Source organism: Tubulanus polymorphus, chromosome 12 (assembly GCF_964204645.1).
Source record: "Tubulanus polymorphus chromosome 12, tnTubPoly1.2, whole genome shotgun sequence".
Classification (NCBI taxonomy): domain Eukaryota; kingdom Metazoa; phylum Nemertea; class Palaeonemertea; order Tubulaniformes; family Tubulanidae; genus Tubulanus; species Tubulanus polymorphus.
In genome coordinates this window covers 2,388,604-2,532,782 of record NC_134036.1, presented here as the reverse complement: position 1 = coordinate 2,532,782, position 144,179 = coordinate 2,388,604, and the positions used below count along the sequence as shown (strand labels likewise).

Here is a 144,179-nt window from a genome sequence, read left to right as displayed (position 1 = left end):
TTTCATCTATCCGATTATAGTCATTATCATCTATCCGAGAATATCATGAAAATGAAATTCTGCCTACTTGGGATGCTGTATATTGCTTTGTTAGGTTTTATCTGAACTTTGTTGGATAATAGACTCTCAAAATTGTTTTTTTTATAACTTTAAAAACCTTTTTAAAACCTTTTAACAAAAAAAACTTAATTCTTTTATGACGAATGCAGATGTTGGAAAAAAAACATTCTCAAAAATTTCTGAACTAATTCGTAATAGCCCTCATTTAAATTGAACTTTCATATTTCGAAGATTCACCAATTACTGGAGTTTCTTAAATATCCCGAAAATTAGAGAAATTAGCTTATTAAAACCCTGTATGAAATTATCTTCAGACGACCTTTATCATTTTTTTTTTTGCCGAGTCGTTTCTATAATTCTGCGCGTAGGCGAATCTACTTCCGGTAATGGCGGCCATTTTCGTCGTTTCACGTCGTTTCGTTTTGAGACACGCGACAGTTTTCCATTTCTCCGACGCTTGTACCTGTCAACGTTACAACAATCGAACGTTATTTATAATACGACGTTCGACACGTAAAAACGTAGAAAAAAAAAACGTTGGAAAGACGCCGAACAATCGTCAACGCGTAAAACGTAAATTCACTCGAAGCGTTATTCATTATTGTTGATTGGGACGATCAATCAAACCGCGGAATATGTCGGCTATTTTCGGACGTTTCCGTGACTCATCGGTGCTTGAAAAATGTCGTCATCAATGTTTATGATTCATTTCATCTAGAAATAAAAGTCATACGTAACTTCTACGCCCACTCTTCTAATTTGATCTTTGACAGATACCTAACAGAAAAAATGAAGGAATAAGAAATAATTTACACAACCCTCTGACTTTTTGGAACTGTTTTTGGCTTTCTTTAAGACCCCCATCTTCACCCCCGCCATATAAGATGATTTGAAATTGCATGGAATTGCAATTGATTTGAATTAGGAAAACAAACACTTCTCTAGCAGGGGTCCAATCTGTAGTGGGTTTCTAGATTCGATGGAAGCGATTTATGCTGACGCGGACACTTACAGAAAAGATAGCAGCCTTCATAAATCCCCCGTCCCCACCCCCACATATTATGACGGCGTGGCTTAGAACTGTCCAGAAAGATGACTGCAGCCTCCATTCAAAAACTCAGCTTCAAAAACTCAACTCTTTTTACAAACTTCAAAAGCACCGACGCACACACACAAATGAACATAATTAGCGGCCATTTTGAAACCGTTTCCGCCGCCATGTTGTATTTTGATTTTTGATAATTTGTTGGTTCTATTTTCAGGTGGTTCGTTAAGACGACGACGCGTGTCTTATTACCAGTGGCAGAAACGTGCGCCTCGATATCAGCAGTTTGCAGTAGACGAACAACGGCCGTTCAGACGACGAGAGCAGACGACTAGCGCTGAACAGTTCCGTACGTACCGCTAGGTGGCGCCACTTTCAAATCAATATCATATACCTCATCTTTTCATCTTAAATTATTATAGATCATCTAGATATCTCATTTCATGTTTCTTCTGTTTTTCTAATCTCCCGTTTTTGCTTACCATAAAATAAACTTTTACTTGAATTTGATATGCAAATGAGACGATGAACATATATTTTCAATAACTTCAAAAATTCAGTAAAATTATGATTTATTACTAATGACGACCTTCTCATTCCCGATAACTTCAACGATTCAGTAAAATTATGATTAGTTACTAATGACGACATTCTCATTCTCGATAACTTCAACGATTCAACGAAATTATGATTAATTACTAATGGTGACCTTTTTTTAAATATCCAGTAAAATTATGATTAATTTAACACTCAACGAAGGATTCTTTTTAATTATTTTTAGTTCGAGCAACGAAGGCCGGTCCGACTCAACAAGAAAATCCACAGGGAGACGAATATGAAAACGATAAATTCTTCGGAGAGTGGTAGGATACATCTAACGCCACCTGGTGGCGATGAGGAACGTCGAGTTTCCATCCGACCGACCGACAGGTGGCGTGGCAGTGGTGGTGCGTGTTGTAAATATAACGATTGACGAAAATAAGACAACCACGAAAACTATCTATTTTTTTCTTTCGGAAAATCCTCGGAAAAATTATTCCTAGAAGATGACGATAAAATTGATGTTAAAAGTTACGTTAACGCTTAATGCGACTAGCGCCATCTGGCGGTGTGGATTACAAATTGGTAAAAATGTTAAAAAAACAGTTTTAGGATACGACATAGTTTTTCTGGAACGGCGCCAGTTTTATTTCAACCGTTGAAATATATTCTGAAACCTATCGACTTTTTACTGTCCGATTTCAATATTGATTTTTCTCCGATTCGTTGCTGTAAACTTTTCTAGTCTACGAAAAAAATTAAATCATTTCTTTCACGTAAAAACATTGTTGCGTCTTTTATTCTTAGTTGATAATTAAAATTGAGGATTTCCCTCTATGAATGATGACGTCACGCCAACGAGGACTAAGCGAGAGTTGCTATGGTGTGCTTTCTCAACAATCACGACCGTTCGGAGGCAGAGCACCAAATATGGAAAATTCCTGGGCTCTCCTAAACGGGCAGTTGCTCTCCTGAACGGGCACTTGCTCTTCTTCAAGGGAACTTGTTCTCCTTCACGGGCACTTGCTCTCCTAAATGGGCACTTGCTCTTCTTTAAGGGAACTTGTTCTCCTTAATGGGCACTTGCTCTCCTACACGGGCACTTGCAGATGTTAGACGATTTGCAGTTACTTGAAGGCCATTCGAGCAATCCACATATATTGATAACGCTAAGCCACCAGACGGAAGCACGGTACCATAAAAGAGTCTAGCGATCATCCAATACAATATATATTCATTCCAAAAAAGCAGGAGCAAAAAGCCAGCTTAACTTAAGAGTACTAGGTATCAGCTTCACTAGCGTCAAAGCCCTCAGTACACAATGCAACAGCAACACGCCCGACTTCACAAAGCCGTCTGCCAAGGTACACCGTTTTAAAGGGCAAACTCTTTTCCGTCACGATTTGTGATGGATTTGCGATGGATTCACGTATTTCTGTTAATCTGCAGCTATCGCGGGTATCGATAGATCTAGACAGATCAACCTTTCCGAGAAAGAATCTAAATATAAATATACATAAGTGTTGTTGTCACTGTGATGAACAACGAAGAATACACCCAAAGGGTATTACCATAAGAAAGAGAATCCTTCGGTTGATGCTTCAGTTATGGATTTCGATCGAACTCGTAAATCAAGAGTCTCTTTCACGAACAACCTTTCAGTACCCTGTGCCTAGGGCATCGTTAAACAAACTTTTAGTAACTGATCCCTGGACTATAGTTAGCATCGAGCAACCTTTTCAGTAACTGACCCATGTACCAAGGCAGGGGCGATCCAGGGGGATGGGTAGACAGGAAGGAAATTTAAGGGCACCTTTCTGATCTTAGGGCACACCCAGTATCCAGGTCAATGCGAGCGCGGTCTGAGGGCCCTCCCCATAAAATTTTGAAAATATGGTACCATTTGAAGGCTTTTAGAGGGCTTCTAGAGACTAGCAGAGCAATCCAGAATAAAAGAATTCCGGAATTAGCGGTTGTTGAAATAATGCCGTCAAAAATATTGCCGGTGAAATTTCGAAGGGCACTTAAAAATTCTAGCACGTATTGGGCAATACGGATAATACGGTCTGGATCCGCACCTGCAAGGACATAATAAAACAACCTTTCAGTAAATTAAAGATAGTTGATATTATTTCAGAAACGGGACTCATATGTACCAAGGTCGACATTAACTTTCTGTATCTGTTAGCAACTGATCTCTCATAGCAACGAACAACAGATGCCATTATTGTTGTATCTAAACACAGCACCAAAAAACAACCGTCAAACGACTGGAACAGAGGGAATGAATGACCGAGAGTCACAAAATTTAAAAGTAGTAAAAATAAAATACATTTCAACTTTATTTCGTCCTGACACGGTAAATATAATGTAATACATAGTAGCAAAGTTGCAGTGACATAGATAAGCGCCATCTGGTGTGCATAGCTGGTATTTATTATTATGAATATGCATTTACAAGGTTGACAATTTCATTAACAGCGATATTTGGATTCGTAGACTGGGCTTCAAGATCCTCTCTAAAAACCTTAAGAATAACTGGCCCAATCTACGAAACGGCAAGAAAACAAGTTATAATGAATTAGAAAGAAAATGTATCCAGTTTAGAGGAAAATAAATAAATTACGGAAATATACAAAAATATTAAAGAAAACTAGAGCCAGCCAATCAGCGTGCAGTATTCGATCAGCCAGCCAATTAGCGTATAGTATTCGGCCAGCCGGCCAATCAGCGCACAGCACAATCTTTCGGTTGAACACATGCGTGAGTTCCTGCAGCATCATTTTGAATCTAGGAAAAGGTTGAAAGTGAACTTATGATGGACGGTTTCACAAATAACCGGACCCGATCCTCACTGTGGACCCAGTCCCACCCGAAACAGAAACCCGGTTCCACATTTGTATCCGAGGATCTAGTTCCACAGTCGTGACCTTACACCCAGTTCCACAGTTCAGAAACAGGAACCGAGTTCCACATTCGTATCTGTGGATATGGTTCCACAATAATGACTTAATACCTAAATCCACAGTTGTGGGTTTCATTTGGCTCTGTACCCTTTTTAATGTCTACGCTTAATATTTGACCCTGAATCGTTGATAAACTGACACTAAATCCATGTTCACGGATCTATTTCGCGGGTTTCGCTGCAGTCTGTGCGACTTGCGGTAAGAATCGCTTATTGATATAGTAAACCTCGTCGCAACAGGTTTTCTTCACGCCTAACACTTTATTAAACGACAAACCCATCGGGTTGGCGTGATTGTGGTACACTTCGAAACCGGCGTGTTTCACACTGCGCAGAATCCTGGTCAGACGCTTCAGAGGTTCGTAACGCACGTGCCCGTAACCGAGAATGTCCAAACTAGGCAGATGGATCTCGACGGCGAACTGACGAATGTTCTTGAAAACGTCTTCTTCCAACATTTTCTCCATAGCTTTCCATTCGGAGTATTCCACGTCCATTTTCATGTAATCGATAATGCGCTGGAAAATAGAAATTGATACATTCAAGTTGATATTGATAATGATGATGATAATTATAATGACAAAGATGATGGGAATTCCAAATCCGGTGAGTTTTCTCTTATTTTACCATGTTGTAAAATTTTATGTTATAAAATTTGGCCGACTTTAGATATTGAAATCCTAAAACAAATAACTACAGATCGTGAGCAGTGGAGAAATAAAGTACATGACATCTTGGCGCAGCGGCGCTTGCTGATGTAACTGATGATGATGATAACATAAAATTCCCCCTGAGTGAATCAGAGAAATTTCTAGGTTGAAAATGTTTCAATTAATTCACATTGAATCACGTACATGTACTTAACACGCGTACATGTACTTAACAATTCATTCATATTTCATTTAATCATGTACTGATGAAGAAACACGTGGTCAATAGCATGATCCAAATTCCCAGGGCCCTGTTTTATAGAGCGGTGTTACCTTTAACCCGTGGGCTAACATTATTCATTTTCATTTAAGTAAGCCCCCGGATTAAAGGTAATACCGGTCGATAAAACCGGGCCCTGCGTTTTCCAGGTTTTGGTAAATCTGATTTTTTCTAGATATTTCTGATTTTCTGGTGTCCAGATCAATGACCACCAGGGATTACAACTGTGTAATTGGGTTCAGCATGACAACTGTAAGACCGCATCCACAGTTTTAAACCTCATGTGATGCCTCTGAATGTTTGATGCTTACGTTCTGGTGTCCGAGTCCATGAATTAACGAGCTAACTTTGCGCATGATCCACGAAACTTGTCGACTATCTTCGTTGGAAATTCCGACTTTATGGAAGTTTATGTTCTTGCCACGTTTGTGATCGTTGACAGCCATGCTGAAAACAAAGAATGAAAAGGTCGCCATTGGGAACTTACCAAACACAAATATAACATCATTTTACTGAATCGTTGAAATTATCGAGAATGAGAAGGTCGTTATTAGTAACTAATCATAATTTTACTGAATGGTTGAAGATATTGAGAATGAGAAGGTCGTCATTAGTAACTAATCATAATTTTACTGAATCGTTGAAGTTATCGAGAATGAGAAGGTCGTTATTAGTAACTAATCATAATTTTACTGAATGGTTGAAGATATTGAGAATGAGAAGGTCGTCATTAGTAACTAATCATAATTTTACTGAATCGTTGAAGTTATTGAGAATGAGAAGGTCGTCATTAGTAACTAATCATAATTTTACTGAATGGTTGAAGATATTGAGAATGAGAAGGTCGTCATTAGTAACTAATCATAATTTTACTGAACTTGGAGTTATTGACACTGAAGTCTTCATTAGTAGCTACAGAATCAATGAAATGAGAAGGCTAGTGACATTATGAAGTTTTAGAATATCATACCTGGGATCATACGCGTGAATTTCACATCCCATTTGCTTGTCAATAGAGTCATCAAAACTGAAGTCATTATTTATGCTGTAAAAAGAACGAAATAAAGTTTGCAATGATTTCATAGTGGGATTCATGAAGCAGTCATCTTTTCTAGAAGGGTCTATATCACAACATCAATTTGATGATGTCATTAGGGGATTTATCAGGACGGCCATCTTTTCTTGAAGCGTCTATATCACCAGGTCAATTAATTCGTTGATGGCATAGTGGGACTTATGGAAACGGACGTGTTTTCTGAAGGTGCCTTATTCGATGATGGCAAAGACACATTGTCATCCTTTAGAAGTGGCATTTCAAAATCACAAAATCATTTTGATGACGTCATAGGAGGAACTATAGAAGCAGCTATCTGTTCTTGAAGTGTATATTTGATGATGACAGATAAGGGCATAGTTTAGAGAGAGTTCGGGACGGGTTATCGTCCTTACCCGAAGGAATACACAAGGCACGGAGCTTGTATTTGAAATCCCGCATCCAAACAGATCTCCCAACCGCCGTCGTTTTGGTTACCGTAACGTTTTCGATTCTTGCACTGGTACGTGATCGTCTGCGTCAAACTAGAAATGAATTATACGTACAATTATGATTTAATATCTTATTCCAAAAGTTTCTGAATTCCCAAAAGAAATGCCAATGGTTGGTCCTTGGCCAATTGACTGATCCTCAATATTCAAACTCTACGATCTGGTGCTGCAGTTGCTCGAAAGTTGGTTATAAGTAAACCAGCGGATAGCTGCCAATTGAAACTTCATCGTTACTATGGTAGATATCTGGGGTTGCAGTCGCTCAAAAGTTGGTTGGAGTTAACTTGTGGGTAGTTGACATAGTGACAATTGAAACTTAATTGTCACTATGGCATTAATCTGGGGCTGCAGATTTGCTGTAAAGTTGGTTAGAGTAAACTAAAGGATAGTTGACGTAGTGAAAATCGAAATTGCATTGTAACCATGATACTTGTCCAACAGTTTACTGTTACCAACATTTGAGCCACTGTAGATCCAGGAATTAAACCTACTTGTAATATTCAGCCAAAAGCCTTTTTTCTTCATCTATCAATTGTTGTCCAACCTGAAATTCATTGAGAATGTACGAAATATAAGAGATAAAATATCAGAGTTTAATTAGCAAAATCCACAGTTGATGATTTAAGTTAAGTTCGTGATCAGGGAATCAAAAATGACAACGTTGGTATGACGTTATTTTTCATGTTTCTGAAATAGTAAGATTAATACCAGTCTCTATATCGGTCATGTCTTAGGGGGATTGATGGAGCAGGCTTCTTTGGAACGGTCCACAAAGTACAGGTACGCTGGATATCAATCTCACTATTTCAAATCTGTTTTTTTTTCATTTTTAACTTTAGCTTACCGGTTCCGGTTTCCCAGGTTCGATCACGTCCAATGTGCGTATCGTTTCTATATCTTCGTTCGTGAAATGTAGCCCTTGGTGCTTCTGCAAAAAAAAAACAAGCCGATGACGTCATATGGGGAACTATACGGAAGGTTCAATAGACAACATCATTTCGATGACGTCATAGGGAAATTTATGGAAACAGGAAATGTATAGAAATAGACTACGTATGATTGATGACGTCATAAGGGGATTAATTGCGGTCAACTTAAACCTAAACGGTTTACAAAAACGCAATCGACGCGTGAATTTGATGACGTCATAGGGAGATCGAGTCTAGACACCTTATCAATTTGATGACGTCATAGGCGGATATATAGAGGCTGTCATCTTGTCTGAAAGGTTGACCACATCGCACGGTGGGGATTCGATACTAAGTCGTCTAAACAAATGATACCTTGTTTCTCCTCATTTTGCTGAGGATAAAAGTTGACACAGCCAGCCGCCTATATACCCTGTACATTATTTTAAAAGAAATCATGATTCGGTGATAGAAATAAACCGATTAAAAAATTTTATTGCATTTTATAAAAGGCTATTCAACCCTGTAGGACGACACGTCATTACAGTAGATTCCGCCTATAGAAATAGTGCAATGACCTAAAGAACGTTATTGTTATACAAACAAATACCAGTATAGGTTTTCGGTTTCTTTCACGTTGACAAATAGTAGGGACACTTTATTATAATTCAACCAGTTTGAACAGATTACCGAATAGACCAGCACCACTATAGGCAACCGTCTACTGTACTTTTTGTTTAAAATCATGATCAAGCTAACAATAACAGACCCGGCAGTTATTAGAAATGAACTGTTTTACAAATTTTATTGCAGTTTACAAAAATGACCGAGCCGATTTGGAGAAACAAGTTATCATTTTTTCTTTGCCTTAGGCTAAACAAACAATGATACCTTGTTTCTCCAAATCGATTAGCAGAAATGAGAGAAACAAGGTATCAATTTTTTAGCCTTAGTTTGACGAGGTTCGCCACATCATGTAGAGTTAGTTTGATGATACCCCCAAGGAGTGATAACTTACAGATCTGTGGGTTGTGTACAGGTGGATGATACACAATGATATTCCGGCAGATAGCAGCACCATCCACAATCGGCTGCTCGATAGTAACGTCGTCAATCTCATCTTATTCGATAATTTATCTGCGAAAGAAAAATTAGAAATTTTGAAATTTGAATAAAACCAATCAGCAGTACTCAATATATGGGCACGTCTACAATTTATAAAGCAAAATGTTACTAAATCTACATTTTTGCTAAAAGCCAAAATGTTACCAAATCAATGTATTCTAGAGGTATTTTCTAAAACGAAATATCCCCAAACTTATATTTTCTAAAGCATCTTGTTACCATATGTTTTCTTAGTAAATTCCAAAATAAGATTTCCTATACCAAATTTCAAAAAGCAGAAGTCAAAATGTTACTATATCTCTTTTCGTTTTTTAAAGCAAAATATTAACAAATCTATGTATTCTAAAGCGAAATGTTATCAAAACTATGATTTCTAAAGCAAAATATTAACAAAACCAATTTATTTTTTTCTCGAGCAAAATATTAACAAATCTATGTTTTCTAAGGCGAAATGTTAACAATTCTATGTTTTCTGAAGCAAAATGTAAACAAATCTATGATTTCTAAAGCAAAATGCCGTTACTATCGTGCACGAAATTTTACTTCAAACTTTATCCTTTCTAACCCGACAATATTTATCCTGTCTTGATTTTAGTAACCAGAATATTGTTTAGAATTTCCTTGCAGCAGCGGTGTCAGTGTTGCTTGCTCAAAACAACCCGTTGATACCCTAACGAAGAAATGAAGTCATTCACAATCCGATAGAATAACCGAATTTTGGGCAACATGCCCCTAATTTTTTCTTATAAACCTTAAAAAAATGGTCACGTTTAGCTTATTAGATCGAGTGCACAAAATCTAGTTCATTGACTGTAAGATTGTGAATTTCGCGTTTTATGTATATTTTAGACCAGTGCAGTCTCACATTACGAAGACCAGTCCAGTGAGATGAAGTCACCTTTGTCCGCTTTAACCATAGCTCGTAAAATGAGAAAAAGTTTAAGTTGACTGATTTTCTATTCAGCAATTTATGTGAAAATCCGTCGGTGATTCAACAACTTTCCAAAAAACCACAATCCAGAAGAATATGTCACACGAAGAAGCCTCTCAAGTCTCTGGAAGTGGCGATAATCCAATTTTTTTTAGGTGGTCTATCCAACTCCAGATATTTCCGAATTAGTTTAATAGTTTTGGCGTCGATACCCAAATTATGCTGATACACGGATATAAATCCTCGAGTAAAAACTGTTCAACTTTTACTCCGCAGTTTGAGTATACTTGGTCATGAGCCGATTGAATTAATTGGACTGAATTTATCGGCGGTCAAACCTCAAACAAGTCCATATACATAAGAACAGAGCATATGCTGGCACAGACAGACGTTACGTTAGTGGACATTCTTTCATATAAAATGTAACAATTGCGCGCGTAGCGATTTGTGTCAAAGCCGTATACCGTGTACAAACCGGTTTTCAATCAGAATTGTCGCCCGGGCAGAACCCATTACGAGCTTGAGTCCGTTAAAAACGGCGCGCGCAATACAGTTGTCAATTGAAAGACCTGAACCCGGTGTAAGGCATACGAGGCGTTCAACCTATACTATACCGGTACTATTCGATACCGTTTACTATATTTCAGGCTCGCGCCGAGAGGGACAGGAGGTTTCGGGGTAGCGAACGAAACCTCTAAAATATTCATGAAAGTGCTCTTCAAAAAGCGATTGAAAAAAATTCGCGTTTAGTTTAACAAAGCTAAAGGTCATTGTGATAATTGTTTTACATATTTCATCGATTCCCTAAATGATTCTATGTCTCTTTGTAATGACTCTTTGAGTATTTGGAAACAGTTTATCGGTGTGGTTTTGTGTTAATTAAGAGGCGAACAATGTCTCGTTGTCATGTCACTAATCAACTCTTCACCTTGGTTTTTATACATCAATTTACTGCAGTTTCTAATCGTCTTCTTCGAACATGTATAAATAGTTTTTAGCCGTAACACAAAGTCAGTCCAGTTGTGGTATATCCCAAACTGCTATAGTTGAGTCCTTACTCTTTCGATCAGCTTTGGATTTCCGATCGGTGATATTCAAACGTAAGGCTAAACAAAATTTTCACCTTGTGTTTCATTTCTGCTGAGTTTAAAAGTTGACCCGGCCGCCTATCTACCCTGTACATTGTTTAAAATCATGATCAAGCTAACAATAACAGACCCGGGGCCGGTTGCTCAAAAGTTAGTTAGAGTTAACCAGTGGATAGTTGATATGGTGACAATTGAAATTTCATTCTTACTATGGTATTTAACGGCCGGTTATCTTTAACCAACTTTTGAGCAACTGGCCCCGGCAGGTATAGAAATGAACTGGTTAAGAATCTTTATAGCGGTTTGGAGAAACAAGGTATATCATAGTTAGCATGACCTGACCTGTTCATATTTAAATTCACTAAAAAAGTAAAGCACTTCATGAGGCCTGTTTCGAGAGGTGCGCGTTACATTTATATTTTCATATGCTTTGTAACGCGAATGAATATATCCACGATAAAATATTACAAGCACCATCGAGTAAGGGGCGAATCTATGCGGAGAAACCTCTCGAAAAAAAATACATTTTAAAACGGTGTCCGCTTTTCTTTCGCGATACAATTCTATATAGGACCTTCGTGTTATTTAGATAGGAAATTCGCCCTAATTCTCTAATGTAGCCAAAAAATTACATTTCGGCCCTAAAGAGTATTTTTTTCTTGGGCCTTCCTAGAAGTTAATACTTTCTAAATCTTCAAATAAGGATTAACTCTTGTTTTGATTAGTATAGATTTCGTTTGATTTGTTTTGATTTCGCATCCCGATGAAGCCATTTGGATGAAGCCATCTTGGAGTCCAATCAGTTTGAGTAATCCAAGTCTGACTGAACTGCTGCCAATAAACATAGATTAATTGTATTAATGTTGGATTGTCTATTGCAACTTGACTTGAGAGCACATCAGGTGGCCTAGCTCGCTCATTTTTGGTGGTACATAACCTGATAAAAGTCTTATGATTAGGACCAGGAAGGACTGGCAGTTGACATAAAACATCCTTTTCTAATCAATTTTAAACTGTATTGAAGGGTATCCAAAAAGTCTGCAAATTGAAAGGGGTTCATGACAGAAAATTGACTCCATGATTTGAAGGTTTAACAATATGTTTCCATGCCTACCAACTGAAGTTTGGCACATAGGCATGTACACATATGTAATATAAGTCAAGTTGAAATAGACATTAGGTTGTCATGGCTTGGTAATGATGATTGAAGCGCACCTGGCCAGCAGTTATAGGTCTTAAACATATAATCCTTTGATCGATTCTGCAGCTGCGCTTTAATCAAAAATTGATTTTATTACGAATTATAAACATTGCGATATGTTCGATTCAGATCCAGCCTCACGTGCCACTGGTGGCGCCGTGTGTAAAGCCGTACTATGGTATAATGCGTTAACATGTGTTCAGAACTTCATCGGAGACATTTCTAATTGAAATTGAACTACAAACACACCAGACATTAGACATTTTATCAGCGCAACTTTCAAAAACTGATCATCCACACTTCACACGTGTTCAGTGCTTCACCTGAGACATTTCTAATTGAAAATGAACTACAAACACCAGACATTAGATATTTTATCAGCACACTTTCAAAAACTGATGGTCCACACTTCACATGCGTTCAGTGCTTCACCTGAGACATTTCTAATTGAAAATGAACTACAAACACCGGATATTAGACATTTTATCAGCACACTTCCATAATCTGATCGTCCACACTTCACATGTGTTCAGTGCTTCATCTGAGACATTTCTAATTGAAAATGAACTACAACCACCAGATATTAGACATTTTATCAGCACACTTTCAAAAACTGATCGTCCACACATCACATGTGTTCAGTGCTTCACCTGAGACATTTTTAATTGAAAATGAACTACAAACACCAGATATAATTTTTCAAATTAACCACCTTCCTTTAGACTTTAAACGAGCTCATCCTTCCAAATATCGAACGCTACTTCTTTTTGGTGCAATTTCCAAACATTGAATATGGTCGTGATACAGTGCGCTTTCTAGAAAATGTATTGCAGTAGTACACGCTCAGGTCATCCATACAAACTTTATAGCCTGGAAACTACTGCAATAAATATTTAAAACGATAATTCAAACCTTGTCAATTAACTCCACTCGCTCGTCTGAAGATGAGGAGCAGCCTTTGAGATATCGGACCAGATCCTGTCGTCGGAATACGGCCGCGGATTCTACGCGTTCAGGTGGAATAATCCCGTAGTTATCGCAGCCCGACAGACTTGTAGTACCGGTGCGTGCAGATGCGGCATGTACACACAGAGACGACGATTGCACCGGTACGCACCAGCTGATACTACTACTACGAGCTTAGTGTCGCGTTCGGAACCACTTCGATCAATGACACTCAAAATAGATGCTTTCCACATTTGATCTTAACTTAAATAGCATTCGAGCCTGTATCGACCGACAAACGCTAATACATCATATGCTATAGGCCTAACTACCGGTACAGACTAACCGTTCAAGGGTGTTAACATTTGTATGATACGCACGACGGTACTCCGCTAGGCCTATCAGGGGGAGGGGGGCAGATGCGAGAACGTTCTCCTTCTGGGCCCAGTTCAGAGTTAGAGTTATCTTTGAGTTAAAATCAGTTCATTTTCAATGAGTTAACTCGGATTCAAATCTTAACTGGGAACCGTGGAACTGGACCCCAGACGGCTACATTTTCAAGGAAATTTTTCCATCAATTATCTGATGATTGAGCAGCAGTTCCGATGCCCATAAGACTCAATTTAGAAATTATCTTTGTGTCATAAAAGTGCCTGAAAATTTGATTAGAAATGCACCAAAATTTTTCAAAAGTTTTCCAGACCCAGTTTCGGCTTCACTATCTTTGTGTAGACATGCACCCGACATATGAGCTTAGAATTATAGTATATAGTTCCTCGTAGCCAACCGAATATGTTCAAATTTATCGATTAAAACGTTCAATAACAAACTGTTGGAAACAGTTTTTTTAAGGTCGATACTTTTTAGTATCTCCGCCACATGTTGTAGATCATCATATAGCTAAGCTTTTAGTTGAACATAAGGCAAATAGAACTATCAGTTTGAAATTTGACGCATGGCGGTTTTCAATCCCAAAGTGCATTCATATCTTCGCGAATTTCGAGGATCTGATGTAGGCTACGTCAGACTTTCATTTGAACTCAATCAAGTTAACTTTAAAGCTGAATCTAAAAAAATCTAAGTGAAGAAAATGATTTATATTGATTCAGGTACTAAATGCAGATATCAAACCAGCCCTGGAAATGAAATGAATGGAAAATACCTAACATTGCGCACAGGACAGGTGATGTCCCTCCGACGAAAGCGATGCAGCCCACTCCACGAAACGGTTACACCCCGGAAAAATTTCGTCTGCGCAAACCTGAGTCTTCGAAAGCCGTCTGCTTTAGGACTATATTTCGATTGAGCTAGGATTAAAGGTTTGACCCTGGGGCTCGTAACAGGTCACTCACACTGATACGGTCACTGCCGGTAACAAGAGTCACTGAGCAGGTTCCCAAGACAACACTCCTCTTCGAACTTGTCGACAAAATGTAAATGAACGTAATCCCGATGGGACGCAACAGTGTTCAAGCCTAATGTCTATTTCAACCTGACTTGAGAGCATTCCAGGTGGTCTAGCTCGGTCAATTTTGGTAGTACATAGCTGATAAAGGTCTTATCAGGACCAGAAATGATTGGCAGTCGACCTTAAACATCATTATTCAATCCATTTGAAACTGTATTGAAGGATATCCGATAAATCTTTACTGAAAGGGGTTAAATTAAGAAATTTGACTCCATGATTTGAAAGCTTAACAATATGTTTCCATGCCTACACACCAAATTTCAGTTAATAGGCATATAGTTAAACTTACAAATCATGGAGTCTATTTTCTCTCATTAACCCCTTTCAATGAAGACTTTTTGGATATCCTTCAATAAAAAGAATGGATTATGTGGAAATCAATGTGTACGGTCCACTAGGCAGTGCTTTCTCGTCATAATAAGACTTCTATCAGGTAGCCTATGTACCTCCAAAACTGACTGAGCTAGGCCACCTGGAATGCTCTCAAGTCAAGTTGAAATACATGTAGACATTAGTCTCACGTCCAACCCGGTAGAAAGTCAGAGATGTCCGTCTGCCAGCTTCCTTGAAAAAGTCTCATTCGCGTTACAACATGTCTTAAATCCGGAAAAGTTCTAACCTGCAGCTGATAGGTCCAACGATGGATCCATCCCTGATCGTGGTGATATCTAATGGCTATGTGTAATGAACAATTGTGGTGCGTGATTCTGAGCGGTAAGCGGTTCACCAACTACAAGTGTCAGATACGCTCGAGGTAGATAGTGTCAGATATAGGTAGATAGTGTCAGATACACTAGGTTCGTAGAGCGATTGAGCACGGAGTGTGGTGGACACACGACCACTTCTAAGACTGGGTGAAGGTAAAGCGTCCAATTACATCAATAAAAGTTTACGCTCATCTCGTAGCAACCACGCGAACAATGAACAATGCATATATATATATATATATATATATATATATATATATATATATATATATATATATATATATATATATATATATATATATATATATATATATATATATATATATATATATATATATATATATATATATATATATATATATATATATATATATATATATATATATATATATATATATATATATATATATATATATATATATATATATATATACATACGCGTGCCTCCTAACAATAGCATCTGTCGTTTTAATTATTAAACTAGGATCTAATAATACCGGATAACTACAACGCAGGGAATTGTTGAAATTGATTTTCAATATAAAACAGTCCTTACATGACAGCCGCCTAGGAGTGGCGTCAAATCAAATTTCCAAATGATCATTAAGAAATAGGCTATTTCATGTTCTTTTAAAAAATTGAACTTTCAAATCAAAACAGATGCTACGATTTGAAACCGTGACGGTGACGACCTTGCACAACGACAATTTAAAACGAGGTCCTCCCCGGATTTCTGGTTCAAAAACTGGCCATACCAGAACAGAGATCAATCTTATTAAGTATTCCAAACATGTTTCTATAAATAGTCTCTTTCTAAATAAATATTTCTGAAAATAGATTCACTAACTCTAAAAATAGACAGTAATTTTTCTAAAAATTATATCCTTCTCTGAATGTAACTTTCTGAAAATACATGTACATGGGGATCTTTCGATCTTTCTTTCCAATATCTCTCATAACTTTTAGGCCCATAGGAGTAGGCTCCTCTAAATCCATATACAAAACTCAAATGAAAAGTAAATTAAGGGCATACACGTAAGTCCCACATGTTCATAGCTGTTGGGCCTGGTGCTATGTCATACGAGGCCTAACTACGGTCGCGAAGATGGGATCAGTGATGACGGTATTTTGGTACTTAAGTTTTGTGAGATTAATCAGGCCAATTTGAACAAAGATTTAGGCCCGAAATTTTATCATATTTCATCTCGTATTTATTCATCTATCACCTGTTTAAAGCAGAACACTCAGCAGCAGCAGCAGCAGCAGCAGTGTTGATAGATCGGGTGTGTCAGTCGTGTACATCCGTCAATCCACTCGTCACACACGAGTCGTTTATTGAGTAATGACTTCATTTCACTGTCTATGTTTACTTTTATTGATCGCTTTCAATATGGCTGGCGTTGTGTCAAATTCCAGGTGCACGCGCTTGGATTCGAACAGTCGCGAGGAAGTGGATGGTGGTGATTTCAGCTGCAACACTCAGTATGAACCTCACTCCGAACATTTGGGTACACGCTAGCATAATATGGATAAATTAAATTACACATTGTTATCATTGTAGTTTATTTATCTAAATTTCCCATTCAGTTTTTGTTACACTAACCCTACAGAAAATATTCTCATAGTTTTTCTAAAAATGTATATTATAAATGGTCTTTTGTGTTTTATTTCAAATTGATGCAATTAAAACACTTAAAACATTGGAATACAAATTGTAATTTTACACAAAAGCTATCTTATTGAGAACTTTCTACTCTTTTTGAACATTATGTTGTTTTAATTATTTATCTAAATTCCCTTTTCAGTTTTTGTCACACTAACCCTACAGAAAATATCCTCATAGTTTTTCTAATGTATATTATAAATGGTCTTTTGTGTTTTATTTCAAATGGATGCAATTAAAACACTTAAAACATTGGAATACAAATTGTAATTTTACACAAAAGCTATCTTATTGAGAACTTTCTGCTCAGAAAGTTGGATCACACGCCGTTTTACAAACTATCTCTACATTTATTTAGGTATCACAGATTTTTGAATAATGGTTATTGTTATTTTGAAAGATAATACACATAAGAGAAGATGGAATGTTTAATTTCTTCTTTAGATTATAATATTGAATATCACATATGCCTAGAGAATCAGTTTCTAGGCCCTACTTTATAAGCTGTCTATAGATGTCTGTAAGCTGTATCTTTATAAGCTGTCTGGACATGTCTATAAGCTGTCTCTTTATAAGCTGTGCGTACATGTCTATTAGCTGTCTCTTTATCTGTCTGTACATGTCTATTAGCTGTCTCTTTATACGCTGTCCGTACATGTCTATTAGCTGTCTCTTTATAAGTTGTCTGTACATGTCTATAAGCTGTCTCTCTTATTTCAAGCTGTCTATGTTTGCACACAATAAAGAAACCCACATCTTAAAACATATGAAACCGCAGTTTGTGGGTTTATAGACCTAGGGTCCCGTATACGAAGACTTCGTTATTCTTTATGTACAAGAAATCTGCGCGTATTTTGTATAAAAACAATTGAAGTGCTAATGAACGGTTGCTCGTGAATCACGTGATTTACGTTGCTTAATTTTTTTCGGCCGGTGTCGCCACCTTATGGCTAGAAACGTGCCCACTTCAGTTCCGGTTATCAGGTGTAGTATTTTAGTTGCCGTTCTCAAATTTACCAAAATGTTCACTTTTCTTCATCTTTAAAGTTCACAATTCTAACTAAGGTTCACATAAGTGACGAATCCTTGCAAACAGACTATCAGCAGTTCATGCAGTAACTTGTATTGTTCCTGTAAATAAAAGAAAAATACATCAATAGCATTAATCCCGAAAATATGAAGAAATCGATTAATTTCTTACCAAATTTGGAATGAATTGAGGTCGTGTCATTCGTAATTTTTGTATGCAGTGATAGATGTCGATTTGTTCGCTAGATGGCGCCTTGGTGATCAGCTCGAATGCCGCACAAAATAGCCCCGTTCTCGTTGTGCTGTCCCTGTAAAATTTGCATAATCGATAAATATGTGATATTGTTTTGAAAATGTACTGATTGATTAAGATACGAACATGCAATGTACAACAATAGGACTGGTGACGTGTTCACTTGTAACCAGCTTCACAAACTCAAACAGATCCTGTACATCAGGAACTGACTCATCCTCAGACCATCCTAAAAACTGGATCTGACGAATCCGACGCGATTCCTGTAGTGAAATATGACATACATGTACAATATTTCCAACAACATTCATTTGATCAGGTCTTAGTAAATAGCAACTTCACTGGAATATCTTTAAATGCAGCCAAATTTCATAAATATTTCCATTGAGAACAGTTAAACCGACATACATTCTGTTTTTGGAGGATCAAATCCCGACGAATGATGTTTTTACAAGGCAATGAAAGCTCCTCCACAGTGACTGTAAATGGACTGAATTTGATACTTCCAGCTGCAGGACAATAATTTGCGTATGTCTGAAATCAAAAGAGAAAAAATGATACATGAAACAGACCTTTATAAGGCAGTACTACACTAAAATAAGCCTTACCGGATCTTGTGGATATTCTTGATGCATCATTACGATAAGTTCACAGTTATAGTCGAAAATCATTTGCCAGAAATCAGTTATTGTGTCTGGCGTTGGACTTTGTGTAGCTATATACACGTTGTCATCTGTGATCGTCTGTAAAGGGAAAGTATTCTAATTAGATTAGCACAAGTAATCGAGATCTCAACTGGAGAACATCTTGGCGTTACACCTCCCTTGTCGTCCTTTGCTTGGATATTCTATTGTTATTAAATCAGAATCAAACTCACGTGCACAAATGAAGCATTAATGAACCCTTTATGTGAGAGTTGCGGTTGATACTGTGCCTCGGGAAGGATGTCTTTGTATCGGGACTTGTTAACATTGTTGAGTAGTTTGGCCACTGCTAGTGATTCCTTGTTTTGAATCGGAGTCGATGCCTTCAACACCTGTATTAGAAACAGCTCATTTGGAAAATTGTCTCCTCACAACGAAACCAAGGAAAGATCATGGACCTCTTTTCAACTGGGTCAATGAATACATTGCTGCCATCTCAATTATTGTCAATGACTTTAAAAACTCTTCATCTTGTTTTGGCCAAACTCAATACGTACTAGAAATTGCTCCTCTATTTTATCAGACACGTTTTTAGATACAGGACGCGTTGCCTTTCTTTCCTCGTATGATTCTCTGAGAGTCGTGGTCGGGTATGCCACCGGTCCCAGTACCAGTTCCTCCAGTAGGATCTGGTGCACGAGAATGTACTGCTTCTGCAGTTAAATAATGATAAAACAACACGTTGGTCGGAGAAGTTTTAGATTTTGGAAACGTGAAATCATGAGAGTTGCTACATTAAGGTTTACCATATTTTGGATCATTTCTGGTCTTTGTTGTCGTAATTTCCTAAGCATGTCGAATACGTTAATGAGTCCATCTTTCTTAGCTTTTTCAAGAAGCTGTTCCGTTGCGATATAACAACCTGTCCTTCCAGCACCAGCACTGAGAACACAAAACAAGCCGTAACATTTCTAAATGGCTCCTTAACGGTAAAGGACAGGAAGATTTCGAATTGAATTTACCTGCCATGAATCAGCACAAGTCTCTGATCCGGGTCGGTAAGACGCTGTTGGATGAACTGTTGCATACGAACCACCGATGAAGCCGGGAACGGTACACCATGATCCGGCCATCCTCGATAGTGAAACACTAATAGATTATGTGCTTGTTTGTGGCCACGCTATGAAATAAATCCAACATTACTCATCGGGAGAGACAGGTCATACACAATACTGATGTGAAACAATATAACATCAAAACAGAACCTCATCAGAATGTTGTCATGATGAACATATAAACGTAAGTTGAGATAAAAACAGCCATGGGTCACTCAGGGTAAAACAAAATCATACCTTTGTAATCGACAGGAAATGTACCACTGCCGGAGGCTCGGTGTGTTCTTCAGTTTTCTTTGTAACTGTCACTGTAATATCTCCATATCGACCTTTTGTGTTCAGTTTTGTTGGCCAATATAGATGACACTTCACCTGCAATCGGAATATTAAAAGTACACAACTTCACATTTCAAATTTTTAAGACATGGCAATATTCGGAAGTATTTTTGCAACCTTCTTATCTTTGTCTTGTCCTTCAGTCAGATCGGTGAGTACAACAATAGCCGCACATTTCTCTTTCCAAATCATCCGCCAATGGTTATTGAATATAGATGGCAATGGAGCTGAAAGAGCAACTTACGTACATGAGCGTAACATAAATAAAACACATAAATCATGAGAAAGGTAACAAGACTTACCCTGGCAAGCTATGTAGATCATATGACCAGTTAATCCCTAAAATGAAATCCAGAATTTCAATTTATCTCCAAAATCAAAATCATCTACAACCACTTCACTAGTTCAGGACAACCTTCTCAGAACTGTTATAGATTTTCATATTCCTTACCCGAATGTAATTGGCGTTGATGTAATCTGATGTTGGATCTTCGCCGATTTGTTCCAGAACAACTCTATTAGAATCATCTATAAGAAACCCAGCATTAACTTGACAGCATGATATAAACTAATACAGATGTCTTCAAACACAAGGCTACTCTTATAAATACGACAGAACTTATGTCAGCATGATCAGCAGGTAATACTTACAAGCTAATATGTTTGGAAACCTGTTCTTCTCAAGGTTTTCTACCTTCTCTGCGCAGGTGCTCATCCCTTGTCTCGATTTGAGAACACTCTACACACAAAAAGAGTTCCAGAATATTATAATCATACATCTTACCAATCCCCAAATCCATATATTGTACCTTAAATTCTTCATTCATATTCTTCCAATCATCAGCTGTCTTCTTCAAAGTGTCTTCCAACAGGTCACAAATCAAAGTAGCGCCTTCAGAAGCGATTTCGTAGTGATGTTCCTCGCCATCTTGCGTATCATATACTGCATTCGGGTCATCATAGATATTGGAATACGCGGTGCTTTCTACATAGACAGGAATTATTAGTGTTAAAATATCAGGCTTCAACTTTCCAAAAAAACATTGCAGCTTTTTTAGACAAACTGCAACAAACCTCTTGAAAATGCGGAATTTACATATGCTGTATGTTCTTGTCTTGGGATACCCTTCAATCTTGCCAAAGGTTTATCAACACCTTTATCGGAAGGTGTAATATAGTCCATGGATACTTCTGCATTGTTCGACGTTTCTCTAGTTTTGAACCCGCCGCGTCTGCAGAATGTAAAAAAAGTTAAGGCGTCCATATCGTGGGTGACTGATTGAGATGATATTTGGTGTATAATTTTCGGCCGATTGCCAAATGATAGTTTTTCCCTCATTTTGGCATGGGATTATAGAGGTCGCCACAATTAACTCGTACCTCCAAACTATAACTATAACAACAACAACCAATAGCAGTATTAGAACAGCTGCAACAACGCCACCTATCATCCCTGCATAACTAGACGGTGCTTTAACAATGATTATCTCCTGCTGTTCTATTGGTGGATAATGCCGAAATGCTTCCTGAAAAAGTGAAATTAAGTGAAGGCATTTTCGAATTTTACAATTTGCATTGCTAGACAAGATGAACTCACCCCGTAATAATTCTCAACGATTCCTAAAATAAAACTGTACGATTTCCCAGTTTTAAGAGGAGCATTAAAGTAACCACTGTAGTCACGTGTGTCACCAACTATAAACTCAGAGGGCACTTCCGGTGGTAGAACTGCAGTAATATAAACTGATAATCCTCGCTGTTTAGCTTCTCCGTACGAGACGTACTGTGATTGGTTGACTGCACGCTTCCGGCGACGGCTGATTGGTCCATCCTGTTTCTTCACGATCACCTCGTAACCGCTGCAAATCAGAGAAAAATTGTTTTATAAGATCTTGCGTTATCTATGGTTAGATATATGGAGGACACTTACGTTATGTTACCAGTAGTAACACGTGTTATTTGAAGTGTAACAGTCGTGTCAGTTATCGATGCTTTCTTTACAACCAGTTTAGGAATGGTAATTTTACCTGAAATATCAGTTACCTTTAACTGGTGACACGTGACTTCAATGGATGCCAGGAGTCACTGTATTTTCTAGACTTACCCGTTGTCCAAAAACCTACGCTGGCAGCCGAACCTTCGCCCTTACTAGTGGAGGCAAAGATTGAACAGCTGTAGAAAGTAAATGGTATCAGTGACGTCGTCATGTCTAAACTTGTGATAGAGCCTTCGATTTTAGGTTTGTTAACCGTTTTTATGTCTGGTAATGGTGTTGTGGAAGTTGTACTGATGGGTTCACACGTGAGCTGAAAACAGATGTGGGACATGTTACAATTTAGAGAAAGTGGTGCCCCCTACAGGTCAGGACAAGAGAATTCCTACCCGATAATTAATAAAGTCACCATTTGGACTGTTTGGTGCTGTCCATATCAATGTTGTTTGAAATGTATCCCTTGTGAAAGAGAAGTCGAGAGAAGCGGGAGGTCCTGGTACTGAAATAAACACCACCGACAAATTAAATTTATACGACGAGATTCTGTTAATCTACCTCTCAAAAATATCGTTTTACTTACTTCCAACTTGGGCCAAAAAGTAGACAATGTTGCTCCAATTTCCCCAACCCTTTTTACCTTGTGCCACAACCTGTAAATATTCATGAAATTGTATGTATGAATAGCTAGCTTTAATTAATAATGTATTCCAAAATTGGGAATTGTAAATTCAAACCTACCTGGCAACCATACCATTTGTCTTGTGTAAGACTAGTCACTGTTTTTGCAAGCACGGTAGGTTCAACATCCTCCCTTATAAATTCCTGAATTTGATCAGAATTATTTCCTGTTGAATTACCACAACTGAGTGCATATTTGATAATTCTTGCTAACGGAGGAACAGGAGAACTCCACGCGAATATGATACTGTTTGGAGCAGCTGATCGAGCTTCAGGGATCGGTGCGCCTGGAACTGAAATGTATAAACACATCTTAAATGATGTTCTAAAAGTTCATCTATAGATTTATTCTTCAGATACAAAGTCACAATGAGTGCAATGTTAGAAAACTCACCAGCTTCGTCAGTTGTAAATATTTTACTTGGAGATTCTTCACTGGAACCTTTACTGTTCACCCAGTTATACGTCAGTTCATACTCTGTAAACGGAACCAGTCTATCTATTCTGAGCTGTTTATTTAGTGTTATTCCATCTTTAACGAGTTTCATCGAATCTTTCTCCATTAACTTATATCTCAATAGTTTTAAAGGTCCATTTTGGTTTTCACACGCCATATTCTTGAAGCTGATATCAATATAAGTGTCCGTCCGGAATTTGCTTCTTGGGATAGTCTCAACAGTGACATCAGCCATATCAGGTTTACCAGTTGGTGCTGTAACATTGCAGGAAAGATTCATTTCTCATTAATCTTCAGTGTGAATCGGTATATATATATATGTATATATATATATATATATAAATATATATATATATATATATATATATATATATATATATATATATATATATATATATATATATATATATATATATATATATATATATATATATATATATATATATATATATATATATATATATATATATATATATATATATATATATATATATTTGTAAATGTAACAACTAACCAAACTGAAGAGTTGTCCCGGCAACTGTCCTCATGTTTAGATATAAGCCACCAGCCGAGGTTTCGGCCGAGACCATGATTTCATATTCTGCATAAGGCTTTAACCCAGTGAATAGATGTTCTACTGCAGTATTTGGTGAACGTGAAACCTCTTTAGAGACACCGCCCTGTGCTATATTCGGACAACTTTTATATCTGAGTAGTTTGTTCCACAATCTGTATTTAATGATAATTCCATTTGGTGTATCAGGTGCAGACCACGTGACTCTGAAGCCGTTGTTTGTCTGTTGGGAGACAGTAAGTGACGTCACAGGTCCAGGAGCTGAAGTAAATGGAAAAATAGAAATATTTGACTAAGTTTATTCAAATTGAATCGATATTTCGTTGGTTGGATATTTTTGCAATTTTATGGGTCACATGGATCCTTAGAAAAATTTGTTTTTTGTTAATTACCTGCAGTCACTGTTTGGTAATTTATAGGTTGGGTGTAGACAAACTTCTGACTTCTGAGTGACGTCATTCTTAACACGAACCCTTACTTCATAGTATGTATATGGTTCTAGTCCTGTCAGTGTGTGGCCGGTAGGTTGCGCTGTTGTGGTCCATATTTGTCCGTTCAGTGGTTTATATTGGACTTGATAAACAGCTCTAGTGACGTCACACTGTAACTCTGCAGCAGTTAAAGCCTGCAACATAATAATAATAATTCACTACATGTTTTTATCGTGTCTCAGTGAAAGAGAAGGTGCACATCGTCGTTGCTTTTCTAAGGCAATTGCATTTATGTAATTCTGGTTCAGGTACACTTACGGTCCATGCAAGTATCAGATTGGTTGTCTGGGGCCACGTGTTACTGTTCTCGACCGCTGTGGACACCACACGAACATCTTTAGGACCGTTTAATGGATCTACAGTAAAACAAACATGTTTAACACAATTCTGTGTTTGAATTGATGATTAGGAGTTTATTAGAATGAGGGATCTTTACCTGGACACAAAGTCTGTATAGTTAGTACTGGACTAGTCAGACTCGCAGTTGATATAAATTGACTGTTCCCTAATTTCTGCAGTTTAACAGCTATCTTATAACCGGTATTAGGAGTTAAACTAATAATTGTGTGATGTGTAAGGACTCCTGCAGATTCCTGATTAGTCCAAGTGTTTTCTGATATCTTACGATAAACGACTTGATACTGAACGCTGATATTACCACGTCCTGAATCTACTACAGAACCCGAGAAAGCTGTCCAACTGACTTTTACACTGTTATTTGTCAGCGCAGATTTTGTTAATTGAGAAAACAACTTCAATTCTGAAAAAGAAATCGATGTTAATTTCAGGTGAGTCAAACAAAATAAAGGGTAAGGATATTTTACTTTCTGTTTATTTCACTTGGTATCATTTTCAATTCATGTTGGTTACTATATTCAGGAAATATGGAATAATAATAACTTAATAATAATAATAATTTATTTTCGTAAACCGGTTACGAGGTATCCAGTGCAAGCCAACAGGCTGTACATAAAATTAAGGCGCTGGAACCTTGTGCAGAGTGCAGGGGAATGTGCAGTCATACTTATAAATAATGCTATTAATAATCTTAATGCTAACAATAATAATTATGCTAATCAAAATTAATAATTATAATAATAATAATAATAATAATGCTAACAATAATAATACATGTAATGCTAATCAATAATAATAATAATAATAATACTAATAATAATAATAAAAATTCTAATAATGGGATTCCCAGGTGTCAATGATTCAGTGTAATATACCTGACTCGCACCACTTTCCGATGTAATTCTGTGAACAGCCAGATTCACAGGTACCATTCAAATAGTTACAACTTTCACTGTTGTTACATCTACATTCAATCATACATCCAAATGAGTTCGATCCCTTACTGCAATCATCGGGTGCTAAACAGAAATTTAAATGTGGTACAAAAAGACGATGTTGCATTGTTGATGCGTTGACTTCATTATTTGTCTTAAGTGAGGCGGACTAATCTGAAAGATGTAATGCATCCCCGGCACTACTTAACTCAAGAAAACGTAAATGACCCATTTTCTCAGAAATTTCAAATATAAATTTCTAATCCATAAGCTCAATTTGAATTTTATTTTCATGATCTCAACTTTAGCAGTTATGTAAAACTCACCGATATATTTGAACCCGGTAACTTCTATTTCTGCCAGTACCAGATACTCTGCCTTACCAATGTTCTTGTGTTGAACGGTGACGTATTGTCCAACTACAGGACCCGGACTGCATTCTAATGTTTTATGTGTACCGCAGAGAGCGGGGCCCTGGTAAGCACATATCAGGTTAGATGTAGAAATACTTGTACTAGTGCCATATTCATTTCCAACTTGAATCTCCAGGTTGCGCGCGCGTTTTTCTGACAATAAAATAAAAAGGTTCGAATTATCGCAAAACGGACAATAATGCATGAAAATAGGGATTTTTAGAAGAGAGTACCCCCTCTCTCGTCTATTGTGGGTGTTGTGCTACCCTCATCAGTGGGCACAGGATCCGCGCATGGAATATTACTTTTAAATAAATAATGGTAATTAATGGTTGCTAGAACCGATCAACGATTGGTTGATTTGAAAATCTTCAACCTAAACTGGGTTCATATTTAACGAGACTTTTCGAGTTGAAAATTGAAACAATCTATGATAATAATAATAACAATAATAATCTGTACTCGAATAAAGTAATCAATGATAATAATTTGTACTCACTCCACTCAGCGGTGCAACCAGTCGCGTCTGATCTATCCCAAAGTGTAACTGCATGTACGACGTATTGAGTCCCGAGATCAATTCTAATCCAGGCGTCTTGATCAGCATTAGTGTGACACATTTCATGACCACCAATAGTTACCGTCTGACCATCTGTACATTTACTACCGGGAATCGAAGTGGATGACATTGTAACTGTTTTACCACGAGCCACGTTTCCTACAAAAGACAATTAGTGTAGAATCGATTTAGACTCAACGGAAAATGATTGTATATCAGTTTTCAAAACAAGCTTTACAATATCTTCCTTTTGACGATGAATTCATCTTGGTCTGAAATTTTCATCATTAATTCCTAATTTTATATTTCATTCCTGCATGGATATTTGTTTCATGAATATTTGACATTTTCATCAATAATCAATTTTATTACCGTTTTCCCTTATATGGGCATATTTCACAAAAGCCGTTTTGCACGATGGATTAGTGGAGTTAATCCGTTAATCTCACATAAATCCAAGGTTCAATGATATTGACCTGTTCCAGTGCACAGGAGCAGAAGCAGTTAATACAGAAAACTTACCTATTTGACAAGCTGGTCCGGTCCATCCTGGTGGTGTCCAAGGTGGAGTTTTTATTGAAGACTCACATGCAGTATTAGGATTTGGACACGATAATGCGCCATCTATATTCTGACCCTTTATTGGACATTCGTTCACGGTTGAATTACTGCAATGGCACTCCCAACCAGTACAACTCTTCCCAAAACATTTTGCTGAAACGACAAAAACAAGATTATTTCCAAAAATATCCTTTCTCCAAATGCTGTTCTTGTCTGATCTCTCCACCCCTGACAATTGATGGTTCGAATCCTAAAACAGTGACAGAGTCAGTTCATCTTTTTTTCTGGTACACTACCTTGAGCAATATCTTTAACGTTTGAAATCTTACAATTTATAATTTCTACATTTTTACCAGCTCAAGAACCAATGAATTATTATTGATTAAACTCACCTGATGTGTTTGTGATGAATAAACATAGAATCAACAACATTAGAAAACGAAAGATGTTTCTTTCACGATACATTTTGTTCGTCTGAATGACGCAATATAATATCACTCACTTATATTCATGTGATTAACTCCCTTTGAATTTTTGAAATAAATCATTTTAGAGGAAGTTTAAACTTTCTAAGTTCAGATTTGAATGACGCAGTATAATGTCACTGGCGTATGTTCACTCAATTATATTCATGTCATTAACTGAATGAATAACTTCCTTTTTCGAAAAAAATCTTTTTCAAAGAAGTTTTATGTGTTATGACTTACACAATTGAGAATAACAAGAATTTTCCATTCCGTGCGGGTGGGGAAGGTGGCCGGAACAGATCATCAAGGGTCACATTTACATTTAGGAGTCTTGTGAATGACAGAAAAAACACATTTTTGAAAAGTGAAAAGTAAAATTATCAAAACCAAACAAACTATGGATTAATCATTTGTGTTTTCACTAAAGACGATATACTCGACACCCTTTCATGTTAAATGAAATAAGCCATTGGTTTTTCCCCATACGAAAAAAACAGGTCTTAGATAGATATGTAGACCTGAGCCAGGGACGTGTGTATATAAAACTAGATTTCTATACATTAAGATATTTGCGGACCCAAAAATACGGTGCCTGGAAATTGTAAAAAGGTTTATTGTTGATGATATAATCATAAATCACTTTTACCTAACTGCTCGTAAGGCCTCATGAAAATCCACTATGGCACCATCAGACGATGGCCCAAATTGCTGCTGAACTAAAGCTGATCAATAGTGAGTGAGTCGTATTTGCATCTTCGATCGAGTTCAGGAGACCACAACGTAATGGTAATCTTCACAAAACTAAAGTTCACAACGGTCTGATGTTTGATACCACTGACATTAGGATGGTAGAGCGACGTACATCCAGTCGACCAGGTGAAGTTAGAAGGAGTGTCAAGCGCGCGTTTAGGTACATCACCACTATCTAGACCATTTTCTCAGTTTTAGATGTTTTTTTTGCCCCTCAACATTTCGAATTCCAATAGTATACGTATTAAACTACTATTTAATAAAAAAATATCAAATACAATAATTTTGGCAAAAAATGGTTTCCAAATAGTGATGATGTACCTTAAGATTACTCTGCAGGGTTAGAGGTCTTGTCAGAAGTTCTCCAAGATAGTGTCCGATGTTCCACGTGGATCGTAGAGCGACGGAGATCACTCTGGATACTGAACCACTTCCAGACGACTCAAAACTTGAAGAATTAATGTAATGAATTATCTTCGATTCTAAGCAACCAACAATGTTCAACACGTACAAAGTAATCATTTTATTGATTAATCTAATATATATTGTAACAAACTGTACATCAGACACGCGTACAGCGACGTACATGTACCGATATTTCACAAATTAAAAATTAGACAGGTCCATCCCGCTTGAACAGTAAAACAAAAGGAATACAACTAATAATAGCACCATTGATTATATATGACTCGGACTCATCGTGTCCCGTGGCACCGGCGACAACGGTTTTAACAGGTCGCACAATTACTAGATAATATACTGTATCTAACGCTGAATATGTTGTAGGTGGATTTTTTAATTTTGCCATGCTCATTTTTTTTGTTCCTGCGCTTGGTTCGCACGATCTGACTCAATATTACAGTCGTCTAGAACTTTATGGCTTAATTTTCTAAGTTGGTAGATCAGTTCAAACCAAAAATGGCCTATGCTGGATATAGAAACAAACAGTGGACTTTATGATTGGCCATAAAACTAAGCCTTCTCTTTGTGTAACTTAATGCACTCTGTACCAACTTATTACAAATGTCCTGGTACCCGTTAAAACGAATCCCGTCATCCGGGTGTGTACAATATGCGAATAAGGTATAGTTCTCATCATCATATTATATTAATACTATACAACCGGTATAAGAGCTTTGGTAAATGCAATTTAGGAACAGCAACTGGATGAAGATGAACCGGACGTCGTGGGGTGAAGGTCGTTAGTTGTCAGTTTGATGCTCTGTCGTCTGTAAAGTTCAGCACTGGATTCTGTTCCGATCGTCGTAGCTCTGTTCCGATTGTTCCGCACGCCATTCCGAATGTCGGACAACTGGAAAACAACGACAAAAAGTGATGACGTATTACACACTCGTTCCCACAATAATCTAACACGTAAACAAGTAACGTAAATAAATTATAGGATTGAACTGGTGGCAATCTTTAATTTAGCCAGTTATCTTTATTACCAACTTAAGGGCAGTTTTGACTCTGGTGGCTGCAGTTGCTGAAATGTTTGTTAAAGATATCCGGCGGATACCATAGTAACAATCAAACACCCTGTTTCGCTCCCGGAATTTGTGGTGGGTCTATAAGGGACACTCAATCAAAAAATCAAACGAAATTTACCAGCCAAATAAATAACAGGGACAATCCCTATTTTAAGAACAATGAACTTTTAATAAGTCACTATGTCAACTATCCACTGGTTATCTATAACCAACTTTTGAGCATCTGCCACCCCTGACAAATACTATGGTAACAATGAACTTTTTGAGTGTCACTTTGTCAACTATCCACTGGTTAACTCCAACTAACGTTTGAGCATCGTATTCCTGAAGATTGCTCGTTTAGTTTGGATGTTTGAAGCATAAAAAAGTACGAATTCATAAAATACCAGTTTGGCATGGAATGTTTCGATCATGGCTGTCGCTAGTTGTTGAAAAGTTGCCTCCACGTTCGTGTTGTCTTTAGCGCTGGTTTCCTCGAACGCGTATTCGTAATATTCTTCTTTTAGCTGAAGGGAAAAATAGATCGAGAGAGAGAAAGAGTCAACAACCTTAACAGCTCTGGGAGACGAACCCACCATAGGCTCCGTCTGAGAAACTTAAAGTGTAAAAGAATTTGAACCATACGAAAACTGCTTTAGGAAGCTTTTCTATTATTTGAGAACGAAGGTTCGCGGCTCATCTAAACTCTTTGAGCACAGCCTGCTATTGCCAGGCTTAGAACGAATATTTGGCATAACTGGTCAGGTTTAGGATGGTGATTGACGCCACATCCATCGTCATGGTGTCATGTACTCGGTCTATACTGTGGGTTGGCAGGGTTACGTGCCGTTGCTGAGTGTAGCGATGCCATCAGGTTCGAATCCCTGCAGAGGGAGGATTGTAACCGAAAACAAGTTTAAGTTTTAAAGGTGACATCAATCGCCCATCCGCTAGTAAATATAGTACCTTGAATCCCATTTCGGCTGTGACGCATCTCTGGTCCTGCAAATCCGACTTGTTACCGATAATGAAAACAATGGGTGGTGATTGGCCCGTAACTAATTCCTTAAAAGTGAAACGGAGAAAACATTATATATCTGCCATCTTAAAAAGGAAAATGTTCTTGGCTCATCCAGTTCCCGAAAGACCCAATCATTTTTCAAGAATTTAAAAACGATAATATCTTGAAATTAAAACGGAATGAAATTCATTTGAATAATCACGTGTATAAAGTAAAAGCTGAAAAATGATACCTTTTTTTTCATTTTTGCTCAGCTTAGAATTTGACCCGGCCGACCGCCTATCTACCTTACACATTACTTTTTTTTAGTATCATGATCAAGCTAACAATATCAGACCCGGCAGTTATAGAAATGAACTGATAACAAATTTTATTGCAGTTTACAAAAATGACCCTCCCGATTTGGAGAAACAAGGTATCCATTTTTGTTTAGCTTTTATACCAGTGAACAAAACCACGCCTTGCTTATTAAAGTAAAGCGCTGATCAACCAATATGTCTTTGAGAATCAAGGATTCTCGTGGTGTTATACCTTATCTATACTGTCCAGCCAATAAGTCAGCTTGCGAAAGGACTCCATACTTGTGACGTCATAGACGAGAAGGATACCCTGCAAATGAATGAGTATTATGAAATGGAAGAATCACTTTCTATGTACTCGAGACATTCTTTGGAAAGTATGAAGATGTCCCCATCGAGGTGTTGAAATTTTCGATCAAACCTATTTTCAGTTTGAAATATAATCGGTACTTATATCTTGACTTAATCGATAGAAAATAAGTACTTTTGTTTTTTCAATAAGAAACTAATCTTAACGAAAAACAAACTGAATGTATGAAGATGACCCCGTATGTGTTATTCATTATCTGTTTTCAAGGGTATTCCCAATTTTCAAAAATTCCAAGCGTTCGTCACAATCGATTTGAGATAACACTTTATTCAACACTTCTTTACATGAATAGATACGTTTCAGGAAATTTCCAGATAAGAAGTTAAAAATGCAAGTGCTCTGCGATGACTTTTCGCGACATTTGACATAAGTTGACATAAGTCAATAACTAGGGTGGCCCATATTTTCAGAAAGCTGAATCAAAAATTGTCACCAATATGAAACTGATTCGCAAAACATACCCCCCCCCCCCCTCCCCATCAGTTTTGTAGGTGGCATAAAAAAAGAATTGTCACCTAACAGAAATTCGATGTGACTTGTTTAATGGAATACATTGAACCCCTCATTACGCACCTTGGTTCCTCTGTACTGTAATCTGGTAATCGTACGGAAGCGTTCCTGTCCGGCCGTATCCCAGATTTCCAATTGAACACGTGCCCCATCGACGTTGAAAACCGGTTTTATCAAATCGATGCCTATTGATAGAGATAAAAAATACAATGAAAGACTTCATCTTCCGTTATATAAGTTATCATAATAGATTTTCTATCGGACAAAAGATTTTTGTAGACAACCAAAATATGTGGGAGGGAGCAATAGACACCTAAGAAAAGTTTATCATGATGAGCAAGGCTTATAGACCTACCTATAGTTGGTACCAGTGAAGGACTGAATTGTTCTCCCATTATAGCCTTTAACAGCGAGGATTTTCCGACACCAGTTTCTCCTATGATCAGTATTTTGTACGAAGCATCGCAATTATTAGTTCCAAAAGCCATTCAACCTCCCAGCCGTAACGGGCGGTCACCGTTAGCGCGCGTTTAGCCAATCAGAGGATGATCTCCTGCACGCCTGCGGGTTACAGATCAAAGATGAACTTCTTGTCTGTGTACCCTGAGGTCCTTTCTTCCTTGAAACACCACGAGCACGAGGAGCATAGATACGTCTCTGAATTGATGATGTCGTCCTTTCTTCCTTGACTTTGCTGTGTTCAACCTCAGCTGTAACACCGCGAGCTTGAGCAGAGACACGTCTGGAACTTGAAACGGTGCTCTTTTCTTCCTTCGCTGTTCTTTGACCTCAGAAAAATCGGGGACCTGCGACTTAGTCCCAGTCAGTGGAAAACACAACGCTTTCTTTAATAATCCATGAATCTATATTATTTACTGAGCACCTGAAAAGAAGACACGAATCAAACAAGTTTTTTATCGGCACAAACATTACTACCCTCAATATTTCAAGTGAGACCTACATGACTGGAACGCTACATTAATAAGGCCCTACTCTCCGTACGTATTAGACTGATATGGGGATAAACATATTTCAACTTCCTTATCAATATTGACCCTTTCTGTTGTTTGACCTTCATGTACAGTTACATACATATGTCTATAGGCCTGATCGTAATCATGAATTGAATAAATGCGCGGTCATGATTTTTTAAGAGTTTGCCCAAACGCCAGGCGTAATGGCTGCCAGATCTCAGAGTTTGAAGGCCGATCGCCTAGTGGGCCATCCGGGGCAGCATGTCAAGTATGGATCAGGCTTCCCTTGTTTTGTGAATAGCTTTTTAAGTTTCTAAGGCCTCGTGATTTTTCTAAATTGGATGAATTCAAATCTTTGAAACACGCAATCAATTCATGCTGTGAATTCAGAGAAGTTTAGCCCATTTCCGAAGAATTTTGATCCTTTTGTTCAGGATACCCAAAATCACCCTTTTCAACTTCTTTACTAGACCACACCAGGGATGTATTTAGCAAGGGGTAGCCTCCCAGGAATTTTGCAAAAGTGCCCTTTTCCCAAATATCAATGTTTTTACCTATTGAACTGCCCTTTTTCAGGTTTCAATGCCCCCCCCCCCCACACTTTCGAATGCTAGATACGACCTGCTCACAGTAGCCTAATTCCCTTCTCCAGAGAGACAGAGGTGTCCTCCGTGTGTGAGGAAATGGTGAATTGAATGAAGTAAGCATCGATTTCGTCAAACACGTCAAACTTGATGAAAATCCCATGATGGAAAACACATGTACGAGAAGGTCGACATGGCGACTCAGGATGGAATTGAATCGAAACGTCTGCCTCACTACTCCGTTAATTAACGTATCTTCGTAATTATGAGTTTTTCTCCAATCGAATTATCTTCTTAAGCCACTTATCTATGATGCCAGCCCAACGTCAAACTTACCCACAGTTTTACTCACCCAGTTTTACTATGCTGTGTTTCTCCGATTTCTGTAACGCGTCGCGACGTCCTACAGCACTATCGCGCACGATGACATTGACAGACGACGCTCTGATAACCGAGTCTCATGCGACACTGCAACGGCAGCAAGCGCGCCAACTTTAAAATCTCTACTGGTATTAGTCTGATAATATCGGGTTTTGCTGTCCTCTTGTCTTTTCTTTGTAAATCTTGCTTTAAGTCGTTTAGGTTACTGGTTTCAAGACTATAAACCTTATTGTCGATGGCCGCTTTTTGAATCAATGTTTTTAAATCTAAGCTCAAAACCCATTTGTTCGTCAAAGCATTTAATTGACCTTGTTATAGTTTTCCTTGTTCTCTGGCTTATGTATGATGTAAACCAATGAGTATATTTCATATGGATTTTAGGCTGAATAAATCATCATTATTATTACCTGGCTCAACACAAGCCAGATACTGACCGTGGTCCAGTTGCTGGAGTCATCCACGGAAGGGCCACGGTTGGCACACTGAAGCCCAGAGTCAATAACGCAAGAGGATCTTCAAAAAAGGTCAGTTCCTATAGTGGTTTTAAAGTGTATGGTACAGTTGTTGTTTTTAACCAATCGCTTATCCTCGATCGATGGGCCAGTTATTCAGTTTGGTAGTGACCGACACACACAGAGCCATCTATCGGGAGTTGGCGAGTAATAAGTAGACCGATTCCGAAAGCTTCTAAAAGCATCAGAGTCCGTGTTAAGATAAATAAAGCACAGGAAAAGGGTTCGACCAGTCCTGGAAAGTGGCGCCGATTTGAGGCACTCAGTACTATGCAGCCCCTAGCGTCCTCAGCGTAGAAAAGGGGTCATAAGTTAAAATGGAAAAAGATAGGGTAAAAAGAGCTTGTAGAAATCCAGCAGTTTCCATCGACTCTTCAAAATACAGAATCGGATCCTCTTTCGGAGGAAAGACGAAGCAATTAGACAAAGCGAATACAAACTGTTCTTTTTCTGTACAAAAAAATGATGAATCATTTATTTTCACATATTTTTATTTATCGTTTTTTGATAATTTTAATTAATTTACATAATGTGAAACCAGAACGACAAGATTTTCCACCACAATCGAGAGAATGAATGGTTGATATTACTAAATGTTTTCTTTTTTTTCATGTTTCGTTGAGCGTAGACTCGTGTCAACTGGTGCCGTGGTAGAAAATCCCTGGTCTGGTGATAAACTTTTCTTAGGTCTCTACAAATGATGTACTTCTCATTCGTAACCCCTGAAAAATAAAAACATATTACAACTTATATTGCATTAGTGGGTTTTATTTGACTCTGGATTCTGATATACAATTATGTGGGTCAAATATTTGGCTCTGGACCCAGTTCTTCTACACTGGGTGGGTTTTATTGACTCAATGCTCAAGTTCTCAAAATCCAATGAAGTATGGAGTCTAATTTTAACCAATAACCAAACTAACTATTTTAGTCTGATCCACTGCTAACCTAAAATCGGATATTATATGAACCTGTCATTACAAGCAACGGTCTAACATAGCAATACAAAACACCTTCTATTGCAGCTATCAACCAGCTATCTGTCGGCCATACATCTCAGACGTTACCCAGACATTCACCATTTCCCCAAAACATGTTCTTCCAGGCGACGCCACCTCCTGTGGCAATACCCCAGGGGCCGGTTTCACAAAACTTAATTAACCATGAATTGTGATTAAATCACTAATCATAATTAAAGAAATTTAATCATGATTTAGGTCCTAATTATAATTAAAGTTAATTATGCTTGTGAAACCAGCTCCAGACTTCGCCATTCAAATGGTGATCATCTGAGTGTGTTCAGACATCAGGGGTCGGTTGCTGAAATGTTGGTTAGAGTAAACCAGTGGATAGTTGACATTGTGACCATTGAAGGTTCATAGTTACTATGGTATCTATCCACCGGTTATCTTTAACCAACCATTGAGCAACTGGCACCAGGTTGTCAGCTGCATAAATTATTGTCTAAATACTAAAATCTACCCCTAATTTCCAAAAATATTCAGAGGTAATATATTCATATTATTTGTAGTATGGTGACACCATTTATCATCCGCAGGCCAGGAATTTCTCTAAGCTTCATCATCTAAAAACTAACATCTATTGGATATAATGTGCTTTTTGGGGGTAAACTATTTTTATTCTTGTATATTATTCAAATTACCGATCAAGCGTCATCGGCACAATCGTCCCTGAAAATTTCAAATCCAAAATTTTTCCGAAATACTTAAAAACACTGATCACAAACTTGCTAGGACAAATATCACACCATTTACAAGTTACAACCTACGATTTACAATCTTCAACATACCATTAAAACAACATAAATTTGCAACAATTGAGATACTTACTTGACAAGTTTAGCGATTTCCCAGTTCGTCTTGGCAACGTTTGGCCCGTCGATCGTCACGCCATCTTTTGTGCAAGTTCCGATGAGATACTGAAAATATTAATGAAATGTTTAGAGTCAACCATGGAATAATTCGCCAAAATTAAGGATTCCAGATTACAAAAATTAAGTTCATAATAGTACAATAACCACACTCAAATGTGGTGAACAGATAATAAGATAAACGTTGACTATATACAAATCAAAAGATGCAAGTTCATTGTTATAATTGCAGCAGTGGCGAATAATCTGGGGCTGCAGTTGCTCTAAAGTTGGTTAGAGTTAACCAGTGGATAGTTGATATAGTGACAATGGAAACTTCATTGTTACTATGGTAGATATCTGGGGCTGCAGTTACTCAAAAGTTGGTTAGAGTTAACCAGTCGATAGTTGACATAGTGACAATTATAAGTGAATAATGGCATGGTACGATTGTAGCATTTATTTGATGGTTTGATATTCTAACTAACTTGGGTAACTGGTCCATCTGTTGAAATTTGGAAGTCTAGGATCACTGCAGTTGCTCAAAAGTTGGTTATAGTTAATCAGTGGAAAGTTGACAAAGTGACAATTAAAAGTTCATTGTTGCTATTGGTATTTATAAGTGAAACATCTACTGGTTTACCCCGGGACACTTTACATTAACCGGACTTAAACAATTCCGTTGTGGATATCAGAATTTCCGCTCTTGTACCTTATTGAAAGATCGCGCGTCTCGGTACCACAATATTTTCATACATTCGTCCAACATTTCGCGAGCTTCTTCTCGAGTTAAACTCTTCGATTGCTTAGCGTCGACTCTCTCACGCAACAATGGCTGAAATACCGAGAAATGAGCAATTAGGCGATGATGCAGCAACGCAAAATACGTAGGTCGAAACTGGCTTTAAGATGCCGTAGCTGTTCAGGACTCTCCAAATGGCGATTAATACAAATAGTAGTAAATTGAACTGGGACTCAAAAATAGCAACTAAACTGAAATACAGTCAAGCTGGCTAAATAATATCATCTAATACGATATAACTTATACCACCATTTAACAGGATTTAGATTTTCTGAGTACATGTACACGGACTGCAGTGCTCACTTACCAGGGCGATATAGGCGCCGTAACCAGTAGCCACGAGGTCTGCTTGGAACGCTACACCAATTTTATCAACGTAACCTAAATATCTGAAATAAAATTCAACATCGCAAAATTAGACTCGAGCTTTCATGGAAAGTCATTGAAAAGACATCAGGAACCAGTGTTTTCAATGAGAGCCAGGTCCCAGACCCGTCTGTTGTTTGCAAAGGACCCCATGTGCGGATCTAGGGTAGCACACAGGGCATGTGCTACCCTCAGATTTTCTAAGTGCCCCAGAAAATTATTACTATATTTTTATTGGGTGGAAAGAATCCCAAGTGCTTGGAAATTGCATCTGAAGGGGATAGTGCGCTTTTAAAATATTGCATGCCCTTTTGATTTTGTGCTACCCCTAAAATTTTGTCTTGGATCCGCACCTGGCCCTGCCTGTTTTTCTTTAAACCAGCTTTTGTTTCAGGGACTGTGACATATTATGGGACCCTCCTGTTTTTTCAAAGGGACCTGTGGCTTGTAAATTTCAAAAACACTGAGGAACTGGTTCCACATATGTTGGTCAATATTTGATACAACAGTGGAAACGTTGGAAATAATCTAATTTCAAACTGGTTGCCAAGGTACAGTGGAAACATAGTTTAACCCTTTCAGTGCTGACTAATTAATACCCTATAGTGCCAAAGATGATTTGAAAATTTTAAAAAATTCCACCCAAGTGTGTTGAATAACGGGAATACCACTATAGTGCGTCTACACCGCAGTGCGGTGTATTGTTAGTTACTAGTATTTCACTATGTTTGACAGGTGCTGCCATTTTTCAAGAGAGATAATTTCTAATTACTAATTGAATCAATACACCGCAATGCGGTGTACTAGCAAAATCTATCACTGATTTATACACCGCACTGCGGTGTAGACGCACTGAAAGGGTTAAAGAATCCAAATTTCTAATTCTCAAACTTACGGTTGATCGTCCTGCAGTCCAGCGACGATGTACGTATTCCACAACGGATTGAAATTCGTTCGTCTGTTGTACATCACCCTGGTAACCCACGAATGTAACGATTTAGGTGAATATCCGAAACCGTCGTCCAGACACTGCTCCGCTATACTGAAAACAATAATACAAACACGTATATTATTCAGAAAAAGATAAGGTCTTGAAAATTCATGAATTCTACCATAAATTTATCCACGACGTCATCAAATTGATTTAGTGATAATCGATCAACCCTTCAAGACGGATCGCTGCAACCATAAATTCTCTATGACATTCAATTTCATAAAAATATTTTTGAACGAAGGCCATCCCAAAAAAATCTGATAAATTTTCTAATCCGTTCATGTTTTACGTCTTTTCTTGAAGTGTTTCATATATCGCCGTATCAATTTGATGATGTCATAGGGGGATTTATAAAGACATCCATCTTTTCTAGGAGGGTCAACATCGCTGCTTCAATTTGATATCATTCGGGGAGTTATGTCATAGTTTCTGGAAGTTTCTTTATCCCCGCATCAATTTTAATGATATCATCCGGGGATTTATGAAAGAAAATGGGAGATTCGTTCACTAGAGGGCGTGCTAGTCGATACTTACACTTGTTGTTCGATCGTTTGCGTGAGGAATTGAAAATCTGCGTAATCGCCCGACGCGCCGACCAGAGTTTTATCGTTGACCTTGACGATGCGCGGAAGGTCGCGATAACGGGCGAGAGATCCGTACGAACCGAGCATGTCGGCAGCGAGCATCACACCACCGTCGAATTTAACGCCTAACACAGACGTGCCGGTCATTATAGGCTGCCTGTAAAACACAGAGAAAGATCACAGAGAGATTAATTTCCAGGGATGTTGGAAGCAATTTTTGATTGCCGCAGCCAAATGCCGATTTTGGACAGGTTCTAAATATTGTCGCAGCGAATTTACTTAATTCTCCAAAAATGAGATCTTTCGAACGGGATTTAAGGGCTCTAGGTCTAGGCCGACATTTAGAAATTACGATTTTGGAAATAATTATAAAATACCAGGGCCCAGTCTCTGTAGATTTTGTCTAGGCATTGATGTTACCCCTGTAGGTGAAAATTCTTAATGAGTGAGAAACCAGAAATTGAAACTAAGAAAGGCCTTAAGACTTTTTGGTTTTAAGGCTAATATATATATATAGGCCTATCTAAAGCAAGGCCTATCTGCATTCATATTCTCAACTTGCAGAATCTGAACCTTGAAGTTAGCGTGGTGCCTATATCAATAGACTTGATAATAGGCCTATAGGGAACCGCGTATTGACTTGTAGCCTTTGATCGTAATTTGTTTCTACTTTTTTTTAAAAATTGAAATCATTCATATTCAAAGATACTTGCTTTATTGGATTATTGAATTGAATTTGGTGAAGTGAGCATATGAAAACATAAAATCGCGATTTCAATACCCTATCCTTGAAATTATCGGTTAAATATCGGTCTTAGATTCGAAATCTCGGTTTGATAGATCTATCGACATTGATTGAATCACTAGGCCTTGACACGGAGGGTCGAAATTCTGAATGAAAAGACCCGAATCGAGAGATTTTCAGTCGTATTTTTTGCAAGTCACACTCGGTTAACGTCGAATTGACGATGAAATACTCGACAGAAAACGATAAAATCGGTTTGAATCGTTAACTTACATCGTGTGTCTGGCTGGTTGATGATCGTAGGTTGATTCATTGCCGGGAAAGTTGTAAAATTGGCCCGGACGCGGTCCATTTCGCCAAAAAGCACCAACATCGCCTAAAGCCGCCATGTTGAATATGCGGTGCCATCTACCGGCCCGGTTTAGAAGACGTTACAGTGTTGGAATATTAAATTCATGATTATACTCGGTTTCAAGAATATTTTGACAAAACTTTGGTTCATTACGGAAAAACGATAGGATTTGTTTCAATTTAGTTTATTCTTTATTATTCAACTTTGAATGCGCTAATTCAGGGCAATAGATGCTAAAGCATGCCAGCCTCACAGCGACAGAGACGCCATCTTTCGTGATATAGATGCAATACGCCATTAATGAGACCGAAGTCGCTTCGTGGGACAGCTCACCTTTAGAGATGTGTCCGCAACGCAAGATTATGGCAAGATTATAACGGGCCTTAACTTCTTGAAAGCCTGAGTTTTTTAGCATTTGAGACGACAAGCTTATAAAGGACCATGTAACAAAACTAAACAACTAAAATGTGTCTGATGGAGTCACGAGACTATGATGGGTATACCAGTGGAATTGCTGGAGTGGTAGTTATAGTTACCTAATCGTTGGTGGTAAGCTTTTTATAATCGGATGGGCTCATACCAATATGTTTTGTGAATATATATGTGGTTTGTGAAAATATCCGATCGTGAAACTAAACCACATACTGGTTACTGACTACTGGAGGGGAGGATGCACCACCAAAGGACCCATTACTTCTTGATCATCTTTGGTCATTTTTCCCCATTTGCATTACGATAATAAACAAAAAATTCAAATCTTCTTCAATTAAAAATGTCCTGAACACTCACGAGTAGATTCTAGGCGAGACTTAGAGAGATTATTGGGTAAAATGGTGGAAGGCATCTGTGCCAACAAACTTTAGTGCTAAAATTACAATCTCTTCTTTGTTAGCAGAAGGATCATTCTGCGCCCAATAAACAGTTAGAGTTAGGAGGGCATTTCGATGTATTGGTTATTGTGCCATTGACTTTTTATACTGCTTTCCCAGCACTTAGGAGAAAATGGATTAACAACGAACTGTATTAATAATAATAATAATAATAATGATAATAATTAGTGCTTATATGGCGCCTTTCCAATGAATGCTCAAAGCGCTGTCACTCAATTATTACCCAGCTTCTGTTACCAATCCAGTACATTCTTACTCTCCCTGGGGAGATGCAACACCGATAGGCTGCAGAGCGATCTAGGCGTCGTCAGCCAGTAGCAATTGTGAATTAATGCCTTGCCTAAGGACACTACAGCACAGCCGGGGTTCGAACACACAACCTCCCGATTGGGGGGCGAGCACTCTACCACTAAGTCACACTACTCCACTGTAAATATAAAATAGTGTCCACCGTTGGACTCGGTGAAGTTTATTAAATTACTGTAAACACAATCGCAGGATGTAAAATCATGACTTTTTATTTATTCATTAAACAAACAAAAAGACACAGAAAATTAAGTGAAATACTATTTCTTTTTAAAACTGCCCTATTATATTTACACCTAGATTTAAATGCTGCTTTCAGCTAAGCCCAGTCTCACAAAATATTCGACAACTTTCTCACGACCCGAAACTAACTCGTGGATGACAACCTTCTTCTATGTTAACATTGATCGAATCAATTAGGCCTTGGTTAGGAGAGAATAGTGTTCCACCAATTTTTAACCTTCGTTTCATTTCTCTCAGCGATGACTACCGGTACTTCAACCTTTCAGTTTTGATTGAAATTTTCTCTAAGAACGCAATAACTATTTTTCTCTTGGCAAGCTGACTATTTCAACATTTCATTTACGATTTGATTATTTGTCTAGGAACATTGACAATCTTTACAGCTTTGTTTCTTTTTTGTTTTAGTTGTAAAACTGGGCCCAGCTGTAACTACAGCAGAACCGCTCGTCACTATTCGAGATCGGGAAAGGTTCGCGCGGAAGGATAACACTTCTATTTCTTTTTCACAGTTCGTCGTGCCATTTCGGGCCGCGAAATTCGGTAAACGAAATTAAACCATCACGATTTCTGTCTTCGTTTTCGAACACGCTGTTAACCAAGTGTCTGTGTTCGTCGTAGTCGATGCCGCCCTCGACGTGGTCCAAACCTTGCCTTCGCTTCACGAATAAGAAGTAGTCGGACACCTAAAAAATGGGGAAACAAAGAATAAAAATTTGATCTTCAGGGACGTACGAGACTGCTCTCATTTGGCCAAGTCATCTTCACAAAACACCTTTAATTCAAATCCATAAACTAGAGCTGCATGTAGAGTTTTATGGTTCTATAAATCAGTGCGTGCAATGTTTTCTTATGGAAGGTCCTATTCAAAAGTGATATCAAAATGAAATAGTGACATATATTTCTAAAACTGGAACCATAGAGATTCACTATCACAGGCAATCCGAAGAACTATAGTGAATGTAAAACCATTTGTTCTTCTGGAGTGTAGAATTTTGACAGGCCTCCTGGTAAGAGCTTTGGACCAAGTTCCGACAACACTGACGGTTAACCAGGCCCTGCCGGTTACCCTTCACCTAGTCCTGGCAGTGGTTGTCGCCACAGAGATCTCCGTCGCTCAGTGAACCAAATTGTGGTACATCAGACACTAAGGTTCTCGGTGAAGCTGATCCAATGTGGGTAGAATTTTACAAGGTCCGAGAAAGAGGCAGAAGCAGGGGTGGGTCCAGGGACCACTGTAGCACAACTTATAAAAAGGGCATTTTGATACAAAATGGGTATTGTGAAAAATCTGCTTTGCTGCAATTTCCAAGCAATTAAAGTCCTGACGCGAAGTGCTTTCTAGCAAATTAACTGCATCGAGATGTAGTTTCCAGAGGCCAGTTGCTCAAAGGTTGGTTAGAGTTAACCAGTGGATAGTTGATATGGTGACAATTGAAATTTCATTGTTACTATGGTATTTAACGGCCGGTTATCTTTAACCAACCTTTGAGCAACTGGCCCCAGGTAATAAAGCCAAAATCTTGAAGAATCATGTGTTTTTTTTTGGTTAAAATTATCTGCCTCGTCTTGTAAAAAAATGGAAAAAAGCACGAGATTTTCGCGACGGTAGCACACGCCTACAGTGCTACCGTCTGAATCCGCGCCTGAAAAGTCAAACTCACCTCAGCCCACGTGAGCCTATTATCGTTATTGGCGTCGATCATCTTGAAAACGTTTCTAACGCCCTCTTTTGGCGGAACGATCTCCAACAGTTCGACGATGAAGACGAGAGTTGAGTTGCGAGGTACTTTCCCGTCTGCAGGAACAAAAAAAGATAACAAAATAATTTTATCTTACTTTTTCGTGGTCTTCTATTTCTTGGAATTTTCCGATTACGAACTTTTTAAATCTTCTAATAACAAAATCCAAACGCGACGAAGAAGGACAAACACAGGAAAGTTAAATATTGACAGACGAAAATTAATCCACACGTGAGTTGGAAATTCAATTTGATATTTCACGCGTGAAATTGAGATTATAAAATTGAGATTTCAAAATTGATCACTAGGATTAACGTTCTTTTATCTTGAAAGGATTTCGAATATTTTTCGCATTTTATTTTGAACGAAAGCTTGAAAAAAAATTGGTCGACATAAAAGATAACTTTGAATCGCTTAAGCATTGTTCCACTTTGTTGAAAAGATTTTATCTGTCTGGTTTCCAGACCCAGGCATCCTGTAATTTTGGCTCGGCTTCATGAAAAGGTTAAGCCCAGCAATTGGTAACTTCTATTATTTCAACGAGGGATCAAATCCAAACTTAAGCGATTCAAGCTTAAACTTTTTCACGATAACTCCGGAAAGTTCTCAGGCTCTCAAAGTACGTACTTAGTCCTTCCTCGTTTCCGAACGCTAGTGATGGCGGAATGATCACGGCTCGGGTTTGTCCTGGACACATGTTCATCACACCTTTCTCCATGCCGGGTAAAACTAACCGATACCCGGTCCTCAACTCCAGCGGTCTGTCGGTGCCGTATCTGTAAGATAGAATATAGAAAAACCGACATCACTGATGAGTCAAATGTTTAAGAAGTGGAGCAGAATTTGGAGGATGCCGATTGAATTGAAAATGGAGGTCATATCATTGGGAAGAGAGTTGGATAGTGGCGGGGACGGGAAACTGCAGAACATTGCCTAAACTTGCTACTTTGCTGACACCTTTTGAGCATAATTTGAATCAAGATGCTCTGCGTATTAGGAACCCAATGTCTACCATATTTTCGACCCTTTGTAGACCGAATAGAAGCGAAAAAAGGGGTTAGTTTTTGACTTTGCTACGGCTGGAGATGCCAGTTGAGGTTGATGCATTTCGTTTGAGAAATGGACGGCTTTTAACCAGCAGCATATTAAGGTATATGTTTAAGAAATGGGCGGGGACGGGGATGGTGAGGGGAGGGGCGAGCGTTTGATTGACACTTACCTACTGTCCACTTCTGTACCGTTCTCTAAAGTCGTATTGAATCGTATGCGTAATACGTCACCGAGTTTGCTTTTGACGTAACAGCGATCCGGAATGAACAGATCCTCGAAAACGACTTGTTTACGCGGGTTTCGTCTCTTCTTCAGTTGACTGTACACCTCACGTGACGGCCGTCTTTCGCCGACAGGTGGCGCGTTGTAGAATACTCCCTCCGGGAAGAAGTACTGTTGATAGTTCGGGTATTGTGGCGAAGGTGGATTGTTGAAGTACATGGGTGGATGTGGAGGTTGGAAATATTGAGGTGGATTCTGTTGAAAGTGCTGTTGCTGCTGCTGGTGCTGCTGCTGCTGCTGCTGCTGCTGCTGGTGCTGCTGGTGTTGTTGCTGCTGCTGCTGATGATGAGGTGGTGGTGGAGGTGGCTGATGTGGAATGTTTTGTTGGTGGAATTGTGGATTTTGATAATGAGGAGGAGGTGGAGGAGGTGGAGGGTGATCAGTAAAATGAGGCGAAGAAGAGGTCGACGCATCGTCTGCATCATCGTCATCGTCGTGCGTCTGTGCTGTATCATATCCGGTAGATGGCGCCTCTGCGTGCTGATCCTGTTGCGGGTTTGGCATATGTCCGGGTTGACCCCCTTGGCCAGGATGACCTTGTGGTTGAGCGAATTGACCTTGGTTCGGCACGAATTGACCATGACCTTGTTGAGCACCCGGATGCTGTTGTTGTCCGAACTGACCTTGGCCAGGCGGCTGCATGTGACCTTGCCCAGGATGACCTTGTGGCATAAATTGCCCTTGTCCCTGTGGACCAGTCTGTGGTACGCCTTGATGTGGCATGAACTGACCTTGACCCGGCTGCCCTTGTGGCACGAACTGGCCTTGAGGAGGTATTCCCGGTTGACTTTGGGGTACGAATTGACCTTGGTTCATTTGATTCGGTGGTTGCATCATTTGTGGTTGCTGTCCACCAGGGGGTGCTACCGCTCCGAACTTCAGATCACCACCACGAGGGGGAGCTTTGTCTTTTCTTCTCAGTTTCTTTACTTTTTTCATCTTTTTTCCATCTTTATCGATCGTCTTTGACTCAGATGGTTTTCTGCCACCAGTGGCGCCATCTGTTGCTTTACCGGCAGCGCCCTCTCGCGTCGCATCTTTAGTAGCGTCACCTGGCACCGTCTTCGTGTCCTGCGTTGCCACAGGTGGTTGTACAAAGCTCGAATCGGCTAAATCAACTGCGGGTTGAGTTGTAGGTGGCGCTGCGGTATCGGTGCTCTTGTCTGCATCCGTCGGTTGTCCGTCCCCGGTTCCGGCGCCTTGTTCGTCCGAGTTCCAGGAGAAAATTTTACCGAAGAGTCCTCCGCTATCCCCGGCATTGGCATCGTCCGATTTCAAGGTGACAACATCAAGTTGATCGGTTGCTCCTGTGGTGGCGCCACTTGTATTACCTGCGTCCCCCGTCGTATCGGGTTTCGACTCGTCCACAGGTCCGTAGTAATAATAGTATTCATAATCTTCCATATTTTCCGGTTTTATCGGCACGCAGCCAATCAGAGAACAGCAAGACGACGACAAAATCATCAAGGCGATTACTCGCGAGAAACCGAACATGTTGCGACAGAGTTTATGATATCAACGAAAAAATCAAACTCGTTAAAATTGTGCTCCCGTCAAAATAAACCTCTTTTCGCAGCGAAATTGTTGTCGATCCCAATGATCATAAACAATTATCTCAAAATCTTTCGAAATTAGATTTGAATTGTCCTCATTCCTATGACACCAAAAGTTATCTTTTAGATCACCAACGCTTTTATTGGGTTGGATTGAAACAGTTCTGGCTTACAGAAAAAACTTATCAAAGTATGTTGTTCACCAATCTCAAAATTGGGTCGGTATGTATCGACGAAAATCTCAAAATCTCAAATTTGGTTATCGATTTTTTTTTTACCGCGCAATTCGCTGACGTTATTTTCTCTCCGATAAAAAAAGAAGTGAACGCGAGTAAATGTAAATTCCGGATATAATTCCCCACTCCGGCGCGCGCAAGATCGACACTGAAATATTCCTTTAATCCTTTAATCCGTGTTAATCCGAGAAAATTCACCTATTTCGTACCAGGTAGAATTAGGCACACACAAGCGCTACACTGATATAGAGACACACGACCGACAGGTGCGCGACAAAACGGCATGCCACGTCTTCATAGTTTCAGAACAGAAAAAAAGACAAAAGACAAAAGGTGCGCACACGCGCGCGGTGATAGACGAATAGAAGAAAATAGATAAATTTTGTGACTTGTCACAGTTGTTGTACAGTGGTAATCACCGAACTGACTCGAGGTAACAGGTTGACTCTGCTGAGTGTATTACTAATAAGAGATGGGCGTTTTATAGAGTTTAGTTCCAGGTCAAAGGATAGAATCTCGAGATGATAACGCAAAAATGATGAACAATCTGAAAATGTTTCCTTGGGCTCAGGGGCGGATCGAGGGGGATTCCGTCAATTGTTTTGTGCCCTTTTCTATTTTCACCTACAAAGACAATATTGGCTCGAGGTAACAGGTTGGCATGGCTGAGTGTTTCAGTGATAAGAATTTTGTACCAGGACATGTATATGTTGAGAATCCCACAATGAAAACGGAAAAATGACATAAAGTCTGAAAATGTTTCCTTGAGCTCGGGGGAGGGGGATCCAGGTAGACCTGTGAGACTTGTACAAGTCAAATTTTTTTAGTGCCCTTTTCTATTTTGCCAACCAAGATAATTCGTGCATTTCAATGCGGTAGTGTCCATGGCCTCTCGTGCTATAACTAGTTTACACATATCCCTGACAAAATGGAGGGTCCAAATCGGACGGAGATATCAGAGAAATACCAGTTTCAATCGCTAGAGCTCTTGACTGGCTTCAGAGATACTGCCATGTCTGACAGATGATGAGCCTTTTATACTCGAAGTCGGCCTTTGAAACAGAATATAGATTTAAAACGCGCCTGAAGATAGAAGCCGCTCTGGAGTGTTGCGCTCACGCGGGGGTCGCAGGTGTCACAACTCACGTGTGCCGAGTGTGAGTCGTCCACCTAGTCGGGGATTTACGGAATTTACCGAGTGCTCACGGAAAACGAGATACCATCATCATAAATATAATCATATATTTGTAACTTGAGCACCATTGCTTGTTGATTGATCTAATTAAGTGTAATACAAATTTGGATAAAATTTCGAGTGAAATCTGTGGAAACTTCTGGCTAAAAGACCGATTTTGTAGCAGAAAAAAATCTATATTACTCGACAGTTAAACACCGTGTTTAAAGGCAATGGTTTCGGGGTATAAATACCTCGAGGACTTTCGAGATTTTCTTTTTTAATTTAATTGTGGGTTTTTCTTCGAAAATCCGGAGCGAGTTCCACAGTAGAATTGTCTCATCTCAACTCACGCCACCTGTTCATCGAAAACAAGAACCTTTTCTAGAACAAGCTTTACTGAGAATGTCAACGGACGATTTTCTGAATTTTTCATTTGTCACACAATATATGATGAAGTTTACTGACGAATCAACAATAGAAAATGCCAATGCGATTATTCTAAAAGAAAAACCGATATTTTCTAAGGGGAACCACTTTCGCTGACGATCCACAAAGCCCAAACCTTCGCAAATAATAAACAATAAAACAACTGATAAAACCATCCTTAAAACCCTCATTTCCCTTCTAGACGATTCATCAGTTACACCGAGCTGTGAACGTCGAGTAACCCGACGGTAAAATGTCGCCGAAATAAGAATAACATTGATGAAAACCAAAATGAACAGAGGAAACGTGACAGTAAGATATAAGAAAAAAGTCCGCTCAGAAACTGAATAAATCCAGAATCCTATGTTAAAATTGTACCGGATCTGTCCACGCCGTAATGTGATATAAGGCCAATAGTCAGGACAGTTCATGAATCCAAAATATCTGCGGGGTATAAATTGACCTAAATGACCACAAAAACCCAAAAATGCAATAAATAACATTGCGCCCTGTGAGATCTGCTTTCTGGGAATTCTACGAGATTTTATTGGAAACAATACGACGATTAACCGCTCTAGACTGAGCAGTACAGTGCACCAGTTACGAGTCGTCTGAAATATATAGAAAAACGGCAAAGATATTGAAATAAAAATCCACCCGAGATTCCAATCATCTGCGCGGAACAAAATATCTCCCAAAACGGCGTAAATGTACGCAGTTCTCAGCGGATAAAGAATGAATGTAGCGACCATAAACAACAGATCGTTTATAGCGAGAATTTTGATGAGAAAATAAACATCAGATTTAAACCGTTTTAGAACTAATAACGTGAATGCGTTGAATGTTATACCTAGTACTGACGCCGGTAGATAACATCCCAAATACATTTTAATGTTGAAACTGAACTTAAATCTAATCGGATGAGTTTGGACTCTCTGACACCAGCTGAGCTGCAGGACCGGGTGACTTGTCGTATTGTCGCTAGGAGTGAACATTTTCGGCCGCTGTAATAAGTCTCTGGTTAGCGTTCTATTGTACGAATCATGTTGAACGATCTGTTAAATGATAAATTGAAGTAAATTGAACCCTGGTTACATCAGACTCCTGCCGAGTATATCCGACCAATCAAGTCAAGTTTCACCAAGTTATCATTATTTTATCTCTGTTGAATGCAGTTCAGCTTATAAACCATCGCGGGACATTTGAATAGAAGTGTTCTACATCGGTCGGAGAGGAGTGAATTGAATCTAATTTTAAGCCTTCGGTCCTAAATTCTTTCTCTATTCATACATATTTATGTAGATATAGGTGAAACTTTCTGGAATATTTTACTGAAATAATCGCGCATCGCTTTCACACAAACCACACACATGAATAAGAGAGTTCTCAGTTCACAGTTTGTGTGGTCATTCAGGGCCGATAACAAACCCCCTGTTCCGATACCGGCAGGTGTGGTGGGTTTGTAACGGACACCCAATCGAAATATCAAACGGAATCTACCAATCAAATATAATAACGGGGTCAATCCTTATTTTAAGATTACAAATATTCTGTGCTGTTAAAGAAACCTAGTTCAGTAATAACTGGGTTCGAATCTATGACACACCAAAGTTAAGCAGTTTATCTAATGTTTAGCCGCCATCATACGGAGACGATTTGGTCCGAGTCAAATTAGAGGGTGCCGAGTGTGAGTCGTGCACCTAGTCGGAGATTGACGGAATTTACCGAGCACTCACGGACACGAGATACCATTATTATGAATATAATCATATATTTGTAACTGAAGCATCATTGCTTGTTGATTGATCTTATTAAATGTAATATGAATTTGGATAAAATTCCGACTGAAATCTGCGGAACCTTCTGACTAAAAGAGCGATTTTGTGGCGGAAAAGAATCTGAATTTTGTCGAAAGTAAAAGGCATGGTGTAAAGGCAATGGTTTCGGGGTATAAATACCTCGAGGACTCAGGGTACAGGTACTCAGGTTTCTCTTCAACCGCGTTTAAATCTTTCGCCTTTGACTAAAGATTTCCGTGGAGAGGAACAACCAATGAGTCTATGGACTGATTTTTGAAGCCCTCCATACCAGGAGGGTAACTTATAACAATAATATAAGCATCATATCGACCACGACCTACGGCATACCGATTTCTCGTTTACGAATATGTCCAGCCTTAGACTATGTAGGTTGTTGAGTCGATGTAACATTTTACTACCGACCTAATGTATTAAGATAACACTTGATCAACTTACAAGGCTTTGTTATTGGGGCGGGTGATTTGCTGTAGCATTTTTACAACCTGACAATTCGAACGGAGAAGGAATGCAGATTAACCTATTTTGCAAAAAAACTAACCCCAGTTTTGATGTCAGTTTTATGAATTCATCTGTTGTGAAAACATCGTCCTTTTTATCCTTTCTTTTCCAGTTTGAGAAATGTTCGGAAAGTTTTGATACCTCTGTATTAGATTCTCTTCGAGATTTTCTTTTTTAATTTAATTGTGGGTTTTTCTTCGAAAATCCGGAGCGAGTTCCACAGTAGAATTGTCTCATCTCAACTCACGCCACCTGTTCATCGAAAACAAGAACCTTTTCTAGAACAAGCTTTACTGAGAATGTCAACGGACGATTTTCTGAATTTTTCATTTGTCACACAATATATAATGAAATTTACTGACGAATCAACAATAGAAAATGCCAATGCGATTATTCTAAAAGAAAAACCGATATTTTCTAAGGGGAACCACTTTCGCTGACGATCCACAAAGCCCAAACCTTCGCAAATAATAAACAATAAAACCACTGATAAAACCATCCTTAAAACCCTCATTTCCCTTCTAGACGATTCATCAGTTACACCGAGCTCTGAACGTCGAGCAACCCGACGGTAAAATGTCGCCGAAATAAGAATAACATTGATGAAAACCAAAATGAACAGAGGAAACGTGACAGTAAGATATAAGAAAAAAGTCCGCTCAGAAACTGAATAAATCCAGAATCCTATGTTAAAATTGTACCGGATCTGTCCACGCCGTAATGTGATATAAGGCCAATAGTCTGGACAGTTCATGAATCCAAAATATCTGCGGGGTATAAATTGACCTAAATGACCACAAAAACCCAAAAATGCAATAAATAACATTGCGCCCTGTGAGATCTGCTTTCTGGGAATTCTACGAGATTTTATTGGAAACAATACGACGATTAACCGCTCTAGACTGAGCAGTACAGTGCACCAGTTACGAGTCGTCTGAAATATATAGAAAAACGGCAAAGATATTGAAATAAAAATCCACCCGAGATTCCAATCATCTGCGCGGAACAAAATATCTCCCAAAACGGCGTAAATGTACGCAGTTCTCAGCGGATAAAGAATGAATGTAGCGACCATAAACAACAGATCGTTTATAGCGAGAATTTTGATGAGAAAATAAACATCAGATTTAAACCGTTTTAGAACTAATAACGTGAATGCGTTGAATGTTATACCTAGTACTGACGCCGGTAGATAACATCCCAAATACATTTTAATGTTGAAACTGAACTTAAATCTAATCGGATGAGTTTGGACTCTCTGACACCAGCTGAGCTGTGGGACCGGGTGACTTGTCGTATTGTCACTAGGAGTGAACATTTTCGGCCGCTGTAATAAGTCTATGGTTAGCGTTCTATTGTACGAATCATGTTGAACGATCTGTTAAATGATAAATTGAAGTAAATTGACCCCTTGTTACATCAGACTCCTGCCGAGTATATCCGACCAATCAAGTCAAGTTTCACCAAGTTATCATTATTTCATCTCTGTTGAATGCAGTTCAGCTTATAGACCATAGTGGAACATTTGAATAAATGTGTTCTACATCGGTCGGAGAGGAGTGAATTCAATCTAATTCTCATATCTTATTAGATAAAGTTTTGTTAAGCCTTCGGTCCTAAATATTCTCTATTCATATACATGTATGTATAGAAGTGAATCTTTCTGGAATATTTTACTGAAATAATCGCGTATCGCTTTCACACAAAGCACACACATGAATACGAGAGTTCTCAGTTCACAGTTTGTGTGGTCATTCGGGGCCGATAACAAACCCCCTGTTCCGATACCGGCAGGTGTGGTGGGTTTGTAAGGGACACCAAGATCGAAAATCAAACGGAATTTACCAATCAAATAGATAACGGAGTCAATTCTTATTTTAAGATAAAAAAATATTCTGTCCTGTTAAAGAAACCTGGTTCAGTAATAACTGGGTTCGAACCTATAACACCCAAAAGTTAGGCATTTTATCTAATGTTTAGCCGCGATCATACGGAGACGATTTGGTCCGAGTCACATTAGAGGGTGGCGAGTGTGAGTCGTGCACCTAGTCGGAGATTGACGGAATTTACCGAGCACTCACGGAAAACGAGATACCATTATTATGAATATAATCATATATTTGTAAATGTAGCATCATTGCTTGTTGATTGATCTAATTAAGTGTAATATGAATTTGGATAAAATTCCGACTGAAATCTGTGGAAACTTCTGGCTAAAAGACCCGATTTTGTAGCAGAAAAAAATCTAAATTTTGTCGAAAGTAAAAGGCATGGTGTAAAGGCAACGGTTTCGGGGTATAAATATCTCGAGGACTCAGGGTACTGGTACTCAGGTTTCTCTTCAACCGCGTTTAAATCTTTCGCCTTTTACTAAAGATTTCCGTGGAGAGGAACAACCAACGAGTCTGTGGACTTATTTTTAAAGCCCTCCTTACCAGGTGGGTAAAATATGACAATAATATAGGAAATGTACTGTCATTCAATCACCACCAACCAGCCAAATAAATGTTAAGATGAAAAAAAAAAACATTTCCGTGAAGAGGAACAACCAATGAGTCTATTGACTGATTTTTGAAGCCCTCCTCACCTGGGCTGGGTTTCATAGATGTGGAAGAAAGATAGTCCCTGGGAACATTTTGAAATTTGTCAGTTATAACCATGGTTTCTCATTGTAACTATGGCGGTTGTCACCCAAATTGAGGATTTACCCCTAGGGATTACTTTGATACCAGTCTATGAAACCGGGCCGAGGGTAACTTATAACACTAATGTAAGATTTCATCCTGCCAATCACCTACAGCATACCAACTATCCGCATCATCCAGTGGCCTAGCTTACATTTAAGTCCAGTCTAAGACTATTTTGTTTATATAGTCGATGTAACATTTTACTACCGATCTGATAACTCTTGGACTACTTAAGGCTCTATTATAGGGCGGGTGATTTGCTGTAGCATTTTTACAACCTGATAATTCGAACGGAGATGAAATGCAGATTAACCTGTTTTGTAAAAAACTAACCGCAGTTTTGATGTCAGTTTTATGAATTCATCAGGACCCAGTTCCAGAGTTGTGAGTTAGAGTTAACTCTTGAGTTACCGTTAGTTCATTTTCAATGAGTTCACCCAGAGTCAAATCTTAACTCAGAACTGTGGAACTGGGTCCTGTTGCATAAACATTATTTAAATACCATCGTCCTTTTGTCCTTTCTTTTCCAGTTTGAGAAATGTTCGGACAGTTTTGATGCCTCTCTATTAGATTTTCATCGAGATTTTCTTTAAAATTTAATTGTGGGTTTTTCTTACTTAACGTTCAAACTATTTTATATTCAATCAGTTTTTTTTTACTAATATAAACAGTGTGACCTTTGTTAACTTTCAGCAGTGAATAACTTCGCTACTTCGCGTGAGTTCGATGTATACCGGTAATTGAATAAGATCGCAAGAGATATCACTACAACACGGAAAGCTAAGGACGGCGTCCAGATTCACCCGAATTAAATTAAACCCGGATTATAAATAATAGTTTAGATGATGGTTCCTGTTCAGATGGACCGAACATTATATTTCATCCGAACTAAAAGGTAATCCGGAGCGAGTTCCACTGTAGAATTGTCTGATCTCAACTCACGCCAGCTATTCATCGAAAACGAGAACCTTTTCTAGAACAAGCTTTACTGAGAATGTCAACGGACGATTTTCTGAATTTGTCATTTGTCACACAATATATAATGAAATTTACTGATGAATCAACAATTGAAAATGCCAATGCGATTATTCTAAAAGAAAAACCGCTTTCCTTTATGGGGAACCATTGTTTTCTACGATCCACAAATCCCAAACCTTCGCAAATAATAAACAATAAAACAACTGATAAAACCATCCTTAAAATCCTCATTTCCCTTCTAGACGATTCATCAGTTACACCGAGCTGTGAACGTCGAGTAACCCGACGGTAAAATGTCGCCGAAATAAGAATAACATTGATGAAAACCAAAATGAACAGAGGAAATGTGACGGTAAGATATAAGAAAAGAGTCTGCCCAGAAACTGAATAATTCCAGAAATATATGTCAAAGTTGTACCGGATCCTTCTACCACGCCGTCTTGTGATATAAGGCCAATAGTCTGGACAGTTCAGGAATCCAAGATGTTTGAGGGGTAAAAATTGACCTAAATGACCACAAAAACCCAACGCAGAAATAAATAACATTGCGCCCTGTGAGATCAGCTTTCTGGGAATTCTACGAGATTTTATTGGAAACAATACGACGATTAACCGCTCTAGACTGAGCAGTACAGTGCACCAGTTACGTGTCATCTGAAATATATAGAAAAACGGCAAAGATATTGAAATAAAAATCCACCCGAAATTCCAGTCGCTGTGCACCCGTAATAACATATCTCCCAAAACGGCGTAAATGTACGCAGTTCTCAGCGGATACAGAATGAATGTAGCGATCATAAACAAAATATCGTTTACAGCGAGAATTTTGATGAGAAAATAAACATCAGATTTAAACCGTTTTAGAACTAACAACGTGAATGCGTTGAATGTTATACCCAATACTGACGCCGGTAGATAACATCCTAAATACATTAGAACACTGAATTTTGATTTGACTAGAACCGGGCGAGTTTGGATTCTCTGACACAAGCTGAGCTGCAGGACCGGGCCACTTGTCGTATTGTCACTAGGAGTGAACATTGTAATAAGTCTATGGTTAGCGTTCTATTGTACGAATCATGTTGAACGATCTGTTAAATGATAAATTGAAGTAAATTGAACCCTGGTTACATCAGACTCCTGCCGAGTATATCCGACCAATCAAGTCACGTTTCACCAAGTTATCATAGTATATCTCTATTGAATGCAGTTCATCTCATTAACCATAATGGAACATTTGAATAGATGTGTTCTACATCGGTCGGAGAGGAGTGAATTCAATCTAATTCTCATATCTTATTAGATATAGTTTCTGTTAAGCCTTCGGTCCTAAATTCTTTCTCTATTCATACATATTTATGTAGATATAGGTGAAACTTTCTGGAATATTTTACTGAAATAATCGCGCATCGCTTTCACACAAACTACATACATGAATACGAGAGTTCTCAGTTTGAATATGTTTGTGTGGTCATTTGGAGCCGATACTCTATGTGCTGTTAAAAAGCAACCCGTTACTTCAGGAATAACTGGGTTCGAACCTATGACAACCCTGTTTACCCCAGAGAAAGAGTTCATCTATCGTTTAGCTGTGATCACACGGAGACGATTCGGCCCGTGCCAAATTGGCACGGATCAGGCCCGAGTCAAATTTGGCCCGTGCCTAATTAGAGAGCGCGTTCACACGCAAACTACTCACTCGATACTAAACAATGTTCAATCAAAGCGAAGTGAGTCATTTCCGGTACCAGTTGCAATTCAAACGCTATCATTTTTGACCCTGGTCTCTGATCGGCGGCACTTTTCAACATTATGATTAAAACATTTTTCAAACATCTTTTTTGAGAGCGAGGGGAATAACTGTACAGGAGTGTGAGAAACTTCTTAAATCCAAAACACAGAACCTCGACGCGGCCTCCTCCTTTTGAGAGGGAGATGAAATGGAAACTAACCTGTTTTGTACCAAAAAAACTCACCCTATCGGCCCCCCAATTTTGATGTCATTTTCATAAATTCATCTGTCGTATAAACATTATACCATCCGTTCATTTTCCAGCTTGAGAAACCAAGTGATAAGGAAACGTTCGCGCGGCAGCGGCTTGGTGGTTTAATTTTGTAAGCGATCCTGAAAAAACGACGTGGAAGACATCGATATACATTGCGGATACATTGATGGATCAAAATCTTCAAATAAATTCATTTAGTTTCATCAAGATAAGATTTTGAATTTGTATAAACCCGCTCAATCCGAAACTGCTTAATCCGGATTATCGGGGATAATCATGGGATATTTGTTGAAGAAAGGTCAAGTCACTTGTTACTTCAGTGAAATCTGCTTAATCCGGATCGACTTTATCCGGATTACGGTCTGACCCAGGGCATTAATTGCAGTACATTTGTTCGTTAACGTACAAGAAATTGACTGTTAATCCCGATTTTCTGTAAACCGGGTGAATTTTGTTGGTCCCAAATGATCCGAATTAAGCGGATTGAACTGTATTTATATCGAAAATTCTAACACTAACGACATTTATTACAGAAAAGCCGCCGAAACTACTTTCATCGCGTCACTTTTTTTTCGTTTTTTTTTCCCAATCTCCGAGGGAAGAAATCGACCTTGAAAAAAAATCCCCCGAGTTCCTTACATTTTGCTGGCGCATCGATGATCAACTGCATTTTTTCGATATTTCGTACGTATCTCGGTTTGCAGCTGCCCTCGGCGAACAATTCCTGTTTTTCACAACTTCCAAATACCCGATCGACGCACTAGAATCGGAGAGAAAAGAGAAAAAAAACCGATTAAAAAAAAACATTTGAAAGGCAATGCACAAAATGCTTAAACATCTGTTTCGATTTCATGCAACTTGATCCATTTGAATTGCTGATATTGCGAGGTTGTCATTGGCAACAAATCATAATTTCCATTTTTCCCCAACCGAAGCATAAAATACCGTTTTATTTAAGCCCTGCTTTGAACAATATACCGTTAATCGCCGGAATAGATGAGGATATTAAATTATTTTTTTTCTAAAAGTTATCTCTGGTAATGGAGATTTAAATGTGGATTTCCTAGCTAAGCCATGTGCATGATAATTACAAAAAATTCATAAAGAGGATAAAAATGTTCAACTTATTTTCTGACAAACTGGGGCAATTTCAATAGGCTTTCAATTTCCTGTTTATGTATTTTCGAAAAAAGAAGCAACAATCTCATTCAGATTAGCGGATATAACGGGATTCGAACCCAACGCACCGCCGCTGTGGCGGTAGACAAGGACGCGCACCGACCACGTGTTGTCATAAATCCTTGGTTCAAACGCCTCAAACCTGGCTACGAAAAAGCTCGAATTCCTTGAGAACAAAAGGGACAGATTTAGAGGGACCCAGGGAGCCCGCCCCCTATGTTTGCCAAGATAACATTTTCACAAATCATTTCTGGTAATCTAGTGGAATCCCTTAGATGTTGATAGGATCATTTAACGTTCCTAGGGAATGATCATTTTAAAAAAAATCTCTTGAAGGGCCCCAAACCCTCCTGAAAGACTTCACGCCCAGACCCACCGTTCACGATACAACTACAGACCTAGGTGGTTTTTGGGCCCCCAGCCCTAAACTCCTGATTTGGAATCCACCCACGAGAACTAAGAAAACAGGTCCCGAATTGTAAAGATCTGAATAACGACGTCTAGACCGTCTAAAACTCACACCATCAAAACAGGATTCGAACCTATGCGGCTGGCCCGATATGCGAATTCAAATTGATGTCAAACAAAGCTAGTTCTGCACTCTTTCTCGCTGCACTATCAGAAATCATCTCAAATCAGACAATTCAAATTAAAAAACATCTTAAGATTATTAATTAGGGAAATTAGATGAATTTTTTCGAAAATGAAAAATGCGCCTTCCTTATAAGGCGATGAGACTGGTATCAGCGCAGCGGGGGTTCACTCGAGGAGATATCTGTTATAAACGCATCTCAGCGGCCATTGTTTTAACCTTTAAGCCAGTGTCGTATAACCTGATAACGCGTTTGGTTTTTTAGAATGCTATAGGACCGATGACAACTATTTAGAAAGCATCACAGCTGCAGCCAGTGTCCCGCGGATGCTGGAGATGCAGTTGTCAAGCTCGAAAACTTCCTTTTTCGACGCGTTTTTTGTGGCGATTTTTCGAAATTTAGAAACTACGCTTCTTGTTTCAAAACGGACTATAATATTGTTAAGTTTTTATGGACTTTATAAATATCGTGTCTGATCTCAGCGCGATGGTAAGGTAAGTGGGATTAGGTGGTGCAGGGACTGGTGAGCCTGGCACCCGAACAGCTGAAGGCTTATCAGGCTTATCAGCTGATCAGTCGGGATAGAAATTTCAGGACAGGAGATATATAAACTTTCAAAATTTCGAACATTTTTTAGCCGCTTCAAAGCCTCTGCGTAGGCTTCAAATCGTGGCAATTTGTAACTTTTTAGATATTTTGTACAAAACACTGGTTTTTTTGTTGTAATTTTGCCAATTTTGTAATCATTTCCGGGTTTTATTTCCGTGAACAAAAAATTATGTCGTCGGGGGGTTGGAACCGTTCTAAGTATGTGTGATCCTTCTACTCAAAAAACTTTCGAAATCATCGTCTGAACTTTCTAGGACTTTCTTACCGAACGACACGGGATTCGGCGATAGCGTGAAACGATTTTTGGGGTAAAATTTCGTTGCGGTTCAACTAGTTTTTCCGATGGCCCGTGAATCGCCTCGTCGCCATGGAGACCGTCATCTCGGAGCTTAGAAAGTCTCGAATCGGGATCGACTTATAAAGCTGCTGAAAAATATCGCGGATCAAATCGCGCTTTTTAATAACGCCCTTTTCGTCGAGTTTCGTAAAGTTTGCGATAAAAAAATCGATCGCGAAATTTAATTCGCGTTCACCGCGAGAGCGACGTCGGCTGCCTATCCTCCCTCCGTTCAGCATCGCTCGCGTAATACGGCGATACGGCGATACAGCGAAATAGATCGTCGGAAAATTCATCGCTTATTCTAAAATCACCGGCGTTAATCCGACAATGATATTTCGCGTCGATATTTCCGCGATATTTGAGATTCGAGATTGAGAGGAGATAGAGAGAAGTAGATGCTACCATCCCTCGGGGCGCGTAATGGACGCATCGTGTTAGTACTACATATACCGCTGGAGCCGGCATGTGCACCGCGAATTTCAATTTCCGATGAAATTAGGTCGAAAAAACTCGTCGAAAATCAGGATTTAAAACTCGTCGATGACTTTAAAATTAACGGCGTTATTGACTACGAGTTGTGCACGCTTCAATGAACTGTTTGAACGCTCGTGAATTCAGGTGTAATCGAGGAAAAAACCGGCGACAAAAACTGACAATTTCGGATCCGTCAAAAGCAGTCAAAATCAGCTGATGATGGTTGTGGTTGTGGAGGCGATGGCGCAGGGATAGTAAACTTAAAGAAACTACAATCAGTAGTTTCTGAAAGGTGAGAAAACTTTAATTACTTCTTAATAAATAAGTTAACTGGAGTCAGTTGTTCTAAATTTGGCTGAAATTAGGCCTAACTCGTGGGACAAAATTATCATCAACTTATACAGTGCAATTCCAAATGACACTATCGCGAGATTTATCAAAAGTTTGCTCATTACTGGCCCCTGATGTTTTTCTAGATATCGATGGGTTATAAACTGGGTCTGGTTTTAAAGACTGGTATTATCTTTAACCCGGGGGCTAACTTAATTAGTATTCAATTAAGTTAACTCCCCTTGTTAAAGTTAATATTAGTCCAAGGGCTGGTTTTATAGACCGGTATAACCTTTAACCAGGGGGCTAACTTTAATTCATTTTAGATTGAGTTAGCTCCCCTGGTTAACAATAATACCAGTCTATAAAACCGGGTCCTGTATTTTTGTTTTATCCAGTTTCATAGTTCTCGGATTAGATTTTTGAATGTTGATATTTTTGTCGAACTGGTTCCCAGGATATGAATGTATTTCGGTCGCCTTTTTTAAGGGTATCTCACAAAATTCTTAGAAGGTTTTCGACTATTTTTCCTGTTTGTGACAACTGTATTTCATCCATTGTACTTTCATAGACTTTCAATTCTCAAAGATGTTTTCAATAGTGAATGCATGGATATTTTTGGATATTTAAGCCTTCATTGCTATCTAAAGGAAAGAGAGGCAAAGCTTTCAATAATTTGGATATAGAATATTTCGAAAATATTCCGGATGCACAAATATGTAAAACATCAAATGTTTATTTCATATGCGAGTGGGGTTGATTTTTTGTGTGTGCAGGGATTGGGGTTACACGGTTCTAGACTTAACATCAGTGCATTAACCCTTTTAAATTGTTCTGGAAAAAATCTTATTTCATTTCATAATAAACAGTTTTTGAAGTTACGCGCGTGAATTTAAGAATTATTTTTTCAAAGTTTTTTCCTTGAGAAGGAAAATGTTACTCGGTACATAACAAATGATGATTCATAGAAAATTCTTATAATATTCTTGGTAGCTTCATTGTAATTTTTAGATATAGTGGTCTGGTCAATGAGAAAATTATTTGAATACACGCCCTGACATAGGCAAATTTAAAAATCTCATTTGAGGAAAAAAGATACTTAGGCTAAACAAATGATTTTATGGTTTTGAATTCCTGAAACATTTTGTGGGTCCCGATAAAACTGGATGAGCCAAGAACTATGCTCTTTTACGTATCCTAGGTCATGCTTGATATCTAAGAATTGGTTTTCATGATTCACAAAAGTTGCATGGAAGCTTATCTACGATTTTAAGATAATAAGGCCTTTTATAGCGACTTAGATTCTAAAATATTTAAAAAATATTACACTTTTATATACCTTTTATTGATCGTGTGCAAATTTTAAAATCGTTTTCATAATTCATAAAGTTGGCTTAAGATCTGCAAAAGCCTACCGATGATATGAGATAGCTGTAAAAGAAAATTAATTGTATGTTTTCTGTAGGGATTTAAGATCTCAAATATCTATTTCGAATCCCGTGAGATAACTATAGATGGGTAACTATTGGTTACGCGCGAATTTGAGAAATTATTTTCAACGTTACTTTTATGATTAGTAGAGGAATAGTACTTACCCCTAATATACGTCATTATTCATAAGATTTAATGGCTGAGTAATTAATTCAAACTTATGAATTCTCAAATTGAATAATTCTTCTGTAAACTCGATTTCCGAGTGTTATTGGTGACAACGTCAGGTTTGAGAAACTGACTGATTAAACAGTCTCTGTAGGGTTCTCACTAGGGGACTGATAGGTCCGTCTCTCTCTACCTGACTAACACACGGTGAGCTGTCTATTATACACCGGCGGGGGACCTCTCTTTATCACGTGTGCGTGTAGCTGACAGCAGCAGCCTAGTGTTAGATGAATTCTTATAACTAGTATTGTGTGGTCATTTACATGTTGGTTACATAAAGGACTGGACTAGAAATGTACCATCCCGGAACGCATTATAGTAAATCATTATTATGTTCACAAATATTCTAAATGGGTCAGGTGTCTAAGATATAGATATGATTCTGCATTCAGTTGTTCCATATTTGTTTGGGTTTAATTTGACTCTGAATCCAGTTCCACAGTTGTGTGATATTTGTCTCTAGACCCAGTTCCACAGTTTTGTGGGTTTAATTTGACTCTGAACCCAGTTTCACAGTTGAGTGGGTTAAATTTGACTCTTAACCCAGTTCTACAGTTGTGTGATATTTGTCTCTAGACCCAGTTCCACAGTTTTGTGGGTTTAATTAGACTCTGAACCCAGTTTCACAGTTGAGTGGGTTAAATTTGACTCTGAACCCAGTTCTACAGATGTGTGGTTCTGTTTGTCTCTGGATTCAGTTCCACTGTGGTTGTGTGTGGGTTTGATTTAATTCTGTGTCAGCACATACACAGCTTGTCTCGAGGATATCTGAAAGTTTGTTTTCTTGAAGCATGATTTCTATCTTTCAGAATGATTTACATCTGAATATAATCTTGAATTTTAGTTTCAATACATCATTTAAAACTGATCTCAATGTAGCCGAGCAGCAGCTGTTGTTGTTACATTCTGTGGGTGTGTTACAGTCAAATAGAATCACTTAATCAATATTTATTATCCAAAAAATTGTACGACAAATCAGAAGACAAGATTGATCAAATCCAAATCCGCTTCATACAAGTAATATTTATTATCAAAAATCAACTAAAGATGACACAATGTAAGAATATAAAAAAAGGAGGTTATTTGAGTATAATTCTTGTAAAATTAGCAGGCACCGCCCGGATTTGAACCGGGGATCTCCTGTTTACTAGACAGGCGCTTTAACCGCTAAGCCACGGCACCGCTTGTGGGCACTTGAGCTCGGACAGACTCCTGGTCAGTTCTTTATCTGGTGGTGACATGTGCGGGTCAGTGACCAGAGCGTGACTAGTGGGAGTGGAGTTAGTGATTAGAACAGCCATCAACAATAGAGGCAGCGGGTCAATCCTTGAGTTTACACCAGTTACAACCACTTTGTTTCCGTAATAAATCTTACATCTGTAAACTGAAAATTTCACTCTTTAAGTTAGTGTTGAAGACAATTAAATGGAAGTGGAAAAAAAAGATTAAAAAGGCACCGCCTGGATTTGAACCGGGGATCTCCTGTTTACTAGACAGGCGCTTTAACCGCTAAGCCACGGCGCCGCTTGCTGTCAATGTCAGTCTAATGACCACAAACCTCTTTAGTCCATCAGGACCCAGCTCCACAGTTGTGAGATAAAATTTAACTCATTGAAAATGAACTAATTTTAACTCATTGTTAACTCTTTAACTCACAACTGTGGAACTGGATTCTGGAGATCATTGTTGCACCATCACATTTTGCTATGAATAGACTACACTATGACACGAAATATGAAATTGTGGAGTAATATTTGATATTTTTGATCTTAAAATAGGGATTGTCCCTGTTGTTTATTTGGTTTGTAAATTTCGTTAGATTTTTTGATTGAGTGTCCCTTACAGACCCACCACACCTGCCGGGAGCGAAACAGGGGGTTTGATTTTGAAATCGGAAATCGAAGTACAGATATAGTTGTTTGCTCGGCGGTCTAATTTACAGAATTTTCTTTTTTAAATCGAAGTACATAATTGGAAATTCGGTTCCGGTTCATTTAAACAATCTTCCAAGCAGTCTGAACTGGCAAGCGACTGATTGGGGTGAATTTTTCTGGCTGCCTAATTTAATGCATCAAGATTTTGGAAATAGTTAATTACAAGGGTGAAGATCATTTTGTCCATTTTTATATTTTTTTTGGTCGTTTTCTACGTGTAAATAGTCCGATAGTTTATTAGCCCCCCCCCGACCTGTCCTGCATGTCACTGGGTGACACACTGCGTACACAGTCACTGGTCATACGTGTGTCCAATTTAAAGTGGATCTCATCAGGACTGGCTCTCACATCCAGAGTGTACGGTCAACGTAATAAAATACACGCGACACCTAAATAAACGTCGTTCTCTATCACGTACAATGCACTATAGGGTTTTATTGGTTCTGTAGTTTATTGGAGGTAGGTATACACCACACCATCGCCCCCTTAGTTTACTTAATTAGGTGTAGAATATTCCAGAAAGGGATCTTGCTATCTAGAAATTCCAAGTAGGGCATCATTTTACTTGTTTGGCCGTAAAAACACTTATTAATTCCACTTATTACATCATTGAATTCGAGTAGAGCCAAATAGAATATTTTGCTGGTTTTAAAAATCCCCCTATGACATCATTAAACTGATATATACCGATTTGAAGAAATTTGTCCATATCTAGAAATGTCTTGATATTAACGTCAGTAAATTCTTATGGCTATAAACACTTATTGGTTCCTCTGTGTATGAATGACATCATCAAATAAAAAAAAATCGACAAATTGCTTTAGACCCTTTGAAAAGTTTTACCCGCTTATATCGCAATAACCCCATTAAATTGATCTTGTAATTTCCGGACCCTTCAAGCATATATTTTTCTGCCTCCAAAAGCCCTGTACATTAATCTCAAATATTGAGATAGATCCCGTACATTAATATCAAATATTGAGATAGATCCCGTACATTAATATCAAATATTGAGATAGATCCCGTACATTAATATCAAATATTGAGATAGATCCCGTACATTAATATCAAATATTGAGATAAATCCCGTACATTAATATCAAATATTGAGATAGATCCCGTACATTAATATCAAATATTGAGATAGATCCCGTACATTAATCTCAAATATTGAGATAGATCCCGTACATTAATATCAAATATTGAGATAGATCCCGTACATTAATATCAAATATTGAGATAAATCCCGTACATTAATATCAAATATTGAGATAGATCCCGTACATTAATATCAGATATTGAGATAGATCCCGTACATTAATATCAAATATTGAGATAGATCCCGTACATTAATATCAAATATTGAGATAGATCCCGTACATTAATATCAAATATTGAGATAGATCCCGTACATTTATCTCAAATATCGAGATAGATCCCGTACATAAATATCAAATATTGATATGGTCTTAATAAGAATCCCTAGAAAAATCTCGATATAAGAGACCTTCCCAAATATAGGAAAGTCTCAATGTAAATGGTCCAGCCCGGGTCAAAAGAGAATTTGACCTTTAAAGATTTTTCCTTTAAAGCTTATCATTCTCGAATCTCGTTCGTGGTCTGAAGTGTTTTTATTAAGTGTCAAGAAATTCCCTGTTTATATCGTTTTGCCAATAACCTATGTATACACAATGAGATAGAGCGAGAGGGAGGTAGGGAGGGAGAGAGAATGGCTTTAATAAAAATCGGTTTGGATTTCCGCCACTGTTACAATGTTACATTCTTCGCGTTGAGAAAAGGTTTTCATCCAATAAAATACAGTAATAAAATTCCACAGATGTCGCGCGGTTTGATATTATGAATATGCGCACAAATTGATTATATTCTATCATACTCAGTCGTGCTCTGTGGAATAGATTACTATAATCCATGCTACTGCTTTATAGCTTTATAGCTTTTTATTTAAGTCAACGCATTCTGAGGTCGGTTCCATAGTTGAGACTTATGTCCAAAAGTTGTCTTGTGTCTTAAGACTGGTGTTAAGCTGTTAGATTGGCGATAGAACTAAGATGGTCTTCCGGGACCCTGCACCCTTTACCCTGGGCCCTACATCTCTCAGCCTGGGCCCTGGACCCTCAACTTGGGCCCTGTACCACTCAGCCTGAGCCCTGTACCACTTATTCTGGACTCTACGCCACTCTTAGCCTGAACCCTTCATCCCCTTCAGTTTGTACCCAGCACCACCGCCAGCTTGGACTCTGTACCCCGCATCCCTTTGGACCTGGACCCTACACTCCTCTCAGCTGAACCGTGTGCACCTCAGCCTGTGACCTGCACCACTTATTCTGGACTCTGCACCTCCATGATATTTAATCCTTCCAATTTCTGATTGTCCACGCTTGATTCCGAATGTATAAAGCAAAAGACGTGGTTAATTAAATCCGATCACAGATCGAGGCGTGGGTTTCATTTCTAACTCGTCGACTTCAGTTTCCAAGAATCTATCTTAAGGTCTCGCACGCCGCCGTCGCTGTGGCTGTCCTTCCTGGCCGTCAAGGTCATGATCGCTGGCCGTTTAGGATGGACTCCGACACCGACCGTAAAACGTCAGAATGTTTCTGTTTTATTCATATGACTCGTCTATATGTAAGAGCAGACGGACGTTACTAGCAGACGGACCGGTTTCTAATGAGAATCTTCTCTTTGTTTCACGGCGACATTGAAACAATAAATACGTTATCAGAATTGATACAACCGGCCATCAACAACCTGATCAACGGACCGTGTCACCGGGGACTACACGAGGAGACAATGTCCGCCTCGTTGCCGCGGTAACGACCGATGCTCAGTCGCGCGCGCCCAAATAAAGATTTACGCCGTCGAATAGGTTTTTTTGTCGCGGCGGATTTCTAGACGTCCGGACGCCGATGTATGGGCACTTAGGGATATGCAGGGACGCGGTTTGCGGTTTTATTTTGCCGTGACGCAGTCCATGCTACGCTCCGTTTCGTAAATCTGTCTTATTATTATTGAAGAATTCTGCGGCCGGAGCGGCGGCCATCTTTAATGTTTTACGACCATCCGGGGAGATATTTGATATTTTTTTCGCGTCGTGCGCCGTTTATTCGGACTATAATCTGAAGTAGCTGCTTGGCAGCCATCTTGAATTTATGCTTTATCTTGTGTTTGCATGCACCCCGACAACACTGACCTTTTCTTTTATATCATCATACCCTGCAACTTTGCTCTCCATATATACGTGTAGTTTTAAACGATCATTTTAGATGAACAAAACGTAATTTAGAATAAAGATAGCCACTATGGCAGTCGAATATAAAGATAGCCACTATGGCAGTCGAATATAAAGATAGCCACTATGGCAGTCGAATATAAAGATAGCCACTATGGCAGTCAAATGTGATGTAACTTGCTTTCTAAATAAAGGCCATTTTTCCTCTCTTTGAATATAAATGGGTCAAGAATTAAATGGTCATTTTGAAGGTAGGATTTAGAATAATAAAGCTGATGATCGAAGAAAACGACTCTTTGGATGCGTTTAAAACCACTCTCTACGCTGACATGGAGGTTCTATTCCGAACGCACGGCACGTGGTCTATACCCATCAAACACTGATCCAACATGGCCGCGCGACAATTCATTAACCTTCCCGACCTTGAATTAATGTGAGGAGACCTTCTGATCGTACATCGACAGCACTTTTGATGAGAAAAGCTTTTCGTGTTTTTGAATCCGTTAATTTCCCCGGTTATTTTTGTTTATCCATTGTTGTCATGGTCATCGTTAATGTCTCTCTCGACTACGGCCAATCCCGGGTAACCCTAATTAATGGACGATGGTGTCTCGTCGGAATTTTAGTAGATCGTTATTTACCTAAGGAACATCGATCAGGACTTTATTGGTCTTTATTTCTGCTGTTGAGTACGGTTTTATTAGGACAATGACACCATCACTGGTTAGTGAGGTTTTATTAAGACAATGATACCACCACTGGTTAGTGAGGTTTTTCTAGGGTTCTCTTTGACGAGAAGTTTCAAGTTTAAAACAGTTAAGTTCGAATATTGTTGCTCTCTTTGGCGTAACCAATAGCAATTAAACCAACAATTTGAGATTAAAAGTAAACGTCAATTTTAACAACTGTTCTTTTGTAATGGTAGATTGTTAGCTGGAATTTGAAATAAACTCCGAAGATGGGTGGATAGATGCCACCCTTACCTTAACCCTTAAAAAACAGGTAAAAGTTCTCTCAATTGATATCGTGGGTTTCTTAGATTTTCAAAATTGCACAAATCTACGAATATTTTATTCTTTGTATTTGAAGTTGCTAGTTGTTCTATATTTCTAACATGAGTCCCATGAGTTGCGTTGCGTCGCGAATGCGGGAGCTGAGACCGTGACGCGTCGGCGCGGAGCTAGTCTCAGCCGTTCACATGTCACTCATCTCCATCGCTTCGTCGAGATTCAAACCGTTTAATCACTAACCGACAAATCGATTGTTAGCAACAGCAACAGCAGCGACGACGGTCGCCGCCGACGATGATCAGTCGGTCTGTTAGCGACACACGTGTAACACGCCTCACAACAATACCTCGTCCTCGTCGTGCGCGGCTTTCAAAACTTCGAACTTAACAATAACTTCTACTCAAAGAGATTTTATCGGCTTCAAAACAAGGATTAAGATCTAATTGTACGACGCGCGTGAAAGATTAATTCATCATCTCTTGATTAAAAGTGATTATAACTCGTTACGAATTCGGACGATTTTAATTTTTCCTAAACTGATATCGGAGCCAAAAAAAGAACGACTGAAACCCGTATTTATAGGATTTAGGATTGATATTTTGATAGTGAGGATTATCTATCTACGTTTGCGTGCGCGCGGATTAAGGGGGATTATAACCACGTGCGGATTATAAAATACGAGACTTACGTAGACAGATTGAGGACAAGTTATAAAAACAGGTTCGTTTTTAATTTAAATCTATTACTTGTTTTTATTTTACTAAGTTGATTTGGTCGATTTGTATTTCAATTGTGATTTTCGCGCGTCTGTCTTGAATCGAAATATCGTCGGCGTTGTTGATATTTCCATATTTCGGCATCCGATGTTGATATTTCAATATGTCGGTTTTTGGATTCAGACGAAGAAAGTTTTGTCGGCAGGATATAAATAGAGTATCGTGAAAATCAAAATGCGTGGTGTTTGCCGGGGAATCATGTTGCTTTAGATCGACGTGGAGTAAATAATTAAATAGTTCATGTGATAAAACAGCAGTTAAGATTACAATCTCAAGCTCCGTTTGAAATTTCACACTAGGATTATCCCCTAAACTCCTACAACTGTTGAAACACTTAAAAAGTATATTTAAAAAGTAGAGATATTTCAGGTGGTTCCTACCAACTTTCTTCAGTCCGTCCAAAATGATTTTAAAGCGATAAAAAAGCGAAGAAAATGATAGGGAAAGATAAATGTAAAATTGTACAATTTTTTGAAAGACCAAATTTTTTATTCTTAGGATAGTAGAAATATTTCGGGTGGTTGCTACCTCACATGTTCAGTCTAATATGATATATCAATACGCGATATATCAATATAAAGGACCCTGTTTATACGGAGAGGCAAATGACCGAGGCGAATTATTACCCTTTTCGCAACGACAAAATTTTTTTCGATAATCTGCGTAAAAACAACACGCTACAATTTTTAGTACGAGACGCTGGAGGTGAAAACAACCCACTTAAACAACTGTAGTACGCTTCTTTTTCGAATTGCTCCGGGGGAGATGAAAAAGTTTTTTTCGCCCATCGCAGCTCGATACGCGATTCGGCGAAGTTTTCAATCTCGCGCCGTCGACATTTTTTTTCTCGGAGATTTCAAGACCGAGAGAAAAATCGATATCATCTGATTTAACATCTCGAAAACAACACATGAAACATGTCGTCGGGGTCTTTCAAACATCGTTGAAATACCCAACTCCCTCGAGCGTAACTAGTTCGTAGTTACGACTCTTTTTACAGCGTGAAGTGAAATTCTGCTGCATCAGTTTGTTGTTCGGAGTTTGCAGCGGTCGACAGCAGCATTCTTTATTTTACTATCCTCCTCTCATCTGCTGAAAAAAACAAACAAAATATGCATCACATATTTCTGTTGCTCGAGTAAAGTACTAACGTATGTTTTACTGGTCGATTTGTACAACAGGTCGTATGAAGGGGGGTGAGAGTATGGGAGACATGGATGTTAGTAAGAGAGGAGAGATTTATGTAGACATAGAACTGTTTGAGCGGGGAGAGGGGAGTGAGGGAGGAGTGAAAAGGGGGATAGAGGGAGAGGGAGGAGAGGGTGAGAGGAGAGCGAGAGAGAAGAGTGACAGCAGAGTGAGGGAGAGAGGGAGGAGAGAAGAGGGAGAGAGGGAAGAGAGAGGAGAGAGAGAAGAGGGTAAGTGGAGAGTGACAGTGGAGAGAAAAGCCGTATTGATGTGTTAATAAATCTAACAGTTAGAGTTGCGTGACCCGGCGCTCTCCCTCCTGTTTCTTGCTGCTGTTTTGTGTTCGTCTCCCATTTCAGAACATTTCCATCATTACAAAAACTCATCATATATCAATTTGTCCACATACAGAATTTCTGAGCAACATTTTTTGCAACGTTCGACTTTTCTACAGTTATCTGAAGGTAAATTCGTCATTTTGTAATGGGTTGGCATTAGAAATGAGACTGATTAGATATTTTTTTGCGGTGTCCTTTTCTCGGAAAACCGACGCCGAGATTTTACGAAAAAACTTAACTTGAAGTGAAACCAAACGATTGCTTTTAACGGCTTTAGTAGAATTAAAGCACGTGAACTCCACAGAGATTTACATCTTAACGAAAAATGATCGTCTCTTACCGTGTAAGACACTGTAACCGTCTCGGGAGGAGAGAAATACATCGAATCTTGAAACTAGAAAAACGATGAGAATGAGAATAAGAATGACAGCAATAACGACAGTGACAAATGACAGGTGAAACCGACGACGATGTCGGAGAAAAAAAAAGACGGCAGCAACAACAGAGGTGACTAATGACAGCGAAAATGACAGTTGACAATGGCGGCGACGGCAGTGAAAAAAGGCAGTAGTGACAAATGACATTGACAATGACAGTTGACAATGACCATTTCTATTTAAATATGATAATAATGATTGCCGTCTATCCAAAAAAACCGACATTTCTTGTTTGGATTGTGATATGTGAAATTGGTCTCACTCTTTCACTGTTTGTCTTAACATAAACAGACGCTCAGTAGTCCTACAGAATTACATCAACAATAGTGTTTATGTTGAAAATTAATAATACAGAAAGCATATGACGGGCTATATACAGAGATTAGAGGAGATAAAATACAAAACAAACAACAATAAAATTCTTAAACTCAGTTTCTTTCTGTGGTTTCGTAGCTGTGAGAATTTCAACCCCTGACAATGAACTGAATCCCGACAATGACAGTTGGTTTTTTCCATCAGTTCTTATAAATTCGACTACTATACATTGGTTTGGATAAAGCTGCCGTTCTTTTCTCATCCCAGAGAATGGAGGAATTCTGTCCATTAGATCCCATTGTGGGTATTGCAATACTCAATAAGCCTCGTGTTTCATAGGTAGCTCTATTTTGGCTGTAGGGGGTTGATAGATTCCTCCGGAGGGTAGAGTTTGATTGGTAAGCCCGGTGCTACAGGTATCGCAATAAATACCGGACGTGTTGCAGCCTTGAAATATCATGTTATATTAGCAATTTGATTGCTATGAATGTATAATACCGAAACAAGAGAAGAGACCAACTGAGAACTGTATATCTGTGATCTATCAGAGCCGTATAATGACTGTATGAATCTTTTACTAGCGATGGCTTCCTCTGTAAATCCACCTATGACATCATCGAATTGATGTAATGACGTAGACACTTCTTGAAAAGATGGCTGCTCCATAAATCCCCCCTTACATGCTCTAATATCGACCCAAGATGCTTATCACTTGTAGCCATAGTTAAATCTGTTATGGAACCGTCAGCACATAAATTTGATGATGTCACAGGGGGATTTAGGATGCAGACATCTTTTCTAGAAGTATCTAATATGATCACATCAATTTTATGACGTCAAAAGGTGATTTATGAAAGCAGACATTTTCTTTTGATAGTTTTATATTACTGCATCAATTTGCCATAGCAATGGGGCAACCATCCTTTCAAAAAGTGTTGAAATCGCCTCTAGTTGATAATGTCAATAGGGTGTCTTTAGATAGATAGTTGTTTGTTTGTCGTGCAATTCCCTAAAGGTGTGTCTAGTATTGTTGGCTTCTTCACCATGCCGACACACGACACTCGTGCGTAATACCACCACGTGTTACTTTCATCTAGACACGAGCGAATGACGGGTTGTATTTCGAATCGCATGACGACGCGTGTCTCGGCCGTCGTAGATGGCCTTGTGGTGCTTCGCGCATTTCTCAGACCATTTCCAGTGAATTTTCTAAATTTAATAAACATGTAGGTGTACTGCCTATAAACACTATTAACCCTTTCAGTGCTGACTAATTAATACCCTATAGTGCTGGAGATAATTTGAAAATTTACAAAAATTCCACCCTAGTGTGTTGAATAACGGGAATACCACTATAGTGCGTCTACACCGTGGTGCGGTGTATCGTTAGTTACTAGTATTTCACTATGTTTGACAGATGCTGCCATTTTTCAAGAGAGATAATTACTGATTACATCAATACACCGCAGTGCAGTGTACTAGCAAAATCCATCACTGATTCGTACACCGCACTGCGGTGTAGACACACTGAAAGGGTTAAAGATAACTAGCCATCTAATGACCATGAGTTATGTACATATATGATGTACACTAGATACTGATAACAATGAGTCTACTAGCAAATTTTGACTCTCTGGGCCACTGTTCACTATAGAGAGGTATAATGCTCATTTGGTACCAGAAAACGTGTTCACTGTTCACTAAAGAGAGGTGTTCACTAAATGGAGGTTCTGTTTAATTGAAAATGAGTAGGGAAAATTTGGTTCCGGGCGAAAAGTGTTCACTAAATAGAGGTGTTCACTAAGGGAGGTGTTCACTAAATGGAGGTTCTGTTTAATTGAAAATGAGTAGGGAAAATTTGGTTCCGGGCGAAAAGTGTTCACTGAGGGAGGTGTTCACTAAGGGAGGTGTTCACTGAGGGAGGTGTTCACTAAATAAAGGTGTTCACTGAGGGAGGTGTTCACTAAGGGAGGTTTTACTGTACATGTGTATATAATACACCAAGCAACTAACACCATATCCGTCACTGGGCAAACATCGGAAAGGATATGCACCACTTTTGATAGGAATTCGCGTGCTTTTGTGTAAATAGAACCTATCTACGCATACTCTGTTCTTACGATGTTATATTATTATTGTGAATGTACTTATTGACTAAATTAAGGAAGAATATTAGGCACTTAAGTTTGTAAATCGTCATACGAAAAGGGTTATTCGAGTAACAAACTGTTCGCTGTTAGCTGTTAGCATATACATCTAACAGTGGCGCCATCTGTCAAGGGAATCCGGTACTAACAGATTGTCGATATAGATATATATATATATATATATATATATATATACATGTATTTTACAGCTGATATTCAATTATCTTTGGGTCTATCTATCTATACGCCTGTGATTATTAGAATTATCGGTATTCCATATATATAATGACGATGCTGGTGCAGCTGATGGTGCAGCTGATGGTGCTGTTGCAGCTGGTATCGGAAACTGTTCTGATTGAACTGCAGTTGTTATTTGTGTTTTATGAATAGATGTCACGATATCCGTATTTGCTTTATCTGCACATAATTATCAGTTGATAGTCTCCGTACATCCATCACTCTCCTGTCCTTCCCTCCGACCTCTCTTGACTCCTTCTCCGAGGCCGGACCACTTCTTTTTCTTCCACTGTCCTCAGCTAACTTTCAAACTCCCATCTATAACCACCTATCTTTGTCTCTCTGTCTTCTCCGTGTTGCTTTCTCCGTTGAGATTTTCCAAAGCCGCGATAGAGGGGGAAAGTAACGTCTTTGTCTCTCGGCACACTCCCTATTCCATCATCTTGCATCAGTTCTGACCTTCCGGTTCTCCAAGCCTCTTCTCTGGTGCTGTCACACTCCATCTTAAACCTCCGATCTACCATTCACTCGATCTCGTCCTGTTTCGCTCCTTCTCTGAAGAGCTGTGCTCAGTAAACACATTTCCCAATGACAGATTTCTCCATTCTCCCTTCTCTCCATTCTCCCTACCATTCTCCATTGTCTCCCTCTCCATTCCTCTGTCTTCTACCTTTTGTTTTCTCCCCTGAGCCCTGATTAGAAGGTGCTTCTTCCAAAGTCGTGTTCGATGGAATGTTACTTCTTGATGACATCATTGTTAAGGTGCTGATACGATTGAAAGGATCTGGTAAGAAGATGTTCGCGACTCTGCAGTATTTCGCCGTTAGCGCACTATTTCATTATCCTCCACGCAAACGTCATCACGACCATAAATCATTATAAGCGACTTTTGAAATGCGCTTAGAATTCATCATCGTCTGTTGAGAGAGAGAGAGAGAGAGAGAGGAGAGCGAGCATTAGTGGTAGTAACGGAATATCCACGACCCGTACCGTTTTGATTCATGATTCTGGGACGGATTTAGGAAAAGATAAACTCAGGGATGTTATTGCGGACATTAATGAATTGGGGTCCCTGTCTGAAGCAGGACCTTCTCAGGGACAGGTTTATGCCTCGGGGCCCTTGCCATCCCACTGAGGTTGTCCTTTTCATGCAGACAGATATCATTAAAACCTGCCGAAAATTCAACACTCATCAATTGCATCATTGGGTGTCATTGGTTTTTTCAAAAGATACTTACACCGAGGGTTGTACCACCCCACCAGTGGCCGCTTTATCACAGAAATGGCCTTACAGTTTTCCTGATTCAACACTCATCAATTTCATCATTCGGTGTAATTTTTTTCAAAAGATACTTACTCCGATGGTAGTACCACCCCGCCAGTAGCCTGTGGCATCATCACAGAAATGGCCTTACAGTTTTCCCAGTTCAACACTCATCAATTGCATGATTGGGTGTTATTTTTCGACATGACCGCTTCTTCCCTTTTCGACTCGAGCCTTTCAGTTTTCGTAGTTCCGCTGCTGTGATTCTAGACACACAACAACACTCGACGTTTAATAAGAGCACGTTTAGAGTCACAAGCCGGATTCAGGCCGTGCGTGAGGGTTACGGTGAAGGCGATATGTGTGAAACGAGATGATATTAAGTAGATTTTAACGACGTTTCAATTCGCTTTAATCGAATTGAATCGTCTGTTTTTGTCGAGAGAAATCACGAGATTGATATATCGACGTTTTCCGCCAGGAGAGTCACGGCTAAAACAAGTTTTTTCATCTGGACGCAGTTCGTTAAAGAAAATCGACTCGTGTGACAGTTTCGCGTATAACAGGTGCTTAACTTACAGAATTTGTTGTATCCGGCAACGCTCCCCTTGAAGGCAGGGGCGGATCTAGGGTCCAGAAAGTTTATCGGTAAACGTTTGTTGGAAGTACATAGGGCAAGCTTATGTATTTAAACTTTTTAGGTATGAGTTTAATATTTTTCATTTTCCAGTAACATTCTAGGCAACTTGACATCTTTAAGAGGGGTTGCGAACCCTTTGTACCCTCCCCTCGAATCCACCCCTGGATTGTATCGTCCCTTGGCAGGGCAGGGATACCAGATCCTCCATTGCCAAGGTTTGGTGGTTTATCCCAGTTTGCCTCAGATTTAAGTCTCTTATCAAGAAAACATCTAATCGTGATATTAGAAATTTCTTGTATTCAATCGGGATTCATTTCAACGTTTAGTATCCCACTATAAAACACGTAGTTTCCTCGCCAGTAGCGGTGAATTTCCTGTCAATAATCACCCACTCTTGATCTTTCGCTAGACACACAGTACTCGCATGCCAGGGTCACATTTAATGAACCATCTAAACACACATATATATACATAACCCCAATCGGTCTCTTTTTGTGTCCCTTTTCTCTCTTTTTCTGTCAGATCAAATACGTGACTTGTATTCCAAATACGTCTCGACCGGCCGTTTATCAATACACATCACGCCTGCTACTATTGCGCGGTGGTCCTGTGTCCATCTGTCATTGCCATCAAATATCACGGCAACAGACCGCATTGACGATGACGTCATTCTGTTCTTTGTTCTTATACGGTTGGTGTCGCTCAACTTTCTTCTGAAGTTCACCACACCTGCGCCAGCAGTACCAGCTCCTGCAGCACCAGCATTACCAGCACTACCAGCACCAGCATTACCAGCACCAGCTCCAGCAATACCACAAACACCACCAAAACCACCACCAGCACCAGTAGCAGCACCAGCACCTGCACCTGCACCAGCACCAGCTCCTACCGCTGTCGTATTGTCTGCTGGTGACCAGACAGACTGACCTACTGTATAATGATCATCTTCTCGTTAAATCTATTCACTTCACTGAGCATCACCAACAGTAACAGCATCAGCAGCCGCCGCAACAGCAACATCAGTAGCATCAGCAACAAGACAGTTTGTTTCCAACCAGACCATAAGTGTCAAAGTTCTATTGCAATGATCAGTCGAGCCAGAACTATTCACGTAAGTGCTGGATGGGCATGTGCCTATCTGGCACAACCGAAATCGCCGTAGCATGCCTGAGCCAAATTTGGGACTGGTCTTTGTTTTAGCATTGTTTAGTATCGAGTGAGTGATTTATGCGTGAACACGCTCTCCAATTAGACATGGGCCAAATTTGACTTGGGCCTGGTGATAGGGTGATCTATGGAGCTGCCATCTTTTCTGGATATGTATTCATCTCAGCACAACTGTTTAATGATGTTATGCAAGTCCGAAAGTGTTAATATCTGTGTGACACATCAAGTTGATGACATCATAGGGGGATTTCTTAAGGCAGCCCCGTGGAAATAGAGGCGGCCATCTTTTCTAAAACGAAACTAACTTTCCGTAGAAAGACTGACGTAGATCAAGTTTTTTCTAATGGAGGTAACCAAAGTTACCAGACGATACTCTTACAGCATTGTTTAAAGACAGATTAGTAGTAATGGGACAGACAACCGTGGGGGAGAGTGAGTGAGAGGAGAGGAGGAGAAAAGCTAACAATATTGACAGGGTTTAGAGCACATTATTGCGACTGGGCGCAGTAGCTTACATTTCCGGTTACAGCTATTTACCCTATAATTACCACAGTAGACATTGCCAGTGACGCAGGACGACCCTGCTGTGGTTGCTGTCAGGTCTAGTCCTCCAGTTAAGGTCAATTATTGAGTCGTGCCGATATAAATTAGTTTCGAGTATTGGCTTCGTTTTTTTTCTCCTCAAAAGCATAAAAAACAATGTTGATATATAGGTGTTCAGGTAATAAGCCCAATAACAGCACCTTTAAAGGTCTATTAACCCCAATCTCAATCTTATTATCGATATCAAGCACAATCTCAAACACAGCCATCACAATCTCAAATCTCAATCGCAGTTGCACTCTAAAATCACAATCTCAATACCAAATCTTAATCTTACTACCTCACTCAAATCTCAATCAAATCATAATCTCACTCTCAAATCTCAATCTCTCTCAAATCTCATATCTCAATTGCATTACATTGTACTGGTCTGAAATTTTTTTATTAATAAGGTCATTAGACAGAGGACTAGTGATTGGAATTGTAATCAATATATTGATCTTATTGATCTATGGAAGTAACCGCCATCTTTTTCGAAGGAGTGTCGCAATCTCAATCTCAACTCCAATTAGATATTTCATAAAGGAATGATAGATACGTGGATGGACATTTGATTTCCCGAAAGTATCAGTGTCTCCGGTTGGAAACTACCATGACATTTCCAGAATAATCCAGTCGCTCCTCCGACGAGACCGTGATGGTTGTGTTGGCGGTCGCCTCGGAAGTTTTCGTAAATAATGACAAGGTTGCTCTGTGTGTAAACACAAAAACCGCGTATCATATTTTCTTCCAACGTCGTGCGCGATTCTAACTCTCGACGTTTCGACTTTCGAAATATTTTATCACTTTTATAAAATGTCACATTTCGCCACCGGATATTTGTGGCATTATACCCTTGATAATTTCAACTCTTCAGTTTTTTAGTTTTTTCTTGCCGAAGCCTTTTTCATCGAATAGTCATCGGATTATCGGCTAACGAATGTCGGCCTAGAATTCCATATGGCCACCAGTCAGCCATTTTGCCATAAATTAGAATAGTCTGTACTCAGCTTGTTGGCCTTGACGCCTTACATTCACAAAATTAGAAGATTCCTCATGAACTGGTCGTATAGTTATTGACCTACTCCTATTTGCCAAGAATCCAATATGGCTACCAGTCATATGCATTACAATATACTAGCTCAACTATATAGTTGGCCTTGATACATGACATTTAGAAGAATCTACATTGTCAAATTATTGGCCTATGAAATATGATTGGAGCTATAGGCTTATGAGCATTTGAAAAGCCAACATGGCTGCCAGTCAGCAGTTGGTAATACAGTATGGTCATCTTCTAGTCATCCAAAATACAATCCTGAATTCTAAGCCTATGTGACGTGACACATAGGCTTAGCAAATTAGAACACATTCCATGAAATATTTCTATAGAGCTCTCTAAGGTGATGGATATGAACTTTTTAAGAATACATTATGGCCGCCAGTTGGCCTTCGTAGCGACAAAACGATATTTCTTTGACACTAAGCTTTAGAGACATATCCCTGGCTACGACGAAGCTGAGTTGAGGACATTGTCGTATTCCAAGGATAGAAAGACTTTTCTAAATGTTGCCCATTGCGCTGATACTCAAGTCCTGTAATTGTCTTGTAGCGGATCGACCTCGCGTAGATAGTGCAACGTGGGAAGAATGAAATGGATACCCGGGATTTTCTATTTTCTATACCCGGGATTTTCGGAATTGCACATTCTGTTCATGTAGGGCAGCGGCGTAACGATTGTACGAGGGTTGCGTCTGTTAGTACTCGGCTCGGAAATCCAGTATATCACTCCCTCGATTATCATTTCCTCTTCTTCCACACGTCTTTTCAAGAAGGACTTGGTTAACTTAATGATGGTCCATAGCAAATAGCAATTGTTTTAGATAGAATACTTTAGATAAGAAAAATATGCACGGGTTGCAGTTGCTCAAAAGTTTATTAGAGTTAAGCAGTGGATAGTTGACATAGCAACAATTAAAACTTCATTGTTACTATGGTATTTATCTGGGGCTGCAGTCACTGAAAAGTTGGTTAGAGTTAACCAGCGGAAAGTTGACGTAGTGACAATTAAAACTTCGATACTATGGTATTTATCAGGCTTAACCGACCTTTGACCAACTGTATAAGAAGGTTCCAAGTTAAAGAAAGAATTTTTGAAGCCAACATTTTGTGGTCTCAAAGAACTTTTCAAAATTTGCTTTTGTGGTCATCAACCCCAGTAGAATTCTCCATCGCTTCACGTAATCCCTTTACTTCTGAAGACTTTGATAATTCACCGTGTCCAGAACCCATTAATTGACTGTTACTGATCACATCGACTAACGCTATTCTCCGTATTCAGCTGCCAATTAGCTTGTCATAGACTCAACTGATTTCCGTTTTAATTATCTCTGGACTCGTTAGTTAGATATGCAAATTCGACCACGTTTCAACAATGAAGACCGTTCTTCACCCGGCACAACGATATATCTAGTAAATTTCTGAATAAGCCAATACTGTTACTGTGGATACGTATATGACATTTTAAAGATATGACAGACAGTCACTAGAACTGACCTAGTCACGTGAGAAGTGACACTGGTCTGTTAGGGATTGCTCCCACAAGTGGCGCCGTGGCTTAGCGGTTAAAGCGCCTGTCTAGTAAACAGGAGATCCCCGGTTCAAATCCGGGCGGTGCCTGTGAATTTTTTTTTTGAAAAAATTGTCTTAACGTAAATCTAATTTTTAAATTGTTAGTTTAAGGTTAGTTTGATTATGGAACCGAATTTTATACTGGGCTTAAGTCACGTTTCTACTTGCTGCTCTATTATTGATGTCTGTTCTAGTCACCAACTATACTCCCACTGGTCACGCTCTGGTCACTGACCCGAACATGTCACAACTGGAAGAACTGATGAGCAGTCTGTCCGAGCTATAGCGACCACAAGCGGCGCCATCTAGATCCCCAGCTCAAAACCGGGCAATGCCTTTTATAGTCGAAAGTATTTTCTTTTAAGATTAAATCTAGGACCGTTGTCAAAATATTTAAATCCAACGATCAAAAATGAATTATTTATCTTTTATTCATTAGGAATTTCACCTGTTTCGAAACCATTTCTGACATATATATATATCCATTTAATTTCGCCCATTCTCTCCATTCCCGTCCAATCTCCCATTCTCAATGCGACTCGTCGAGATGAATAACAATCACTGAATCAGCTTCGTTGAGCCATTTCTGCTGCTGTCGCCGCGCTGAACGAACTGATCGCTCGTATTGTGATTGAAATATCATGACTGTCGGAGATCCCGGCGCTTCAATCATTTCTCATCATTCCCATTACTCACAGCCATTCTGCATCTGAAGCTGCTGCTGCTGCTGCTGCTGTTGTCTGGCGCAGACGGCACTTCTTTATCTCACCTTTGTTACGTCATAATCTTGTCTGTTTCGTCTATCCTTCTTGGTGACGTCAGCGCAAGATGATCTTCATGATTAGACAATTAATCAGCTCACTTTCAAAATCTGATCGTCGACACTTCACATGTGTTCAGTGCTTCACCTGAGACATTTCTAATTGAAAATGAACTACAAACACCAGACATTAGATATTTTATCAGCTCACTTTCAAAATCTGATCGTCCACACTTCACATGTGTTCAGTGCTTCACCTGAGACATTTCTAATTGAAAATGAACTACAAACACCAGACATTAGACATTTTATCAGCACAACTTTCAAAATCTGATCGTCCACACTTCACATGTGTTCATTACTTCACCTGAGACATTTCTAATTGAAAATGAGCTACAAACATCAGACATTAGACATGGCACACTTTCAAAAACTGATCATCCACACTTCACACTTCTGAGAAGATTGTGGTTACAGGCTACCGATTGATACTGTGCGTTTAGCGTCTGCCAATCTCCAACCAGCAGACTTAATTCTAATCTAATTTTGCTTCCAGCCAGGTCATATCTCCGGCCCTAGCGCCAACGTCTTAATCTAACGCTATCACTAATAATAAAAGACTAATAGGCTCGTAACAGATACATTTCCCATCCCGTTAATCCGCTCTAATCTCCTCTAATCCCCTCTAATCCGTGGTAATCCTCTTTCCTGCTTAGACACTCGAACTCTCTTGACGAACGAATAAATTTGCTATTTACCGCATTTTACTGTATTTGATCACCGGGGAAACGCGCGTTGATTATCGCTTCGTTATGACCGGCAACCAGTCCGATATATTACCGGCAACCCGTCCAATATATCACCGGTAGTAACAAGTCATCTGTTGCGGACAATCGCCGGAAATTTGACGCATGAATCTCGCGACGTAATTGGCATAAAGATTTATCGGATACGCGGCTGCGGTGTGAGGGGAGATTTTTTGGACTGGTTGACTGTATTGTATTTTATGGTTCCACACGATGACGATAATGATGAGTTCTATATTGACTGGTTCCCGTGCTCCCGGATTAAGCAGATCGTACTCCGATATCACCTGGGATTCTAGGAATCTGACTCGAGTCGGAAAAAAACGAAATGCGTAGTAATTTATTGATTGAGATTGCTTGTCACCGCGACGCTGTCTCTGTCGTGTGGAGACGGGGCGTTTATTGGAGATCGGCTTTTGAACTGATTGCATCAGTCTGTCAGACTGTAGGTGCAGCTCACCTCAATCGGTGTCACCTTGATCTTAAAACTATGGAGTTTTTCTATCTTATATGTTTTAAGGGTAAACAATCATTGGTTAGAAATCTTAACATTTATTCTTTAACTCCCAGCTACGGTCCATTTACACGAAAAAACTTAATCTAGAAATTTTTGATTTGATTACTATTTTGGCAACTTCATGTTTTCAGCAATTTAATCTTAAAACTGATTTAAGGCTTAAAAATTTTCACGAATCTGGACCCTAAAGTTTTTTGCTTTCAAATTGACACTGTTGGCTTTTGTCGACAATTTGTGTAAAAGAAGTAAGAAAAAGGTATCAAGTTTGGAAAAACGTTGAAATAGCTACAACCTGCAGGCCTTGAACATTCGAATAAAATACAACTGTTTTGGTTTCACTATTTTTTACGTGGTTCATGGTTGAAAGCGGATTTCTGGTTTAAAAAACTGTTGATACTGTCGGTTTATAGTTTGTATGACTGCTGTGGGTGGTTGAAGCCTTTCAAACTTTGCTTCCTCCCTCCCCCAATCTCTCGTGCTAATCTTCAAACGCATTTCCGACAACTCTGCCATATCTGAAATTAAGCGGTTTTAATATGAGTGTGACCGATATGATCTTTACCGTCAGGGGCTTCATCTAATCCTCGGGTTGATATTTGTCAGTTTTCTGATTTCGATAGAAGTTGAAGTGGAGACTTTTCCACTTTGTGCGTGATTTATCCCCGGCGGACAGGTGGAACGACCTGAATGAAATTAGGTAGTAGGAAGTTTGTTTTTCTGGGAAAAGTTTTGGAAATAATGAAATTAAAACTTGCTGTTCACAAATTTGATAGATATAAAAATCAAGGTTTAAATCTATTTATCAAGAATTAATATAAAAAATCAAAATACAAGACGTGAAAAAGGAGACTCTCTCTCTCTCTCTCTCTATAGTCAACTGACATGAGAAAATGTGCTTTTTAAAGATCCTAAATTGATATCATCTTTCCTGTCTCTTTCAAGACTTACAGAGTAGAACTCGTCCAGAGACGGATCTGTCCAACTTGATGTTCATTGAGATATCTTTTTGTGACACTATATATGAAATACATTAGTAAGATATGGCTATAGTCAGACGCATTTTTACCGTCCCAAGGAGATATTTTCGTCTCTCATTTTTACCGTCCCAAAATATCTGATTTGAGCGGAGTCTACTGTGCAATCGAACCTAGACGTCTAGAAGTTTTTGAAATCATTAACGGGCGTGTTGATTGCGGGGCGGGTTTTTTCTTGATTCGACCTTGACCGAGTTAAGTGGCATCTTTCCGTGTCACTTCGTTTGAATATTTCTTTACTTGATTCTGATTTATAAACTGACTTTAATTAGTCACCCAATCAGCAAACGGGGATCGACTTTCTTCCTAACGTGGCTGAGTTATTGGCTTGTTTTGACAGATTTCGAATTGTAGGCAGAATACACAATTACCAACACTGAGAGATTCCATTTCGAATATTTGCTAATCGACGACATTTCAAATAATTCCACGATGTGTGAGGTGCTTTTTGAAGTTACATATTCCAGACGAGCCTTAAGACCATTTTAGTTCTTTAGTTGTATCTAACAACTTGAGACCAGTCTAAGCTCATTTTGGTTCTATAACCGATCTAACAACTTAAACCCAGTCTAAGCTCATTTTGGTTCTATAACCAATCTAACAACTTGAAACCAGTCTAAGCAAATCTTTGAATTTGTGATTAATTAGGGTTGGGATAAAAGACTATGATTTAAGACCAGCCTTACACCATCTCAGTGTTACAACTAATAAAACTAGTTAAAGACCAGTCTTAATATTCAAAACCAGTGACAATTGTTCTATAAACTATGTAAGTCTATAAAAATGGACGCCAGAAATCCGTAACGTAAATTTGCGTTACGTTTCGGCTATAAAAACTATCATCAGGGGCATTTATTCCTCGTTCGCGGATATTGTGTTGTCTTCTTCTTGATTCATCTATAAGAATGGCTCTGGTAAAATAATAGGATTCAGATCTCTGAACTGCTAAATAAAAACCAATGTCTGATGTCTATCTGTCTGATGTCTATCTGTCTTATGTCTGTCTGTCTAATGTCTGATGTCTGTCTGTCTAATGTCTGATGTCTGTCTACGTCACATTAATCTAATTCTCGCTAATTAGTCGTTTCATCGCTGTCTGAGATTTCATCGTTGTTTTGAAAGTCATCTGGCTGCTTGTTGGCACCCCCACAATGTCGCACATGGCGTACCAGGTCGATCGGCGGTTTCTGAGAACACTGCACCATCCCCGCCATGTCGCGCGCCATACACCAGGTCGATCGGTGGTTTCTGAGAACACTGCACCACCCTGTGTTTGACATACTTTATTGAGATGATCACCATCACAGACTGATTAGTCTCTCTGCGGGCAGATGTGAACACTGTCATATCGTCATGTAAATTTCAGATGACATGGAATTTTTAAAGGAAGAACTTGACAATGACAAAAGAGGGAGGGGAGAGAGGAGAGAGGAGAGGGAGAGGAAAGAGAAAGGCGAGAGGAAAAAGGGAGAGATGACATTGATAGAGGAGAGAGGACAGCGAAGAATGTGGAAAGCACAAGAGTGAGGAAAGCACAAGAGAAGAGGAGAGAATACAGGGAGAAAGGAAGTTGAAATCAATTTAATGAAAGCACATGGTGTCAGTGTTGTGCAGTGTTGTTGCTTCAATTTAAAACTAGTCTAAGTTCATTTGGAGACCAGCAATTGGCACCAGCTACCTCTACAAACTCCGTTAACCCGCTCTGGAGACAGTTTGCTATCCCCGTACCTGGCACCAGCCACCTCAATGAACCCTTTTAACCCGCGCTGGAGAGAGTTCGCTATCCCCGTACCTGGCACCAGCCACCTCAACGAACCCTGTTAACCCGCGCTGGAGAGAGTTCGCTATCCCCGTACCTGGCACCAGCCACCTCAACGAACCCTACCTCAACGAACCCTGTTAACCCGCTCTGGAGACAGTTCGCTATACCGTACCTGGCACCAGCCACCTCAACGAACTCTGTTAACCCGCTCTGGAGACCAGCCACTTATCTAAACTATCACGTAATTCGAATCAATTCACTTTCCATGAATAGATCGGAATTGAAATTCTCGGATTTATTGCCCCGTTGCGGATATCCTGTCTCTAACAGCGTGTGTAATCACATTAACCACTCCATTCTACCTGTATCTCTATCTATCGTACTTACCGTTTGTCAAGGGCAACAACGGCGTCCATTGTTGATTGGCTTCATCGTCCGCTGTTGGAGCGGCTTCAAGCGGGGCGATAAAACTCAGCAATTTATCTGTATCTAATCTATTCCCCACCACGACAAGCAGTGGAGAATTGTTATAACATCCAGGGGTGGGAGGGGGAGAGGGAGGGCTGTGTGTCGAATCAATGAAATACTAGTCAGGTAGAAATCCGCGTGTGAATTTTAATGCATTAAATATCAAACCGAGGATTGCATTTGAACCTGATGGCATCGAGACTCGCCACCTGGCCGAGGTGCGCAGGTACATGCCATCAACTAAAGAAGTGGGCCCGGTTTTATAGACTGGTATCGTCTTTAACCCGGGGAGGCTACCTCAATTGAAACTGAATTAAGTTAGTCCCAACAGACTAACGTAACCTGTGACGCCCCAATCAACACACACTGCGGTAATCCTGACCAACAGAGACATTTTGGTAATTCTGACCAACATAGACATTTCGGTGTACCTGACCAACATAGATATTTTGACAACCCTGACTAACAGAGATATTTTGACAACCCTGACTAACAGAGACATTTTGACAACCCTGACTAACAGAGACATTTTGGTAATCCTGACCAACAGAGACATTTTGGTAATCCTGACTAACAGAGACATTTTGGTAATCCTGACCAACAGAGACATTTTGGTAATCCTGACCAACAGAGACATTTTGGTAATCATGACCAACAGAGACACTTTGACAACCCTGACCAACAGATTGCGTAGATCATGCCTGAGTTTTATAGACCAGTTTTGCACGAGAACCCGCGGATATAAACTAGTACCCAGGGAATTAGTCAGTATTATACACTTCTCTCTCTCCCTCTCTCTCCTCTCTCTACTCTCTCTCCTCTCTCTCCTCTCTCTCTGATCGGATACAAGCCTTCATTAGATGCGTCTGTTACTGCCGGAAGTTGTTTAATGACGCGTAGTTTCCGGTACTGCGTGAGTTGTAGCGGTTCTCTCACGAGAGACGGGTGAAATCTCAGGTCCGTCGAGATTTAGCTCGCTCATTAAACCACCGCCTCTTATTATTATCAAAGGATATTTTTGTGTCCTTTGTAACAATACCCGATATTCCTGTCATAATCCCCGTCGTTCCTGCAGTTTCTCAAATTCTATGCGGAACCCCAAGAGGCCTTTTGACATTGCTGCTTTATGCGGGAAATGATTTCTCTTCTTCTGGACCGAGGCCTTCCAATTTTCCTAGCTCCGCCCCTCTTCCCGTCCCAATCTCCCATTCCTTGACATCCTCACATCTCCACTGCTGGGCCCTTCTGACTCCCCTCCCACTCCCTGCTTCCATCCTACCACTACTCCTCATATCCCCTCTGATTCCACACCCTCTCTTCCATCCCATTCCCTGCTATCCTCCCACTCCGCCCTGCCCCCTCTTCCCGCCCATTCCTAGATTTATCGGTATAGTTTACCCGTTATTGTACGTTTGGTGTCTGTATCATATTATTATAAGATCCTCGCGTTAATTTCCGGTATTTCCGCTGGTATTGTAGTCAGTCGACTCACCACGCACGACCTTGACCTTAATCTCAGAGAGACAGATGATACCCGCTGCTGCGCGTACCGAAATAATACCGGACGTTGGTGTTGGTTTGCGCCGTATTCAGAGAATAAACGCGTATAATCCTTTCCGTTGTCAATCCGCAGCAGTTACATCGACGTCCGGCTTCAGAATTATGTGAGGCGTAGAGGAATTTGAGAATTCATAAATCCGACTCATCGGCGCGGTTTTAAGGGAAGTTTTGTCCATTTTGTAAGCTAATATATAATAATTCATCCAAAATGAAAATACTAATTTAATACATTAAGTAGGAGATGGTTCTATGAAGGACTGACCCAAAGCCTCAAGGCTGTATCGCAAATGCGAGGGCCATTCCTTTATGAAGAGGAGAAGGGAGATCAAGAGAAAGACGAAACAAAGAAGAAAATGATTTTTAGATGGAAATTAGAATTTACCGCTAGTAGAAATTTTATTCAACACCGATATTCTTAAATACCCCATCGTCAGGGGCCAGTTGCACAGTTGTGACTTATTTCACAAAAAGAGGTCTTAAATCTTAAGACTGGTCTTAAATTGTTAGGTTGGCTTTAGAACTAAGTTGGTCTTAAGTCTAAGCCATAACTATGCAACCGACCCCTGGAAGTAATTCCAAATAAAATGACTTAATTTTTTTATTTCAAATTCTCTGCTCCAAAAGCTGCCGTTAGGGGGTGGTGATTGTCCCAGCCTAATCTATTTATTGATTGGCCAGATTGTTATCAGTTATCGGTTATAACAGGCTCTTCTCTTTTCTCTCTTCTCTTTTCTCTGTCTCTCTTCTCATTTCTCACTCTCTTCTCTTCTTATTTCTCTCTCTCTCTCTTTTTGTCTTTCGGCTCTTCTCTATTTGCCTCAGTTCTCTGCTGTTTACAGTAAGGGGCACTGCGTATAAAATCTCTCATCACCGGCCGCTAAAACGTGACCAACATCGTATTAATCGTCGACACACACGATAAACGTTTACGTTTACGTAGACATTGTTTACGACGTAATAAAAACGTCTGAGAGTTTGTTACAAGTTATTATTATTATTATGATATAAATATCGTTGCTGGAACTTGTGTTTCTCGCGAGCGTCTGCACCGAAAACAATAACTGATAGCAACGTGAGTATTAGGCTGTGTGTGTGTGTGTGTGTGCGTGGACTCATTCAGGACATTCAGGGGCTGTTGTTAGTCAAAAATTGGTTAGAGTTAATTCCAGTTGATAGTTGACATAGTGACAATTGAAAATAAATAACATGCAAGTAGTACTATATAGGTTAACTATTAATTTGGTGCACAAGCTTTCGCTACTAATGAATAGTAGTATTAGCTGTGTGTGTACATGGACTTGTTCTAGACATTCTGGGGCTGTAGTTAGTCAAAAATTGGTTACTGGCATTTATCTGGGGCTGCAGTTGCTCAAAAAACAAATTCATCTATCACATCACAAACACTTATCACTAAACGCCTACAAAACTCGAAACCTTGAGATACAAAAACTATCATCTCAGATAATGGGAAACTATCGTCTTATTCCGGCAAATTCTCACCGATATTTCATCATCAATTCTATTACTCTCTTTATCGTCCCTAGAATCGACCACAAAAATTACCGCCCGCAATTTCACGGGAAATTTTCATATTCCGCCAATTTTCTTACTTATATCCATTATTGGGTATTTACTGGGTATTTTTTACCATTTATGGAGATTGTTTAACGGAGAAAAAAGCTCATAAATGACCAACACAAAGGCCGGTGTTATATAGCAACACCAGCGCGATGTTATTTACAGGCTACTTTAGACAATTGCGAAAATGGTCCACAAATTATCGATAGCTTATCGTATGCTATTGGGTGGGGGGATCGGGAAGGGGATCGTGTGGCTTGTCGTTTATAAAAAGATTTATATCGATATTAACCTGATCCGATATCGTAGCTATCTCTGTTGATTAACTTCCTGACTATCACTCTGCTAGAAGAGATTACTACTTTTAGAATAGGTTCAGCTTCCAGTTCTCCACAACATAGTTTGCAGTTGATGAAAGATCACTTAGAAATTTTTTTCCCGACTAACTTGAATATCTATATCTAAATCGGGAATATATGTTGCCTCTTTTTAAATGAACTGATTGCACGGTGGACTGGCGGGCTGGGCTGGGCTGGGCTGGGCTGGCGGGCTGGGCTGGCCGGGCTGGCCGGCTGGCTGGCGGGCGTGTAAGATGCCATGATGTTAGAGTTTTTTTATTGGGATTTTTGTGGGACACATTTAAGGACTCTGTATCTGGAGTTTTAGTAAAAGAATCCGATGGCAATGTCAATGATTGGTCTCACTAGATGTCCACCTTATCCACACACCCTAACTCTGTCCATCCACTCTCTTTATCCACTCATTCTGTCCACATCCACCTCATCCACTTACTCTGTCCACAGCTCATGCACTCAACGCTTAGTCGTTAACTCATCGCAATCCACGGCAATCTCCGCATCTCTCTCGGTAACCGCCGCGATTGTTGTTAACGTTGTCGTTAAGGGAATTCGGTCTCTAATTAACGGAAATGCGAAATGCGTTCGCGTCGCATTCATTAACGTAAAAACAGCATGTGACAACAATTAAAGCGGACACGACACTTTCGGCGTTGTCGGCGGCGATGGCGGTAGCGTCATTGTTGAGATGTTACGGAACGCCTGAAGATGATGCACATTATTGCGTCGTCTCTATGATTACCGTCACCGTTGCGATTATTGTTGAGAGATTGTTTTAGCGATGGCAACAGTTTGACGCGCTGCCGGGGTCGACCGTGGCGGTATCCAAGGTTTTACCGACAATTACAGCCTTTTTATCTCCACGAGATGTTTTTCCGTGTTGACCCCAGGGGGCGCTATAGTTATATGATCATTTTCTATGCGCGCAGATGACGTAAAAATGAAAAAGTTGAAAAATTAAATATTGCAGGCACCGCCCGGATTTGAACCGGGGATCTCCTGTTTACTAGACAGGCGCTTTAACCGCTAAGCCACGGCGCCGCTTGTGTCTACTATGACCTGTAATGATATTATTAGGTCACTATAGTCGATAACCACTGTGACAAGATAATAACTTACATAGAAATATCAAAGCGATTGTAAGTAATAGTTGTAGTTTTCAATTACTTCCTTAACTCTGCGATTGTACGGATGCAAGTTGTGATTTATGGAGCTGCTAGAAGCTGCTTCAGGCAGATCAGTCAAACTGCATCCATCTTAGTCAACATCGGTTGGCGATTTTTCTCATCTCAGCGTCGCAATCGCCGTTACTGATATGAGATAATCGTCCGGACGAGATCTCAATTACTTAATATATTTCTCCAGAAAGAGTACCTAATCTTTCTCCTCCCTCTCTCCCCCCTCTCCCCTCTCTCCCTTGTCTCCCTTCTATCTCTTGTTTGATTTGATATTTAGATTGTCTATCGATATATCATTAATATTGGCAGTAATCACCTGCCACAGTATGTCTCCTTCCTGGTTAATTAATACCAGGTATATATATATATATATATATATATATATATATATATATATATATATATATATATATATGAATGTATAGATACATTTCTTTTATCGGTTACTTGCATACAGGGAATGAAACTCATGTTAAAATCTATTTCAAAGAAGGAAACAAAAGTCGCGGAAAATATTTCCCATTATCACGTATATATACATATATATATATATATATATATATATATATATATATATATATATATATATATATATATATATATATATATATATATATATATATATATATATATATATATATATATACATACATACATACATACATATATATATATATATATATATATATATATCGTCCGTTTGCTTCTGTGTTTTAATAGTTTGACTCTTCTGCGGTTATTGGCCGTTCGAAATGATCAAAACACTGGGATCTATTTTCAAAGAAAAAAGAAAACATAGTTGGCGATGACAGAAATGCCTCGAAAAGTCTTTCTTTATCACGAATGAGAAGAAAGACTTCTTCTTGTGTTTGCTTCTGATCATCGTAAACAGATGGGTGTGCACGGTTTGAGGTCGTGTTGCAATTGACAAAAATGTCGCCATGAAACAGAAGGGGTTTATGAGTTTAGGTCATGTTACAATTGCCACCATAGAACATAGGAAGGTATATGATTTACGGTGCTGTTACAGGAGCGGAAAAAATTGTCACCATGGACCTGACTGGGGTGTAGGGTTTGAGAATCTGGTTTATAGTGACAAAAATTCTCACCATAGAACAGGAATATCTGGGGGTGCATGGTTTATACATGGGTAAAAACGGCTAGACGAGAATTCTGAAATCAGAGGAGACCACCGATAAAAACCCTGCCCAAATTTGGTTTTTGGTTATAAGCCTTGACTGGTGGTTTAGAAGCCGTGCTATGATGTCGTGCTTTAAAATGGCTAACACGATAAGGATCAGATTGAACATATGGTAAATGATCCTAAGACTATACTAGCGCCTTCGATCAAAACCCTGCCCAAATTTGGTTTTTGGGTGTAAGCCTTGATTGGTGCAATAAGCTTTAGCAGCCGTGCTATGATGTCGTGCTTTAAAATGGCTAACATGACAAGGACCAGATTGAACCCATTGTTACTGATTGTAAGACTATGCTAGCGCCTTCAGAGGAGACTGTCAATCAAAACCCTGCCCAAATTTGGTTTTTTGTTATAAGCCTTGACTGGTGGTTTAGAAGCCGTGCTATGATGTTATGCTTTAAAATGGCTTACACGACAAGGATCAGATTGAACCCATCGTTAATGATTGAAAGACTAAACTACGCTGTCAGTGGATATCCTCAGGTTTTCTGCATATATAGTTACACTCCGGATATTATCAATTGCACGCTTTGCTGGAGGAGAGCGAGATTTTCTAATTACAAATAAACACCGTATGAACAGTGTGTATTATTGATTGTTGATATGGCGATATTGATATTGTCTATCGATTGTTTAAAACGATGTCAGTGATTTATTCAGTCACGAATGCAAGCGACTTCCTATAAGAACTAAGATTTTTTTTCTGTGGTTGGAAATCTTTCAAAGGCAGATCCTCTGTTTTGTCATTGAGCACCTACAATAATGTCTGTCAATAATTGCACCGTAGATGTGTCTTATGTTTAAACTGAGAGATAAATATGTGCCATCAACCTTGAGTTCCATTGCTGTTACTAGTTATAACAGTATCTGTGGTATTTTCATTAGCAGGCATTTGACGAAAGGCAGGAAAATAGACACAGAAATAAAGACCACAAGTCTTTCACTTATTCAGTTGATTTTATCCTGTCGTTGTATAAACAGTTGCTGTTTATGCTTTGTTTATTATCTATTTGTCCATCTAGTCACAGAACACCACAGTGCAACAGCTTGCATTCGATTGATTCAAACATTCATTTAATACAAGTCGGGAATTGTCTTCGTGGTCTTCATCTGTCCCCTCTGACCTCAGCCTTTTCCTGTCTGTCCTCTGTTATCTTCGCTGTCCCTCTCACTTCCATCTTCATCACTGTCCTATCTATCCCTATCATCTCCCTTAAATCTGCCATCTTTCTCGCCTCCTTCCTGTCCCTCTCCATTTCCCTTATTGTAACCGTCTCCCTCTCCCAGCTGCCTCCTACCCCTGTCCCTGTCTCTCTCTGTTAGTAACTGTCTCCCATATGCCCCTATCTCCTCTCACTCCCTCTCCTCTGCTTTGAGCCTCTCCTACCATCCCTCACCCTTTCCCTCTCCATCTCCCTCTTCTCTCTCTCTTCACCATTCCTTTGCCACTCCACGACCTTTCTCAATCGCAATGCCTTTTCTCAATGCCTCCACCTCTCAACTCACCTTGCCTCTAGCCTTTCCATCTCCTTTTCTGCTTCTCTCTCTCCTCACCCATTCCTCTCCATCTCAATGCCCTTTCACCTTCCCCTCTCAACTCCCACTCTTCTCCCATGAGTATCACTGATTTCCCCATTCTCCATCTGGATGTTAAATCTTTCTCCTGTTACGCTATAAAACCCGCGTCTCCTGGCGACTTGCGGACCTCAGATGACGATTGCTTTACCTATTTTCTCCGCGAGCGGTTTATAGGTAAAGCGAGCACGTGGGGCGAGAGATGATATATCAGTATCCCGTATCCCGGGGATGCTCCGCTGCGAGATATAATGAATATTGCCTATTATTTACCGTAACAATAAACGTTCTACGTGGTCGCTGCGGGATTTTAGAAACACCTACATTAGTGTCTTATAGCGCGTATGGCATGATACCAGCACGAGTCCAAATGAACTGTTACATGGTTTTTGACAAGACAAACGGCCAAACTATCAACTTGAGATCAGTCTAAACTCATTTTGCAGTATCTAAAGCCAAACTAGCAACTTAAGACCAGTCTAAATTAATTTTAGTTCTTTTGCCAATTAACAACTTAAGATCAGTCTTAAGACATTTTGTTATTTAACCAATCTAACAACTTAAGACCAAGTTCATTTTCGTTCTGTAGCCAATCTTAAGAACTTCGGACCAATTTAAGCTCATTTTGGTTTTATAACCAACACAAGGCCATCAACCTAAGCCTGTTTTAGTTGTATAACCAATCTTAACAACGTAAGACCAGTCTTAGCTCAGGCTTAAGCTTAAGGACAGCGTTCTTTTTGTGGTGACATAATTATATCTAAAATAGCACTGCCCGGATTTGAATCGGAGATCTCTTTACTAGACAGGGGCTTTAACCACTAAGCCATGGCGCCGCTTACCAAGCCGGATTTGTGATTCTGCAGTTTGTCTTCTTTTTTCAACTTAAAAGAAAAATCGACTACGAACCCATTATCGGGTGAAGCTTGCCGAGCGGATAACAACATATCTCACAACCCCGCGTCCTGATGAAAAAATACCCCGACCAACTGAACGGCGTTTAGTACAAACGTAAACAGCGACGGCTTTTGATCAACGAGATTCTATTCGCGCGTTTCGTTTAACAACAATGTAACAAATCGCGCGCTTCAGATGTTGTCTTTTACGTCGTCATAACGTTACGACTCTGATCTGAGTAGGGATAGTGAACGTAACGTTGCCGTGTGATCTGCGCGTCAAGCGTTCACTCGTCTGTATTACGTCTGCTCCGACGAGACGGACGGAGAATGAACGTTTAACGTATCGCTGTGATCTACGTTTAAACGTTAGCTCATCTGTGTTGTGAATAGTTCAGCGCGTTCACATCGCGTTCAAACATTGTCCTCATTGTCGTCATCGGCGTCGTTTGTGGTATTTTTATTCTACGTTCATTTTGTTGAACGTTGTGTTGTCACTTGTCGACGCGTTCACTGCAAATACCATTATTGAGTAATAATGTCGACGGCGGCGGCAACAGCAAGATTACTTTTTTGTTCCCGCATCTTTTTCAACTTGTTGAGCGTAGAGTGTTGGTTTTAATCTTCATTACAGGTGGCGCCGCTTACTAGGAAATCGGGGAAAGTCAGGGAATTTTCATTTCTTTAAAAAAAGTCAGGGGTTTTCTAAAAAGCTATAAATCATGGAGGAGTTGGGGAAATTTATCGAGATTACTGGATTGCGGGTATAGTCAAACAGTTTCCTTGGGAAAACAACGTGTGCATGTTAGGATTTTAGTCAGTCAGGGAAAAACCATGACAACAAAAAGCGGCCGCCCTGGAATAAGTCCTCACAGCAAAATTAACAACAATAGAACATTATCTGACAAAAATTTACTTTTCGAATGGCGTTAAACAGCGGTAAAAGTGATGAGTACGTTGTCCATGGAGGTCGTTAGATTGTGTGGAGATAAACTTCTTGAGTCGGGCAGAATTAACAGATCGCGATCGAGCAATAATATCGGAAATGTCAAACGTTGCGATTTTAACGCTCTGTCCCTTCATTGATTCCCATATATATTCATCTATCTATTCTATAATTGAAGTGTCTTCGGATCGTCTTGAGTCGATCCGAAAATCTCGAAATCCCAAAATCCCTATTTATACGTGTGCGTTACTTGGTTTCTGACATGTTGGATAAAAACGTGACGTATTCCTTGTTCTGGCGTTCGTCTCGTCGTTATCGGGACAATTCCCAGTTGCCCGGTTACTGATCATCACCGAAATCCCAACTGTCAGTATTGTTCTAGTCACATGGTCCTCAAGGTTGAAGGTTCTTGAAGGAACTTGATAAAAATTGTGACCGTTCTATTCTTGCTAAAGGACTTTCTGGTCACTAGACTGTTATAGAAGCGAGCGGCGCCGTGGCTTAGCGGTTAAAGCGCCTGTCTAGTAAACAGGAGATCCCCGGTTCAAATCCGGGCGGTGCCTTTTTAAAATTTTTTAAAGAATTAATAAATACTAAAATAATACTGCAAATTTGTATATCTTTTATTCTTACTATTTGCTTTGTCTATTTTTTAATCTTATTGCTAAATTTATCACGATTATATTTATCCATAGTTATCATTAGTTTTTATACCCCTTGTTTTTAGTGCTTCACTCCTGACAATGATATCTAGAGAAAATGTGAAAAGTTGCGTCCTCTGAATTTTGCGATCAATAAATAATGTAATTTTGTACGTAGATAGTTTAATGTTCGTTGATATTTTACTTAATTCTTTGATAGTTAAATCTAGTTTACATGTCGCAGTGTTGGGTTTGTTCTCTATTTCAAGGAAGTCATACATAGTATTTCTGTTGTCTTTCCAAAATTATCTCTGTTGGATTCTCATTCGACAATCCAGATCCAGGACCCCGTTGAGATTCCCTGGTAAAATTTGATACATACTCTGTCATGTTTAACCAAAAAAGTTCCAATTAATCGAAATAAAAAAAAAATTTAAAAAATAATCACGTCCCTGGGTGGGCTTGAACCACCAACCTTTCGGTTAACAGCCGAACGCGCTGACCGATTGCGCCACAGAGACGGTTGAGAAATGAGGGTATTTCTACGATAGATAACTCGGTTCGTAGCTGAGCAGCCGCGTGTTAAACTCAGTGTGGAATAAATACGATCCATAAATACCATTTATCTGGTGAACGAGTGACTCATTAACCTGCTTAAGTTACTCTATGATTGTTAGTAGCGAAAGCTGGTGCGTCAAATAGTATAGTTATCCGATATAGTACTAATCATGTCTATTTCCACTTGACTTGAGAGAACATCAGGTGGCCTAGCTCAGTCAGTTATGGTAGTACATATATACCTGATAAAAGTCTTATCAGGACCAGAAAGGACTGGCGCTGAGTTATTGGGAACTGGAGGCGTCTATATCCAAAGGGTATAATTGGGATGGCGGGTATGAATGTGGATTTTTTCCATGCTGTTGGACCAGTCATCAACATAACAGTTTCAATGACATTAGGCAGCAATTAAACACAAACTACACTCACCTTTTTTTTGTATTGAAGAATTGTTGAAAACCCGCTTATAAATAAGAGGTTGAACAATGAGAATAAAATTGAACATCCGCCAGGGACTGACTCTAGGGCCGTGTGGTGCATTCTCCTCGAGTATTTAATGTGTGCATCTCGTGACCCATATTGAGTTTCAGTTCACTGTGTTAGTAACTGCAATGACCTAGTTTACTTTTAGAAGCCTTCTGCAGTACTCTGGGGTATTATATGTGTGTATTGTGCTACTACTGCTGTTGCTACATTAGTTCAAACTTGCCATATCAAAACGAAACCTTCAGGGGCTGCAGTTACTCAAAATTTGTTTACAGTTAACCAGTGGGACTAGAGTAAAATTTGTTGTAATCATCCTTCCAACTTTTCAGCAACTTTTATATTTTGACCATTAATTTATGCTTTTAAACTTTTAACTTTGAAAATTGTGGGTTTCATTCTTATTTTTAAGAACATTTTTAAACAATATTTTCGTCAGTGTATCTTAGTTGATTGGTTGTACAAAACCCGAATTTATTTGTCCCACTGATGTTTTTCAGATAGAAAAAACTCTTTGTATTGTATTCTTTTATTTCGACCTGTAATCTTTGCTTTTAGACTTTTAACTTTGTAAATAGTCGGTTTTGTTCTTATTTTCAAGAACATTTTTTCCCAATGTTTTCTGTCCACTTCTTTCATTTGATTTGTCTCAACAGACAATCTTTTCTTCGAACTTCAAACATCTATTTTTTCACATCAAGACTTTCCCCAATTTTTGTGGTCACACCATCCATCGATTATTGCTAACTCGTGTGTCGAACAGGCCAGTGTCCACATTTTCATGTTACCCCGTTTCCCGGACCGTTTGTCTGGTATCGCCAACTCAAAAAGGAAAATCTTGTAACCAACTCCGATGACATGATTTTTTTCCAGCTGCGTTCGTCGTCGTTGTCAAGGTTATTTTTATTAATAGTCCTTTTGTTGCGCTGTCTGGTATCGATTAAGATTTATTCTGAGCTTTTCGATTTAATGGCCTTGTGGGTTCGGCAGAAGGACGCGCATTCAACTTACATAATGTTTAATCAATTTTGTTCTTTACATCCCAATGTTTTTATATCTGGATCAGTGAAATCAATTTTGGCGCCGTTGATCCTGTAGAAACGCTCGGAGTCTGGTGTTGTAAAAAGATTATTCCAAATCCAACAATTACAATAAAAAGGGTCTGAATGTTTTCCTGGAGCTGGAACTGGTAATTAATTCGTTATAATGGTAAAACCATTGATGAAACACCCTGAGTCTGTGTTGTAAAAAATGATATAAAATCCTTGCACGAGGATCAAACGAATCTGAAATGTTTCCTTGAGCTAGTGTAGTTTATTCATTGTTTTGACTATATACCAATAGTCATCTTTAGGAATACTGTATTCCTTGAGCTAGTGTAGTTTATTCAACGTTTCGACTATGTCCTAATAGTCATCTTCAGGAATACTGTATTCCTTGAGCTAGCGTAGTTTATTCAACGTTTTGACTATATAACAATAGTCATCTTCAGAAATACTGTATTCCTTGAGCTAGTGTAGTTTATTCAACGTTTCGACTATGTCCTAATAGTCATCTTCAGGAATACTGTATTCCTTGAGCTAGTGCAGTTTATCAAACGTTTCGACTATTATGATTTAGTCGAAACGTTGAATAAACTACCAGTTTAAAGAATACATTCCTGAAGATGACTATTAGGATATTTGAAAAGTTGAATAAACTACACTAGCTCAAGGAAACATTTTCAGACTTACTATGGGGGTTGATGGTACCCTTGTCACCCAAACAATTATTTCATCAGGACCTTGAATAGATCTTTTTTAAGAATTAAGTCTATTTCATTATGAGAAGCAATATGTTTTCTGTTCATCTTGCAGTGAACAGGAGCAATTTACATGCGTTCACTCACCCCACTCGGAGGTCATGGTAGAGATTTTTTAGCTATTGTGCCAGAAGAAAAAAAAAACTAATCTCGGTAAAGTTTTTATAATTGTTTATGTCAGATTCAGAGAGGTTTAATAACGACGATCGCGGTTTTGTTTTTTTTTTTGCCTGACGGAGTTTGTCGCGACTCTAATTCAGTAGATTGCGGTTTAGAACAGTCATACACAGCGTCGTGATCAGCTGGTACCAGACTACTGCGTATTCATGATGTGTTACGATCATAAAAACATTTTTGTTATGTCTTCTCTATTTCTGGGACGTTGCGCACTCCCTCCTCCTCCCCCTCCTCTGTGCCATCCCTCCTGCGAAATTATGTAATTATTTTTCAAGAAGATCACGTCTTACGATAAAAACTGAACATAATTTTATTGGTTCATACCCCCGAATGGCTGATATAGAGACATAAAAACAACCGACCATCTGGACTTGTGTGCGTTTTGATGGGAAACTCGGCAACCAATTTATAGACCGCAATAATACGTGCCGTTTGGTTAAATTGAACGCACCGGTTGACTCGCGGTTAGCGACGGACCCGGGCACGTCCCACGCGGGCTGCTGTTGATGATGGTAATCGAATTTCTTCGATGGTTGCCGCGTGTATTTACGATCACCCGCTGTTTGTAACAAGCGCGCGGTGGAATTCGCAATAAACACCTCTCTCGTCCTGTCCTCCGTACACCTTCTTACTCCTGTCCACCTGAGAACTGAATACATTGTTTACATTCATTATTTATAGATGTAACATTCAGCATAGTGTCGTAAATTCGAACTTGTCGTTAATAAAACCTCTACCCCCGTTCTCTCGGTGTACCGGTTTATGACAGCTGATCGCTGATAGAATAGATAATTTGTGGCTTAACTCTTCAGCTGATATCGGGAATATACGAACACGCTTGTAGCATCGCGGAATAACGAACCTCCTCAAATAGCTGCATCCGTCTCATAGTATAGCGGAGCTCTGCTTCAGAAAACGGTCGTAAGCGCCCCAAACCGACTCGACCATTTTCCTCCAAACCTCCTCTATCAACCCCCATAGTAAGTCTGAAAATGTTTCCTTGAGCTCCTCCTTACACAAGAATTCTAAGGCATCCCATTTTCTGCCGAATTTAGACAAATACTTTTGAAAAAATTTCTTTATCTTAAAATAGTGATTGACCCTGTTATTTATTTGTGTTGTCCTCGACAATCCCACCACACCTGCCGGGAGCGAAACAGAAGGTTTGATTTTGAAATCGTAAATCAAAGTACAAATATAGTCATGTGATCGGCGATTGAGGTGGTTGCAATTATAGGGGGCACCACTGCATTTCGACCCCCTCAGATATTTCAATTAGTCTATTTTACTCTGGGAATGAGAGTAAGTTGTATCGTCGGCGTTGGTTACCGGTGTAATTGTTGAATCAGTCTCTCACTGATAAAAGGTTTCCGTCAATGACGATTCGCAATTCGAGATAATTCGCTCCAGTCATCATCGTCTCGTCGCGAGAATCTCGTTGAGAATCTCGTTTGTAGCGTTGATTGGCAATTAATCGGCGTAATTGACTAGTAATTAACTACCGGGCGTACGGGCAAATCGGGCGATTTACCCTCGGTTTATTACTGCTGCTCTGTGATGTAACGGGCGATGGGATTTTTTTCACAACGGTAACTCAGCCTCTCATCTTCTTCATCGTTTGGTGTTTGTTAATCAATATTATACGGTTGATTCGAGATGGAAATTCTTTTTGTTTCTCTCACTCTGAACTTGTTACAAGTCATCATTCTGATGATCAGTCATCAAATTACTGAAGTTGCCTTTGTTTTAAGTGCCGATATACATTTCTAATCCAAGTTACAAAAAAACTATAAATTGTGGAAAATTTCGAGAAATTTGTTAAGATTGTTCTCTATAATAAGATGAAAACCCACTATGTACAATTAAAAAAAAATTTAAAAAATTCTAATCCAAGTTACTAAAAAAAAGCTAGAAATTGTGGAAAAGTCAGAGAGATTTGTTGAAATTGTTCTCTATAAAAAGATGAAAACCCACTATGTACAATTAAAAAAAAATTTAAAAAATTCTAATCTAAGTTACTAAAAAAAAGCTAGAAATTGTGGAAAAGTCAGAGAGATTTGTTGAGATTGTTCTCTATAATAAGATGAAAACCCACTATATACAATTTAAAAAAAATTTAGAAAATTCTAATCTAAGTTACTAAAAAAAGCTAGAAATTGTGGAAATGTCAGAGAAAATGCGATTGTTCTTTATAATTAGATAAAAACCCACTATATACAATTTAAAAAAAATTTGAAATCGAGAATTTTTTTCTGAAATGTAAAAAACGATGTTCTCTATGTTTCCGGCGCATTCCAGCTTCACTTATTTTCTTCCTCGGCGACAAAATTAATTTCTTCGTTTCACGATTTTGACGACGATAATTAGAAATTTGCGACGTCTCAAACGGCGACGATAAATTGACGAAACTCCCGGTAAATTGGCAACTTCGTTTCCACGGCAGCAGCAGCGGCAGCAGCGTGAATAATTCACTTAATTTCACGAAAAATTACCAGTCAATTACGCTTACCCCGGTAAAGAGTATAATCTCAATCAAGCGACACAGTTCATTGGTTGAGATTGCCGTAAAATTTTAAAAAACCTTATGTTTCAACGAATATTACAATGGCAATAGAAGATTCCACTTGTGGCAAGTGAGGATCCACCAGGTGTCGCTAGTGTACATACAAACATCACCTGCTGTGGCAATAGAAGATTCCTCTTGTGGCAAGTGAGGATCCTCCAGGTGTCGCTAGTGTGCAGTAGGACATCAGCTACTGCGGCAAAAGAAGATTCCACTTGTGGCAAGTGAGGATCCTCCAGATGTCGCTATTGTACATACAAACATCACCTGCTGTGGCAATAGACAGTAGGACATTAAATACTGCGGCAATAGAGGATTCCGCTTGTGGCAAGTGAGGATCCACCAGGTGTGCTAACGTGCAACAGGACAAAAACATGTTTTATTCCGTTTTTTCAACCAACTTAAAAAGAAACACGATTGCGATGTTGAGTTTTGGCGCGCGTGCGTGAATCAGAACTTAGCCTCAACGTTGATTGCAGGAAATAAAACATCGCTTCGCTAACTTCGAACTGATTGTCACCACGTTGAAGTGCTTGTCAACTCTGTTATTTTTTTGTCACCCCAGAAAGAATTGGTTTCCATTTCGACCCGCGAGCACATTATAAATTCAAGGTATCCATACGGTGGTTACTGACTTGGAAAATTCAATTCATCTTACTTCATCTCAGTATCTGTAACAAATAGTTCTCATTGTTCCTCAGAGGTTGAAAACCTTAAGGGTCTGCAACTATTGTATCTCGTATTTAAGCCTCAAAATTTTTTTTTAATGTCTAATTTGAGATTTCCCGTTGCCCTTTTCTGATTCAAGTAATGACTTCGGTAACTTGGCCCCCGGACGGAAAGAGATCTATCCAATTATGGTATCGTTTTAAAAATGATTAGTATAGACTAATTGGGCACCGAATTTAAAACTGCGCCCGCGGGCGATGAGCGTCAGACGTTTCATATTCTCTGAAAGTCAAGCCGCATGGTTCTTGACGGATCCACTTCGCGAAAACGTTTCAGCCCTTTTAACGTTCGAGACGTTGACGGTAATCGAAACAGTCTATGATGACGTCATAGACGGTGCTTGAAACCGATGCGCGGTCAAGTGTGGATGAAAAATAGCTTTCAATTTTCGTCGACGATATCAAAAAAAGGTTGCAGGATACGGAACTTACTGAATTGTGACCTGTCAAACATTCTCCGGAAATACTGATTTGATTTAATGAGCAAAACGCACAGATGGTGATTGAACAGTTTATTTTCCGACAGTTTTGAAGTTTTGACTTCATCATCAGAGAACCCAAAACCACATAACTATGGTAAACAATGATTTGAAATATAGTCAAGAAATACCGATTAGATTTGTTTGATGCGTACCAAAATATGAAAGATGTTACTGAGGGTCTTACTGTTGATAACTGATTAATTTGAACAGAAATATGAAAGATGTTACGGAGAGTCTTACTGATGATTACTGATTAATTTGAACATTTTCTTTCTGAGGGTCTTACTGATTAGATTTGTTTGATGCGTACCAAAATATGAAAGATGTTTTTGAGGGTCTTACTGTTGATTACTGATTAATTTGAACAGAAATATGAAAGATGTTACTGAGGGTCTTACTGTTGATTACTGATTAATTTGAACAGAAATATGAAAGATGTTACTAAGGGTCTTACTGTTGATTACTGATTAATTTGAACAGAAATATGAAAGATGTTATTGAGGGTCTTACTGTTCATTACTGATTAATTTGAACAGAAATATGAAAGATGTTATTGAAGGTCTTACTGTTGATTATTGATTAATTTGAACAGAAATATGAAAGATGTTACTGAGGGTCTAACTGTTGATTACTGATTAATTTGAACAGAAATATGAAAGATGTTACTGAGGGTCTTACTGTTGATTACTGATTAATTTGAACAGAAATATGAAAGATGTTACTGAGGGTCTTACTGTTGATTACTGATTAATTTGAACAGAAATATGAAAGATGTTACTGAGGGTCTTACTGTTGATTACTGATTAATTTGAACAGAAATATGAAAGATGTTACTAAGGGTCTTACTGTTGATTACTGATTAATTTGAACATTTTCTTTCATCATATTTCAATGAAATGTGCCTGAAAAACAAGTTCAACTTGTTTCTGATAGTTCTTTTCAGAGGTTAGCAGCCCTGAGGGTTATGTCACTAGGGTGCCCACATCAAGTGGCGAGCAATCTTTTCTGGGGAAAAAACTCCAAACACTTTGATTGCGTTCTTGCTATAAACAACTGAGGCGACGTTTTAATTTTCTAGCTGTCGTCAATCTTGATCAAATTTCCTCAGCCACAACATAACAAAACTAAAAAAAAACTGACATTAGCAGCGACAAAGTTCAGTGGCAGCTGCCAGACTGCTTGTGACCGAACTACGAGAAACCAGAGACACCGTCTCCAACAATCACCTCGGTTCGCGTTGACAACGCGTCGACTGTCGTCGGGGTCTATTACCATATTTGGTACAAATTTTCAGACAGTCAGACGATAAGCTTGCCTTTAAAAATCGATTTCTTCCTGCTCCGATAATAGCTGTTCTGTAAGCAATAATTTATCACTCTCGCCGTCTGACAGATTTCGAAGTCTGACAGCCGGTGAATGAGTGTGTGTTGAGGACTGTCCGTGATTTACGGAAAACCGTTAATGACTCAGGTTTAAAAAAAAGGTTAGAAATGGTTATGTTGAAAATTGGAAAATTTATCGATTTCTCGTGAACCTATCAAAGTTTTTCGCTATTTCATCTATTTCTCATAACTCATTGTTATTTGACGTAAAAGTTAATGAAAGAATTCAATTTTCCAACCTCGCTGCTGTTACACAACATAGAGAGGTGAGAGGTGAGAGGGGAAGAGGGAAAGAGGGGAGGGAGAGGGAGAGAGAGGAGAGAGATCAGAGGAGGGAGAGGGAAATAGGAGAGAGATCAGATGAGGGAGAGAGGGGGAACAAGTAGAGAGAATAAAGGAGGGAGGAAAGGAAAGAGGAGAGAGAATAAAAAAGGATGAGAGGGAGAGAGGAGCAAGAGTATAGAGGGAGAGAGGGAGAGGAAAGAAGGAAGGGAGCTGGAGAAGAGAGAGGGAGAAGGGAGATGGAGAGAGGAAAGGGGTGAGGGAGTGTAGATGCACCTGGTACAATCTAATTTATCTTTAGACAATAAAGTTTAATAATAGTTTGCGTGAAAATTGATTCAAATTGTGTCCATTAATTACAACCAGTAGCAGCAGCAGCAGCAGCAGCAGCAGCAGCAACAGTGGCAACGCGTGTGAATAAATTCATCTCATTCCGTTGTCATAAAACTGAAATCCCATCAGTCGAATAAAACGCCTTTCAAAACGTCGCGACGATAATTGATTTATTTCATAAACGTGTTTTATTCAATTTGGTTTAATTTCGTTTAAATTTATTTATTCGGAAACATTTCGTAGAAAATATTCTTCGCGATAGTAATTTCTCCCTCGACGCTGTCAAACTTTGCTGTAAAAGTTTATTGAAGTTTCTTGGAAAACTCTGTTGCATATGTTGTTATAGAAGATGGTTTTAGACGAGTCTAAGTTATGACTATTGTATTGGTCCTCAGCGTTTGGCTGGTCTCGGTACCTGTCTAATGATAACATGGGCATTATTTGGAAAAATTTTACTGAAATTCCGTGTATTTTTTCTCTTTTCAGAAACGGCGAATGACGGTAAGTTGTGTATCACGTGATTCCCGTCGATGTGGCTGTTGCGTCGTAAAATGGAGATTTATATCTCAATAATCTCAATCTCAAATATCTCGAGACACGTCGAAAAATAAAACACGGCAGCAGTGGCAGCAGCAGCAGCGGGAGAGAAACGAATCTCGAATATCAAAATATCGAAATATCAAGATAAAGACGCAGAAGAGGCAAACAGTCGTGATTGAGGAAAAATGATGTGAAATCAGTTGTCGCTGATAGTACGGATTAGTGTGAAATATCAGGATATAGTTAATGAGCACGTTTTGATATATCGTAAATAACTGAAATCATAAAAGAGAGAAGCACGATTACAAATCTCGAATGGGAAGATGAAAATTATTATCGAGATTTTTCAACATCAAGTAATGAGAAGAGTTTCGGCTGCAAGTCGAAAATAATATCGAAATACCCAGGAAAAATATCGAATATCAGAAAGTTTCCACCGAGCGGTAAGCAGCTGGGGATATCGCGTAGTTGAAAGAAGATTTTTAAAAAGAAAGCGAGAAAGAGAGAAAGGGAAAGACACAAAAAGAAGATCAAGAGTTCGAGAGAAAGAGAATTGGGAAAGGTTTGATTACTAAGAATTATTAATACGGCAAGACGCATGCACGGTATTTTTAGAGAGAGAGCATCTCGAATGTAGGAGGATTCTTAGCTACAGAGACGAACGGAGACAGACTCTCGTAGAATTAGGCTTTTATGAGGAAAAATTTAGAGAGCAGAATAGAGTGAAAAACTTTTCATCTTCTATTCACCATCAATCGGAATAATTCATCGTCGTCTTGTCATCAGGACTGTTCGGATTTTCATCAGCTTTGCGCGTTCGCGACCCGGCTGGAAATCGAGACGAGAATATCCGCCACCCGCAGATGGTTTTATTGTTGTCGGTTTCCTGATTAAAAAAACAAGACGGAATCTTCGAGAAATTTCCGAGAATTCGTCGCCGAGACGCCTACCGGGACGTTCCCGAAAAGCGACATCATAAGCGGTAGAAATAATGTCGAATTTGTGCGCACTGTTTCACCGCAATAGTTTTTTTCTTTGTTGCATCAAGATGGTATGACCCTATTGAACTCAATCAGAAAATAATTTTGTTTTAAAAGGGGCATTTTGTTGAAATATTGTGTGAAAATTGTGCTTCTGTTAGTTTCAACTTTGTGATATCGGAACATCTATCAAGTGCCGTGTGCGCGCAATTGGTAGAATTTTCGGAAATGGATTAAGCAAAAGTTTGCTGCTGTTTATGAAAATTATGTTGGCCGTTTCAACTTGGACAATGCAATCATTGTTACGTTGCTATGGTGGTAGTTTTCAGTCCACCCGACCGTCGTTAGGTTGCCATGGTGGCAGTGTTCAGTCCACCCGTGCATTGTTGCGTCGCTATGGTGGCAGTATTCAGACCACCGGATTGTTGACCGCGGTATCTGTAGTAACGCTAGCGGTTTTAATGTTTCTAGTACCGTCTGCGCGGGCGCAGAACTATTTCGAATGCGCGACGTTCGATAAACCGTATCGCCCCCTATTGGAGGACGAGAAAGTAGTGAAAATAGCCGCGATTTTGATGAAAAATCCGGCGAAAATGTTCAGCATCGACAAAATACGTCCGGCGATTATTTTAGCGGTGGAGAAATTGAGACGGATGCAGATTCTGCCCGGTTACACGTTTAAAGTGACGTATCGTGATTCTAATTGTAGTATTGCCGAGGCGATCAATCAGGCGTTCGAGGCGTATCTTCAACGGGACGTTCATGTTTTCTTCGGACCGGTGAGTTCTTGATTGATTGTTTTTTCCCCAAAAAATTAATGCATAATTTCAGGAAAATTTGGGATTTAATCCCTTTTTATAAAAATTATGGAATTCTAAGGATCATTTGTCTTTCGAAGAATTGAAAAATTTGAAAACCTTCAGCTGATTATTTCAAAATGATGAAAATGAAAATAATTATTTCTATATAATGACAAAAAATTGATAATGTTTAATATGTCTTATGTTATGTTTTATTTTGGTCTGAGATTAGATATTGAAGAATAGATCAGTATTTAATTACGCAAATTCATTGAATAAATTTTCATAATTTTTGTAGAAATGAAATTTTTTTCTCTAATTTGCAATTTATTTTCTAAAACTGTTAGATGACTTTTTTAAAGATTTTAAGAAAATTTTTTTTTCAATTATGTTAACAGGTGTGCGACTATGCGGCGGCGCCGATCTGCCGTCAGACTAAATACTGGGACATACCGATGGTATCGGGCGGAGCGATGGCGAACGACTTCCAAAACAAGGCGAAATACGCGATGCTGACGCGTACGGGTACGACGTTGAACAGCCTATACCGCGCCGTCGAAGGAATCTACCGCAGTTTGAATTATCACAAAACTCTGATTATCTACCAGAAATCCGGACAGCAACATATCGTGCAGCAATTCTGCCATTTCGTCGCGCATACTTTCCACGACTATTTCAAACGGAGTCTGCGTACCAGTTATAGAATCAGGCACGACTACTTCAAGTTCGAACGTCTCGTCGAGGTTACCAAGGAGAAACTGGTCGAGAAAATCGGCAAGAAATACGGTGGTAAGAAATATATACAATGCGATGAGCATTTTTTAGAAATTCTCTCAATGTCGTCGTGAACACCGCACGTATCCTATATGCGGACAAGAACCGGTTTGCGATTTGTGGTGGTAAGTTTAAGTTTTTCCGAAAAGATCTCGCGAGTTGAAAAGATTTGAAAAAGACGAGCGTGGAATTTTAAAAAACGAATTCAATTCTTCTTGTCCGCATCTGCATGTTGCATGAACTATCCGTCCGCCCATATCTGCATGGATCTGTGCTTTTTACCGGTGCATTCGATGTATTGTTGTGAAAAAAGTTTCAGTTATCGCGGTTCACTCTCACTCTCGTTCGCTCATCTCAAAATACTTTACGAAAAACACTCATTTACGCGCTAAAAATGTCTGAAATGATATAGATATATCGAAATAGGCCTATCGTATAATCTATTAGTTAGAGACTTAAAAACGTTTATCTGAGAAGTATAATTAAGGAAACCATCTTTCGAATGCATCATTTGAGAATATCAAGATTTGAGATTTGATATCATTGTAACGTCGATAAATATCACACAAGAAGAAGAATATATCATGTCTGAACATTATTATGAATTCCTAGATTCAGCGTGTGCCAATCTTGTTCGCGTGTGCCAGGTGTAATCTTAAGCATGCGCGTGTGCTTAGTTCAATCTCATTCATGTGTGCTCAAAAGAACAACCTGTGCCGCACTTCAGTGTAAACAATAGCATATTAAGCGTTGTCGCAGTTGACCGCTAGATGGCGAACTAAGCAACTATAGCTTTATTATACATAGATTACAAAAGCCAGTGAAGTGCTTGAGGCATTCAACTGGCCGGTTAGCTCAGTCGGTTAGAGCGTCGTGCTAATAACGCGAATGTCGTGGGTTCGACCCCCACACTGGCCATGGAATTATTTTAATTTTTTTTTTTTCAAAATTCTCGGGGCAAAAACCGCACGATGCGCGGCGTAGAAATGCAACTTCATCATAAACCGCTGTCAACACTAGAGAAAGTCTTCGCGAGAATGACTTGTTGGTATCAACTGTGCTTGGTGAAACTGACTCCTACCATAGATCATAAATCCTTGAATCTGGCTTCATCAGATTTGTGTACGAGAAAAAATTATCTCCAAAGCCATAGCGAATCCAAAAACAATTCGAAAACAAACCGAAAACACGAGAGAAAGTTTTCGAGAGAATATCTTGTCGGTATCATCTGTGCCTCGTGAAACACATACTCTTCCATAGATCATAGATCCTTGAATCGGGCATTTTCCTTTGATTAGTGTGCGTGAAAATCTCCAAAGCCATAGCGAATCCAAAAACAATCTGAAAACAACGAAAATGTGAATCCGTTTGAATAATCAACAATAATGTTAGCGGTCGGTCGTCAATGGTTTCATTTTAAAACAATGTAAAAAATAAGAAACATTGTTTTTTCTTCATTTTGCACGGGTTTTAGTTACACTATTTGTTACATTGTATGGATGATAAATGTATGAACAATGATGTAAAATAAACAGGAATATTGTAAAGTTAACTTACAGCAATAGGTTGACGCTTATTATGAACTTCCCATCGAGAAGAACAGCGCCTCTACGCGACCCCTAACGCCCCGGGCGGTGCCAAATACCAAGATCTGTAATATTCAGGTGCGTATAACATTCGAGTATAAATCAGAAATTAGATTTAGATAAATAGAGAAAAATATTTGGAAAATTTTACCGAAAAACTATAGTTTTGAAAATTCTGCACAAGAAAAAAAGCAAACATGAATTTTTTTCCCTCACTTGATTTTGCGGTTTTTTTCTGAAACTATTTATTCCTAAACGGATTGTTTTTGCAGGTCCAGACGATTGTGAAACGGGAAGTGAAGCCAAACAAGCATATAAAAAAGGTTCGTGTTTTAGTTAATTCATTCTTAAGATATAGAAAAGATGGCTGCCTCGTGTGGATCCTCCAATGATGTCATCATCTAATTAGATTCGCGGTTTGGTTTTCGAAATGCATGAAATTTGATGATGTCATGGGAGATCATGCATGATATCGGTACGCAATTCAATGATGTCATAAGCTAGGAGCGTGGCCATCTTTTCTAGAATCTCAGCTCCCTTGAATTGCGGGATGATATCTAAGATGATGCGTCCGGTAATCGGCAACAAGACGAAATCTAAGATACGGATGTCTCCAAGATTAATCGGGATTTTTTACGGGCGTGCCTCTGGTACTTGGCAACGATTACCGCTACTAAATCTAAAATACACAACGCCCAACAAGATTAATCAAGATCAATTTCTTTTTCCGATTGCTAAAAAGTCGTCCTTGGTTTCTTCACTTTGACTTCGGGAACATTTACAAAATTGGTAAAAAAGTTTCTCCCGTTCGTCCATATAGCGATCGCGGCGATGCCATGGAATTTTTTGTAACTCTCGCTTATTGTCGTCTGCCCTTGAGGAGTTTCCATCGTTCTGTAGTCTGTGTATACTTTGCTTCCCGTATATAATAATCATGTTACTTTATATGTTTTGAGTTTAACTACTTGCGACGTGAGACATACGCGAGAGAGATTCTCGTTTATCGGGCTCCGTAAGCGATGGTCAGCTTTAGGCATCTGGATATAACAAACCGTTTCATCTTTATGTCTTTCATCTTCTCCCCTCTCTCCCTCCCCCTTCACTTCCCCTCTCTTTCACTCCTCTTCTTGCTCTCTCCCACCGTCCATTCCCCCACACCCTCTGAATCTTATTTCCTTCCCAACTCTAGTGCCCTCTCCCTTCTCAGCCCTTCCCTTCCCCTTTCTCTTCCCTCTCCATCTCCCTTTCTCAACGTGCATTCTTTGAATCGGCTCTCTCCCATTGACTCAGCTCTCTCCCTCTCCCTCTCCCTCTCCCTCTCCCTCTCCCTCTCCTGGCTCTCCCTCTCCTGGCTCTCCCTCTCCCTCTCCCTCTCCCTCTCCCTCTCCTGGCTCTCCCTCTCCCTCTCCCTCCTGGCTCTCCCTCTCCCTCTCCCTCCTGGCTCTCCCTCTCCCTCTCCCTCTCCATCCCTGGCTCTCCCTCTCCTGGCTCTCCCTCTCCCTCTCCTGGCTCTCCCTCTCCCTCTCCTGGCTCTCCCTCTACCTCTCCTGGCTCTCCCTCTCCTGGCTCTCCCTCTCCCTCTCCTGGCTCTCCCTCTCCCTCTCCTGGCTCTCCCTCTCCCTCTCCTGGCTCTCCCTCTCCCTCTCCTGGCTCTCCCTCTCCCTCTCCTGGCTCTCCCTCTCCCTCTCCCTCTCTCTCTCACTCTCCTGGCTCTCCCTCTCCCTCTCCCTCTCTGATCATCAAACAGACTTCTGCTATATGTGACTTTGATAATCGAGCTATGAACAAATTGTTTGTGGTTTCTTTTCTTGGATTGTTTTCTCCCGAAGGCAAAAATTCTCTTATACAAGAGAAAAAAAATCATATGCATTTGCTTCCATGGTATCAGGCTACGTGTGGCTTTTTGATGCAGGACTAGGAACGGATTTTCTTTGTCAATAGTTCGGCCTAACTGCAATAAAAGTGGTATTTTCCTGAAAATACCATTTTTCCATTCCCCCAAATTTTGATGGCTTTTGGTGCTACAGGAACAAGAGTTGTATGCAAATTTTCTCCATCATCTGTGCATTATATTTACTGGTCTATTTGCTAAAACATGATTAAAGATGCAAAATATTTTTGCGCATACATTTTGAACCATTAAAAAAACAAATAATGTAGAAATGACGTTTAAATATTTCGCATTAAGACGACGATACGTTGTCTGTCGTCACATATACAACACGTTTTAGCGTCGCGTATCTTACGAGATAAACCCACTGATACATACTGCGGTAGTTCATCTCGATTGTTACGTTAAGATTACACGGTTACCTTGCACGCACGTTTCCACGACAATCAGTGAAAGAATGCTGCGGTCTCTACGGACCGTAACTGGTTGTTACTAAGCACTGAATTGTTATCGTAAGATGTGTAACAACGCTCTGAATTGTTGCCGTAAGTAGTCGATGAGAATGACGAGTGTTTTCAGCGCCGTCCCGAGAAGTAGGTGGTGTAACAGGACACCTCCTTCTGGTTCTTCTAACTAACACTTAACAATGATCTCCTCTTGTGTTGAGTTCTCTAACAACTTTACTTGATTCACTCTACTGAGATTAGTACCATTTATGGCCCATCAATATCATTAAATACACAATAGGAATATCTTAACAATTGTAATTTGATTAGAATAAGTTTTTAGATATTCTAGTTCGTTCATTGATGAAAAAATTTTTGCCAATAAAATGAATTTAATGATCAATAACCTTCTCATTCTCAATAACTTCAACGATTCAGTAAAATCATTGTTAGTTACTAATGACGACCTTCTCATCCTCAATAACTTCAACGATTCAGTAAAAATTATGATTAGTTACTAATGACGACCTTCTCATTCTCGATAACTTCATTGATTCAGAAAAATTATGATTAGTTACTAATGACGACCTTCTCATTCTCAATAACTTCAACGATTCAGTAAAATTATTGTTAGTTACTAATGACGACCTTCTCATTCTCGATAACTTCATTGATTCAGTAAAATTATGATTAGTTACTAATGACGACCTTCTCATTCTCGATAACTTCAGCGATTCAGTAAAATTATGATTAGTTACTAATGACGACCTTCTCATTCTCAATAACTTCAACGATTCAGTAAAATTATTGTTAGTTACTAATGACGACCTTCTCATTCTCGATAACTTCATTGATTCAGTAAAATTATGATAAGTTACTAATGACGACCTTCTCATTCTCAATAACTTCAACGATTCAGTAAAATTATTGTTAGTTACTAATGACGACCTTCTCATTCTCAATAACTTCAACGATTCAGTAAAATTATGATTAGTTACTAATTACGACCTTCTCATTCTCGATAACTTCAACGATTCAGTAAAATTATGATTAGTTACTAATGGCGACCTTCTTATTTTTTATAACTTCATCATTTCAGAAAACGTTTATGGAAAGTCACTAATTTCAAAGCCCCAGGCAAAATCATCGAAACCTTGGTATCCCTGACCTCCCCCTTTCTTCTTATGGATTTATAGCGTCATTCCAAGAACTGGTATTTGTTTTCTTTTAATGTCAGTGACATTTTAAAAATAAACCCACTTCACTGATCTTACCTTCGCGACCGCGCTTTTAAACCCATCATCGCTAATGACAACTTCCTTGACAACGCTAACGGTTTGCACTGTTGTTCTAGTTGTTGGAAGGGGATATTTTTGTTATTTTTTCGTAAGAAAATCAATCGTGAAATGGTATCTTTCCAGTGCGCTCTCTCTCCATCCCATTAGCTCGATATCAGTCAACACCAGATGCGCGCGGAGCTTAATTTGGTTCTTTTCAGCCAACCTTTTACCTTTTATATTTATAAAAACTGTCTATAGAAATCATGGCAACTTGGGTATTCACGTCGGAATAGAAAGTGTTTTTATTCGTTGACCTTTGATTTGTTGTTTGGAAAATATTCGCTAACTATGGTGGAATTTGTGTTTGTACTTAGCAAGATTTTGTATGTGCCTTATGCTAACTGTAGGTTGAATTAGGAGTCTTCTGTGCGCCCATATCCTTCCTCGGCAGGGATTCGAACCCAATGGCCTTACTACGTTCCGCCACGGCACGAAACCCTGCCACACTACACCGAGTGCGCAGCTACACACGCAGCTTATGAGATGCCATTATTAGCCAATCAGATATCCCATTTTATTTTAGGCCCGTGTTTTCTGTTAATAGTTTATTCATGAAATTTGCCTCTGATTATACAACGAGCAATCTGATTGGTGCCACAAATTTTCGTGCGGCAAATCTGTGCACCAGGTCTAGTGTGGCAGGGTTTCATGCTGTGGTTGAGTCCAGCGATGTCATTAGGTTCGGATCCCAGCCGAGGGAGGATGATACTACGCCCATGATCTCTCCTCCTTGTAGTGCCCACACATTCGGGTTGTCATCTGTTTTTTTTTTTGTACTTAGAACATAACTAGTAAATCCCACTGGGCACGAATACTCAACCGAATGGGACTCAGACACTAATCCCATCTGACCTGAAATACTCATTCGACTAAGTCCATATTTTCCTGGGGATGCGCGCGCGTCTGTGCTTTATGTGAAACCTATTTTCCAATGATCTCTTCTTCGCCGGTTGATGCCGATAAAAACCTGTGTATCGAGTTTATTTATAAGCAGACGGATTACGTTGTGATAGACCAGCAGTAGCACCAGCACTGGCTATCGATTCCCGTTCATAGACCGCAGACGATCCGTGGTTTAGTGATTACCGGCGGTCTGTGGGCGGCTAGTGGCAAACGATGTAGAACTTATCTGTACTTAGTGGTTTAACTTGTTGTCAAAGTATCAAACACTTGTTCAGTAACATCAGTTCTCTTTTTCATTGTCACGATGATATTGTAGAGAGACCCACTGTAGTAGCGAAAAAATAACATTACCCCCGGTAATTCCAAAAAATGTTTTCTTGAGCCAGAAGTTTATTCAACGTTTCGACTTTATCCTAATAGTCATCTTCAGGAATACTGTATTCCTTGAGCTAGTGTAGTTTATTCAACGTTTCGACTATATCCTAATAGTCATCTTCAGGAATACTGTATTCCTTGAGCTAGAGTAGTTTATTCAACGTTTCGACTGTATCCTAATAGTCATCTTCAGGAATACTGTATTCCTTGAGCTAGTGTAGTTTATTCAACGTTTCGACTGTATCCTAATAGTCATCTTCAGGAATACTGTATTACTTGAGCTAGTGTAGTTTATTCAACTTTTCAACTATATTCTTATAGTCATCTTCAAGAATACATACAATTGTATTCCTTGAGCTAGTGCAGTTTATTCAACCTTTTGACTTTATCCTAATAGTCATCTTCAAGAATACTGCATTTCTTAAGCTAGTGTTGTTTATTCAACGTTTTGACTTTATCCTAATAGTCATCTTCAGGAATACTGTATTCCTTGAGCTAGTGTAGTTTATTCAACGTTTTGACTTTATCCTAATAGTCATCTTTAGGAATACTGTATTACTTGAGCTAGTGTAGTTTATTCGTTATTTTGACTATGTCCTAATAGTCTTTTCAGGGATACTGTATTACTTGAGCTAGTGTAGTTTATTCAACTTTTCAACTTTATTCTTATAGTCATGTTCAAGAATACAACTGTATTCTTTGAGCTAGTGTAGTTTATTCGACGTTTCGACTTTATCCTAATAGTCATCTTCAGAAATACTGTATTACTTGAGCTAGTGTAGTTTATTCGTTATTTTGGCTATGTCCTAATAGTCATTTTCAGGAATCCTTCAAATGCTACCACAAGGAAACTTTTATTAGACTTTATATCATCTTTTTGTTATGGGATTCTCTACATATGGGAATATATGAATGCGGTGACGATTTTTTTCTAGAAGTGTCTTGCTGTAAAGACATACCGATATCTTTATAGTGCTCGGAATGTGAATTATTGGCTGATTTCATCTTACTGTAAGATGTTTAGTAACGGAGCACGTTTCAGCATCCGAGTTGCAGCGTGTGAAGTCGCCTGCATTCATCCGCGTTATCTTTGCGTCACTGTCTCTCTCGGTAACAGACGACATAAATTGCCTTCATCATCGCCGTTGACTACTAGTCGTCCGGAACTTAACCAACTGGAACTAGTCAACCGGAAGTGCCTTATATACGTCCATTATATATATATATATATATATATATATATATATATATATATATATATATATATATATATTTATCATTCATCGTTTTGGTGATCGTACCAGTAGCGCCACATAGTGCTGAATGTTGGAGACATTTTTTCGACAACCGTTTTAATTTTTGGATAGGTTTTCTGTCTTAAAAATATGTAATATGCCTCATTTGAAAAGGGATATGTTTGAACTTTTCCATCAAGTAGTCTCGATAAAGTGAATTATTTATTTGGGGGTTTTTGTGCTGAACTTTGGGGTTCCCCACATGAAACAGGTTGCAACAAGTGATTTAGATAGGCAAGAAGGTCACTAACCGAGAAACCAGTGATATCATGGAAAAGTCTGGGAATTTCTTTTTTCTTAACGCAAGTCAGTGATAGTAGGATATAGTTTTGTGTAAAAATTAGAGAAATTTATTGAAATTTATCGAGGTGGTGTTTAAAATCAAACAATTTTTGTCTTAAGACTTTGTAGAATTTGAAAGCATTGGTATAATGATATTTCCTTCTTTGGAAGAAAACGATAAAATTTGGGAAACCAAGTTCTGTGTGAGTTAGACGAACAAATAAATGAACGAACCAACGAAAAATACAACTTTTATTTCGAAAAATATCATCGCATTTGATAAGATAGAAATAAAGAAGAATTTGAACATTTTGATTCGATTGATAAAAGTCAACATCATTTATTTGAAGAAAACTGATGGAACACCGATGAAATAAACAAAACAGGACCAAGCCCGTGGGCTTCATTTGAACAAGAATTAAATTCTCATAACTTGATTTCGATGTAGGCTTTCAAGTAGGCTTTCGAAAGATAAAAGTCTACAAACATTTATCATAGTACATGCAACATGATGAAGTAGTCTTAAAGACAAAAATCATTGAAATAGATTTTTCGCACGCCGAGCAAAGCCCCCAAGGGTTTGAGAATTTTATGTGCCGATGAAAGATAAAAGTCTTAACAAATTTTTACTATCACGTCGCAATATAGTTTTCATCCCTTGGGGGAAACAATATTGCCGATGGGTATGATTATCTGAAATAAGGCCTGAGTAAAACTTGATTCCAAAAAATATTGTGTAAGATATAATGATGCTGTGTTCCAATAGATGGCGATTGAGTGATCGCTCGGCAGCGCACAACGTAAATACTAGTTCTGAGAAATTCTAACAGTTGGCGATATTATCGACTACCAGTGACAATGAATCTGGTTGACGTAAATAATTGATACTATTTCCAGTATTGATAAATATCATTGAGACAAAACCACAATATCAACATCAATTCAAAAGTCGCTCACTTAAAAACCAATCGTCACATTGAAATCAGATACGTATCCAGGTGCCTTTCAAAAACTTGATTGACGGACGAAATATTGTCCCTGAATTGAGTATTTCTCCTAAGACATATGTGTATTCCGTACGCACGCATGGTTGCAAGGTGACAAAAAGTTTGAGCTTCTGTTACAAGTGACAAAACAAGAGTCGAATTAAACAGAGATGACAATCAAAATATAGCTAGGACAAAAATGATTATCACTATTCAGAAATTCCTCATTTATCGAGAAACTGCTCCTCTATATTCGGTTGAACCACAATTGAAATCGGTATTTCGGTAGGAAAGCAATTGGATTTTTGCTAAAAACTTCGCTTAAGAATTAGAAGGTTTTAACGTAAATCATATTTATTCTCTTACAACATTTATACAAAATGCTCGTGGAATTATAAGTTCCTCTAACATTTGGATTCTATTTCAAAAACAGTCCAACCATGGGAGGTATACAACAATTATAGAAGATGCCAGATTACGTGCTTGAGGAATCATAATGTAAGTTCCTCAAACACGATGACTGTATATTTCAAAAACAGTCCAACCACAGTATGGACGTATAAACTTTAAACTAGAACAACTTACTAATTAACACTGCTAAATGTTCCTCATTTATCAAGGAACTGCTCCTTTAGTTTAGACAGGACCTTAATTAAATCTGTATTTTATGAACCACTGAAAGCCACAACATTGAAAAAGTTGCTATAAACTAAACTGAACTAAACTAAACTGAACTAAATTAAACGATTGAAGAGATATAACATGAGTGATGAACATGTAGTTTTATTCTTATGACAACAATTATATCTTGTTAAATGGCAGATATTAAACTCAAGGATTCATCATGTAAGGTCCTAATGAACATATGATATATAAGTTCCTCGTGAACAAACACGTGAACTGTATTGCGAAAACAGTTCAATATAAAAGCATTAAAATAGAGATAAAACCTATGAATTCACTCTGGAAAGCTTAAGATTAATAAATCAATCTTTAATTTCATTTTCGTTGACATTTTTATTAGAAAACTATATTTTTACCTAGTTGCATTGTCTCAATTAAGATTTTCAGACATTATTACTTCACTTGAAATAACTATTCTGACATTTTTCTTCCAGCTTAAGAAAACATTAAATGATTATACTGTCAATAAATAATCAACAATGATATCAGCAATGATATCAATAATTTAAGTTCATAGCTGTTTTAACACTTGTGTAAATTGTACCAATCACATTTTATTCACCAGAGTACCCCTTAAACAATCAATAGTTATAACAGTGACTGGGTGCGCTAGTTCAAAGGACGTTTGACCTCTCATTAGTTATTCAAAGCATTCTATCCTATCAGTTATTTTTTTCAGTGTGTTCGATTTAGTTTAGGTTTATGATTATTTGTTTCGTTTATTATTAACTGAGCTGATAGAATGCTTCAAAAATAACAACAGAAAAGATCACAAGTTGTTGGCATACTTAGAGAAGGTTAATCTATAAAATGAAGAACCTTATTTACTGCGCTGATAGATTTTTGAAAAAAATGCCCGATGATTGATGTAAATAGAATATCCATTAATTCTTTGTTGTCATTATTTATTTAGTTTTTTATTATTTATTTTATTTATTGTTTTGTTTATTTTCCTTTAATTATGTACTACGTATGTATTTTGTGTTGAGTATTATTTATACTTCTCTATTTACATCATCAGGCATTTTTTCTGGCGGGCTCATTTTTCGAAAAGCGCTATCAATTCACTGCTGTATTTATATAATCGTTTACAATTAAACACCCAGATTTGAAGCTAAGTGATCATCTCAACCTCGTGATATGGATTTACCCATTACAATAGAAGTTAAAACAGCTATCAACAAACAAAAAGGTTCAAAGTTATTCTTAGCTATAACCTAAGACCAAGTTATTCCTGGCTATACCTCTTTTATGTGAATACAAACAACTCCTATATGATGATGTAACTGTTTTCAAATAACCAGGTATGATCATCGTACAGAGCTATGAAAGCTCTTAAGTTAGAACTCCAGGTGAAAATCAAAATAGTCAACTCATTGGTCAAATCCGTCATCTTGTACAACTTCCCAAATATGGGCCTTTGAAAAATCAAAGCCACGAGAATAGTACATCTACAGTTCTGTAAATACTCATTTGTACGCAGAACACTGCCTAACGTTATGAACTCAAAGCGGTTATTATCTGCTCTAAAATGATTGGTACAAGGCGCACCGGACTGGTCAGTCGTCCATAAAAATCTTGATACATTTAAATGATTTCCAATCGCAGAAATTTGTTTCCAAACCAATGTTAAAAAGCGAGTATGTACAGAACTGTAGGTGTGGCACCACACTTTTTGGCCAAATTACGATTTTTTAAACATTGAAATCCAAAAACGAGAATATTACGCATATCTTTTTTATTATGTCTAAAAGTTAAGTCTAAAAATTTATGTCGACATATTTTCGCAGATATACAACTGTTAAAAATCCTGGCTACTTAAACGTTTAGGCATAGCACATTATTTTCATGCCAAGGAAATATAAAATGAACCACTATTTCTAAGATTGATAGAAGACTAAAAGACCAATTCATCCAATCATGGCAGGCTGATGTGGAGAACAGGTTTATATGTCATTATTACAAATCATTCCAAGTTAAGCTTAACGAAGTATGAAAATTATCTGAACTAAAGTTCGCAATATCATGTTGATTCTATATCTCAGTTTAGGCGCAACTCAACCAACCTATGAGTCGATTGGCGGTGGACGCGATCATTGAAACAGCGTCACAAACCTAACTTAACTAATCTAACCTAACTTAACTAATCTATCTGGGAGCAAAGGTCAAAATCACGCAGCGTAGATTTTTTGAGACTCTAAGAAGGAACTTTCAGTAAAGATTACAAAACAGAATGACTCCTGTTTATAAATTCATTAGTCTTCTCGAAAACAGTTCGCCCAATTAATTTAAAGTATAAGGATGCGATTTTATTGCAATATTCAAACGTAGATAGTTCCTTCTCAGGCCACAGAACCCTAATTAACCTAACTTCAATTTCATTGAATAATTCATTACAAGTAGACTGTAATCTAGTAAATTTTGTGAAATACATTTCTGACTAGACCAGTTTGTACAAGTTTGAAGCGTAAAAATAAATCAGTACTTTACTTTGAAGTCCATTATTGTCTCTGCTGCTCCTCAAGTGTTCATAAGATGCACAAGCTGCTCCTCAAGTGTTTATAAGATGCACTAGCTGCTCCTCAGTCAGTGTTTATAAGATGCACTAGCTGCTCCTCAGTCAGTGTTTATAAGATACACTATTGTCTCTGCTCCTCCTGGATCAGTGTTTATAAGACGCGCTATTGTCCATGCTGCTCCTCGAGTGTTGATGGGATCCGCTACTGCTGCTCCTGAATCGGTGTTGGTAGAGATCCACCATCATTCGTTGAAGAAATCCATCGTTGGGCGATAACTCGCTGCTGCTGGCTCTACAACTTCTCATCTGGACGTCTGCAGTTTTCATCGGCATCAGTAGTCATCTACTTTTGGTTGTCATTTACCAATCGAAGACCATTATTTCCAGGATAGAGTTCAGCTGAAATAAGAAAAAAAAACATCCTTTGAGGCACACCATCCTAATAAGCATTGATGATAATTTACACTTGTGACAACAGAATATGAGGCTGGATATAAGATCAGCCGTGCAGACCGTCACATGTAAATTAAACAATATAGAGGTCTGAAATGTCTATACTAGAAGAATTTCGGATCATTTGAATTCATCTTTATTTTAGATATCTAAACAATCAGTTAATTATTAAGCTATATAGCTATAGTTTTAGCTATAGTTTGTTTTGGTAATTTGACTGCCTATATCCTAGTAACACTTAAGTTAAATCTGTTGATTAATAACTGACCTATCTACACTTCATTACTCAGCCAAGAATATACATATGAGAATATATATACGAGAATATATATACGAGTACTATTTAGAGCAATGATTGTCATAGATTTCAACTCACTGATAACCATATACCGGCTACAGAGCTTCAATCTTCAATCAGTTAATAGTAAAATTTAGAACTTCACCAGCGCCTCTGTTCTCTTCAGTGCTACGCATCCTGCCATTGATGCTAAACCAGAAATGAAAAATCAACTTAGCTTTTTATCAAGACTGCCAGGTTCCGTTTCGAAAGGTCTCTTGGTGTTTTGTTGACGAGTTTAATTCAAGCTGGAGTTTTCTGTGGTGACTTTTGGTCGGTAGGTTCTAGATGGCTGATGTATCTCATGCTGGGCCTTTCCAGTTTCATGTTAGGCTGCAATGAGTAAAAGAATGACATTCTGTAGTCACAGAATTGACTAATTGTAATTGACATGTGTATCGACTTAACTTTCTTAAGATTGCTGAGCATCCTTTTTTGCATCGTCCTATGGTGTCTCCGTCATCTTCTTAATCGTGGTGGGGGTGTTCAGATTAAGTTTACCTAAAATGAGTAAAAGAAAGACATACTGTAGTCAAACAATTCTTTGATTAATTGTGATTTACATGTTAATCAACTTAACTTTCTCAAGATTGCCGAGCATCCTTTTTTCATCGTCCTATGGTGTCTCCGTCATCTTCTTAATCATGATGGGCGTGTTCAGATTAAGTGTACCTAAAATGAGTAAAAGAAAGACATTCTGTAGTTACAATTCTTCGATTAATTGTAATGTTCATGTTTATCAACTTAACTTTGTCAAGATTGCCGAGTTCAGTATCGTCTTGTTGTAGCATCGCCATCTTCTGTCCTCTTGGGGCGTCGTCGTCTTCTGTGGGAGTCCTGAAATGAAAAAAAAGAACAGAGATGAAAACCTGGTACGGAACAAAACTAATGCCCGAAAGCGTCGGCTCTCCTTCGCCGTTCATGAGCGGAGGATACCAGAAAAAGAGTCAGCCAGGAATTCGCTGCCCTCTACACGCCCTCACACAGAACGCGAAAACCTGAATGACAACTCCCCATGTACACCATCTAACCACAGGGTGTACTGGGCGACGTTAGTAACTGACAAACCTGTGCGATTGTTCAAGGCAAAAATAGCGCAGTACAACCAGATTGACCGGGTTGAGATTCAGGATCTCAACTAGCACCCAAAAGCGTGACAAGAGACTTCATCCACTGACCGAGGTTGTCGCAAGGACACAATGAAACTAGCACTCACAAGCCGACGAGAGACTTCATCCACTGACCGAGGTTATCACAAGGACACAATGAAAACTAGCGCTCAAACTAGAAATCAAAGAGCGTGACAGTAGAATCATCCCTCAGCCGACTCAGAATACCAGAAACAAAGAGCGTGACAGTAGAATCATCCCTCATCCGGGCGGTCACAAGGACACAATGAATGCTAGTAGCGTGACAGTCCAGTATAACCGCGCCATTTTTACCGCGAACAATCCGACAGATGTGCCCGTCATTGACGTCGCCAAGCACACTCTGCAGTTAGATAACGAACGTGAAGCAGTTGTCGTCCTGGTTTTCGTGTTCCGTATGAAGGCGTGTAGAGGGCAGCATTTCCTGACCGACTCTTTTTCTGACATCCCCTGCACATGACCGGCGAAAGAGCCGACGCTTTCGGACATTAGTTTTGTTCCATAGAACGTTGAAAATCGACAGATAAATCGGCCCTGAAAAATAAAACGGATTAGATCCTGAAAAATAGAACGGGTTAATAAACACAGAACAGTACAGGACAGTACACGGACGGACAGTAACACATAAAACATAAAGACGTCGTTCTTTATATGGAAAGAACCAGCTAGTAGAGCGCAGCGTTATCGCGAGGATGATCGCCAGGATGATCGCCGGGATGAACGCCATATTCGAAATCAGGTCTGCACAGTGTGAAGATCAAGAGATGAATGACCGGCTTAGTGATTCTACTCACTGTCGACCGGTGGCGTATTTCAATACTGACCAATAGGCAGCCGCGCTGTTGTCTCTGGTCGTTGAAAGGGTTTACATTGAAGTGTATAGATCGTTCCGCTGTTACACACGCCGAGCGATCGTGACGTCACCTCTGTAATACATCTAGCATATAGACCGGGCACACGGGTACCATTGAAATATTGATCTATAGAAATATCTCTGAACATTCGAATTGTCGAAGTTGCCGCATGATAAAACACCGACGCGACGTCACCTCTATACACACGGCATATGGAATAAACTTTATCGAAAACTAATGATTAAAAAAGAAAACAATTTGAATCCCCACTGCTCCAATGCTGCGATGATGCCCATGAAAATACACTGATCGTTTTCAGACCCTCTTATTTGCAACGAAGTTTAGTTTATCATTGATTTAATGTTCGATTACAACCGGTATATGTAATAAAAAACAAGTAATATCGACCAACTTAAAATGAACGTTAATTTCGAGTCAAATGCTGGACGCAGTTGGTAGTCTACTAAGGTCTACGTTCTGAATAAATACAACGACCGCTGAGATGGAATATTTTACCGTCCAGTATTTGGGAATCCTTATCCGTCGATGCTTTTAAACGAAACCTCAAAACAAATCCGTTTAGGAAAGTTTTTACCATTGAATAATGTGTTTTACAGTTTGTTTTCGTGTTCATGTAATGCATAATGTTATTTTAATAGTTTAACGGTTTCAGGTATTACTATCGTAAAGCGCTATGATTACCGTTTAGTAGAGCGATTTTAACAGATAAATTAATCAGATCAATTAAACAGATTTTAAACCGATAAATTATTATTATTAGATCATTGATATTGGAAGTATATCCACTTATTTCTAGCAAAATATCTGATAATCGTCTACCTATTATCGACTGATTCGTTTTTGTTAGGTTAAAGCCGTCGTTTTGCCCGTGTCCTAAAGAATTTAAAAACTATTTAAGATGTAGAATTTTAACGTTCCATTGCACCAGCATTACTTCAGATCTATTCGATAAGCCTGCTGTTAACGCTATTCGCAAATACAGGCGAGATCTACATATATCTAAACCATTTTGGAAATATGGGGTTTTTAATACATCTGATTTTCTAAAATGTGTTTGAATTCGGCGATAGATCGGCCGGTGCTGCCATCTGAACACACACGCACAAACTATTTTTGTAATCTTTAATTGTACAGTAGGAGATATTACGAGTATCTTTTCTGTTATTCCACTAAATAATCAGTGCATAAACATTACGGCGTTTCTAATGAAACTCCGTCCCGTAAGTGAAGAATACAGCTATTCTTCTGTAGCCTCTCTTGCGAGAAGTTGGTCGTTTTGAGAATATATTTATTTAAAGCCTCTCTTGTGAGAAGTTGGTCGTTTTGAGAATATATTTATTTAAAGCCTCTCTTGTGAGAAGTTGGTCGTTTTGAGAATATATTTATTTAAAGCCTCTCTTGTGAGAAGTTGGTCGTTTTGAGAATATATTTATTTAAAGCCTCTCTTGTGAGAAGTTGGTCGTTTTGAGAATATATTTATTTAAAGCCTCTCTTGCGAGAAGTTGGTCGTTTTGAGAATATATTTATTTAAAGCCTCTCTTGTGAGAAGTTGGTCGTTTTGAGAATATATTTATTTAAAGCCTCTCTTGTGAGAAGTTGGTCGTTTTGAGAATATATTTATTTAAAGCCTCTCTTGCGAGAAGTTGGTCGTTTTGAGAATATATTTATTTAAAGCCTCTCTTGTGAAGTTGGCCGTTTTGAGAATATATTTTCTTCAGAGGAATTCATTATTTATTGATACTCTGTCGTCTAGGTAATATTGCAAAAAACGGTCAATTTTTGTTAAGAAACAGTGAATGCCAATTAAAAGAGGCTTTTAACGATAAGTTTCTAACTTCAATTTCTGTTTTAGAAGTTTTGTATTTTGGAACGAACTCTAATCAATTTCCTACCTTTGATTATCAAAAGGACAATGTCAGTATCTCCTCAGAATCAGGGCGGTTGGAGGAGAGAGAGGGGAGGACAGAGACTGATTAAAATGGGCGGTGTTTATTTCACTGTTACCGTCACCTGTTCATCGGCAGACGTGACAATTTAGACAATGTAATAAGCGCTTATCAGTGTCTTATCAATCAGTATACCTATCAGCAGACTGACTAGCTGTCCGTTAATCAGCCTGTCGTCTGTTGAAAGATTGAACCCAGCAATTCAGGCAAATGAACGTTTTTACATATCTGTACCACCCGCGCCTGTCGCGTGGTGACAACTGCGCATTTCTGAGATTCTTACCCAAAACAACCATCTCGGGAATCATTCCTTCCCGTAAATATGTCTGCGCCCTCCGATGTCCTTATGACGTAATATAAAAAAACAGCGACGGCTAGAAATGTACTAATGACGTCGCGATTGATATCGTAAAGATCTGCTTCTAATCCCCCTATGACATCATGATCTTGATGACTGATACACTTGATATGATACACTTAAAGAAATGATGGCAGCTAATCCCCCTATGACGTCATTTAATTGATGCGAATTGATGCGAAAATATCGAATAATGGCTAAACCTTATGACATCATCGAATTAAGGAAACATGCGGTACATTCCGCGTATAGAAATAGACATAAACCCGTATAAGATATGTTACCATCTGTTAACACGCAATATGCTGCATTCAGATGGCCGAAGATTTTTTTTTTAACTCGTGACCACGTGTTAGAAATGGGTCCCTATTCGAAATGCGCTGTGTATAAGCGGCGTTCGTGGTGTAAAGGTTAGCATCGTTGCCTTCCAAGCAATGGATCCGGGTTCGATTCCCGGCGAACGCAGGAATTTATTTTTTTCTCACGAAATTAAATATCCCAACATTTTATTCTAATCAGATCGAATGCCTTCAATAAACTATGTCAAGACATCCCGTCATCTCTAGATCTTTATCTACGAGATATTTCGTGGAATTTCAAATTTTCAAATAAAACGACTTCAACGGTTTCAACATTGTAACCAGGCAACCACCTTAATTAACCGTCATTATTGTCTGTAATAATTATCTTCGACAATTTTGAATTTAGACGTAATTATGATGTTCTGCGTATGACAGGATGGAGCAGTGGGTCTCTATTAAACTTATATTACAAAGTTAATTACATTTAGCAGTTCATGGCATCAACGTCCCATGTCGCTAGCGAGCTCAGGTGGCGATGGCTACTACTTCTATTTAGTAGTTTCAGCTAATTAGTGAATTGTTCTCATCTTTTGGAACTTTTAGAAAAATATCGGGTTATCTTGTTTGGTTAGGTGTTTTTGATATCGCTATTTGCAACCCGCAACCAGTGCACCTTCGGAATTGTTTCCTCTACCGGTGAGGACCTCTCGATGGAATCTTGTTGTATTTGGTTCCAACTATATATCGGAGTTGTTGGTTTGAGAACCCATCCAAAAAGGCCGATTGGTGACCTTATTAAATTCCGAAGATTTATTGTCTTGGAACTTATCAACATGAATGTTGGTTGTATGCAGTCTGAAGTCTGATGTCCTTTGACTGGGACCGCTCCAACGTGGCTGACTGGCGGCTATCTTTAATTTTATGGGAATATCTTTGGTGTGCATAGCTTTGGATCTACTGAAATAAAAGGAAAAAGGCTGTCTGGTGGCTATATTAGATTTTATGCGAATATCTTGTGTGTGTAGCTTTGAATCTATTAAAATAACAGCAAAAAGGCTGACTGGTGGCCATATTAGATTTTCGAAATATTTCTGACTGAATCTCCCTGTTTTGTTCCCACTCTCCTTCTCACGTTAACTTTACTTCCCATCTCCCTCCCTCCGAAATCCTATAACAATTCTAAATCCGAAATCGATATATCGAAACGAAACTACGAGAGAAAATCGTGCGTTACTTTGAAATATCACTCTCACTATACTGACTTGTGACTGTTTGGTTTGATATTAAGCGATGATTGATCACGACCGAAATAGATTTTGCTATTATTAAATTCTTGTAACGTCCCGACCAGTGAACGCATGGCAAAGGAATTTATACAAAACCACGGGAATAATTTCGATATCCTTCTACGAAAATATGGATTTTTTTTCACAACAATGTCATCCGTTTTTCGTTTCTAATTAACGACCGTCAGTCGCCATATTCCCCGAACGAACAGTTCGTTCTTCTCAGAGGATTCGAGAAATATATTTCTTTTAGGGCAGACGAACTTTAAGTATCGTGTCAAATAGTTTAGATATTGAATTTTATGTCATTGAAATTAATTGTAAAAAAGGAAATAATTACGATGGAAGATAATGATGACGGTTAAGATAAGGTCGTTGCCTAGTAAAAAATATTGTTGCTCAGGGTTCGGTTTCATAGATGTGGAAGAAAAATAGTCCCTGGGAACATTTTGAAATTTGTCAGTTATTACCATGGTTTCTCATTGTAACCATGGTGGTTGTTACCCAGATTGAGGATTTACCCCTAGGGATAACTTTGTTACTCAGTCTATGAAACCGGGAAACCGGGTGTTTGATTTCAAAATTTTAAAAACGATACCACGGAGTTATGAAAATAAGAGATGTTTTGAAAAGGATTAATGAAGAGCATTCGTATGATTAGATTTTTTTGGAATAATTTGTGAGAAAAAGTCGTGCGTTCGCCGGGAATCGAACCCGGATCCATTGCTTGGAAGGCAACGATGCTAACCTTTACACCACGAACGCCGCTTATGCGCAATGAATTTAAGTAGTCATAAATTCCTAGGTCGTGGTCATTCATGTCAAAATTAATGCTGAGCCTACATTTTTCTATATTGGTACATATATATATATATATATATATTTATATATATTTCTTTGACTATTTTGAAATAGGTTTAGAAAAAGAAGCTTTATTTTGAATCTGAGTATTCAGTGGATCTTTAAACATTAAAAAGAAAAGATTCCGAAGATTTCGTGAGGAAAATATAAATTCGTGCGTTCGCCGGGAATCGAACCCGGATCCATTGCTTGGAAGGCAACGATGCTAACCTTTACACCACGAACGCTACTTGTTGATCCACGTGTTAGAATGTCCTATTATCAGCCAACGGTCGCGATGTTAGAAAAATAAATCTTGCGCCACCTGAAACTAATGTGTTCAATGCTTTAGACGTAGACAATTCGAATGTCTGAATAAGAATAGATTTATTAACATTGCGATCATTTCTATGGTTTATGAAGGAATTCAGAGTATAAACATGATTATAAAAAAAAAAACAATATAGCCGCAAAGCAGCTATAACGGGTTTTCTGCCTAGCTGCTTTATTAACTCGCAAATCTTTGGAAACTACAAATAGACCCTAAAGTAAACGAAATTTTAAACATCACAGGTACATGCCATCTAGCTGGATACCCTGTGCAGCGCGAGGTACGCCACCTAGCGGGATGATTTCTTGTTTAGCACTGCGTGCCATCTAGCGGTATATCGGATGCAGCAACAAATACCCCACCTAGCGGGATAACTGCAAACGACTAATTTTATCATTTTTGTTATCAATCATTTTTTCGATCGACGGTTCAATGTTAGAATGTCGTCTGCTCTTCTCGTGCGGTTATGAGACGTCGTGTTGTTGTTTCTGTAAGTCGCGAGATACTCAAGAGTTCGAGTGGAGCTCTCTGTTCTCGTCGATCCGTCTGCTTCCAGTCGATTAATCAAGATTAATCCGCCATCGATCATCGCGGGACCTCGTTACACACCTTGTTTACAGACCACTCCGCCACAGCAAATGAACCCCCGCTCACCCCTTCCCCCCAACCGATAACCTGAACGGTTGATTGTCACATTATCTAATTTATGTTCCGCAGACGAGTTGTCGATGTCCGATTCCGTATTCCGTGCATGTTCCGCACGTATATTGATTACGCTGGAGTTCGTTCTTTTTTTGCCTATCATGTTGTTGACGGTTGCGATCCGGGGTGGGACTCATTATTGGATTCGTCGTGTCGAGTCCGACGACCGCTTTTTACGCTTTGTTAATGGCGTATTTTCATTCCGGTCCGACTGGCAGGGGCGGGGCTGAATAACACTATGTCTTATTTTCGGTTAATGATTATTTATCCCGCGCGACGTGATCTAATTTGTGGAGCCGTCACGGGTATTGAACGATGCGGTCATTTTCCATGCCCGGCAACTACAGATAAAATGGCTGCCTCCGAAAATTCCTCTCTGACATCATCAAATCAAGTCGTAATATAGGACCTTCCAAGATATCAACACGTCCTCATTAATCCCCCTATGACATCATAGTTACTACAAAGAATTTCACAAGCAACGGCTCCTTCCGTAATACACCAATGACGTCGACAAATTCCTAATGATTTTTAGAGAAACAATCGATTATTTCCATTAATGTCCGTATGACTTCATCAAATTGATTCGCTGATACAGAAAATTCAAGAAAAGATGACCGCCTTCATACATAAATCCCACTATGACATGAAAAAATCGTGGGCCTCTTAAACCTCATAAATCGCTTTGACTTTACTGAAACAACATCAATGTTTATTGAAATACTGTTTACTACGTAAAAAATTATTTTTTGTTCACATGAAACTGCTAATTAGAATAATAGATATTCATTAAATGATTGTACAGATATAACAGTCTGGCGTCCAGTGAATTGTTGTGAGGGCGGCCCCGGTGAAATTTGCCCCGAGGCCCAAACAATAAACAAACCATTAATCACTTCAAAACATGTCACTCTCCGAGCCGTTTGTGCGACAGAAATACCACGATTTAATCTACCGTTCTAAAAATAGATTAACTATACTTTCCGGCCCCTGTAAATAAAGTAGATTATTATATTGATATTTTGTTAACGATTTAAATTACAATAATTTAGGCCAGTAGGCTACTTCCTTATTCCATTTCGTAGACATCAGGCAATATATAGTAATAATGATATATTATCTTGTATATAAATATCTATCGTAATAATAATCGGATTATAATAGTTCGCTATTAGGCGTTATTTCAATAATCTACGAATATAGTGAATTATTTCATTCTGTACTATAGGCGCCGTAGGGTAATAATTATATATTAATATATATCGTAATAATTATCATATTAATATCTATCGTAATGATTATCGGATTATAATAATTCGTTGGGAGTTATTTCATAAATCTGCGAATATAGTAAATATAGCAGTCTTATTTCAGTTCTTACTATATTTTAAACGATTTTTCGATGTGAAATTCCGATTCGGTTTGGTCATTTTTCCTTTTCCCTCTGACTCAATACAAATAAACGGATATCGTACTAACGTTCCTCTGTTCGTTTTAACTGTTTCTTAATAGTACGTCCGTCTAATATTCTCTTAAGAGCCTTTGTGGCGTTAGGAATACAAGCAATATGATATAGTGATAATAATTTATTAATATCTATCGTAATAATAATCGGATTATAATAATTCCGTTATTTCATTAACGCTCGGAATTTTGCAGACGATTAGCGCACTATGTGATAATTAATATAAGTGTGTACGGTAACAATGTAAATGGTTTTGGTTAGTGGCCGCCTGCCGTTTGTCAATAGCTCTCGCCAGGGGGCGCTAGAGTCGAGTGTCTGACCCCTGACACCGCGTGTATTGTCCGCTAGATCGTCTGCTTCGATAGTTACCCGTTAAAACACCAGGGGGCCACAATAACTTACTTACACTCGTTTTGTCATAGAGAGTTCTAGTCTAGATGGTAAACTGTTTAAACCCTGTATATTGATATCCCTTCAGGGTCTTTCAACCTAAAATTCTAAGCTCCTAGTATATTCCGAAAGGGATATCAACCTTATGAAATCGGATGCCTTTGATATGAGATATATAGCTCAAGAAAATTTATTTAATCCCTTTTGTTTTAATTTTATTTTAATGAAACTTGTATTTGAAATATTTGTAATGGCTGTGTATAATTTCATATAAAATCGTCTGTAAGGCGTAAAAGGCACCATATAGAAATATTAATTATCGTTATAATTTCATCATGATTATTATTCTTATTATTATTATTATTATTATTATTATTATTATTATTATTATTACCAATAATTTTATTGTCTTCACGATCCAAGATTTATGACCGATTTATGACCAGTTTTATTTAATCATTTCTATGAAATGTTCTTCGAGCCAATTTCAATTTGTTACTGATAAAACTGACTTCGTCAGCTCTGGACGCGATGGGTCAAAGGTTTCTATAATTCAGGTAGTCGTGTGTACTGACCAATTGAATGATATATCAATATAGCTGTATACGCGTACTCGATAGTGATATATCAATCTCAAGCAGCGAATGAAGTCAATATTTGATGATTGCGATAACAGTGTGAAATTTAATGTATATAGTAATGAAGTATACTAGCCCGGTAGTGTATAGAGCTTCGGGCACGAAATCGGAGACATTTCGATTAAATTCAGTTTTATCTCTATGTCACCGTAATATATGAAGAAAGGAGGAATTATACCAAATATATATCTAAATACAGAAGAAAGAAATTCAATTGACAGTTTTTTTTATTACAAGACTCAGGAGATATACGTAGTATTTCCCTCAGTACTGACGAAAATTCGTAATACAAGATAAATACGAATAATTTATTGTCATCGAATTAAATGAAGATTTGGTATTGATTTTGGGCAATATTTTTTGATGTTATAGAAAATCCCAGACTCAGAAAGAAAAACTATCCGAAAAAAACTCTTGTCGTCTTTCTATTTGAAATATCAAATATTCTTTATAATTATCGGATTGAATGAAGATTTGATATTAATTTTGGACAATATTTTTTCGGTTGTTGTAGAAAATCCCAGACTCAGAAAGAAAAAATATCCGAAAAAGAATTCTGGTCGTCTTTCTATACTTTGAAATATCAAATATCAAATAATCTTTATAGTCATCGAATTTGAATTCAAACCACGGCCGGCGACCAGAACTGTGTAATAATATAATCACGTACTGCGCCGACAGGATTCGCAGACGACTATTCTGCATTTAGACATTGCGACAGTGTTATAATACACCAGTACTAGATTTTACACCGGACTGACCTGCGAGTGTGCGCGAGTGTCACTCGGTTTACCGGAGTGTCGGAAAATCTTTACCGATACTCTCAACATCGCCGACAAAATTCCAACGACGACAATTTTTTTGTTAGAATTTTGCTGAATTGGAAGAGTCTGAATCGGAAATATCGAACTTGGTTTACTCGGGAACTATCGTCTGCCAGTTTTGTCTGTTTAGATAAAAGTTACTGTCACAGTGAAGCAGTACTGACGAGTTTGAATTTATATCGGATGTAAAGACGATATATCGGATTTTGAAATATCATCATTCGGCAGTTGGTGTTTTGTGCATTTTTTTTCGTGGAATTCAGGCAACACGAAATGTGAAAATCATATGCAAAACTAAAAACTCAGACTTAAAAAAGAATACTATATTTTGATTCTTACTAAAAGTGAAGGAGTGAAATAATCATTTCATTCGCTTTCGACGTCGGAATTCTGGAATACACGATATCAATTGTTCGCGTGTCTCGAAAATAGAAATGTTTTCACGATTTAACGGATAAAATCTCCGATTAAAAAGAAGTGATTCTGGATTTTTTCCCACATTGACGTTGAGATTTGATATTGAAAATTGGAAGTTTCATATGAATACTGCCTCAAATATCTAACTATCGATATTTCTTGATTCTTCTGGATTAACGAGACATATTTAAATATATTGGATTATTTTTAATTCCATTGGATTATAATCGGATTATCACAGATTATCGTTGTATATATTGCCTTGGTATAGGTGAGTCTTCGGGTTTAATCTGTTAATTGTTTAATCCGAGATTTTTGTTTAATCATGTCAATATAAGATGTCAAACTTTGTGTAGCTCCTCAATCGACTGTCATTGTTTTTGACGGACATTCGATGCCAAACTAAGGTCATTTCTTATCATCCAATGCTGATAAAAATTCCAGATGTCTCTGGTATTTGTGGTATCGAACATAGCGTCAATCGTGGATGATCAGTTTTTGAGAAAGTGTGCTGATAAAATGTCTAATATCTGATGTTTGTAGTTCATTTTCAATTAGAAATGTCTCAGGTGAAGCACTGAACACATGTGAAGTGTGGACGATCAGTTTTTGAAAGTGTGCTGATAAAATGTCTAATATCTGATGTTTGTAGTCCATTTTAAATTAGAAATGTCTCAGGAGAAGCACTGAACACATGTGAAGTGTGGACGATCAGTTTTTGAAAGTGTGCTGATAAAATGTCTTATATCTGGTGTTTGTAGTTCATTTTGGGGTTACAGGGAAGAGGGTCCAGGCTGCAGATTGACGATATCTGCGCGATAAGGTGCATAAAAACCTGACTAAGCAATTAATAAGCTTTTTATCGCAATCGGTTAAAAACTCTCTCGGTTCGCAGTTCATTTTTATGGGCACTTCGCGTAATATTGACTGAACACATCGCAAATAAAAATTCCAGAGAATCGTCTGACGGAATAATTTTCTAGCCCGAAATTTCCCTCATTCCTCGCACCTCGATGTCTCTGGTATTTGTGGTATCGAACATAGCGTCAATCGTGGATGATCAGTTTTTGAGAAAGTGTGCTGATAAAATGTCTAATATCTGGTGTTTGTAGTTCATTATCAATTAGAAATGTCTCAGGTGAAGCACTGAACACATGTGAAGTGTGGACGATCAGTTTTTGAGAAAGTGCGCTGATAAAATGTCTAATATCTGGTGTTTGTAGTTCATTTTCAATTAGAAATGTCTCAGGTGAAGCACTGAACACATGTGAAGTGTGGATGATCAGTTTTTGAAAATGTGCTGATAAAATGTCTAATGTCTGGTGTTTGTAGTTCATTATCAATTAGAAATGTCTCAGATGAAGCACTGAACACATGTGAAGTGTGGATGATCAGTTTTTGAAAGTGCGCTGATGAAATGTCTAATATCTGGTGTTTGTTGTTCATTTTGGGGTTACAGGGTAGAGGGTCCAGGCTGCAGATTGACGATATCTGCGCGATAAGGTGCATTAAACCAGACTAAGCGATTAATTAGCTTTTTATCGCAATCGGTTAAAAACTCTCTCGGTTCGCAGTTCATTTTTATGGGCACTTCGCGTAATATTGACTTAACACTTCGCAAATAAAAATTCCAGAGAATCGTCTGACGGAATAATTTTCTAGCCCTCATTCCTCGCACCTCGAACTGTCGTATTTACGGGCTTCGGTTTGACATTAGACAGTGGGTCGTTTGAGTAATACTTCGTGTGACACCTTTCTGCGATTCGTGCCACTTTGAGTATAATAAAACACCCTGTACTGTGTTTAATTAGTCGTTCAAATATTTATTCGTGGTATTATAAATTTTATTTCATTTATTCTCTCGCTGCTAAATGCACAGTTTGGCGTATATGTCGCTGACGCATTTTTTTTTCTCAGGTGATTTGCCACCTTTGGTCCATCGGTCGAAACAAAATTTTCAGATCTATTCCATGTTTTTTTTGCTATTATTTATTCCAAGTCTTCGTAAATCATCTTCGCGGGTCTGAGATCAATACCTTGAAAATATTCGGATTAATTCCAAGACCATTGGCACGATCAGGACCCAGATTTCCACAGTTCTGAGATAAAGGAATCTTTAGAAATAAGTTAATTCTTTGGTCTTGGCTTGACATTGGCAGTCTTGCAGATAATGATTCCATGATCAGATTTAGTAGAATCAGTTTATCTTGTTAAACAAAAAGAAAAGCAAGAATAAAGAATTAAATTTGCTTTAGTCAAAGAAGAAATTAACAATATAACTTATGAATAAATAGATTCCACGATGGGATTTAGTAGAATTAGTTTATCCTGCGAGCAAGAAAAATAAATATTTGTAATGATTCAATGGTCAGTATTACTAGGATAAGTTAATTTTGTTCGAGAGAAAAGAAACCAAAGCAAAAAAACCGTCTGCTTTAGCTCACAGAAAAAACTAACGATATGATGTATGGGTGAATATTTAAATATAAGTAGGATGTTCGTGGATAGCAATTTCACCATAATTTAAATTTTCTTTTCCGTTTACGATTGAGTCTAAACGCTACAACTCTGTGGAACTAGATACAGAGCCTGATTGTGAGAGTGTGTATCGTCTGTCCATTCCAAGTGCTGTTACATACAACCTTTCCATAAATCGAACGTAATTAAAACTATCTCATATATCAAACATATAGAACATATGTAATAATTATCATTGTAATGATCTGATATTGATGTGTCTGTTGATATATTGATATTTCAGTAATGATATATTCTCTTACCATAGTTTGAGAGATTTGAGCTGTTTTCGATAGTATGATTATCGGAAAATATCGACTGATGATATGTGATGTTGATAATTTGAGATTTTATTCGAAATGTATGAGATTTTAGGTGATAACATCTTGTTGTCGATACACATCTTGTAGTCTGAAATATATATGATAGTTTAGTCGATAATATCGGATTTATGTCTGATATATCGATATAACTGAGATTTTCACTCCAAAACAGCTCCCATATATCATTTGAGTATATAGAAATAAGTATAATCATGATTGGATATATCGATTCGAAGTTGGAGAGATTTTTTCCACTCGAAGTGTTGAGAATATCAGCTAAATCTCAATTCAACAGCTGAAAATATCAAGATATATAGTGAGAGTGGTATTATGATTGGATATATCGATTGCTAGTTAATTTGTTGTAATTCTAGATATATCGAGTTTTGAGGCACTTGTATTTACATATATACACACAGACGTACGATAGTTTGATAAAGTAGACTCAGTACTAGATTATCTGATATCCATAGACACTTAGAACTAAAAAAAAAATGCGAAAAAAATATTTTAATCTTTTGCTAAATTTTTTTCCGGAGACGAAACACCATGAGTTTGTGATCCTAAGATGATATAAAAATTCAACAGTAAGTTTAAAAACTATTTGGGGGATTTATTGGGGTATCTGAATCTTCGGATAAAATTCGGTTCCTTAGAATTTAGGCAAAAAACCCTTTTCAGTCAGTGATAACAACTCGTCAGGTCTGACCTATGAAATAAATGATAATATAAAATTTCCCTCATCTGTTCAGAAAAAAACTACATATCAAAAAATGAAAATATTAAAATTCTGTAGGAGTTAAAACAAAAATATAGTTAATTCAGGGCCTATAGTTTTTATTGGGGTAATAAATTATTTTAGACATTATCGACCGGCGGACTCAAGGCGTGAAATTAAAACGACTTCGGTCGCAATTTCACAAAATGTCCGGCAATAAAAATCTCGTTAACTGTTCGTAAACTATCACGAATATTTGTCAGGGGGCTTTTGCTCCGAACAATAAAGAACACGTGTGTTGTGTTGGGTTTATTTGGGCCTGAAAGCCCACAACGGAAAATGTCCCGTATACATGTAGACATACAATAGCCGCGGCGTGTTACTGAAACGGATGACATTGGATATAGCTAATAAACGGTCATTAATCAGGATTAATGTCTGGACGAGCGATTGTTGTTAGGAGATGTATTGTTGTGTTGCTTGTATATTGGTGAATGATAACAAGTGATATCTGCACCCTACAATACCGCACCCCCCTCTCCTCCCCTCACCCCCCATTTCTACTCAGTTAACTGTATATATATATATATATATCGAATAAACTGTGAATATAGTTGGAAAGGTTCTGCCCGAAACATAAGTGAAAAAACGATATCAGTTGTTAGAAATGACCCGCGCTCCTTGCAGCCTCCCTACATTACTGGGATGAAGTCAAAACATTCAATAAGCTCCTCATATCGTTAATAAACATTTCCGACACAGTTAAATTCGAAGATAAGAAATTTGGATCGAGACTTTGCTGCTTTGCTAGCCTACAGCAAAACTATCATTCATGATAATAATAATAATACTATTATTTCTTTATTCATGTGCTTTATAACGAACACTTTTCATAAAATCATCAAGCTGATTATGTAGATGATATAAAAAGGGAAAGGACATCGGGCTAGCCAAGAGTCTATATTCGAGTGGAGGACTCTTACGAGTAAATTTGAATCTAGTTTTGTTTTTGAATAAGCTCTGATTATGGCTGATACAGCGAAACAAGTATTAATACTATACAATTAGTGTTATTGATTCACTATTTTGGTTTCTTTTCCATGATATTTTCCAATGTAGCCACTCTCGCTGCTTGCGACACTGTTAGCTGCGACAATGCCCTTCAGGCGGTCAGAGTCCGGTAATAGGGTGCTTATTAACTCGGGAGGAAAAAGCTGTGGTTACTTTCAAAACCTTTCAATGCCGCGACCACAAACGGCGCAACTATTACGATACTTAAACCTGCTTTGATTTATGCCGCTTAGAGCTCACAGTCGAAGCCGTTGGAATGTCTCTGTGGTTTGTCGGTACTGGTCGGCATTGTTGTAATTAGAGGTTCGATTTGACAGCGTTTTACGTTAGAATTTACGACGTCACGATGTTTGCGTTAGTCGACAGCCGTTTTGAGGAGAGTCAAGAAAAAAATCTACAATCGTCGGGGGTTTAATTATATATATTTACGCATTGAATTTGATTGATTGAATCGATAAAATTTACAACAATGAAAGTCGTTTTTGAACAAATATATTAGTATGTTCTGTACCAAAACCGTGAATGACTCATTGATTGTGAATTTGATTTGTGGAATACATTTCTGAGGAATGAGACAAACTACACGGCCGTTTAGATAATTAAATCATTCGTTTGGGCCCGAAACCCATTATTTCGTGTGGAGCATGAATTCTTTGGAGTCCATGGAGTCCATAAAAAATATTTCAAAAGGATTTTACGACAACGAAAAACATTCGCCTAAAAATGTTTGAAATCATAATTAGTCGGGGGCCTTCAACAATTTCCGCAAACGTTAACGCAGCCTATTCCTATAAGATAAGATCGGGTAATTTTCTCGGACGAATATCTCAGACGTTGGAGGTACCTTAGAATTAAAAATGATTCTGATGTTCTAAAATCCTGGACGTTGTTTTAAAGACAGGCATTACCTTTAATCCGGGGGCTAGCTCAATTCATTATCAATTGAGTTAGCCCCCGGGTTAAAGGTAATACCAGTCTATAAAACCGGACCCTGAATTATTTAGTACAAGGGCTTAAGTTAGGTCTTTAATATGTTTAAGATCTGTGCACATTTATTTATCCCTTTTTCGATTCTCGTAAATTGTAAACATATAGTCTTTGATCGGTTAGTTCAAGGTATCGTTTGAATGTAGCTACTCAAAACAACCTTTCAGCTGTAGCCTTCTTAGTAGCTTTGACTTCCTCGTACGATGCGAGCATTAGGAGATCTAGATTTTAATCCTGATGTCTCACCCGAGGGTTCCTTAAAATCTCTTTTCGAGGACTGTGCGCTTTTTGTTAAATTGTCACATCCTCTTTTTACGTAAAGTACTATTTGGATTTTGAAAAAAACCCCAGCTATTAGTGGATGCTAGAAGAAATGAAAGCCTTGACGTTTTTCGGAAACCACTCTCAAATAAACAGATTGTAGATAGTATTAATTCTGTAACGTTTCCGATCTTTGGCAGACGACCCTGGGAGTAAATCGGCTTAAATACGGTTTAAAATCTTCGTTACGTTTGGAATTGAAAGCCTCGAGGATCTCGGGAACTAATTCTAGGACGCATTAGAGAGAAAAGAGAGGGGGAAAAAAGATATATCAAAATAGATATTTCAAAATAAGAAAATAAATATTTCAAAATGAAATTGAATCGTCGCATCACTAATCGTTGAAAGCTTTAACAATAATGCTATAAATAAATTAATCAGTTTAATCAGTACTTCACCTGAGACATTTTTAATTGAAAATGAACTACAAACACCAGACATTAGACATTTTATCAGCGCAACTTTCAAAAACTGATCGTCCACTCATCACACGTGTTCAGTGCTTCACCTGAGACATTTCTAATTCATAATTAACTAAGAACTTTAGACATTAGACATATATCAACACACTTTCATCAAGTATATGCCTGAAGGGCTGCAGGTTACAGGCTACAGATTACAGGCTACAGATTGAAAACTTCACTCAATATGAAATGAAGGTCAATGTTTTCAAATCAAACCTTCTGACCCTCTTAGTCATAACACCGCCTGATTTATTGTATACGATAAATCCCATTATATCCCATTATCTATTCTTAATTAAATCCTTTCCTTCAAACATCGACCAGAAATTACAAAACCCACATATAATTCACCGGTGGGAATTGAAGCCTCGAGACAGACATAAGAGTAACATTTCATTCATTAAATCTTTTATAAAAGACAGTAGTTTGCCGGTACATATATTCTGACCGCACAGTGGCCACTGTCACCAAACATAAGTGCTTCAATAGTCAATATTTACTTATTTACTTTAATCTGTATTGAATGTGCTTTCGACCCCCGCAGTTCGGTACGAGTCGTGCCTATTTTATTGTCTGATTCTTTTAGCCATTTAAAACACGTTTCGGTTCTAACGAATACCGAATAAAAATCTTTATTGGGTTTAGTTATTTTCTGCTGGTCACCGATTGCTCCTTTATAGAATTCCATTAGCGTCGACATTGTAGTTTTTATCGCCTCTTGGAGTGTTTTGTTGAGAGAGGGAAAGAGAGAAAGGGAGAGGGAGAGAGGGAGAGGGAGAGGGAGAGAGAGATTGAAAGGGAGAGGAAGAGAGGGAGGGAGAGAGGGAGAGGGAGAGGGAGAGGGAGAGAGGGGAGAGGGAAAGGAAGAGGGAGAGAGGGAAAGGGAGTGGGAGAGAGAGAGAGGCAAAGGGAGAGGGAGAGAGGGAAAGGGAGAGAGGGAGAGGGAGAGGGAGAGGGAGAGAGGGAGAGGGAAAGGGAGAGGAAGAGAGAGAGAGAGAGAGGGAGAGAGAGAGAGAGAGAGGGAGAGGGAGAGAGGGGGAGAGAGAGAGGGAGAGAGGGAGAGGGAGAGAGGGGGAGAGAGAGAGAGGGAGAGAGAGAGAGAGAGGGAGAGAGAGAGAGAGAGAGGGGGAGAGAGAGAGGGAGAGAGGGAGAGGGAGAGAGGGGGAGAGAGAGAGAGGAAGAGAGAGAGAGAGAGAGGGAGAGAGAGAGAGAGAGAGGGAGAGGGAGAGAGGGGGAGAGAGAGAGGGAGAGAGGGAGAGGGAGAGAGGGGGGGAGAGAGAGAGGGAGAGAGAGAGAGAGGGAGAGGGAGAAAGGGAGAGGGGGAGAGAGAGGGCACCCGACTAATACTCACGATTCCTATATTTTTTTGAACCAACCTGAAAACCATTTCAAACTCGATAGAACATTATTACATAATTCCATTACGTTTGAAAAGAAACTTGACACGTTTTCAATTTTTCCCGATCGTCCTGGCTTCGTCTGAGATATATTCTTAATTAGAAAATCGTCTTCAAACGCTCAAACGTTTAGATATTTTATCAAAATCTTCGTCTGAGAAATTTTTATCAGAAAATCAGCTTCAAACGGCAGACATTTCATCAACATTCAGCCGATTTAGGATTTCTAAAAGATTCATATAGTGATATAATTCTTAAGACGATTCGAGGCCTTCCAACCGATGCAGTGTCCTTGAGGGCCAGACAAATGATGTCTACCCAACAAGGACTCCTCCAGTGACGCAGTGTCCATATGGGCCAGACAAAATGATGTTTACCCAACAAGGACTCCATCAGTGACGCCGTGTCCTTGAGGGCCAGACGAAATGGCGATTACACAGACTGAACATGCAGGGGAGCAAGTGGAGTGATATTAGAGAGGGTAGAGGCTATTGGGGTAGTAGGATACGGGCCAACGAGTCCACAATCATAAACAATTAAATATACGACCGCTTAATGGAAAATAGATTACAATTCCGTCGTTGTCATAACGTCAGGATAAACGCGTTTTAATGACGCGAACACGTTGTCGACATTCTTACGCTGGTAAATTAATCTACGACGCAGCGTTACATTACAACGATTGTTGTTTATACGTCCCGCGAATTGATAGCGTTATGAAAACGTCTTCGACGTCGTAACGTAAAACGCACGTAACAACCATTGTTTATCATTATTGTGCGTTATTACGATCATTGTAGTTAAGCGAGCGTTACGCGGTTTATTACGATTTACGCGTCCGCAACGTCAAACGACGTCCTATAAGTAGAATTTACGTTAACGTCGTTGCTAACAGTATCGGCGGTATTGTTGCAAATACCACTAATACCTCTCGGTGCGAACGTATATCATTGTTGTCCGTTGGCTGGTAGGTTACAGCGTTCGTCCCACGCATATTGGCAATAATCGATATTCACGCCGGATTGATGTTAAAAGTTACGACGGGTTTTATTTAACCGAGTTTAATCGAGTGCATTGGAGTGTATGAGAATGCGGGTGGAACTTGTGAAGGAATGTTTGCGCTTTTAAGGCATTTTCAAAGTTTTCCTTGGTCGCCTTGTAGGTAACAAATAGTACTGATCGTTCTCGACTTTTGAGTTGATGATTCTTCTTGAGTAGTATCAATGGTCTTATTGGAATGCCATCAGCACTGCTGATGATTCTTGTTGGAATGTTTTTGAGAGCAGTGCCATTATGGTCGTGATAAGATATCTTCAGCGGTACCGATGGTACTGATAAAGATTTAGCAGTACCAATGTTCTTTGATGGAACGATCTTGAGCAGAAACAATGGTCGTGTTGGCGCGCTTTGCAATATTGTACTGAGCTGTCCTGATGATTCCTGTGGGAAGGTCTTAAGCCGATGGTTTACTTGGAATATCTTGAGAAGTGCCAATGGTCGTATTGGGCAGTGCTAATAGCCTTGTTGGAATGTTTAAGGCAGTGCCAATAGCCTTGTTGGGATGTCATGGGCTGTGCCAATAACCTTGTTGGGATGTCATGGGCAATGCCAATAGCCTTTTTGAAATCTCTTGGGCAGTGCCAATAGCCTTGTCGTAATGTCATGGGCAGTGCCAATAGCCTTGTCGGAAGGTCATGGGCAGTGCCAATAGCCTTGTCGTAATGTTTTGGGCTGGGCCAATATAGCCTTGTTGTGATATCATGGGCAATGCCAATGGTCATAATGAGTACCCCTTGTATGTCTTGGGCAATACCTGTCTGGAAACCTAGCTGTTATTGTTAATAGTTACACGAGACCTTCCGCCTCTTGTGAAATTTCAACAAATCTAAATATATAAACGTTAAGCACAGGGGTGCTCACCCATAAAATTTTCCTCTGAAAAAAAAAAACAGATCAAAGATACCTAGCGGTTTAGATACACTGACGCTTAACGGACGATGAAATCTTCGTTCGTTTCTCGCGCGGGCAGACGACACACACGCAAACACCGGCTCCACACTCGATCTCTTTATCGCAAAGTACACAATATCCGTTCACCGGATATGACGACACATAATTTCCGTTATTCATCCGTGTACGTTGAAACAAACCAGTAGTCGCATGACTTATGTCCTAAATCTTATGTCGCGTGATCGCGTTGTTGTGTGTTGTAAATCGTGAATCTGTCAAACGGCGAATGTCGTCTGGCTAATTAGCGGGAAATGTCAGAAGTTACTTTTTCTGTTCGTCATCCTTGGATTTTTTTCCTTTCCAATCGAGGAGACGTTCATCCTTGCAATCCAGATTCATGGGGAACTTTATAGCTTTTTTTTGCTTCAAATGATTTCCAATTAAGCGATATTTGAGAGACGTTAAACAGGAAAACTTTTTCATCGGATGGGAAGAAAACTCGCGGAAAAATCTTGACAGAACTTCTTTTAACACTCGAAATTCAGTTTCATGAGAAAACTTTGGGTTTTTATTCATTTATTTATGAATTACTGATTTTCTATTAAAGTGATTCTAAATAGATGGGACTCTCAGGGACCGGTTGCACAGTCGTAGCTGAGATCTAAAACTTATCTAAAACCAACTGAGAACTTGAGACCAGTCTTAAGATTTAAGAACACTTTTGGACCATAACTGTAACAAAGATAGTAGATTAGTCTTAAATTTCAAGAATGGTGTTCATTGTTTGATAGACCATCGAACTACAATGGTCTTAGGTCTCAAATGATTAAGCCACTTTCACCCGGCCCACTCAAATGCTGTCAGTTACTTTTATGTTATCAGTGATAACTGAAGTTTTTTAAGCGTGAAATTTATCAAGAAAATGGACACTGTTTGAACCGAAGAAACGGGGAATCTAGATTTACCCATTCGTAAAATCACTCAGCCTTCTTTATTTTTCTGGGCGAAATTAACAAGTTTCGAACTCGGGACGTCAGACAGTACCAAGTACCTAGGAGAAGTGTCGGCGTCTGAGAATTCACCCAACCCAACTAACCTATCCTGATCTATCTCACGTATCAGCGATGAAATTATGTTTACAATGCACTTGCGACGATTATCTACGCAGAATGCAGATTGCACTTACAGATCGCACTTGCCATAAATATCTAAGCGTCATTCAGAATGGGGACACAATTTATTGTCTTAATCTTTATTGGTACTTCACTGTAACCTCCTACGCGACTGAAACAGACGACTGACTGCATCAATATTTCAGCAGCAGTGTAGCAGCATGCATCGTCTGCAACTAGAACATACACTTCACCCCCTCCCTAACCTCCATCAGAATGACCCCCTGTTTAAACCTCCCAATCCTCCAGATTTACAGTTGAGCTTTAAACAGTGTGTTCAACACAACTGAATGACTCCGAATCTCAAACTCCTTTCAATTAGAAATAAATCCAGAATGAGAGTGAAAGATGAACAGACGCAAAAAAGATAGACCAAATAAATCCCACTCAACATAAAAAAGTTTCTTTGAGTCAAAAATGTTCGGTTGCACCCTTTAATTCATGCCTATATCATTATGAAGCCCTTATTCATTTAAAGAGCTGGTGAGAATATTGAAGTGAAGATAAGTGGTTTGTGTATTAATGCAATAAGCCACTTGATGCTTTAGACAAGTTTTAGTTTAAACAAACTTCCTACTTCAGCTTCATTTTTTAACGTTCATTTCTAACGTTCATTTTTTCTTACGTCGCGATTTATCAACGTAATATTTTTTTTCTAAAACGCATTAATAACGTCGCCAGCGTTGCCGCCGTTGTTGTTGCGTTCGGGCGCAACATTCACTCGAACAGCGTGCATTAATCCGACGGCTTATCTTTACGTTACTTATTACGTATTAATGGAAAACGTATATCTCGACGTGAACGCTATATAACGCTGAAGCGTTATTCACGTCACGTTTGAGAGTGTCGAACGTTGCCGTTTCTCGTCTCTCAAACGTTCTTGTAAAATTGACGTTCGCTAGACAATTAGCTGGCGTTTGTTCGTCGTTCTAGCGCGTTGACGTTTTTACGTTATAACGTCAACCGAACGTAACGTTGTAACTGCCACAGCTGTGTGGTGTAACGTTTACGCGTTACGTTTCATCGGATGGTAGAAAGTGATTTATACGCGGATAGATTTTCGATCCGTTCTCGTGTTCGACTGATGACAGGGCGTTGATGTCGACCATTCCGATCTAGAAATGGCCGCTCGCATAGCTACCACCGCTTACAGCGATTTTCTGTGAAATTTTCTCGAGTATGAAGAAAACGTCTATCAATTCTTAAACTCGGTTTTTCTCTTGGAACCAAATGTAGGCCCAATATAGGCAAATCCCTTCTAGAAATGATGGCTGGCTGCTTTTGAAAACAAATGGCGGCTCTTTGCATCATTGCCCCAATGGCGTTATCAAAGTGACTGATCTAGAAATGGCTCCTCGTGTTGGCTATCATCACTTACACTATTTTCGGAATACGGATAAAATTCCAATTCTAAAAACTCTTCGTTTTTTATAAAAACTATTCAAATCGGAGTGAATTTATTTTTTCGAGACAATCCTATAATCCCCGTATGACATCATTAAATTTACTTTCAGATACGTGTATGTTTAGTCTCTTCTAGAAATGATAAATGGTTGGTTCTTACTTTTGAAAGCAAATATCGTAAACTATTTTTCAGTTATCAGTTGCTGAAAGGTTGTTTACAGATAACCGGTGGATGAATTCAATAGTAACAATGAATTTTTCAAACTCAAATCATCATTTGAACAATTGGCGCCGGATATTTTCAGAGCCGCCGTATTTATGTTTCTAATCAAACAATCTCTTTGTGGGGATTGTGAGATTGTCTGTCTGATTATCGGGATATATGTATTTTGATTACCGGGATCTGTGTTTGTTTCGGCGGAGATTGTGATTCTGATTGTGCGTCTGATTGTCCGTCTGATTGTCGGGATATATATCTCGGTGACTGATTCCCAGCTGGAACTCCGGCAGACGATATTTCCA

At 38.8% G+C, this 144,179-nt stretch overlaps 4 protein-coding genes and 12 non-coding genes across 22 annotated transcripts; 6 read left to right on the top strand and 10 right to left on the bottom strand.

The window, feature by feature from the left end:
• Nucleotides 1–3,969: 3,969 nt before the first annotated feature.
• Nucleotides 3,970–16,802, bottom strand: LOC141913906 (putative methyltransferase-like protein 24). Of its 5 annotated transcripts, XM_074805121.1 has the most exons (9): nucleotides 10,017–10,675; nucleotides 9,662–9,788; nucleotides 9,012–9,130; nucleotides 7,930–8,013; nucleotides 7,577–7,629; nucleotides 6,990–7,118; nucleotides 6,511–6,585; nucleotides 5,852–5,987; nucleotides 3,970–5,128 (listed from the first exon to the last, which is right to left on the bottom strand). In XM_074805121.1, the coding sequence occupies exons 3-9, from the start codon at nucleotides 9,111–9,113 to the stop codon at nucleotides 4,772–4,774; spliced, it is 936 nt and encodes a 311-aa protein (XP_074661222.1). In that variant the 5' UTR covers nucleotides 9,114–9,130; nucleotides 9,662–9,788; nucleotides 10,017–10,675; the 3' UTR covers nucleotides 3,970–4,771. The 5 variants fall into 5 exon arrangements, with proteins under 5 accessions (XP_074661222.1, XP_074661223.1, XP_074661220.1 ...); XM_074805122.1 differs by lacking the exons at nucleotides 9,662–9,788; nucleotides 10,017–10,675 and adding an exon at nucleotides 16,685–16,802; XM_074805119.1 differs by lacking the exons at nucleotides 9,662–9,788; nucleotides 10,017–10,675 and adding an exon at nucleotides 14,446–14,497.
• A 407-nt stretch (nucleotides 16,803–17,209) lies between these two features.
• Nucleotides 17,210–24,772, bottom strand: LOC141913905 (receptor-type tyrosine-protein phosphatase kappa-like). Its single transcript, XM_074805117.1, has 26 exons — nucleotides 24,593–24,772; nucleotides 24,141–24,461; nucleotides 23,564–23,881; nucleotides 23,230–23,462; nucleotides 23,072–23,141; nucleotides 22,881–22,990; nucleotides 22,603–22,804; nucleotides 22,429–22,525; nucleotides 22,096–22,357; nucleotides 21,879–22,024; nucleotides 21,573–21,730; nucleotides 21,308–21,483; nucleotides 21,150–21,237; nucleotides 20,950–21,026; nucleotides 20,801–20,837; nucleotides 20,616–20,725; nucleotides 20,400–20,534; nucleotides 20,070–20,227; nucleotides 19,854–19,989; nucleotides 19,605–19,760; nucleotides 19,281–19,439; nucleotides 19,012–19,146; nucleotides 18,812–18,937; nucleotides 18,530–18,666; nucleotides 18,323–18,458; nucleotides 17,210–18,252 (listed from the first exon to the last, which is right to left on the bottom strand). The coding sequence occupies exons 1-26, from the start codon at nucleotides 24,657–24,659 to the stop codon at nucleotides 18,178–18,180; spliced, it is 3,825 nt and encodes a 1,274-aa protein (XP_074661218.1). The 5' UTR covers nucleotides 24,660–24,772; the 3' UTR covers nucleotides 17,210–18,177.
• Nucleotides 24,773–29,299: 4,527 nt separating this feature from the next.
• Nucleotides 29,300–34,377, bottom strand: LOC141914001 (uncharacterized). 3 transcript variants are annotated; one of them, XM_074805244.1, is made up of 7 exons: nucleotides 34,313–34,377; nucleotides 32,758–33,285; nucleotides 32,466–32,587; nucleotides 31,755–31,832; nucleotides 31,169–31,267; nucleotides 30,610–30,729; nucleotides 29,300–30,045 (listed from the first exon to the last, which is right to left on the bottom strand). In XM_074805244.1, exons 2-7 carry the CDS (start codon nucleotides 32,888–32,890, stop codon nucleotides 29,884–29,886), a joined length of 714 nt encoding a protein of 237 aa, XP_074661345.1. In that variant the 5' UTR covers nucleotides 32,891–33,285; nucleotides 34,313–34,377; the 3' UTR covers nucleotides 29,300–29,883. The 3 variants fall into 3 exon arrangements, with proteins under 3 accessions (XP_074661345.1, XP_074661347.1, XP_074661346.1); XM_074805246.1 differs by having other exon boundaries at nucleotides 34,297–34,341; XM_074805245.1 differs by lacking the exon at nucleotides 34,313–34,377 and adding an exon at nucleotides 33,364–33,540.
• Nucleotides 34,378–35,324: 947 nt separating this feature from the next.
• LOC141914007 (proteasome subunit beta type-4-like) lies at nucleotides 35,325–40,609 on the bottom strand. The gene is made up of 7 exons (XM_074805251.1): nucleotides 40,488–40,609; nucleotides 39,420–39,626; nucleotides 38,787–38,933; nucleotides 37,833–37,914; nucleotides 37,436–37,558; nucleotides 36,704–36,792; nucleotides 35,325–35,575 (listed from the first exon to the last, which is right to left on the bottom strand). Exons 1-7 carry the CDS (start codon nucleotides 40,601–40,603, stop codon nucleotides 35,563–35,565), a joined length of 777 nt encoding a protein of 258 aa, XP_074661352.1. The 5' UTR covers nucleotides 40,604–40,609; the 3' UTR covers nucleotides 35,325–35,562.
• Nucleotides 40,610–50,446: 9,837 nt separating this feature from the next.
• LOC141914367 (U5 spliceosomal RNA) lies at nucleotides 50,447–50,565 on the top strand. The gene has a single exon (XR_012620813.1). It is a non-coding gene; the product is annotated as a U5 spliceosomal RNA (small nuclear RNA).
• A 2,546-nt stretch (nucleotides 50,566–53,111) lies between these two features.
• Nucleotides 53,112–53,230, top strand: LOC141914364 (U5 spliceosomal RNA). Its single transcript, XR_012620810.1, has one exon. It is a non-coding gene; the product is annotated as a U5 spliceosomal RNA (small nuclear RNA).
• A 9,520-nt stretch (nucleotides 53,231–62,750) lies between these two features.
• Nucleotides 62,751–62,823, bottom strand: Trnat-agu (transfer RNA threonine (anticodon AGU)). Its single transcript has one exon. It is a non-coding gene; the product is annotated as a tRNA-Thr (tRNA).
• Nucleotides 62,824–63,092: 269 nt separating this feature from the next.
• Nucleotides 63,093–63,165, bottom strand: Trnat-agu (transfer RNA threonine (anticodon AGU)). Its single transcript has one exon. It is a non-coding gene; the product is annotated as a tRNA-Thr (tRNA).
• Nucleotides 63,166–79,532: 16,367 nt separating this feature from the next.
• On the top strand, nucleotides 79,533–79,605 carry Trnat-agu (transfer RNA threonine (anticodon AGU)). Its single transcript has one exon. It is a non-coding gene; the product is annotated as a tRNA-Thr (tRNA).
• Nucleotides 79,606–89,366: 9,761 nt separating this feature from the next.
• Nucleotides 89,367–89,439, bottom strand: Trnat-agu (transfer RNA threonine (anticodon AGU)). Its single transcript has one exon. It is a non-coding gene; the product is annotated as a tRNA-Thr (tRNA).
• Nucleotides 89,440–94,681: 5,242 nt separating this feature from the next.
• On the top strand, nucleotides 94,682–94,754 carry Trnat-agu (transfer RNA threonine (anticodon AGU)). The gene has a single exon. It is a non-coding gene; the product is annotated as a tRNA-Thr (tRNA).
• Nucleotides 94,755–95,279: 525 nt separating this feature from the next.
• Trnan-guu (transfer RNA asparagine (anticodon GUU)) lies at nucleotides 95,280–95,353 on the bottom strand. Its single transcript has one exon. It is a non-coding gene; the product is annotated as a tRNA-Asn (tRNA).
• A 12,206-nt stretch (nucleotides 95,354–107,559) lies between these two features.
• On the top strand, nucleotides 107,560–107,633 carry Trnai-aau (transfer RNA isoleucine (anticodon AAU)). Its single transcript has one exon. It is a non-coding gene; the product is annotated as a tRNA-Ile (tRNA).
• A 16,898-nt stretch (nucleotides 107,634–124,531) lies between these two features.
• Nucleotides 124,532–124,603, top strand: Trnag-ucc (transfer RNA glycine (anticodon UCC)). Its single transcript has one exon. It is a non-coding gene; the product is annotated as a tRNA-Gly (tRNA).
• A 1,816-nt stretch (nucleotides 124,604–126,419) lies between these two features.
• Nucleotides 126,420–126,491, bottom strand: Trnag-ucc (transfer RNA glycine (anticodon UCC)). Its single transcript has one exon. It is a non-coding gene; the product is annotated as a tRNA-Gly (tRNA).
• Nucleotides 126,492–126,742: 251 nt separating this feature from the next.
• Trnag-ucc (transfer RNA glycine (anticodon UCC)) lies at nucleotides 126,743–126,814 on the bottom strand. The gene has a single exon. It is a non-coding gene; the product is annotated as a tRNA-Gly (tRNA).
• Nucleotides 126,815–144,179: the final 17,365 nt, after the last annotated feature.

Coding starts and splice junctions, on each gene's coding strand:
- LOC141913906 (XM_074805118.1), bottom strand. Junction 8,014..9,011: donor TGTACACAACCCACAGATCT/GTAAGTTATCAC, acceptor TTTTTTTTGCAG/AAGCACCAAGGGCTACATTT. Junction 6,586..6,989: donor TGCCTTGTGTATTCCTTCGG/GTAAGGACGATA, acceptor TTCTTTTTACAG/CATAAATAATGACTTCAGTT.
- LOC141913905 (XM_074805117.1), bottom strand. CDS start 24,659: ATGACGTCACTCAGAAGTCAGAAGTTTGTCTACACCCAACCTATAAAT. Junction 22,991..23,071: donor CTTTTTGGCCCAAGTTGGAA/GTAAGTAAAACG, acceptor TGTTTATTTCAG/TACCAGGACCTCCCGCTTCT. Junction 20,726..20,800: donor GATCTACATAGCTTGCCAGG/GTAAGTCTTGTT, acceptor TTGCTCTTTCAG/CTCCATTGCCATCTATATTC.
- LOC141914001 (XM_074805244.1), bottom strand. CDS start 32,890: ATGGCTTTTGGAACTAATAATTGCGATGCTTCGTACAAAATACTGATC. Junction 32,588..32,757: donor TTCACTGGTACCAACTATAG/GTAGGTCTATAA, acceptor CTCTATCAATAG/GCATCGATTTGATAAAACCG. Junction 31,268..31,754: donor GGCTGGACAGTATAGATAAG/GTATAACACCAC, acceptor TTCACTTTTAAG/GAATTAGTTACGGGCCAATC.
- LOC141914007 (XM_074805251.1), bottom strand. CDS start 40,603: ATGGCGGCTTTAGGCGATGTTGGTGCTTTTTGGCGAAATGGACCGCGT. Junction 38,934..39,419: donor CAAACGATCGAACAACAAGT/GTAAGTATCGAC, acceptor TATTGTTTTCAG/TATAGCGGAGCAGTGTCTGG. Junction 37,559..37,832: donor ACGGCGCCTATATCGCCCTG/GTAAGTGAGCAC, acceptor TCGGTATTTCAG/CCATTGTTGCGTGAGAGAGT.